This window comes from Capricornis sumatraensis, chromosome 3 (assembly GCF_032405125.1).
Source record: "Capricornis sumatraensis isolate serow.1 chromosome 3, serow.2, whole genome shotgun sequence".
Lineage (NCBI taxonomy): Eukaryota > Metazoa > Chordata > Mammalia > Artiodactyla > Bovidae > Capricornis > Capricornis sumatraensis.
This window is the reverse complement of record NC_091071.1, coordinates 179,705,480-179,827,956: the sequence shown is the minus strand read 5'-3', so window position 1 is coordinate 179,827,956 and position 122,477 is coordinate 179,705,480. Positions and strand designations below refer to the sequence as shown.

Below are 122,477 nucleotides of genomic sequence, written 5' to 3'. Positions count from 1 at the left end.
GCCCCAAAGAAACTATACGGGACTGAAAATAACTGCATGCATGCTGCAGTTGGGGCAAATTATGGACAACATGATACAAAAAGACCAAAAGCCCAACTGCCACTCCTGAGGAGCAATACCAGGGTATTGGGAGCGAAAGCAGGGTTCCTATTGGGAGTGAAAGCAGGGTTCCGTGCGTGCCCCCTGCACATAACACCGCCAAAGGGTGGGCAGACCACCTGAGCCACCCCCCTGGGCACACCCGTGCCCTCTCCACAGATAAGGAACCAGCTCAGCGACCCCGGCCCTCCTAACCCTCCCCCCACCAGGAGTGAGCAAGGGTCACCTGATCTCACTCTGTCACTTGATCTCACTCCGCTTGCTGCGGCAGGGTCCCCAGTAACGCCTTGCCTGAACTTCTTGTCTGGCCTCTTGTCAATTTCTGTACCAGTTCCAGTGGCTTGATTACGCTGGGCAGGTGTGGCCTGTGTCCTCCAAGTCCCTTGGTCTCGTCAGTCACCTCTGGCAGTCTATGTGCGTAGCTAACTTTACAGGTACCTGTGTTTCCCAGAATAATTCCTTCCTTCTCTGCCTACTTGTTTTTTGACACATGAAAGCCACCTTTTTAAAACACGGGCTTCCCTTGTGGCTGAACTGGTAAAGAATCTGCCTGCAATGTGGGAGACCTGGGCTCGATCCCTTGGAGAAGGGAAAGGCTACCCACTGCAGTATTCTGGCCTGGAGAATTCCATGGACTGTAGAGACCATGGGGTTGCATAAGAGTCGGACACGGCTGAGCAACGTTCACATTTCACTTTTTAAAACCCTGAGGGAGCTCCCTGGTGGCCTAGTGGTCAGGATTTGGTACTTTCACCACAGAGGCTGAGCTTCAGCCCCTCCCCTGTCGCCGCAGAGGCCGGGCCTCGGCCCCTGGTCAGGGAGCTGAAATCCTGCAAGCTGCATGGTGCTGCCAAAAGAAAAAAAAATTAAGTTATAGTTTATTATATAAGTTTCAGGTGTATGACATAGTGACTCACAAAATCTAAAGGTTAGGTTTCATTTCTAGTTTTTATAAAACATTGGGCATGTTCCCTCTGTTGCACTGCACATCTTATTTTTTTCACTTAGTAGTTCATCCCTCTTAATCCCTTACCCTTGTGAAAGGCACCATTTTATAGGCTTTGGCTTCCTCGTTTGCATAATTTAAATGCTACTGGAGAAATTAAGATGGTCAAATGAATTGGTGGATGAGGCTTAGTTTGTGGAGTCCTGGGCTTCCCAGGCGGTGCTAGTGGTAAAGAACTCGCCTGCCAATGCAGGAGATGTAAGAGACGTGAGTTCAGTCCCTGGGTCAGGAAGATCCCCTGGAGGAGGGCACGGCAATCCATCCCACCATTCTTGCCTGGAGAATCCCATGGACAGAGGAGCCTGGCAGGCTGCGGTCCATAGGGTTGCAAAAAGTCGGATACAACTGAAGCCACTTAGCAGAGCAGCTCAGGCTAGAACCACCACATGGCCTCATTAGAGGAGGCGTGTAGTGAGGTCACAAGGAATAACCAGGACCCCTGGTCTAATCTTGACTCTTACCCTGGAGGCTGCGTGACCTTGGACTAGTCTTCCCGCCCCCATCTCTGGCCTCCCTTGCCTGTATCATCGGCGTGTTGGGCAAGCTGATTTAGGATTCTGTGAGTCACATGGCTGCCTCGGGGGGCTGCCTGGAGGGGCTGGCCTAGGGGTAACAGGTGACAGGGCTGAGGTCACTTTGACTTTTCACTGGGGCTGACCCAGCATTGAAATAGAGCTCCTCCACGTCTGCCCCAAGGGGCTGCCCAAATTGGATGCAATCATGGAAAGATTGTCACTTTCCCTTGAAGTCTTCCTAGCTGCCTTACCTTCTGAGACGAAGGAAGAGTGACCTCTCCCTCCTAGGGATATGTTTCTAGGGAATTGACTCTATAGGCATTTTTAGGTTCTCTCATCTCGAATGCAGATGCTACTCCTAGGTTAGCGACTACCCTTTCACTTTGTCCAGGTCACCTTGGACAGAGCAGTCTGAGGCCAACGGCAGTGAGACCTTGATTTATGGAGGGGCTCTCAGTGCCAATGGACCCACGTGCCCTGCAGTCACATCATTCCTGGGCTTCATAGGGATTTGGGGAGCTCAAATTTATGGAGAAATAAATTCCTGGGAGGCTGTACCTCCGCCCTGAACTTTAGGATTCCAGAAAGGCACAGCTGCAGCAGAGATTTTCACGGCCTGCTCCTGACGTATCTTCCGAAGGTGTGTTTGTTATAAGACCCAAAGTTTCTTGGCCTGTTTCCATTTGTCTAGCTAGTGAAGTATTGCTTTTCGCCAGTCAGCTAGATGCTTTATGCTTATTCTGAATCTTATCACTCACAAATATGTTTACATAAGCAGTCTCCTTTACTCCTCATAACAACCCTTTGGGGTTGGCATGACTAACTCCAGTTTACAGACTTTAGTCTTTGGATAATGAAAAAGCTTGAGCAATCTTGGGTGTGAATCTTGCTTTAGGACCTCTTTCTTCTCCAAGGGCTAAAAATTAAAAATTTAAACCGAGAAGCCTAGAATCAATTGTCTTTTGTAAACTCAACTATATTTTGAGTGTCCTGTAATTTAGAACAACCTGACTGCCCACCCCGCCAGGCAGAGGCTCAGGCAGGTTGGATTTAGCGGGGAAAAGCCTGATGATTTTACCGCCTGGGAGATCTATCTGCCTCAGAGAGAAACTCACTTCACCCCAGTAGACCCCTGTGGTGGGACTCAGGGGTCTTCTCATCGAAAATTCAGGGTTTTCTCTGCCTTTGACCGATCGGCCTTTGTCTTCCATCTGTCTGGCGGACCCTTTCCCATTTCCAGCCATCTTCCGAACATCTCCACGGGGGTCCAGTGGCTTCCAAGACGGTCCTCTCCTGCCTCACCCCTGTGATAAAACCAGCTCTGTCCCCTCCTTGCCCCTCGCCTCCACGTCTTCGCTCACATCTGTGCTGGGATCGGAGCGATGGTTCTTCCTTTTCCACGTGGCCAGTTTAAGGTTCAGCTTCAGCTGTCTCCTCTCTAGGAAATCACCTCTCCACCACCCCCGTCAAAGCATCCCTTGCATCTGCCATCCAGGCACATCACTCCTGGTTTCACAATTACCCCCTTAGATGTCTGTCTCCCCAAACTGTGGGCATCTTGAGGGCCTGGACCATTCCTTTTATTTTCTTTGTAGCACTGATTGCTGTCTGCAAGTTTGTTTTTAATTCTTTTGAATATATTTATCATCTCGGCTTCTCATGCCAGGGGTCAAGAACCACGTCTTTCTTGTTCACTGTTCTGTCCCCAGAGTCTGGCACAGTGGCTGGTACCCAAATGGTGGCCGGTAAGCACTTAGTGAATGAACAAATTTGTCTTTGTTTCCGAAGTGCCTGGCTTGGGACCTAGGGCACAGTGGGTATGTAGTCAATATTGGTTGAATGAAGGAGTAAATAAAAACAGCATGAGCTGTTCCTGTTCTTCATAGAAGGTGGAAAGGGAGGCTGGGGTTGAGGGTGGGTGGCTGGGGGAGGAGGGAGCCCCCTGGAGACCTAGGCAGCTTTTATCTCTGGGCCAGGACTCAGGCAAAGTGAGTGCATGGCATTTAAGGTGGTAAAACAAAACAACTCAGTCATTGAGATAGATTTTAATGCACTACTAAAAGTGCCAAAATGTCATGGCTGAAACATCAACATGGTAAGTGCAGACAGCATTCTTCAAGAAAAACCAGTAACTGAGTCAGTCAAGGGAGCTGGGAGCGGTTCACCCTGGCCCCTTTTTTCCCTGGTGAAGACCAGAACCCACGCTCTCTTGACTTATTTTCAGTAACGTCTCCATCGTGTCTTAGTCTTGCTGACCCGTTTGTTTCCTTGTGGTTAGCATCAGAGAACTTTTAGGATGCATCAAGGTTGGGTGCTTTTTCAGGGGCCAGGGTGAAGGAAGGAGTGGGCCTGGGTGGGCAGGAATGAGGGCAGAAAGTGGTGGTGGCGATCACAGCCCAGGCCTTCAGCTGGTCCAGCTGTCTCGTCTACAGGGGTCCGCTGGGTGCCCGGGGACGGCGGGACAGCCTTACAGAGAGGCTGGGGGCTGAGATGGTAGGAGAGTGTTGCCGTCATTCCCTTCAGCTGAGGAAGGGGTCCCTCCTGCGGAGCCCCGCGAGCAGGCCTGCCACCACTGAGATTTGCAAACATCTGGGCTCCTCCAAGTATACCCCAGCTCTCTGCCCGGGCTCTTTTTCTTCCAGGAAGCAGCTTGATTTGTCACTGTGGGGCTCTGAGGAGAAGAAGAGGCAAAAACTGTCCCCCAGAAGTGGAACAGACGTAGCAGAGAAAACAAAATGCCATTGGGGGGACTTCCCCAGCGGTCCAGTGGTTCAGGACCTGCCTTCCAGTGAGGGGGATGCGGTGCGATCTCTTGTTGGAGAATAAGATCCCAGGCGCCCGGAGCAACTAAGCCTGAGCGCCGCAACTGCTGAGCCCGCGCGCCGCAGCGGAGACTCAACGCAGACAGGTAGACGAATAAAAATTTAAAAATAAAGTTAGAAAGGATTACGATTCGCTGAAGGCTCAGATGATGGTTAACATTAAAGAAAATGCTGTTGGCCACCTGGCCCGGTCTCCGGCCCCTGCCCCTGCCTGCCTGCGCTCACTCTCCGAGGAGCCCTTCTCTCTCCGCCAGCTCCCTCAGGGGTCATCCTCACTGCCGCTGAGGATGCCAGGGACGGCGATGAGGGGGCTGCTGCTGCCGCCGCTGCTGACCGTCGCTGCCGCAGAGGACTTGACTACGTCCCCGGACCTTTATAGAGCAGTTCAGGTGCGTTCTCTTTCTTTGATCATGAAGTAGGGATTTTTGTCCTAAACAGTTGAGGCAGCTGAATCCCAGAGAGGGTCACCAACTTACCCTGAGTCATACAGCTGGGAGGCGAGCACATTCGTTGGGAGCTGGGTGGGCTGTGGACTTGCCCCCACGGCCCTCGGGAGCCCAGCGGTTGCAGCCCTCTGATTGACCTGCAGAGGGCGCTCTTGTCACACAGGCCGGCCCAGGGCTCCCCCCAGCCCTCTCCAGTCTGCCCTTAGAAAGGGCTCATCTCAGCCCTCTTCCCTTCAACCCTCACGGTGTAATTAGCCCTCTCAGAATATTCTGTCTGAGTGGGATGGGGACAATCATATGCTACAGACTTCTCCAGTTTCATGAGCAGACTCTACGGAACTCCCGGAGCAAAAGTCACCAGCCACCCCCACTCCAGATGGGGCTGTTTTGCACAGCGGAAGTCAGCTCAGCTGCTGGACTCAGCAAGTGGCCCGAGGGCTTCTGGGGACTGTCACGTTGCGGGGCCCTGCTGCACCACACGTGCGCTCGCGCACAGGCACACACACGCACAGGCGCGCGCACACAATGAGGGCTCGTTTACTCTGCTACCTCGGTCTCGCTCTCATCTGCCTGCCACATCACCAGCATACTCTCAGATTAGCCGTGAACTTGATCCTCTGGATGTGTGTGCCTGTGTGCTTTTTAAACATGGTATATGATGAAACTCCCTTTCCAGCTGATTCCGAATGTTGAACACCCCTCACGTGGCGCAGAGACAGCGCCAAGTAATTGAAACGCAAAAAAGAACACTGGTGAACCGGGGTTTGCTGTGGCTGAAGACCGGCTCGCTGAAAGCAGATCGAGTCAGGAGAGCGCAGAACGCCAAACGCAAGTCGAGCGAATCCCTGGCCGTCCAGTGGTTAAGACTCTGCTCCCGATGCAGGGGTGTGGGCTTGGTCCCTGGTGGTGGAGCTGCCCACATGCTGTGACATGGTCACGTGTGAAGGCCTTTGGGAGATTCAGCTCCTATTGTGTCAGGCATCATTATGTGACCTTCAGCAGGTTACCCAACCTCTCTGTGCAGTCGTTTCCTATAGCGCAAAATGGGGGTAAGAATAATACTCTCCTCTCAGGGCGGAGAGTAAATGAATTAGTACCAGTAAGGAGCCATCAGTCTTCAACTGGTGGTGGGAAGTCCAGCTTGTGGGGCAGAAAAAAGTAAAAGGGAACTGGGAATTATTAGGGGGAAGACATCGCTAGTCAGGATGGGAAGATTTCAGCATAAACAAGATGCCAAGGGTTTTAGGCAGCTTTAAAAATATTTTAAAATACCTGTGTAGTTAAATTCTCACTATGTAAGAATTTCAAGCAACATAAAGTTTAAATCCCCTCTGCCACACTTCTTTTTCCCAAAAGTGATGATGACTGTCAGTTTCACGTGATTGCTCCCATATCTTTTCCTTTGCATGTGTATACACATGTATGTTTCTACAGAAATCATGGCTTTGCTTGACTTTGAAGAAACATATCTAAGTGTTTATTTTTGCCTGGGCTTGGTCTTCGTTGCTGTGTATGCACTTTCTCCAGATGTGGAGAGCGGGGACCACTGTCCAGTCGTGGTGTGCAGGCTGCTCACTGCCGTGGCTCCTTCTTTGCTCCTTTTTTCCTTTTGCAGAACACAGCCTCTAGGTCGTGTCGGCGCCCAGGCTTACCTGCCGCGCGGCACGTGGGATCTTAGTTCCAGACCAGGGATCAATCCTGTGTCCCCTGCATTGGCAGGTGGATACTCAACCCCTGGGTCACCACGAAAGTCCCAGACTTTTTTTTTAATACCAACATCAAGTGTTCTGTCTTGGAGCTCTTTCCTTGTTAGTACACATAGTACTCATTTTAAGTGCTGCGAAATATGTAAATGTGGGGATGTACAATGGTTTAATCATTCCTCAGGAAGTTTCTTAATAGCAACGAAGATATATATGTTACTGTATTCTTCATGGAATACAGAATCGGTCTAGTGACCGCAGCTGCCCCAAAGCTTCAGGGGGCTCCCATTGCTCAAAGCCTAGTATTTCCAGGATGACTTCAGTCTGTATCTCTGCCATTCTCTGTGATCACCGCTTCTTAAACCTGTCATCCCCTCCACCTTTGTGTTCCTGTTCAGCTTGGTGGCCTTCCCTTCCTGCCCTGCCCAGTCATTCCTCCCTACATTCACGAATTCAGCTCAGGTGAACGTCAGGGCTGCCCTCGGTCACTCCCCCAGTTGGAAATGATTGTGAGTATGTGTGTGAGTGTGTGTGTGAGTGTGTGAGTGTGTTTGAGTGAGTGTGTGTGAGTGTGTGTGTGTGCATGTGTGTGAGTGTGTGTGTGTGTGTGAGTGTGTGTGTGTGAGTGTGTGAGTGTGTGTGCGATTCCGCAGCCTTTGCGCCTTGGTCTTTCCTCCATTCAGCAAGTACCTATCACGTGTCTACTTTATCATTTTGTCTCTTTGCTCTGCTGTCTCCCCTGACTCTCTCAGTTCCTTGAGGGATGAGATCATGTCTCAGACACAGGGTTTCCAGGGGGAACAGACATTCTGGTTTGCTCAGCATGGTTCCAATTTTCACCTGTTAAACTGGTAGGATTATTATGTTGTTGTTCAGTGGCTACCTTGTGTCTAATTCTTTGCCACCCCGTGGACTGCAGCCCACTAGCCTCCTCTGTCCTCCACTGTCTCCTGGAATTTGCTCAAATCCATGTCCACTGAGTCAGCAATGCTATCTAACCATCTCATCCTCTGCTGCCCTCTTCTCCTTTTGCCTTCAGTCTTTCCCAGCACCAGGGTCTTTTCCAATGAGTCCACTCTTTGAATCAGGCAGTCAAAGTATTGGAGCTTCAGCTTCAGCCACAGATCTCCCAATGAATACTCAGAATTGACTGGTTTGATCTCCTTTCAGTCCAAGGGATTCTCAAGCATCTTCTCCAGCACAATTTGAAAGCCTCAATTCTTCAGCACGTGGTCTTCTTTATGGTCCAACTCTCATTCTGGTTTAGGTGAAAAATCATCTGGTCACTCTAGTTTACCCACAATAGATGCATACAGTCAATATCAACAAAAAAATGAAAGAGTGGGTGAATGAATACAATTTATTTTCCATGATGTTGAGGTGCCGCTCGGCTGAGTGGAAGACTCGAGAGCACGTTCTGTATCGTTCAGTCTCCCAGTTGTCATTGCGACCCCGTGGACCGCAGCGCGCCAGGCCTCTCTGTCCCTCCCCATCTCCCAGAGTTTGCCCAAGTTCATGTCCATTGCATCGGTGATGCCGTCCAACCATCTCATCCTCTTACGCCCTCTTCTCCTTCTGCCCTTGATCTTTCCCAGCATCAGGGGCTTTTCCAGTGAGTCAGCTGTTTCCATCAGATGATCAAAATATTAGAGTTTCAGCTTCAGCATCTGTCCTTCCAACGAGTATTCAGGGTTGATTTCCCTTAAGATTGACCGGTTGGATCTCCTTGCAGTCCAAGGGACTCTCAGGAGTCATTTCCAGCACCACAGTCCAAAGGCATCAGTTCTTCAGTGCCCTCCCAACTGTATGTGACCACTGGGAAGACCGTGGCCTTGACGACATGGGCCATGACCCATCCTGTGTTATATAGAGGTTGTTTCACCCCCGACTGTACTGTCTTTGAAGGGGTTTTGTTGTTGTCCAGTCACTCAGTCGTGTCCGACTCTTTGCCACCCCACGCACTGCAGCACGCCAGGCTTCCCTGTCCATCACCAGCTCCCGGAGCTCGCTCAAACTCATGTCCATCGAGTCAGTGATGCCATCTAGGAATCCTATTATCTGCAGACACTTGTTTGCAGGTGTTCTTGTTATAAGATTCTAATAGTTTGTCTAGTATGCTGAAAAATGACGGATGCAAAGGGAACCTTTATTAATTAAAAGGATGGTGACGCTACTGAGTGAAGTAAGCCAGACAGAGGAGGAGAAATATTGTATGACATCGCTTAGGTGGCATCCAAAAAGAAACGAGGCAGATGAACTTACTAAACAGAAAGAGACTCACAGGCTTAGAGAAGGAACTTATGGTTGTCAGGGTGTGGGAAGGGATAGTTAGGGAGTTTGTGATGGTCACGCACACACTGCTATATCTACAGTGGATCACCCACAAGGACCTGCTGAACAGCACATGGAACTCTGCTCAGTGTAATGTGGCAGCCTGGATGGGAGGGGCATCTGCAGAGAAATGGATACATGTGTATGTATGGCTGCTGCCGCTGCTGAGTCGCTTCAGTCGTGTCCGACTCTGTGCGACCCCATAGACGGCAGCCCACCAGGCTCCCCGTCCCTGGGATTCTCCAGGCAATAGCACTGGAGTGGGCTGCCATTTCCTTCTCCAGTGCATGAAAGTGAAAAGTGAAAGTGAAGTCGCTCAGTCGTGTCCGACTCCTAGCAACCCCATGGACTGCAGCCCACCAGGCTCCTCCATCCATGGGATTTTCCAGGCAAGAGCACTGGAGTGGGGTGCCATTGCCTTCTCCAATATGTATGGCAGAATCCCTTAACTGTTTACTTGAAATTATCACAACATTGTTAATAGGTTCCTCCCCAATACAAAATTAAAAAGCTTTTTTTTTTTTTTTTTAAAGAATGACTCATTGAACTTGTTAGAAAGTTGTTCCTAAGATGCAATAGTCAAATGCAGCGGTTCAGCCTGTTAGCTCTGGAGTCAGACACCTGAGTGCATCAGGGTTCAGCTGCTTCCTGCCGTGTAAACTGGAACAAGTCAATTCTTCACTGAGCCTCAGTTTCCTCGTCTATAAAGTGGGGATAATAACCTTGCTGCAGCACAAATAGAAATGAGACTTTTCTTTAAATGAGGAAACAATGAACCGGCTGGGGAACAGCACGAACAGGCCTGAGAGTCAGGCGATCTGGGTTACTGTTCAGCTGCTGCTGCCAACAGGAGATCGGCCAGCCCGTCCTGAAGGAGAGCAGTCCTGAGTGCTCACTGGAAGGGCTGATGCTGAAGCTGAAGCTCCGGTTCTTTGGCCTCCTGATGCAAAGAGCCAGCCCCTTGGAAAAGACCCTCATGCTGGGAAAGACTGAAGGAAAGGGAGAAGGGGGCCTCAGAGGATGAGATGGTTGGGTGGCTTCATCAACTTAATGAACATGAGTTTGAGCAAATTCCGGGAGATGGTGAAGGACAGGGAAGCCTGCTGCGCTGCAGTCCATGGGGTCGCATGGAGCTGGATGTGAGTGGATGACCACACAGCAGCACCTAACAAAGGCTTCCTGCTGGACTCGCCCTTCCCAAAGCTGATCACTCTGACTCCACCTGAGCCGAGCTCTGCACCTGGCATTCTCCTCGGCCTGCACTCTCTTGCAGCAGGCTTCATTTCAGAAAGAAGACCACAGGCCGCTAACTTCAGAAAAGACCAGCTCCAGTTACCAAGCTGCCCAATGCCAACCATGGCTGTTTTGAAATTTTGCAAAAGAAAAAAAATGCAAGACCTTCATGAGGATATGAAACCAGGGAGTGGGGGCAGAGTCGTTGAGGTGCAAGCCGGCTGTGTTTCCCTTTTGCCTGGACAAGAATAAAGTTACTACTCTTCTTTCCTCCAAACTCCATCTCTGTGTTTCTGTTTGGCATCGGTGGACAGTGAACCAAGATTCTGGCATCAATCTCACAGCTTTGTTGTGAGAATTAGACGAGGTGATGAATGTGAACTATTAGGCTGAACCATATGAAACCATCTCTATTTGACCCTTATCAGCTTTAAAATGGCATGTCACATAGTTTAACATGGCGGGTGCCTGGCAGGCAATCAGCACGTGAGAAATGGTGGCTAATACTGCAAGCCTGGGACCTGGGACCCTTTGCTGTAAAGCTTGCACCTGGACACACCTCTCTTCCAGTTATAAAATACAAAGCAACAGGATGGAACTAAAAATTGTGTGCGCATGCAGCTGGGGGAAATTCTGTACCAAAAGATACAACCCCCCCCTCCAAAAACCGAGCTGCCATTCCTGAAGAGCAAGGAACAAAAGCTGAGTGTCGGGAACCAAAGCAGGATTCTGAGCATGCCCCCAACTCAACGCCACAAAGGCGTGGGCGAGCCACCTGAGCTGCGCCCCTGGCCCACCCCTGGGCACACCTAACCCTCACACCACTGTGCAAGGAAGAGCTCGGCCCCTCGGGGAGCAAGGAAGGCGCTTCTGTTCACTCCCTGCTGCAGTCAGCACACGCGTCTCAGTAAAGCCTTGCCTGCATTTCTCCTCTGACTTCTAGTCAATTTCTATCGATTGGAGAAGGCCAAGAACCCTGGTCGTTATCAATCTGATTGGACTGATATTTCGGCTTCCGTGGCCTAACTGAACAGGCATTTCATTCTTTCATTCAAAACATTTTCTGAGCACTGACTATTAAGAGACACTTGCTCCTTGGAAGAAAAGCTCTGACAAACCTAGACAGCATATTAAAAAGCAGAGACATCACTTTGCTGACAAAGGTCCATCTAGTCAAAGCTATGGGTTTTCCAGTGGTCATGTATGGATGTGAATCAATGCCTAGGCAGGTTGATAAGAAGTCCAGGGTCCCCAAGAAGGCGAAAGGGGTCTGTGGTTCTCTAGGAGGAGATAGGGGTCTGGAATTCTCAAGGAGGAGGAGAGGGCAAACTCTTTTTTACTCTACATTCCTTAGTCTTAGCCACGTAAAACCTTTTTTTTTCTTTAAGCCTGAAACTGATGATTACACAGTTGGTTTAAACTCTGTGCTAGGGATTATACAACAACAATGCTTGAGGACAGTCTCTCCTTCCGGAAAGCCTTAGACTAATCCTGTTGTCTCAGAATGTATATTATGGGAGTGGGTCTGGTCGAATCTTTCTGTTGTCGAGTTCTAATCCTGTTATCCTAAAATGTAAACTGTGGGAGTGGGTCTCGAAAAATTTTCACAAACTTGAAACACTTTTGATTTATTGTGATAACTAATTTAAAAGTATGCAGCTCCCTTGCTAACACTAGTGAGGGGGGCGCTCTCCATCCCCCCTCTGATGTCTGTGTCAGAAGCTTCCTCTGTCCACTACCTTACTTTAATAAAACTCTGCTACACAAAAGCTCTTGAGTGATCAAACCTGGTCCCTGGTCCCAAAGCTGAGTCTTCTTTGGAGGTCACGGATCGGCCACCGGCCACCGTAAGCTGTCCTCTTGGGGGCTCGTCCGGGATCTTCAGGACAAGGTGAACACTCAGAGCTCTAGCCTCTCTCTTTCTCAGCACACACACGCTCTGCTTCACTTGTTAGCTCTTCGGTGTCCTTGTGTGAATGAATGGCACGCCCTGTGGGAAGCAGGTCATGAGCCCTGCTCTGCGGTTTTGTGGTGCCTCATAATGACTGAAGGCAGCTCCTAAAGGGGAGCCTTGTCGGGGGTTTGTGCCAACCTGCCAAGGCCAAGAGACACCCAAGGTCCCTGCGAGGGGAGCGGCCAGAGATGGGCAAAGCGTGTGCACCGAACTCTCCTTTCTCAGTCAGCTTTTCCTGGTCTCTTTGACCACTTTGTAATTGCGTGGGGAATTAGAACTATTAACCTAATCTGTCGGACCACAGACTCTCACGGGACTTGCGATCCGCGCTGTTTCTGTGCACGTTTACTCGGACCCCACGTATGGAAGCGCCCGGCCTTGCTAGGAGCCGCAAGTTGCAGGCGCACGTATGGAGCGAGGAGGAGCTCCGGCTCCTGGAACGCCTCTCAGCCTAGATGTCACCCTCCTGGCTGCCTGCCCGGGGGCCAGAGACCTGAGGGGGAGTCTTTGTCGCGGCCGAGTCTCCTGTCCGTGCGACCGTGAGGCTTTTGAGGACACAGCTCGGGAACTGCAGGGTCTGGTCAGGCTGGGAGTGCAATGGGCTTCCTCCTTCGGAAGCGCTAGCTCTTAGTGGGCCGGGGGAGGCTCTGTGACGGCTTTTGTCTCGACTCCTTAGATAGTCCTTTTGTGGAATCTGTGGAAATGGACTGGAAGGATTAGCCCTAATAGTTCGAAAACAAAAATCACTTTTCCCTTGCTGGCCAGCCCTGCATAACCTCTTTGCTCTCACACACACTGGCGTGGTGACACTCAGGAGGGACATCCTGGTTGTTGTGCGTCCCTTCACGACTCACACGCCTCCCCCTAGGAGTCCTAGCTTGGGAAACGTTCTGGGAAAGCTACTCTGCTCCACCCCGGGAGGCAGCAGAAGAAAAGGGCAAATCAAACCAAGGTCTTGGTGTTATGGAACTCAGTCAGTCTGGGTTGCCATCAGGGCTACCCCGGGGGCATTTCCACCCCGCCTCGGAGGTAGAACTGGGAGGGCAGACAGAATGAAAACCACAGTCACAGAAAACTAACCAATCTCATCACATGGACCACAGCCTTGTCTAACAGTGAAACTATGAGCCATGCCGTGTAGGGCCACCCTCTGATGGAGAAGGATAAGACGCTTACGGAAGCTTGCTGATGGGAGAGACTGACTGACGGGGAAACTGGGTCTTGTTCTGATGGGCGGGGCCATGCCCAGTAAATCTTTAATCCAATTTTCTGTTGATGGGCGGGGCTGTGTTCCCTCCCTGTTATTTACCTGAGGCCAAACTATGGGCTTTCCTGGTGGCTCAGAGGTTAAAGCGTCTGCCTCCAATGCGGGAGACCTGGGTTTGATCCCTGGGTCGGGAAGATCTCCTGGAGAAGGAAATGGCAACCCACTCCAGTATTCTTGCCTGGAGAATCCCATGGGGGGAGAAGCCTGGTAGGCTACAGTCCACGGGGTCGCAAAGAGTCGGACACGACTGAGCGACTTCACGTTTCAAACTATGGTGGAGATAATGAAGACACTGGCGACTCCTTCAGAAGGTCCCACGGAGGCACTGCTGCGCTCAGTGCCCTGCAGCAGCCACCGTCACCCACGCCTCCGCCGGAGACTCCTGCGCACTCCCGGGCAAGCCTGGGCCAGTCTCTTGCGGGGTCACTGCTCCTTTCTCCCGGGTCCTGGTGCACACAGGGTTCTGTTTGTGCCCTCTAAGAGTCTGTGTCCCAGTCCTGTGTAAGTTCTGGCGGCTCTATGGTGGGGTTACTGGCGATGACAAGAGGGCTTATGCCATGCCCAGGTCTGCTGTGCCCAGGGCCCCTGCCCCTGCAGCAGGCTACTGCTGACCCACACCTCCTCAGGAGACACTCACACTCAGTTCTGGCTCAGTCTCTGTGGGGTCTCTGGGTCCTGGTGTGCACAAGGTCAGGGCTGAACAGGAACCCAGCTGGCTGGGGAGTGAGCCACAGGTGAAAACCACATTGCTCACATCATCCAGGCTTGAGAGAAGGCAGCAGAGCTGGGCTTTCTGCCTGAATATGTCTTTTATCTGGTTGTCCAGCTGGAGGAGAGGTACCACATGCTATCATTTGGTATCACCTTTCACAATGTATTGAATTATCAGTAACATTGCCATCAGCCCCTTGGAGCTGATGCCCCTTGGACGAGGATCCTGGATAAGTCCTCCTGGGTAGGCAGAGTTTATCCCTGGCTGCTCTTTCACTTGGGGAGGAGGGATTCCACTTCCACAGGCTTCTGGCTATGCCAGGGTGTGGATCAGATCCCATCTGGAATGAAGAGGCTGATGTAATGAGGACCCCAATGCCCCTTACCTGGGAACAGAAGACATATTAAAATGCAGAATCAAGTTGTATCCCAGGGAATGGTGACAGGAAGGAGGCTGGAGGTGAGGGAGTTATGTTTTCCCTTTCCATGGTGCCGATGGGGATTCTCTTCCTGAAGTGAGCAGAGGAGACTTGGCCAAAGGCACTCCCTTTGCCAAGAGGCCAGTCCTGGAAACGCGGCGGCAGCCACGATTCGGGCAAGAGAGCCTCTGGAGGGGCGAGGTGCTGCACATCAGGGCCAAGGAGGGTGGTGGCTATCCCCTCTTCCTCCTTTCGGGATTATGCAATCGACTTTTGTCAGCCATTGCCGTCAGTCTAGCTGGATTCTGAGGGTGTAAGGAGTGTACCTATTTCTACAGCTGGGATTCAGCCTGGTAGAGATGACTCCATAACTCTGCCGTCCTGTGTGGTGGCCGTGCCCAAGCTTGTTCTCCGTCACCTCAGTCATGTACGACCCTTTGCAAACCTATGGACTGTAGCCCACCACGCTCCTCTATCCATGGGATTTTCCTGGCAAGAATAATGGAGTGGGTTGCCATGCCCTCCTCCAGGGATCTTCCCCACCTAGGGATCAAATCCGCATCTCTTGCATTGCAGACTCTTTACCCCCAGCTACCAAGGAAGCCCAATATGGTAGCCACTTGTGGCTACTGAATGCTTAAAATGTGACTAGAGAGAGATGTGATTTGAATATAAAATACATATCAGCTTTCAAGGACTTACTACCAAAAAAGAGAATGTGAAATATTAATATTTTAAAATTTTGATTACCTATTGAAATAATAATTTGGATATACTGCTATAAAGAAGACATTATTAAATTAACTGCACCTGTTTTTCACTTTTAAGTGTGGCTACCAGGGAAATTAAAATTACATATGTGGCTTGCACTGTGTTTCTATTGGAAGGTGCTGTTCCAGAAGTGTCCGGATGACTCAGAAATTCTGAGGTGAGTGAGTGGCCAAGATGTGAAAACACCAGCAGGATGGATTCAGCACACTAGCGTCCCTTGGGAAGTTCCAGACATAGGTGAGTCGGGAAACCCCCACCAAGGATGGGCTCAGGCCATGTTAGTTGGGTATAAAAGGGAAGAATGACCTCAGAGGGCTGGACCTGTGGGTGAAGTCCAGGAGTAAGAGAACCGGAGATTTTAATTTTGCACCAGAACAGCTGTCCAGAAACCCAAGATGGGGCTGAGAGGTAAGAAACTCCCAGGTGCATCCCAAAGAGCTTGAAAGTGGCTTCTAGTTTCAGCAACCAACCAGGTGATTCTATTTTAGGGCCTTAGGAGCTTATTCACAAAGACCTTGTTGATCACGGCTATGGATTTTGTGTGCTTAGTTGCTCAGTCATGTCTGACTCTGCGACTCCACATACTGTAGCCTGCCAGGCTCCTCTGTTCATGGGATTCTCCAGGCAAGAATACTGGAGTGGGTGGCCGTGCCCTCCTCCAGGGGATCTTCCCGACCCAGGGATCGAACCCAGGCCTCCCCCATTGCAGGAAGATACTTTACCGTCTGAGTCACCAGGGAAGCCTATGGGTTTTATGCCATGGGTTAAATCGTACATCCCGTGCAGCAGCTCCACGCTATGAGAATATGCTATCACTCAGAGCAGTGGGCACACCGGTGCTTTGCCCAGATCCCTTTCTGGTTCTGGGAACCCATTCCCCAGCTCCCGGGACTCTTCTGCTAATAAGCACAAGCTGCGGGGAATTCCCTGGCCATCCAGGGTTTGGGACCCTATGCTTTTACAGCCACTGGGGCTGCGGGTTCAATCTCTGGTCAGGGAACTAAGATCCCACAAGCCGAGAGGACGGCAAAACACAGAGCTACAGCTGTGACCCCTTTAGATGATTGCCTGTGGGCTACAGGTATCCCTTGCCTGTTCAGAGAGTTCAAGTCCCCACAGCCAGCGACTGGCTGCTGCAGGTCATGAGACTTGGCCCCAGACGGAATGACTGAGCTGCCACTTCTGCTCAGAGCGCTCCTGTGATCAGGCTGAGGCCGCGTCTGAAATCACACTCTTGAGCTTCTTCCCTTTTCTGGTCCTGCTCCCTGCACTCCCTTCCTGGTTTCTCCTGGAGTCACTTCCTTAAATAAGTCACTTGTTCCCAAAAGCTCACCTTCGGTTTTCCTTCTAGAGAACCCCACCAGAAAACAGTCAGACTTTATTGTGGCTGTTGGTCTTGACCCTGGGCGGTGGCCAGGTAATGCACATCCATTGACTGTGTGGGATTCCACACCCTTGGGATACTCTTGCTGAGAGCCCTGGTTGTGTGTGCAGAAGGGCAGGGACCACAGGGCCAGGAGAGGGCCTCTATGTGGCCTGCCTCACTCCAGGCCATGGCTCTGAAGCAACCATGAACACCACACCAACAGCCACATGACTTCCCTCCGACCTTTTATTTTGTTGCTGTTTAATCAGGCTCTTTCCCAAACATGTCGTGATCTCCAGCATTGCTTCTCGTCCAGAAAGTTGAAACCATGCCCCGCTTCTCGTCATCTTCACAATACCCTCTGCTCTCTTATTTAAAATATTTCATAGTAAAGATCGAAACAGGACTTTGGCTAAGTTTTGCAACACGGAAGTGTATTCTAGGCCTACGTTTATAGAAAGTGGTGGGTGGGAAAGAATGATGAGTCCAGGGATGCTGGGGGGATATCCACAGCAAGGGTAGTCACATGGGTGGGCAAGCAAGATGGGGAAGGCTGTCTGAGGCCTGGGGGCTTCAGAATCATCAGAAACTGCTGACTTATTGATGGAGAGAGCCTTAGAAAATTCTAGAAATACACACCATCTCCACATGGGAAGTGCTCACTTCCCCTTAAGGCAGACTAAAAAAAAAAAAAGAAGAAGAAAAAATGAAAGAAAGCCCCAAAACACACATTAACCAAGCACAAAAACACACAGCAAACTCTAAGTCTCCAGATAAACATTCACAAATAGGCACTTGGTGTCTTCAGCTCTGGGGTTGGAGAAACCTGGGGCTTGGGTCCCCAAAGGCAGGAGCCGCTGTTCCCAAAGCGGGAACAACAGCTTCTGAAGGCACTGGGGTCCCATCTGCTGGGGGGCACTGGCCCAGCTGGACGGGCAGGAGGCTTGTTTAAAGAAGACCCACCCGCCTCATTTCACTGCGGTAGCGACTTGTGGAAGCTCTGCACCCTGTGCATTCCCTGAATATAGTGAACTGGTACTTCTTAAGAGTGTATCCCCGAAAGGGCAAACGCCGGCCATTTAAATATGGGTGGCTGGCTCCTGGAGGCAAGGGCAAGGGCCAGACCCCATTTGCTACTGGGCCCTGTACCCTCAGAGCCCACCACCGTGCCTGGCACTCAGGCACACAATGCAGGTTTGTTGAATGAGTGAATAACCCAAGAAGATCATCTCATTCTTCAGGAATCCAAACTTACAACCTTTTCATTGGTTATAAATCAGTTCCTTTTTAACCCTCGAAGTGCAATTATAATTCACTCATTCTCTGAAGTCAGCTGCCCTTAAAGGAAATTTTAAAGCTGAAATTCTTTTCAGTGGGAGCCAGAGAATGAATCTGATTATGTCCAAATGAGAGGATTTTCAGCAAATGTACTAAGAAACTTCGGTGGGGTCATCGGTCCATCTCTAAGGCCAGCAGCTGGCCCAGAACTGGCTGTTGGGGCTGGAGGTTGAGGCAGGGTCTTTATGTCTTGCGCCTGACATCTGGAGAGGAGAGGTGGGTCTTAATTGTGTCCTGTGGCAGGGAGGTCTGAGCGTGGCTGGTGGGGAAGAAGTCCTTGTCTAGCTGCCTGGAGAGACGGCACCAGAGCAGAAGTGGAGGCCGTGAGAGGAGAGGGGTCGGGGCAGCCAGAGAATCGAGAACCCGGCAGAGAAGATGGATAACACAGCTCACCCTGGGGCATCTTTGCATACGGAACTCTCGGGCCACAAGGATGCTGGTGTGTGTGGGGGACTCCCGAACATCTGGGAGAGCCTGGGTCCACGAGAAAGACGAGGCAGGAGCATCTCAGAAGTGGAGACAGGTGTGCTGATAAAATCTGCTGCCAGCGAAGCGTCTAAGCTCGATGACTGGACCCTCAGGGAGCGGGGAGCTGCCAGTGCTGTCTACACTGCAGGGGGCAAGCCAAGGGGCTCTGCGGCAGGCTGGAGAGGAATGGATAAATGGGGAGGCCCCCTGGACAAAGGGCAGTGAATTTCAAAGGATGATGGCAGTTCTAGGTACACCTGGAGTCCAGAATTCTTCTCCATGCCAGCTGCCTTGACCCTCGGGGCATTGCTACTGGGCAAACTGGTCATCCCAGAGCCTCCTTCCCGTCTCCTCTCATTCCGTTTTGGACAACAGACTAAAGCCTTTGGGGGAAGGTTCTGGGTCCTGGGGTTTTGTTTTGCTTCTCCCATCAGGGCTATACAGACTCTGGCCAAACGTTCAGCTGTTTTCAGGGAGGGCAGCGTGCAGGCTCACAGGGGGAGGTGACATTGTGGATGCTGAGGCCCTTCTGCGGGAGGGCAAGGCACGGGTACCCCACATCCCTCCCCAGTGCTTGGAGGCCCTCAGTGGTGGCCCGCAGTCCAGTCCAGGCAGCGGGGTGCTCTGGGGGTACAGAGAGCCTGGAGAAGTCAGGGAGGGAGGGGGGCACCCGGGCCCCTGTGGTGTCAGCCCCGACAGCTGGGTTTCCTCCTTTTTGTTATACAAGCGCCTGACTCAGCTTTGGTTGCTGAGTACTCACTTCAAACATGGCGACTTTGAGTAAATACAGTGCCAGCTACGCAACTAGGTAAGGGGCCAGGCCGCCTCCCCTCACTGAGGCCCTTTCTTCTAGAGATCTTAGTTGATTCTGATAACTGACAATTGGGGCCACCTTTCCCCCCGCCTTCCCTTACTTTAAATTTCCACTCTTCCATTTAAAATTCACCAAGGAAGAGAAAGCCCTCGAAAAACCAGACCCCCCCGCCAACTCCCATACAAGCAGAGGCCCAGTTTCCTGGGTTCTCTCTCTCCTCCTGACCTCGCTGTGTGGCCCAGGTGTGCCAGGCAACTTCCAGGTCCTGTAAGTAAAAGTAAAATTGAAAGTAGAAACGTTTTTCCCCAAGTTTCCTGATGGCTATCGCTGAAGGGCACCCTGCAATCACACTAAGAACCACAGAGGCTGGTCCGGCCCCAGCACGGCAGCCGTCAGGCTGCGACCCACGCACGGCAGCCCTGGGCAGCTCAGGGCTCCATGTGCCACCACTTGAAGGCGAAGGGCTTCCGGCGCACGTTGGTGCCGCAGTGCACCTCGCCCAGAAACTTGTGGTAGGCAGAGATGTCGTCCACGAAGGTGCAGCAGAGGCCCAGGGGCTCCAGCAGGGAGCGGACGTGCGTCTCCAGGCAGCACACCTCCGCCACCTGGGGCCCGAACGGCTTGGGGATGCCCAGGTCCTTGTCGAGCACAATCATGTTCACCTGGGACAGGCAGGCGGGGCCGCAGTTACTTTTACTGAGCGCCCGCTCTGCCCGCCCTGTTCCGAACCCTCCAACAACCCTGCGATCTAGCGACTGCGACTATCCCCACTTTACAGATGAGGAAACTGAGGCTCAGAGGGGGCTAAGCACTCCACACATGGCAGAGCTAAGCGGAAAACCTAGCAACCCGCCCTGTATGTATGTGTGTGGACACATGTGCACGCAGCTGTGTACGTATGCATCGGTGTGCACGGTGTGCGCACGCACGTCCGTGTGTTTTCATGTGCGCATATACTCATCTATGTTTCTTGTGTGTGTGTTCTGTCCTCTTTCTAGCTCATACGAGGCTCTCCTCTGTAAAGGCTCTCCTGTCTCTAACGGCCTTTTGAATTTACAAAGCACTTTCCACTGTGTTAAGGTGAAGGCTCCCCCAGGATCCCAGGGGGCAACCAGGATGAGCAGTTCTCCCGGCAGGGTGAGCGCCGGGGTGGGAGGCCGCCCGGCAGCTGGACCCGGGGCCTGGGCCTCCCGCTCGGCCAGCTTCAGCTGAGGGGCCCCTCCGGGTCTGGCCTGCCCCCCTGATGGCCAGAGCCCAGAACGCCTCACCATGTTTGGGAAGAAGGCCCTGGCCTGGCGGCTCTTGTCCATCTGGAACAGGGCAGGCAGGTCGATGATGTCCTGTTCCGCCAGCCCCAGCTCCTTCTTGAGGATGTCGCGGTTCCAGTCCAGGCAGCGCTGGGCGACGCGGAAGAAGGGAGGGCGGGAGAGTGAGGGGCACCCCGACACCTCTGTCCACCTCACCCCTGCCTGAGGCGTCAGACCTGGGCCCAGCACCCCAGGGAGCTGGCAGGGCCCCTCCCGTGCGGGGCCGCCTCTCCCGTGCCCTCCCACCCGCACTGGAGTAACAGAGAGTGAGCGAGAAAGGGACAGGACCCCCGCCAGAAGCGCACAGAAATGATGCCCATACTCACTCACTGACCACCAACTACGGGTCAGACCCCAGGTGCTCGCCATGCAGCGCCCCACCGAATCCTCAGGCCGCCCCGGTGGGAGCAGTATCAGTGACAATGACTTGATTAATAATAATAAAAACTAATACGTACGAGTCCCTACGTGTGTGGCTCTAAGTGCTGGACGTGCGTTCCTTGTCTCAACCTCAACCTCATCCTCATGAGGTGGACACTTGGTGTCCCCTTATTAGAGACCAGGGGGCTCGGTGGTAAAGCATCTGCCTAACAAGGCAGGAGATGCAGGAGACTTGCGTTCAGTCTCCAGGTCGGGAAGATCCCCTGGAGAAGGAAACGGCAAGCTACTCCGGCACTCTTGCCTGGGAAATCGCATGGACGGAGAAGCCGTTGGACCAGTCCACGGGGTCACAAAAGAGCCGAACATGACTGAGCAGACACATCTTGAGTATCAGAGACGAGGGAAGCTAAGACAGAGTCCTTAGTGAGTGGCCCAAAGCCCCAGTGCGGAAAGCGAGGGGTCACGGTCTGACCTCTGATCTACCTGACGCCAAAAAGTGAAACAGAGAGGAGTCGTGATAAAGTCAACTTTCAACCAGCCGTGAGACGGTCGGGGAACTCGGGGAAACTTGGGGTTGCTTCTCCAGCATCCACTCCACTCCTCCCCCTGAAATGCAGCAGCCAGTTGCTGGGTTGAGCTGTCACCTCCTGGAGACAACTGGTGCCCCTGCCTCTTTGATCCAGGGGTCAGTTCAAGGGTGGGCAACAGACCAGGATTAAGGCAGTCAGCATATGAAATTCCTCTAGCTATAAGAATTGGCTCAGTTTGGCACAATCAGAGTGAAATGCAAGGCTTTTAATTGTTGGTGGCATGTAAGACCTCTCTCTTTGTGGATGGTATGGGGGGGTAGATGGGAGACCTTGAGCTGTTGCAACTAAGCTCCTGCCATGAGGGTGCCTGCAGGGCCCAAGAAGTGCAGAGAGGGAGCCAGAGCCCGGACTGGCCTATGCCTGGAATCCACGCCTCTGCTGAACTTTCCACTTTACGAGCCAGTCATGCCCTTTTGTTTAAATATGTCTGAGTTTTTTTTTTTAACTTGGTGCTTTAAATATGCCCATGCAAACAAAGAGAGATCTAATTCAACTAAACAGGACCCTGTTGACTGGCTTCTACTTCTGGATATAGTTTTGAGATTTAGGGATTCAGAAAGTAGGGTTCATCCATAGATAGAAAACTTCAAGAAGCTGTGACCGCTAAAAAACAGAACTTGCAGGGCGTATCTTCACGTAAGAGTTTTCCTGGAAGAAGGTCTGTAGTCTTCATATTTTGCTGTCTGTGGGTCTCCCCCAAACGTTGCAGGCTCTAGCCTTACTGGAACTTCGGCTCTTGAGCACCGCCTGACACATCTTCCTTCCCAGGTCTGTCTGCCTCCAGCCTCTGCTGGCCTGCACGTCCCCCACTGTCACACCGCTCAGCTCCCAGTACAGGAGTAATTCAGGAAGGCCGGGCCGCCATCCCCTAGGGCGGCCCCAAGGGTGTGACAGGCGCAGCCTCTTCCCTCCCAGGAGGCCCGGCCGCTCACCTGGAAGTACTGGTTCTCCTGCACGAGGCTCTCATTGGACAGAATCTTGTTGATGGTGATGCGCTTGCTGCTCATCCCGCCCAGGCCTGTGGGGGTCAGAGGACAAGGGATGGTCTATGTCCAGCCTGGTGCTCCTCTTTGCCAAGACTCTCGGCTTCTGGGCTGCCTCTCAGGACGAGGCCGCTGGAGCAGGGACAGGCAGGAGCGTGGGAGGGCAGCCTGCGCAGACGCTCCTTTCCCCAGGGCTGGTCATGTCACCGGGGCCAGGGAAGCGGGGGGCCGCTGCCTCACTCTCTCTCTGTCCGGAGGGTGGGGTGGCACAGGAGGCCTGCTTCCAAGGACGAGCAGCAGGCCAGGGGGAGGGTGGCAGAAGCAGGGGGCCAGGCGGCGACACCCTCCTGCTTCAGGCCCGCCTCACGCCCGGCCCCCGTGCCGTGCTGGGCCTGCATCTACCCCCTGTGCCCTCGCGGTGGCCCATGTGGCTTCTGACTGGTGACCCCCAGCGCTGAGGGAGCACCCGCTACGTAGCAGGAGTCTCCTGGAAATTCACTGCGTTAGCTCAGTAGTCTCCCCCCTTTTCTATCAGGTAGCTTCCAGCATCAAAGACGAAGAAGCGGAGGCGCAGAGAAGCTCCCTGACTCATCCGAGGCCTTACAGCTGGTGGCTGAGCCTGTAAGCAGACCGGGAAGTCAGACTCCAGAGCCTAGCTGTTACCTCTTCTTCCGTGTCTGATGCCAGTCCATTGTGCTTCCTAGTTTTGCAGCTTGTTAGTGGCAAACAGATGGGGGCTGTCGCTGAGCTGTCTCCAACCCCTTGGATGTATTTGTACAAAGACAATAGCTCCTGTACCCTATGAGTAGCTTTGAGGGGTTAATATAGAAAGACACTTTCAGAACGTTGAGACTCATGCCTGCCAACCTAAAAAATTCCTATCGGTGGGAATTAAAAAAGGATAGCGGTCTTAAGTTTATCTTGTCCGTCCCAGACACTGGTCACTATCAGGAATACTGCCTTTGGACATGGAGGGTGGTCATGTATGTAAGTAAGTATCGACCAGTCTGAGGGAGTCAGACTCCTGGGATTAGGTGGATTAGAGATGCCAACCTGAAAAGTAGCAAAAACTGATTTACGAAAAACACTTAAGAAACTGTCACGCGTCTCTAACGTGGGTCACTGAATCCACCTGATCAGCTTCGTTTCCATGACTCACTTAAGAGCAAAGCTCCTCCCAGCCTGTCTGTCTGAATTAAGCAGACGGTCTCGCTCCAGGACTCGCGGGGAAGCCGCTTGCATCGCGTCATCAGCTCCTGCTTCCTCCTGCCCCTAACGTGCGCTCTTCTCTAGCTTCGTTTGCAAAACCCAAGGTCCCCGAGTGCAGATCGCACTTCAGTTTTGAACCATTTAACTCTCCTCGGGGCTGGAGATGTCTAAAGTGTCGCATACCAGGTCCCGCAGAGCCACGGGTCGATGATCATGAGGGGCAGTGGGCGGCTAGAGGTGCGGGTGACCACCGTGAGGCCCACAGAGGCCGGGGCCCCCTCCCACCAGGGTGACCCCACGGCCTTGGAGTGGGCTGGATGACCGGAAGTGGAGCTGGGTGTCCGGGACAAAGCACTCACCGGCCCCATCCTTCCACAGGCCCCCCTGGGGGCCCAGCTCGCTGCCAGGGCCCCGTGAGCACTCACCTTTGAACATGATGGCCTCCCCGTGGCCCTCCTTCTGCTTCTCTCGGAAGAGCTTGTAGCAGGCTGAGGTGCTGGCCATGAGCATCCGGAATTTCTGCAAGAGACCGTCCAGGGTCAGCAGAGGGCAGGTGGCTGAGCCGCGTGGGGGGCTCCCGCCCTGAGGACCCGGGGCCCTGCCTGCATATCGTCTCGGCCACCCACGCTGAGCGGCAAAGGCTGCCTGGCAGGATTTCTCTATTTCAGAGGAATATTTCTCACCCTTCCTGCCACAGAAATTTTCCTGCCTCAGCAATGCCGTCGAGTTGAAGCTCAGAGTAAAAGGTGACCTTGGACAGAGGGGGAGAGCTTCTCCGAGGGGCCCAAGAAGCCCGGCCATTTGCTCCAGATTTCTAGGGTTATTAAGTTGCAGACATTTCTTTGCACTTCAGAAAATGAAAGAATCTCTCTAGGGCCCCAGGCCCATACACCATTGCGCTCTAGGGCGTCACAGCCAGTATGGTGGCCACTAGCCCTGGGGGGTTGGTGGACACTGAACTCTGGCTGGTCTTGGTGGAGATGTGTGAAGAACAAAGCATACACCAGATTCTGAACGCTTAGTATGAAAAAAGAATGTAAAACGTCTCATTATCAATTTTTATAACGATTACATGTTGAAATGCTAAAATTTCAGATTTATTGGGTTAAACATTTACTGGCCACAGCAACAACATACAAACCAGCTTCAGCCTACTTCCTTCTTCCTCTACTTCCACTAGATAACGCCCCCTGCTGACAAGAGCTGGTAGTACAGGGGTTCCACACTAGCCTCTTCCCTCCAGCCTCAGGGGGCCGCTCACCTTGGTGCCTGGGATGGGGACGAAGGTCATGAATTCATCCACGTGGCCCACAGTCAGCCAGTCAGAGTAGAGCTCCACGGGTGCCTGTACCTGCTGGGCCTGCAGGAAGTCCCGCACCACCTTGGTCATCCTCCGACCACCAGACCTGGGTGGGGTTGGGAGGGGGCAGTTCTTCAGAAGGTTGCCGTGGTGCCTGTCTCGCCAGAGGGCTTGCAGGAGCTCAGCCCCTGGAACCCTGCCAGGACCCAGCGTGGCATCAGCAGAAAAGTCATGAGAAGGAGCCTGAGTTGCAGAGACACTGGCCCAGGCAGAAAGGCACTTGAGTCCAGAGAGAAGAAGGAAGTGTCAGCTGCAGCCACGGTCTGTGTGAAGGGCATGGAGCCTGGCCTTTAGGCCCTGAGGGTGTCAGTGGGCAAAGGGAGGCCAGCTTCTGTGCCCAGGGGTCCTTCTTGGACTGCGGGAGGGGGCTAAGGCTCAGGCAGAGTTCCAAAATCTGCCCCTGCCTATGTCCCTCTTTGCTAGTAACTTTTCAGTTTCAATCTTCAATCAAGTGACGCCTCTTCCAGGAAGCCCTTCTTGACTTCTAAACACTCCCTAGGTCTTCAATCTCCCCATTACCCTCACACTATAACCTGAGACCTTCACAGTGGCTGGAAAATTTGCTTCTGATCTGGCCCCTGCCCATCTCTCCTACTTCATCTTACTCTTCCTTGTCCTGTCTGTGCCAGCAGGTGCTGAGCTCGTTACCACTTGAAGGTTCTGCTCCGGCTGTCCCTTTTATGTGGAACGCTCTTTCCCTTTGATCTTTCCATGGCTGCTTCTTTCTCATCATTCAAGCCTCAGTTTCAGAGTCATTTCCTTAGAAACACAAAAGCCAGAGTGCCCCTGGCCCACCCCTCTTTACCAGGTGCCTACTCCACCTTCCTCACTGCACCTGTCAGCACCCAGAAGTGCCTCACTCAGCTGCTTGCCTCCATGTGTGTTTTCTGTATGGCCAATACCCCTGCTCATCTTCTCTCAGAACTGTTCCTCCTCTCACTCCTGCACCCCTTCCCTACCTTATTTATAATCTCATTATATACCCTCCCATTTGGGGAAGAGGGTCATTTACTTAGTTTCACTTCCCTGGTGGCTCAGACGGTAAAGCGTCTGCCTACCAGGTGGAAGACCTGGGTTTGATTCCTGGGTCAGGAAGATCTCCTGGAGAAGGAAATGGCACCCCACTCCAGTACTCTTGCTTGGAAAATCCCATGGACAGAGGAGCCTGGTAGGCTACAGTCCATGGGGTCGCAAAGAGTCAGACACAACTGAGCGACTTCAATTCACTTCACCGCACTTCATGCTAGATCTTAATTCATACTAAGATGTAAAGGTTAACTTGATTTTCTTTCCAAGAATGTCTGTATCTTGTCAGTCACGGGCAGGTTAATTCTCCCAGCCAATCACTCCATGTCTGAGCAACCCAGTCTGCTCCAACAGAAACAACAGCTACCCCCACAACCCCCCCGCCCTCCCCCTTCTCCAGCCCCTCCCTGGCTTCTCTTACAGAGGAAAGCTGCTCCCGATGAGGATCCGGCCCAGGGGGTATGTCTTGCCATTCACGGTCACTGGCGGACTGACCTCCAGGTTCCCAAAGGAATCAAGGCTGGTGACAGGCTCAAAGAGCGGCTCCCGGGTCACATAGCCAAAATCTGGGCCCTGGGCAGGGGGCACACACCTGCGGTTAGTCCCCCGCGGCCAGGAGCCCTTAGTCCCAGCCCAGCCACCCTCTGAGGACCACTTTTCACCACCTTTGGTCTGGCCCTATGAGCACTTAGCTTCTGGGGGTTGCCCATTTGCTTCTTGCTCCCACTGAAGCATAGGAACTTGGCACGGGGAGGCTGTCTGTGAGCACGTCGGTAAGAGTGTGAGTGTGTGTGTGTGTGTGTGTGTGTGTGTGTGCACGCGCACATCTGAGTCTCCATCCGTCTCTATTTCTTAAACACAGAGACATACTGGTGATTTCATGGTTGGTCCTTGTTTTGTGCCATTGACATCTCTGTTCCTCCATTAATGTGAGCAAGAAACAGACGGACCTTTGCTGATGTTAGCTATTGATGGATGGGGGCTGTTTGTTACTACAGTCTTATCAAGTGAAAGCTGACCAATACATGCAAGAACATCAGATAAGTAACATATATACAATTTCAGCCCAGCCCCAATCAACCATACTTGTGCACTGAGCCCAGACGCAGCCTCAGACTCCTTCTTAGCACAGAGCTCTAACAGACTGCAGTCACATGATACAACCCCCCGTAATAAGTGTGGTAAAGCCCCTGTGGCTCCCTGAATTTTAAGTTTCCTTTCATGATTTTTGTTTTTCGTAAAAAGGTAGGGATCTTGCTTGAGAGCTTGCACTGGGGCTGGAACGAGGCTTGTCTGACAAACATCCTTGCTAATAAAAATCATAGTGAGAAGACGTGGCTTATCCTGGCCCAGCTCAGAGGCTCAAGGGACAGCTGTGCTCAGAGGGGCGAATGGTTGCAGCTTAGCGCTTTCTCTCCTGGGAGCCCCAGATGGCAAAGTGTGATCTGCCAGAGGCTGGGGCAGCTGGGGTTTTATAGCCTCACACCAGCGAGCAGGCACGCAGCACAGAGCCGGGCTTGGCCTGGGCCTCCAGGAACAATGCAGCCCAGGGCACTGGTACCAGGCCAGCCTGGAACAATGCAGGCAGGTGGTGACCTGGGAAGAAAGTGAGAACAGGATCTGAGAGGCCTTGGTTCTCAGGCCTGTGGCAACTGCTGACTGGTTTGACTGCCCCTGGACAGTCCATGCGAGGACCGTGTCCAGGGCTGGGGAATGAGAACCAGAACAACGGCTAATAATAGTCCTTGTGTCGGGAGCAGCTCGGGTGTCTTAAATCACGCCTTCAATCTTCACAACAAGTCTGTGAGATGGATACCATTTTGACCCTCGTTTCACAGATGAGCATACTGAGGCTTGAGGAGGTTAAGTTGCTTGCCCAAGGTCGCACTGCTGCTAAGGGGTGGAAATGGGACTCGAGGGCAGCTCCATCTGGTGTTCCAGAGCTGTGTGCTCACAGCACTGGCTCTGCCATCTCCCCGCGATGCGGGGACAAGGTTAGTGAATGCTCTCAAGCGGCAGGTGCAGACTTGGAAAGGGCCGCCTCTGAGCAGCTCTGATGTCTCGTGGGAGGCCGTCCTGCATGTTACTTTGGGAAAGATCCCCAACCTACCTTTTATGCTCCATCCAAGCTCTCCCCGCCTGTTCAGGGCAGAAGGTCAGTACAAAGAAGACTGATTTTGGTTCTGTCCTCATTCAATTGGTTGTTGAGGGCATAAAAAGAGAGTGGTAATGACCTCTAGGATCAAGGGTTAGATTGCTTTTTTAAAAAACTCATGAACTGAAAAATCACAGCCTTAATGAGCTTTGAAGTTGGAACCATGCTTTTCAACAACGGCTTATAAGTTTCCTCCTTGAAATGTATTTTGCTGCAAGTTGGGGGTGGGGGCAGGGGCAGGGGCAGGCCTCTGCCTCCCACAGTATCAGTGATGAGAGCAGGAAGGGATGTCGGAGGCTACTATTCCAATGACCCATTCTGCAGATGAGAAGACGGAAGCAGCGGGCTAACTTGCCAAGGGGCTTCCCAGGTGTCTCGGACGGTAAAGAGTCCGCCTGCAATGCAGGAGACCCGGGTTCGATCCCTGGGTTGGGAAGATCCCCTGGAGAAGGAACGGCAACCTGCTCTGGGGTTCTTCCTGAGACTCCCGGGGACAGAGGGGTGCCCGAGGCCTCCTCACTGCTCTGCCCTGCAGCCCCAGGGCTGCGCCCCGACCCCATCTTGCAAGACAGCCCTCAGCCTCTCACCAGGAGCTGCTTCACCGGGAAGTCCTTCAGGTTTCCGTCTCTGGGGGAGTCCAGCACCACGGGGAAGCCTTTGTGCGGGGCCTCGATGTAGCCAAACTCGATTTCATCCTGCGGGGACAGCGGGAAGAGCCATCCAGTGCGCCCAGGGGGCCTCCAGGGGCCTCCCGCCGCCTCCCCTGTCCCCGCGCACACAAGGCTTCCTTCCCGTACAGCCCTCCTCAGTCTCTGCACGTCCCCAGCATGCCTGCACGCACACTGACCCCGCTTTAAACACCGGCAACACCCTGCGTACACCTCCCTGCGAGGAGCACCTGAACCTGAGAGCCGTGCTGTATTCACAGACTGGCTCCTTCCTGGCTGCTGTGGAGCGCTCCACAGAGAGGCCGCCGGCCACGCGGCCGCCCCTCCCCACGGGCGGACGTCCCGGCTGCTCCAGCCGTCCGCTCCTCTGAGAGGCTGCAGCGGGCCGCCTGGCGCATCGAGGTCCCGGTGCACACGCACATGTGATCTCACAGGAGTCGCCCGCGGAGCAGCTGCCGCCGGGGTGCAGGCCCTCAGCCGCCTCTGCCTCTGCCGAGTCCTGAGCCGTGCCCTCCCGGCCCGGGGGCCTCACCTGGACCCAGCGGTCTCCCCGGTTCATGTACTGGAAGCAGACCTTCAGCTCGCAGTTGGTTTTTTCCACCAGGTTCTTCACCTCTTTCAGGAACAGGTAGTTGTCCTTCATGCTGAGAAGCGTGGGCAAGAGGGAGAGAGCACAGGGGAGCGTGAGCAGGCACAGGCCCGCCACGGCGGAGGCGCGGCGGCAGGCCCCGGGGCCGGGCGTGCTGGGCAGCTGAAGCCCCTCTGTGCTCACCTGTGCAGAGCCTGCTGGAGTCAAGGGCCGCGCAAACTCAGCCCTTCCTGCAGTGTCTGCCACAGTCATGAACACACAAAGCGAGGAGGGGAATTCTCACCCTGCCTCCCCCAAGCCTGCCACCTCTGACTCCCAGATTTCCAAGGAACAGCTAACCTAACCCGGAGGCAGGGGATGGGCTCAGGACACAGGGGCCTGTGGCCAGCATCGCCTGCAGGCCCTTCTTTGGCCTGCTTCTCGTCACACGGGGGCTCTCTAGCACAGAACACGCTCAGTGAAAAGCTGCTGGGTGAGTAAGATGAACTGAATATCCATCACAGAGGAAGGTTCCCGAGTATGTGGGAAGGGCCCAAGGCACGGGAAAGAAAACGCAGCTATCTATCATTTTTAGAGCACAAAAAGCTCTGCACCAGGACCTTCGTGAATGCTTTGCCTGCTTCATCCCACTTAACCCCCGCAGAGGCTCTGTGATGTCACCATCTCAGAGAAACAGAGGCACCGAGAAGCCAAGCTAGTTGCTCCAGGTCACACGGCTGAGAAGTAACAAGCATGAACCCAGGTCTCTCCGCGCCCGAAGCCTCAGCTCTAGCCTCTTTGCCTGTCTGCACTGTGCCCTCCGCTTACCAGCACACATACACCGACACGGGAGGCAGGATGTTGGGGGTCATGATCCACGGAGCGATGCGGAACGTCACGGTGTCCGTGAAGATGGGCGTCAGAGGGATCCCCTGGGCGTGGGAGAGAAGAGATCAGGAAGTCCTGTCAGGGTGCTTCTCACTCCTGTCTAACAAAGTAGGTGAGACCAGCAACTGCTGTCCAGTCGCTCAGTCGTGTCCGACTCTGTGACCCCATGAATCGCAGCACGCCAGGCCTCCCTGTCCATCACCAACTCCCGGAGTTCACTCACACTCATGTCCATTGAGTCCATGATGCCATCCACCATCTCATCCTCTGCTTCCCCTTCTCCTCCTGCCCCCAATCTTTCCCAGTAGTAGTACATTATTGAGCACTTACCGTATGCCAGGTCCTATTTTGACAGGTGAGATTTCACTTCTGCCATACTCATGGGTACATACTATTTTAATCTTTGTTTTGTAGATGGGAAAACCGAATCATAGACCTCTGATTCACAAACTGTACATAGCTGTCCAAGGTCAAGTGATCACTAAGTGGGTGAGCCTGTATTTAAACCCGGACAGTCTGGCTGTTGAGCCCAATCTCAACCGCTATCTGATCCTGTTGCATCAGAGTTCTTTTCCTGAAATCGGCTCACATGATGACTGAGTCAGACCCGGCCTTCCTCGGTTTTTGCTCTGGGTACCTTGCTCTTTTCTACATGTGAACATTTTAATGTTACTGGGAGAAATTTTGCTCTGTCCAGATGTTTCTTTAAGGAAAGGTTCGGGAAGCTTGTCCGGAACCTGAGGGAAGATGAGATAAGATTTCTTTGCATGGCTGGCTTTGGAAAGCTACAGGAAGCCGTGTCCTGCCCTTGGTGGGGAGCACGGAGGTGGCCCTTCCCGCACGGGTCTGCCTTCTGCTGGTGTCCGCTGGAGGGGCCGCTCCGAGACCCTGATGGCCAGGCTGCTGTAGACCCTCCCCGCCCCGTCTCGTTATCTCCGTTTTTCTGCCTTTCCCTCCTCCCAGGGACTCGAGAGCACGTTGTGAATGAGTTCCTACAAGCACGGATGCTCACAATCACGCCAGGAAGCAGAGGCATTTGTCATTTCTATTTTCCAGGCAGGGAAACCAAGGCACACGGGGTCAGTTCACTTGCCCAGTGTCTTGTGGGCTCAGACCCGGGCAGCCTGACTCGAGCTCCTTCTCATAACCCGGAGGGCCAGCTTCACCTGCGGCGGCGCCCACGCGTCTCGCCTTGACGTGGTCTAGGGGCGAAGCAGAGGAGCAAGCCCATGTTTGAGGGGCAGCCGAGCCCTCCCTCTATCTGACTGAAGGGGGCCTGAGAGCCAGGGCTCCGGGACTGCAGTTTCGGTGAGACGGCCTTACGAGTGGGACGCAGCCTTGGCTGGGGGCACCGCTCCCCTAGGGGGCGGGTACTCGCCTCCCTGCTCAGTTTCTGCAACCAGGAATGCATGTGCGCGAGACATCCGGCTACAGCGGGGGGACGTGGGTCGGGACTGGGATTCAGGGTTTGGCAGCTCCCATGGCGAGGGTGCAGGGCCCGTTAGGGAGGGAAGAGCAGGGCACATGCGTGAGGCTTAGTTTGCTCCTCATGCCAACCAGCGGGTGCCTGAACTACACCCACCCTGGACAGGGATGGGGGCTTCCCAGTGGCTCAGCGGTGAAGAGCCCGCCTGCCAATGTAGGAGCCGCAAGCTGGATCCCTGGGTCAGGAAGATCCCCTGGAGAAGGAAATGGTAACCCACTCCAGATATTCTTGTCTGGGAGATCACACAGACAGAGGAGCCTGGCTCCTCAACTAACGTCTGATCTCGCTGCATCGAAGTTTTCTTCCTGAAGGCAGCTCACATGATAATCGAGCCAGACTCAGCCTTCCTGTTTCTGCTCTGGGCACCTTGCTACAGTCCACGGGGTCGCAAAGAGCCAGACACAACTGAGTGACTGAGCGCACTCACAGACACACACACACACTCTCCAGGGAGCAGGCAGACCTGGGGACGGGCGTGAGGTCAGAGGAACACCCGAAGGGCATCCTGGGGAAGAGGTACAGTGAGGAGGACCCCCAGGGTGGGGCTCGGAGGCCCTGGCGGATGCGTGCGGGTAGTGGGAGCACTTAGGCCTCCAACCCTGGACTTCCTCCAAGGGGAGCCCCTCCGGCCCCCGGAGCCCCTCCCGGCGGAGGCCCCCACCTCGGCCATGTACTCCAGCAGGCTGACGTGGATGGAGACCAGGCCCGAGAAGCCCTCGTCGGGAAAACGCAGGCCTTCCACGAAGAACAGCAGCTCTGCGGAGCCGCCTGTGTACTTGACCACATGGTAGAGCTTCCGCCGGCCCAGGATGTGGACGTAACGCTGGCCGAAAAAGGGGTCTGGAGGAAGAAGGACCCTAGTCAGGCCCCGCTCCCCCAGCCGACCGTGGGGCGGGCTCGCCGATGGGGGCGCGACAGCAGAGCCCTTGTCCTCTGGACACAGGGACAGCACAAGCGGCAAACGCTGTCGGAAGGGCCGCGGCCTGGTCACCGTCCCAGCCCTGCTGGGCCCTAGCCCTGTGGCCCCGGGCCAGACGCCCTCCCTGGCTTCCTGCTGCCTCGGCTATAAGGTGAGTGAGCTCTCCCCAGGAAGGAGACAGATGAGAGAAGCTGAGCCAGTGATGGCGAAGAAGGGAGTTACTGTTCCCATTTTACAGAGGAGGAGACTGAGTCCCAGAAGGGACAATGGCTTGTCTGGTGTCATACAGCCAGTACGTAGCTGAGCTGGGACTCAAATCCCTAATTCTGAACCCCAACCTCTCCTCCCCTTTATATAAAGAAAACACCCACTTATGCCCTCAGTTCCCCTCCGTACAGTGGAAGCCGTATCAGCATGTGGGTCTCTCGCTGTGCATTTTTCTTTCCCGGTTGCACACGTTTGCGGCTGGGAGGAAAGGCCAGTTTCCCCGCACTCTAGCCCACTGAGACCTCCTGGCTCCTCGCAGCAGTGTTCCCTCTGCTCAGAAGGCTTGTCTCCCTCCTTCAGGCTTCTTCTGCACTGCGCCCAGATCCCCAGAGACCAAGCCAGGCGTCTGTCTGCAGCGTCTGCACCCCCGTCCTCCCTCGTCCCAGCCGTTAAACGGGCATGACCTCAGTGTTCAGCTGTTGGCCCCCAGAGCCTGTCACTTGCATGATGGCTGAGACAGGCCCGGCCGGGCCCAGCGCAGGTTGTGTTTGATAAAATCTGCCGAATGCACCATGCTCCCATGTCACTCCGTACGGGAGCACTTTCAGGCCAATTCAGAGCACATATACAGAGTTACTGCTCTCTGACATGGGCAAGGACCTCTGGGGGAGACAGAGAGGGTCAAGAAGTGGCCCCTCGCAAGGCGCAGCTGATGATAAGATCGCACAGATGAGGGAAGCATCACAGAAGAGCTCTGCGGTGAGTGAGCTGGAGGGTTACTGGGAGGCAGAGGAAGGGAGCAGGGTGGGAGGCATCTGAGCAGAGAAAGGCAGCCTTTGAGATGCCCTTGGGGGTGGCAGAGGGGCAGCGAGGAGACGCGATACTTGCATTCCCAAACGCGCGGAGGTAGGACCCTATGCAGTCCCAGGAGAAGCTTCTTTATGCCCTGCAGAGCTGGAAGGGCAGAGTCAGGCTCAGCTTAGGACTGTTGTCAACAACAAAGGGAACGGTTAATGAGCAGGCGCCCGAGGACTGCAACATGTAACTAGAACAGCATGGACTGGGTGCTTGATCGAAAGTCACAAAGTGAACCGAGGAGCCAGCGAAGCTGGAGCTCAGGATGGCACCTCACACAAGACACGGCGCTCGGTCAGGATGGCGCCTCACACAAGACACGGCGCTCGGTCAGGTCTTGGTTATAAACACAGCTCTCTGAGGGCAGGCTGCCTTAGTGGTTGCGACTTCCAGAGTCAGAGATGCGGGTTCAAGCACCTCTCTGGCTTTCAAGCTGCAAAACCCCAGGGAATTCACTTAACCTTCCTGAGTCTCAGTTTATTCATCTGTTAAATGGGAGGCAATAACATTTATGCCATAAGGTGCTTGCAAGATAAAATCAGGAACTGAGGTAAGCTTGGTAACCAACGGTAATGACCGGTAACACAGCTGGGACCCGCTGGTATTACTGTTATGAGAACCTGTGAATGTATCGGCAGACCCTATCGTGAAAAACTCATGACCTTCTCGTTGAATGGTTTAGGAATAGAAGGCAAAGAAAAAACACCTCACCTCCCTTTCTGTGGGTGGGCCCAAGAAATGAGGAAGGCAGACCAAGACTGCGTGTCCCAAGGGGTTTGTCACAGGTCAGTGCGAAAGGCGGCATCCTTCTCACTCGGAAAAGACACGCGCCCTGTGTCCCAACCACCGAGGAGGTCCAGAGGGCTCTGCCTCATTAAAAAAACTCTTCCCCAGGGACCCAGGGCCTCCCATGACCACGAGTCCCAGGCTGTACTTGAACTGATGCTGGGAAAGTGGTCTCAGGCCACGAAGCTGACTTGTCTTTCCAGAAAGCTCCGGAAATTTCCCACGGCTCAGGGCTGCGTGTGAGCTCCCCGGGGCCTGGGAGGGTGGGGCTCTGGCAGGGGAGCCGGGTGGGGTACACGGACGCGTTTTGGCCCACCTGAGTGTGGTCTTTCCTGTCTGTGGCCCACAGTATCTCAGGCCAGCTCGGGGCAGATCGATCGCTCGGTGGGAACAATCAGCCACTGTCCCCGGAGCCTCCTTCCCCCGTCTCCCATCCCCAGCTGGACGCAGGCCTGCCTCCGCGTGGCCAGCTCCCCCTGCAGGAACCAACAATGCCCCTCTATGGCGTGGCCCACGCGCCTCGGGCTGGCCCCGCCAGCCACCCTGACCTCTCCTTAGCCCCAGGAGGGGCTGGCACGTGGCATCACCCTTCCGGTCAGTGTGGAGTCATTCCACCTCCAAGGAGACTCTGATAGTGTGATCAACTGTCCTGGTTTGCCCGAGATTGAGGGGCTTTTCAGAATGAGGGATTTTTAGTGCAAAAACCAGGAAAGTCCTGGGCAAACTGGGACAAGCTGGTCACTGCAGCCCTGTAGAGAAAGGTGAGGTGCTGACCTCTGAGATCCAAGGGCAGAATCTGAGGCTGGGGTACACACTCCTGGGTCTTCCTAACAGCACTGGGGACGCCTGTCCACGTCAATGACTATAATTAACGATCACAATAACAGCCCCCTGAAAGAAGCAGTTGTCATCCACGGAGAGCGTTCCATGGACCGGCTGCTGAGTGCTGACATGCTTCTTATTTGATCTCTGTTGTCGACAGTCAGGCCTCTCCTTAGCCACGAGTGACATCCCACACGAGGTACCCAAGGCCTGGCCTGCTGAGGAGACTTGCCCACACCTGGGATCTGAACCCCCTGGGCTCCAGAACGGCCTCTCAGGGTCTCTGAGCCCCCAGCCGGGTCCCTGGCCATTGGGTACATGAGTGACACGTGACATTCGTGTAACACCGCACAGCCTCATCCACAGTGCACTTGGTGTTTGACAGAGACCTCAAGGTGTCGCACAAAAGGAAGAAAAGGAAACCGTGCCACCGATGAATCCCTCTCAGCCTGCTCCTCGGTGCCGAGTGTTCACCTGGGGCTTCGGTTCTGGGGGAGACGGACTCTCCTGGGCTCATCGCTGAGTCAGTGAGGCCGTGCCCCTCTGCAGGATGGCAACCTGATAACACAGCCTGGGGATGGTGGCGCAGCAAAGCGCTCCCAGTGGTGGCTTCTGTCTGCTGGGGGCCCAGCTCGGAAGGCTGGGCAGGGGACGGACGTAATCACGAGCCAGACCTCAGCCTACCGCCACCCTCGGAAAGGCCTCCAGGTCAAGGCCGGGGGCCACCGGTAGGAGCAGGCTGAGTGTCACAATGTGACCTCGGGGGCTGCCCGTACCCCTCCTGCCCGGCCAGCAGCCCCACCCACTGTGGTAACCCCGGCCTGGATGGGGTAAATAGCAACGGCTCGGGCCCCCTGGGGCAGTGGAGCCGGCCTGACTGGGACCTTCCAGCCCGCAGCAGTCACTGCCCGATCCCGGGGTGGATCAGCAGGAGGACGGGCTTCAGGTGGCAGCTGTCCACTGCAGTCCTGGTGGAACCCCTCCCGGAGGTGAGGGCTCAGGGTCACCGGGACCTGCCCCGGTTCTGAGTGGGCCTGTTCCGTGAGGTGGGTTCCAGAGCTAGGAGACCCCAGGATCCCAGAGAGACAGGCACGAAGGGCAGCTCCACCCCACACCATGGCAAATCACGGACTATTTTGCTGAGAGAGCTTTTTAACGCATAAATCAGAGCCTGACAGTAGCTTGCTTAAAAGCCTCTAATGGCTTTCGGCTGCACTTAGAGTCAATCCAAGCCCTCTCTCTGCCCTGGCCCCTGCCCAGTCCGATGACCTTGACTCCAGCACAACCCTTGCTGCGGCCTGCTGTCTGCTCCCCCAGCGCTCCAGACCGGTTCCCGCTGCTTGTAACACTCCTCCCTCGGCTCAGGGATGGCTGACTCTTTCTCACTGTCGGGAGACCTGGGCTCGATCCCTGGGTTGGGAAGATCCCCTGGAGGAGGGCATGGTAAACCTCTCCAGTATTGTTGCCTGGGAAATCCCCATGGACGGAGGAGCCTGGTGGGCTGCAGTCCACGGGGTTGCAGAGAGCTAGACACGACTGAGCACTCAGCACTTCTCATGGCTCGTTTGGGTCTCGACGCAGACGTCGCCTGCTTGGAGACGCCCCCCGACCCTCAGGGCCGGTGGCTCCCGCCTCTACCTGCTGTCCCCTACTACTAGCTCGGTGTCCTTGCCTCGTCAAGCTCCCTGTGACGTCTCCCTCACAGACTGTCCCCTCCCTGAGGGCAGGGTGCTGACCCAGGGATCCCACGGAGGGGCTCAACAGCCAACCACAGAAGGCATGAGACAGAGCGGGCAGCTGCGGGCACTAGCCCCTCGCAGAAGCATGTTTTCCGCACAGGGGGGCCTGGACGCCCTGTCCTTGGCAAGAGGAGCAGGGGTCTACTCCTCGAGGGTGCGCACAGCATCATCAGGGGCTCTTTCAAAGTCGGGGCGGCGGGTCCAGTGGCTGAGACTCCACGCTCCCACTGCAGGGGCCCGGGATTGATCCCTGGTCAGGGAACCAGAGGCCACATGAGCCCACGTGAGCCCACGTGAGCCCACGAGCCCACGTGCCACAACTAACGATCCCCCATGCTGCAATGAAGACCTGGCTCGCCAAAAAAAATAGGGGCAGTTTTTCATTTTCAGAAAGTTTGAGAAACACCTGGCCGGGGAGAGGGTGGGTACCTGCCTCAGGCGTCACGAAGGTGACGTGAGTCTGTGAAGGATGATTCACAAAGCCCTTCCTGCCCAGGCTCACGCTGTGCGCCTCCAGCCCTGTGACTGTCACCGCTGACTCCTTGAGGGCAGAGAGGTCGCGCCCTTGGGGCCCTGACTTCACAGGGCTGCGGTGACCCTGGATGATGGTTGGCCCATTACCAAGAGGCCAGTCCTGGACCGCTCAAGCCACCTGCCCCCGTGACGACTAAGGGGGCCCTGGGGAGCCTTAGAGGGTGAAGCCTGCTCCCCGAGGGGCAGCAGCTGCTGGAGGGCGGGCTGGGGACACTCACTCTCCACGCAGAACACGCCCACTTTGTCCGAGTCCGACATGGAGATGTAGAGGACGGTCTCGTAGCCGGCGGGGAGGTGCTCGGGGCCTCTGGTCCGCAGGATCATCTGGGACATGTCCTTCAGGTCTGGGGGCGGAGGCGAGAGGCGGTTGGGACTGAGAGGGCCGCTCTGGGGCGCAGGGGACCGGATGACGGCACTCGGGAGGGAGCAACACGGCTGCGTGTCTCACATGAAGATCGGTAAGAGAGTCAATCCTCAGAGGGCTCCTCTCAAGAATTTTTTTTCTATTTCTTTAATTGAGTACCTATATGAGATGATGGATGTTTACTAAACTTTTTGTGATACTCACTTCATGATGTATGGGAATCAAATCACTATGCTGTGTGCCTTAAACTTACATACTGCTTATGTCAATCATATCTCAATTCAAAAAGAAAAACAAAGGAGAACTGTGGCTGGAATGTTGGCCTGTTACTTTCGTAAGTAGGACAAAGCAAACCCCAAACGTATATATTATGGAAACTGTAGTGAAGTGTAAAAAGTAGCTGCTATCTCCAATACCACAGATGACCTCCCGTAACACTTTTGGAACATCCTTCTGCTCCGTTTTTTAACATATGTGCAGCTTCGTAAAAAGCGTGGTTCCAATCCAACCGAACAGTAATGATAGTTTCGCCATCTGTTCTTAGCAAGAGTGGATACCTGAGTCCAATCCTCAGGAGAGCCAAGGTCACACTGGCCTCCCGCTTTGCCCAAGACTTGGCGTGAATGTCCCCCTGCCCCTCCCTGCCCCTCCTCGCAGCCCCGAGTGCAGACCCCACATACCTTCTTTGCTGTAGACCTTCTCATCACTGCAGTCCTCCTGGGGCAACCAGGGTGTGTCTCGGTCACAGTTTACCAGCAGGATGGCGCCCTGGCCCTCAGGGCCCCAGGTCCAGGATGCCTGCGTCGGCGAGGAGAGAGGGCAACGCTGTGGTCTCTACGTCTGCAGATGTTCCCAACCTCAATGCAGACCCCGCAGGACACTGGGGAGACGGCCCAGGGTGAGATTCAAGAGCAGCCACGGGGGCAGCTGTGACCTGGCAAGCATGAGTCCTACGTCTGTGCCTGGAGAGAGCCGGGGTTAGCACCAAAGGCAGGTCCAGGGTGGGGACGGACAGCGGCAGAGAGACAGACACAGAAGGCTGACTCGGCAGTATGAGCCTCCCATCTGGTGTGCCTGGAGTCGGGTGGGGGAGGCAGGGTCCAGAGAAATGGACAGGCAGACATTTTATGACAGGCTCTCAGGTAGAGGGACGGCAACACAAGGCCTGACTGCAGACCACACCACGAAGCTCCAGTGATCAAACCAGCACAGCGAGCGCACAAAGACAGACACACAGACGACCGGAGCAGAGCAGAGGGCCGGAAATGAGGTCACACTTACACGGGCCACCCGTCCACAGCAAGGGAGGCAAGACTGCACAGGGGAAATGACAGCTTCCTCAACAGATCGTGTCGGGCAAACCTGGACAGCTACGTGCAAAAGAACCAAACTGGGCTTCTTTCTTACAAATACCACACACACCAATAAATGTAGAACAAAGGCTTAAACTTCTAGAAGAAAACACAAGCCGGGTGCTCTTTGACATCAGTCTTAGTAGCAGTGGTTTTGGATCTATCGCCTCAGGCAAGTGCAACACAAGCAGAAACAAACGAACAGGGTCGCATCAAACTAAAAAGCTTGTGCTCAACGAAGGAAACTGTCAGCAAAATAAGAGCGCTGCTTGCTGAATTCGAAAAGGTATTTGCAACAGATATATCCGATCAGGGGTTAATACCCAACATACACAAAGAACTCATACAACTCAAGGTCAAAAAACAACCTGATTTTAAAAATGGACAGCGAAGCTGAGTAGACATTCTTTCCAAAGAAGACATACAAAGGGGGACAGATACGTGAAAAGACGCTCAACATCTCTAATCATCCGGGAAATACAAATCAAGACCACAATGAAATGCCTCACATCTGTCAGAACGGCTATCACAAAAAAAGACAACGAACAGTAACCCTGGCGAGGCTGTGGAATAAAGGGGACTGTGCACCGTTCCCCGTGCACCGTTGGCAGGAATATAAACCGGTGCAGCTACTACAGGAGAAAGTATGGCGATTCCTCCAAAGAATTAAAAATAGAACTTCCACATGATCGAGAAATTCCACTCTTGGGTCTTTATCAGAAGAAAATAAAAACACAAATTAGAAGAGATACATGTGTTCCTCTGTTTGCACTGTTATCTGCAACAGCCCAGACACGGAAGGAATTTAAGTGCCCATCAATAATGAACGGATGATGACAACGCAGTACACACTCAGTGGAATAGTACTCAGCTACAAAAAAAATGAAGTCTTGCCACTTGCAACAACGTGGATGAACCTAAGTGAAATAAGTCAGAGACAAATACTGCTATATATTATAAATGAAAGCTGTGAAGAGAGTAAATCTTAAGTGTTTTTCCTCAGAAGGAAAACTTTCTTGTTTTCTATTTCCAAAGACTGAGGGCAGGAGGAGAAGGGGGCGACAGAGGATGAGCTGGTTGGATGGCATCATCCACACAATGGACATGCGTTTGAGGAAACTCCAGGAGTTGGTGAAGGACAGGGAGGCCTGGCGTGCTGCAGTGCATGGGGTCGCAAAGAGTCGGGCAGGGCTGAGTGACGGAGCAGCAGCAATTCTGTATCTACATGAGAGGATGGATTTACACTGAACTGAGTGTGGTGACCCTTTCATGATGTATGTGAGTCCAATCACTAGGCTGTGTGTCACAGAGCAACTGAAGGCACGCGCTGCAACTACTGAGCCCGCGCACCGCAGCTGGAGAGTCCACGCGCTGTAACGAAAGATCCCACATGGTGTAACGGAGATCCCGAGTGCTGCCACTAAGACTCGACGCAGCCTAAACAAATAACTAAAGCCATTCTGCTGCATACCTTAAACATACACGCTGACATACGTCAATTATACCTCAACAGCACTGGAGGGAAAAAGAGGCACCCAGCGGGACTCAGGGCTCTTGGGTGAACGGATACCCGGCCATTTTCAAACTTGCTCTGAGTGCTCCAAGAGGGACCTGTAAGGTGATCCCTTTTCAAGACTGCAGCCAGAGCGGTATTAGGACAAACTCCAACCGGATCGCGTTGCTTCCCTGCTTCACGCCTTGTCAGGGGCCCCCTGTTGACTCGGGATGAGGCTCCCGGCCCTCACCGCGGGCTGAGGGGCCCCGTGACACCTGCCCACCTCGGCCTCTCTTTCCGTCTGCCTCCCCCTCGCCGGCCGCCTCCCGGCTCCCAGAAGACTCCAAGCTCGGGCCTTCGCGCGCTGCCCCCTCTGCCTGGAAAGCGGCCCTGTCTCGCTTCACCTGGCCAAGCGCACCCCTCCTTCCGGTCCCAGAGCATAACCCCTCCTTCCTCCTGGAAGCCTCTCTGATATTCCAGACCAAGGCAGCTTTCCCTGGGTTCACACTTACGACACTGTAAGCATTCCTTCTGGGGCGGACTCAGGACAACTGTGCTGAAACCGCTGCCAGAGTCACCCTTCCTTCACCGTGCCCTGCATCGCCCCTGGACTGCAGGCGCCCGACGGCAGGGGCTGCTGTCTCTCCTGCTCCGGCGTCCCCCAGGCCTGACCCAGTCCTGAAACATGAGAGATGCTGAAAAAATATTTATGGGACGAACCAAAACAACAACGAGGTACCTCACACTGGTTAGAATGGCCATCATTAAAAAGTCTGCAAATAATAAACGCAGGAGAGGGTGTGGATGAAAGGGAACTGTTGGTGGGAATGTAAACTTTTCTCCACTGTGGAGAAAAGTGCGGAGGTTCCTCAAATAACTAGAAATAGAGTCGCCGCATGATCCAGCAATCCCGTACTTGGAGACATTCCCAGACAAAACCATAATATGAAAAGATATACGCTCCACCATGTTCACAGCAGCACTAGTCACAGTCGCCAAGACACGGAACCAACCTCCGTGTCCATCAGCGACGAATGGAGAGGGCGCGGAGCGTGCGCGCCGGAATGTGGGTGCGGAGCGTGCACGCGACGGAATGTGGCTGCGGAGCGTGCGCGCGACGGAATATGGCTCAGCCACCAAAAAGAATGGCAGTAACATGGATGACTTAGAAAGTGTCATACGAAGGGAAGTAAGTCAGAAACAGAAAGACAGATACCAGTGACACCATTTACATGTGGAATCTAAACTACGACACAAATGAACACATCTACAAAACACGAACAGACTCCCAGATACAGAGAGCGACTTGTGGTTGCCCAGGTGGTGGGGAGGGAAGGACCGGGAGTCTGGGATTTGCAAACGTAAACTGGTATATACAGGACGGCTAAACAACAAGGGCCTACTGTTTAGCACAGGGAGCTGTGTTCATATCCTGTGATAAGCTGTAATGGAAAAGAACATGAAAAAGAATATATAGGTAGATCTGAGTTACTTTGCTGTATAGCAGAAATTAACACAATACTGTAAGTCAACCATACTTCAATAAAGGTAAAAAATATTTACGAGATGAATGAAGAACATGTTAAACTGCTCTGGCCCAGATGAAGGAAGTCAGGGCAAGTCCAGGCCCACAGGGGCTGGGTGAGCCCCCAGCTCCTCGGGGAAGCAGGACGCCTCAGGGGCTGCCCTGGGGCCTGCCGTCGTGTGGCTGCAGACACTGAGCACAAATCTGTGGGGCTGACTCGGCCTCAGGAAGGCAGGGCTGGGCAGACTCCCCTCCCAAGCAGGAACCTTGGGGAGCGGGCTCCCCTACAGCCCCGAGGAACCCCCAGAGGCGCGTGGAGAGTTTGGAGCTGGCTGCCAGGCCCCAGGCTTCTCACTGCGCTGTATTTACTTACTTTTCAAAGTATTCATCTCCATATAATTTAAACCAGCATACAGGTTGTTATTATAAAAGTAGTGTATGCCCATGGCAAACATCTAAGTGCGCTAGAAGAGCAGAAAATAGGAAATAGAAGCCAGGATGTGCACAGAGCGAAACCAGCGGAACTTAAAAATGGCGTTGAGAGTCACACTACCATGTATAAACTAGACAGCCAGTGGGGCTTTGCTGTATGACTCAGGGAACTCACACCAGGGCTGGAGAGGTGGGATGGGGTGGGAGGGAGGTTCAAGAGGGAGGGGATATATCTATACATGTGGCTGACTCGTGCTGATGTATGGCAGAAGCCAACACCTTACTGTAAAGCCATTACCCTTCAATTAAAAATAGATTAAAAACAAAGCAAAACGGGGGTGAGGACAACGACGTGGAGAACACAGTGCCGTCTGCACAAGTTAAAAATACACACACCCTAACCACACCGCATGTTTCGCAAGAATCACAAGAACGGAAAGTGACACATTGAAACCATTCGAGTGGTCCTTTGTGGGGGAGCAGAATGGGAGCGAGGAATGTAGGATCGAGGAGAGGAGATGACGGAGTGGACGAATGTGCTCAGTCGTGTCCGACTCTGTGACCCCTTGACTGTAGCCCGCCAGGCTCCTTTGTCCATGGGATTCTCCAGGCAAGAATACTGGAGTGGGTTGCACGCTCTCCTCCAGGGGATCTTCCCAACCCAGGGATCGAACCCAGGTCTCCCGCACGGCAGGCGGATCCTTTACCGTCTGAGCCACAGGGAAGCCCGAATGGACAAATAAGTGATACACAAAACCGGGAAGAGGGTGTGCGTGCATCATTAGCGAGGACACGCGTGGAATTGGGAATGATTACTGGAATCTTCTGCTCCTGATGGCCAAAAAGACCCCCAAAAGGCCAAGCAACAAGAGCAAATGCTTTGGCGGCACTTGCTCTGTGGCAGAACGTTCCTCCTTCACACCAGCTGCATGAACTGGGTGTCCCCACCCTCTGGACGGGCCACTGAGACTTGGGGACCAGCTCCGTGGCTGTTCCTCTAAGGAGCTTGCTCCCGGCTGGGCTCTGTCAATGGTGTGTGTGTCTGGGAACTTGTCTTCTCATCTGTAAAGTGCGAGCTGTTGGAGTTTGCTGGGAGGACCGTGGCTGCCTGCAGGCCCCAGCCTGGGGCTCTGGCCCCGGAAGCCCCCCATTCAGGGCCGCCTGCCCTGCGGGTGAGGTACCTTTCTTGGGTTGTTCTTCTCCACCACGCCGTCGCGGTCTGCGTCCACATCCAGGGAGATCTCTGGGGACAGACATGTGGGTGAGCTGCTGGGCTGGCCAGAGAGGGTGGGGTGGGGGCAGGAGGGGGACCTATGGGGTTAGGGTGCAGCTCACCCGAGGGAAGAGCTGTGCTGAGGTCACCTTAGCCAACCCCCTGCCTCAACACCGCACTGCTGGATGGAGTCACGAGTGGACACCGTGCAGACCGCGAAACTCAGGAAGGGGCTGTCAGGTGGGTCTGGGGTCTCCCACCCCCTTGCTGCTCCTCTACAGCTCTGGGTGGGGGGTGGGATGAGCCGCACCAGATCTCGGAGTTCAGAGAGGTCAAGGCGTGTGCCCGGGGCACAAGGTCAAAGGGTCACACGAGGAGATCTGAAGCATACACCGCGTTTGGTGTGAATCAAAGCTCATATGTTGGAAACTTTCACGGGACTCCCTACCTGCCTTCCTGTCCTGTCCTGGTGGGTGTACACATGTGCATTTGTGGGTTTCTCTTCCAGAACTCCCGGGGGTCTAGACTCCACCTCTAAGGACTGAGGGTTTTACTTTGGATGGGAAACTGGATCGTCAGCTCCTCTTGATCTGACTGTGCCCAAGAGGCCAAGCCGCCAGACAGAGGATCCAGGATGGGGTCCTCGCTGTCTCTCCTCTGGGGGAGGGACCTTCTCTGTTTGTAGGCTGTGGGGACTACGTGGGGCAGTGAAATGAGCTCAAAGTTCAGCATCAGACAGGACTGAGCTTGAACTGTGGTTCCACCTTGTAAGCTGTGTGGTGCTGGGCAGCTTAGACAGCTTCTCTGAGCCCCGGTCACTCGACCTGAGAAGTGAGGCGCTCTCCCATTAGATGAGTTGCCCTAATCGCAACGGTGGGCACTGCTGGCGCTTTGAGCCAGATTGCTGCTGCTGCTGCTGCTGTGGGTCTGCCCTGTGCATTGCAGGGTGTTGGCCACATCGCTGGCTTCTACCCCCCGGAAGCCCGTAACATCCCCCCAGCTGAGACAACCAAAAGGTCTCCAGATATTGCCAAAGGTCCCCCGGGGGCAACAAGGCCCCCTGAGTTGGAGACAAAGAGGGTGAGGCAGGGGGATTGTCGGGAAGGAGGTGGGAGCGACACGCGGAGTGAGGCGAGCTGGGTCCAGGTTGCGGACAGCCCGTGGGCTCGGCCTCAGGCGGAGCACGACTTGGATGGAGGTCGGAGCTGGGTGAGAACAACCGGGTTTCTGGTTGGTCCCGCTGGCAGCCGAGCTGTCTCCCTGGAGGGGCAGCGTGCCTCCTCTCTCTTAGGTCAGGGATTATATGGAGGGCCTCCCTTTGCCCACAGCCCGATTCCCTCCTCACCCTGAAGGCGGCTCTTCCAGGTCTGGAAGGAGGTAGGAAGGGGGTTCTAAGGGCACCGAGTCCTTGGGAGAGGGAGGCAGTCTCCCCGCTTCTGCAGCCCCACGTTAGGTGCTGTAGGAAATAATTATATAAACTCCCAGTGATGCCATCCACACACCAAATCACTACTGAGAATCGACTGGGCTCTAGGCCCCACACATGGGGAGCAGAGTGGGCAGTCGGCCCCCAGTGCCTGCTCCCAAGGAGCCCCCAGTCTCATGTGTGTGTGGTTAGTTCATTCGTGTCCAACTCTGCGACCCCATGGACTGTACACCACAGCCTCCTCTGTCCATGGGATTCTCCAGGCAAGAGTACTGGAGTGGGTAGCCTATCCCTTCTCCAGGGGATCTTCCTGACCCAGAGATCAAACCTGGATTGACAGGTGGATTCTTTACCGTCTGAGCAACCAGGGGAAGTCCTATGAGATAAATATTACTGTTTCCACCTTATAAGCAAGCAAACTCAGACTCGGAGATGTTACTTGTCGGCACACTGGCTGATGATCTGAGGGGCTGGTTCGGGGTAAGACTTCTAGGGAGAAAGCGGAGAAGGCGGCCCCTCCAGCTACTGTTGGAGATGGAAAGCTCAGAAGGACCAATATTGATACTGGCTCCCAGACAGCCACGGACGTTCCAGCAGGACACTCCCAGGGAATGCTGCTGCTTGGGGAGGTAGCCTTCCTGAAGCTTCTCCCAGGGGACCTGCTGCAGACCCAGCCCCCTCCAGGAATCACTCTTTGCTTTTCTCTCCTGGGTGTACAGTTCTTTGTGGACAGAGCACCTCCCATGGGTGTTTTCCCTTCAGTCACCACCCTCCCAGCCATCCTGCCATAAATAGGAGGAAGCGAGGCACCCAGCAGGGCAGTGACCATGAAGAGCCCATACAGTGCAGAGCCAGGGGTCGCCCTCGGGTCTCAGACTCCAGACCCCTGCCCTTGGCTGTTTCCTCCACAGTCTCAGGCTGACCTCCATCCTGGGTTGTTTCCAAAACCGAAGCCCGCCTTCCACGACCCAGGACTCCCTCCTCTAGAGGCCGTTCCCAGAGGAGGGGCCAACTCCCCACCCTGGCGACCCTGCGGCTTTGGTCTCTAGGCTGCAAGGCGCCACCGCACCGCGGCTCCTGTGGTCCATGAGAGCAGCGGCCACAGGAGAGAAATCAGGAGTGTTTCCCTGTGCTCCGTTATGGAGTTTTTGTTATTCTGGGCTGCACCACGTGGTTTGCAAGCTCTTAGTTCCCTGACCAGGGACGGAACCTGCGCTGTGCACCAAGTCCTAACCACCAGAACACCAGGGAACTCCCCATTATGAATTTCTTACAGTTAATTTTTGTTATCAATGTAATATTTGCACAAGTGCCAAAAAAAAAAAGAAAAAAGAGTACCAAACAGCTTCTAAAAAAACCCAGGGGTTCTTTGTTTAGCCTGTCCCCTCACCGCCTGGGGCAAGCTCTATAATACCAAATAATATGCCTATTATTTTTTCTTCGGTTTATTCAACTGGGACAAATTTCACTGACTTCCCATAAAATCACATAATCAGCTCCCTTATCATCCACCTCCTGACACCCCACGGTGCTTCACACCTTCTCTCTTGTGACTCTTGACAAAACTTCATGGTCATTTGGAACGGCCTCCTTACCCCTCCGCCCTCCCTCGGAAACTCCCCCAAGTTACAAGCCATTCCTCGAGGACTTCTCCCTTTCAAAGCTTCCCTCAAGGTCCAGTTTAACTGGATTCCAATGGGATGCTCCCGAGGGAATGGGAACAGGCTTGCGGGCCCGCCCAGGGCTCTGCCTCCTGAAGCACCTCTGTCTTTCCTGAGGAGGGGGAGGTGGCATCTGTTTCAGGGCCTCTGGGCTCCAGACATTTCCCGGAGGTTCCAAATCCTGTCTCAGCTCCCCAGAATAGCCCCAAGGTGTCAGGTGGCACCCAGGGTGTGGGGCAGATTAAGTGGAAATGTCACCAGGACTGGGCTCAAGGCAGCATGCCCCGGGGAATCAAGACACCGGCCTCAGCTTCCGCACGAGCGCTTTGGCGGCCGCCAGCCCCTGGACGGTGGCGGGGCGCCAGGCCTTCTTGGCTGACGGAGCAGCTTGGGGTGTGGCAGGGAGGGGACTGTCCCCGACAGTCACCGAGGGTGGTTATCCTGGGTCTGGGAGGGGGTGCAAGGAACGAGGGCCTTAGGTTGATGCAAAAAATCCTCCAGGGTCACGTCCACGTGCTCCTCCCTTGGCAGGACCTCGGCAAAGAGGGTGAAGCTATGCCTCTCTCCACCATCTTCCCCTCGAATCCCCTTAACAGCGAGGACGTTGTGACTCAGCCCTACCCAGGGGCTCGGAGGATCTCCGGGATCAATGAGCTCGAAACTCACTTTATAGCCTCGAAAAAGTGAGGTCCAGGGGACTCCCTGGTGGGCCAGTGATAGGACTCTGTGCTTTCACGACCAAGGGCCTGGGTTTGATCCCTGGTTGGGGAACTAAAGCCCCACAAGCCAAGTGGCACAGTTCCCCCTCCCCCCCCCCCAAAAAAAAAAGTGAGGTCTACAGGGAGAGGGCATATCACAGGTTTTTGGCGAGACTGGGACCGAGAACCACAGCCTGATTTGACCAAGGGCATCATGATTTTGTTCTCAATACCAGGAGGAAGACTGAGGCACCATAAGGTTCTTCAGCATCACACAGGCAGAGAGAAAATGGGCTGCCCCATGCCCCAAGAGGGAGGGACAAAAGCAAAGAGCGTTACCTGAGCACCTAGCCCCTGCCAGGCCTGGGGACGCCCCATCCCACTGAACCCCTATAAGCACTGTGCAAAAGTACACTGGAAACCCATTCTGCAGAAGAGGAAACCGAGGCTCAGCAGAATGGTGGTCATAATGTGGCTGGAGAGGGGAGAGACAGAACTTATACCTATTGTATTTCTGTTCACTCTGAGGCCAAGGTTCTTTCTACCCAGTGTGGACTCAGGACAGAAGTAGGCTGAGATGGACACTAATACATCCCTGGGGGACAGTCCCACCATCCTGGGTCATTAAAAGCATTCTTGTCTCTGAGCCGCCACCCCCAAATGATCCTGGGGCAGATCTCTGAGGGAAGACGACCTGGATGGGTCAGATAGACCAGTGGATGGGTCTCAAGGGAAACCTAGTTTTTACCAGGCTCCCTGGTGAAACATAAGTTCAGTGGGGGTGAGTTTTTCATTAAGTTTTATTTCTGCATGTGAATGACTGTCTTCTGTTTTGAGATTCAGTTCAGTTCAGTCGCGTCTGAACTCTTTGCGACCCCATGAATAGCAGCACGCCAGGCCTCCCTGTCCGTCACCAACTCCGGAGTTTACTCAAACTCATGTCCATCGAGTCGGTGATGCCATCCAGCCATCTCATCCTCTGTCGTCCCCTTCTCCTACTGCCCTCAATCCCTCCCAGCATCAGGGTCTTTTCCAATGAGTCAGCTCTTCCCATCTGGTGACCAAAGTACTGGAGTTTCAGCTTTAGCATCAGTCCTTCCAAAGAACACCCAGGGCTGATCTCCTTCAGAATGGACTGGTTGAATCTCCTTGCAGTCCGAGGGACTCTCAAGAGTCTTCTCCAACACCACAGTTCAAAAGCATCAATTCTTTGGTGCTCAGCTTTCTTCACAGTCCAACTCTCACATCCATACATGACCACTGGAAAAACCATAGCCTTGACTAGACGGACCTTTGTTGACAAAGTAATGTCTCTGCTTTTGAATATGCTATCTAGGTTGGTCATAATTTTCCTTCCAAGAAGTTAGCATCTTTTAATTTCATGGCCGCAGTCACCATCTGCAGTGATTTTGGAGCCCAGAAAAATAAAGTCTGACACTGTTTCTACTGTTTCCCCATCTATTTCCCATGAAGTGATGGGACCAGATGCCATGATCTTCATTTTCTGAATGTTGAGCTTTAAGCCAACTTTTTCACTGTCCTCCTTTACTTTCATCAAGAGGCTTTTTAGTTCCTCTTCACTTTCTGCCATAAGGGTGGTGTCATCTGCATATCTGAGGTTATTGATATTTCTCCCGGAAATCTTGATTCCAGCTTGTGTTTCTTCCAGCCCAGTGTTTCTCATGATGTACTCTGCATATAAGTTAAATAAGCAGGGTGACAATATACAGCCTTGACGTACTCCTTTTCCTATTTGGAAACAGTCTGTTGTTCCATGTCCAGTTCTAACTGTTGCTTCCTGACCTGCATACAGATTTCTCAAGAGGCAAGTCAGGTGGTCTGGCATTCCCATCTCTTTCAGAATTTTCCACAGTTTATTGTGATCCACACAAAGGCTTTGGCATAGTCAATAAAACAGAAATAGATGTTTTTCTGGAATTCTCTTGCTTTTTCCATGATCCAGCAGATGTTGGCAATTTGATCTCTGATTCCTCTGCCTTTTTTAAAAAGCTTGAACATCTGGAAGTTCCCGGTTCACGTATTGCTGAAGCCTGGCTTGGAGACTTTTGAGCATTACTTTATTAGCGTGTGAGATGAGTGCAATTGTGCGGTAGTTTGAGATTACGCCTTGTCTACTTTTTAGGTGCTAACATGTTAACAAGATGGTGATAATTGATGGTAAATTGCTTTATTAATGTCTTTTTTTCTTTTTGGCCAACCTTCAAAACCGTTTACTAATTTGGTGGGGAAAGGAGGGGCCTTTATTACTGACCCATGGAGCCTAAATATCTGGAACTTGTGGCAGTTAAAGAAATATCTCTTCAGTGAGAGCATCAGCACCCCGGAAGGACGAGCCTGGTCATTCATCACGTACTTGGTATCTTCTGCCCAGTCTCAGCCCTATGGCACCCTCGCTTGCCTCGTGGTTCTTGTTTAGTCGCTAAGTCAGGTCCGACTCTGTGACACCACGGACTGTAGTCTGCCAGCCTCCTCTGTCCGTGGGTTTCCCAGGCAAGCATACTGGAGTGGGTTGCCATTTCCTCCTCCCGGAGATCTTCCCATCAACCCAGGGACTGAACCCATGTCAACTGCATCGGCAGACAGACTCTGTCCCTGAAGGACCAGGGAAGCCACGCCGGCCTCCTCACAGTTACTACACCATGTGTCCCGGGCCCGCGCCGGCCTCCTCACAGTGTTAATGTGCCGCCTGTCCTGGGCCCGCACCGGCCTCCTCACAGTGTCACTGCGCTGCCCGTCCGGGGCCCATGCCGGCCTCCTCACAGTGTCACTACACCATCCGTCCTAGGCCTGACCCTGCGTCCTCAGTGTTAATGCGCCGTCCGTCCTGCGCCCGCGCCAGCCTCCTCACATCGTCACTGCGCCGCCCGTCCTGGGCCCGCGCTAGCCTCCTCACAGTGTCACTGCGCCGCCTGTCCTGCGCCCGCGCCAGCCTCCTCACAGCGTCACTGCGCCGCCCGTCCTGGGCCCGCGCCAGCCTCCTCACAGTGTCACTGCGCCGCCCGTCCGGGGCCACTGTGTTTTGTGGGAGTCTCGTCAGTGGCATCGTCAGCCCCCTGGCAGCTCCCTCCTCTGCCAGGCTTCGGGCCGCTGCCCATCCCGCTAATGTCCTCAAGTGTCCTTGCCTCTGTGGGGTTGGGTTTCGTAGGGACGGTCACCTGAGACACTGGGGCACCATGTACCCGTGAGGCTCACGTGCCAGCCCTCAGCTGCAGCGCTGGAAGCTTCGGTTTCATCTCCCGAGGCTCCCTCCCCGCCACGTAGTCCTGAGGACCAGCCGGGCGCTCACTCCCTCAATGCGGGAAGAGGGGCAGGTGACGGGCAGTCAAGCCCATTTGGGAATCAGCTCAGAAGTGGGAGAGCAATGCTACCAAGCCTGATTGGGGCTAAAAGCACAGGGTTGGAGAAGGAAAGTCTGGCTTGGGAACTAGTTGTTTTGTGGGGGGATTTCTGAGCCCCTCCCCTGGGAGAATATGGCATAATTGAAACGGCCGGGTGTCCCGTAGACCACGCTAAGCCTGGTTTTCTCATCTGTAAAATGGGGACTATAACAGCATGCCCTCTTGGAATAGCTGTGAGAATAGACTGAGCTCATGATAGCTAGGCCACCTCGCGCTGGAGCCCGGCGGTGCTCAGTAAACGCCACCTCGGCGCCAAAGTCCTGGACACAGAGCAGCTGTTCAGCAGATAGACTTCACTGTTATTTTCAACGCCCTCAGGACATGGCTGAGCCTCAGGAACAGGCGGCTCACCTTCCCCTGGCCTGTTGCCACTCTGTCAGTGTTGAACTAAGGACTCACTGAAATGTCCCCCTGGCTTGATCATTATAGGGGCTAGACTGAAAAGACAAGTAATGCCTCCACTGCAGAAGGCCCAGGAGTGCAGCCCCAGAACCTCGCACCCCACATGCCCTGGCAGCCGGGGGAGGGCAGTGCGGCGCAGACGGGAAGAACCCGCAAAGGAATGAGCCTGAGCTCTGGACCCAACCGGCACTGCGTTGCTGTGTGACTTTGAACCAGGTCCCCAGCCTCTCTGGGCCTCAATGTCTGGTCTAGGACGAGGTGGATTAAGGGCCCAGGCTGCATCTTTGCACCCTGAGGGGCTGGGTCCGGGGAAGGCAGGGGTGCAGCTGGGGCTGGGAAGGACAGTGCAGGCTTTGTAGACAGGCCATTCTCCTTTCTACAAGCGAGCTCTTCTCCGGGCTGCAGGGCAGAGACCGGGGAGGAGCAGCCTCGGCTCTTCCTCCCCACGGTCCACAGAGCCCGCGACGGGGACTGTGACAGCCAGCGGAGTTGCTGAAGGACCAAGGATGCCTCCCCCCGCAGCACCCCCCAGACCTGCATTATTAGAGGAAGCTCCGAGTGCCAGGCGGGCAGCACCGAGAACAGCCCAAGCGCCTGGGAAGAGCAGCAGTGCCAGCCCCTGGGGAACAAAGGCACCCAGGCCGGAGCCACGCAGACTCACCGATGGCCGTGAGGAAGAGCCCAGCCTGGTCGACGGGCGTGATCCCCTCCTCCTCATAGTAGCTGACGGTGACCTTGACGGGGGTGGGGGTGGCACACGGGGAGGGAGAGAACAGAAGTCACAGGTCACAGGCAGGAAGACCTGCAGGGACCACCTCACAGTCTGTCAAGCCGATCGGCTCTAACCAGATGAACCCTCTCCTCCAGGAAGTGCTCTTGGCTTGGTGGGCTCTCTCAGAATATCCAACTAGACAGGGGGCTCCCCTCTCTCAGAGGGCATCCAGGGTGTCGTCTGCTACTTGCCCCCCGGTGCGTCCTGCTGCCGGTCCCTTCTACCAGGGTGTGTATCTAGCTCCCACTCGGCAACGATGGAGCTTAGGCTGTCCTCACTGGACAACGCCCAGTGCTGTCACTGACACAGGACACACGTGACGTTCATGTTAATAAGTAGAGAGCCCAGGGAGAGAGGGCCTAGTCTCGGCTCTACCTCTTGCGCCTGGGCGCCCGGCATCCCATCTAATACACGATGAAACCAAGGACGTTCGTGGCTGTCGCGTCCAGGAGTCTAAGAGTCTGTGCTAAGAGTCCCGAGACGTTAGCCTGCCATGAATTCCCCCTTCTGTGGCTGCAGCCATGAGCCGATTTACGGAGCACGTGAAAAGTGGTTAGTTTGAACTGAGATGGGCTACAGCTGTGAAACGCACTGAAGATTTAGACTCGGCGTGGAAAAAACCTTGGTCTTGTTTTTTACACTGATATCACGTTGAAATGACAGTATCTGGATATACGGAGTTAAGTAAAAAAAATCATCAAAATTAAGTCCATCTATTTCTTTTTGCTCTTTTATTTACTTACTTATCGGCCATGCCGCCCAGTATAGGGGAACCTTATTAACAGTTCCCTGATGAGGGGCCACACCCATGAGCCTGCAGAGACCGTGTGGAGTCCTAACCACTGGCCCACCGGGCAGGTCTCGCTTTTCACTCTTTTAATGTGGTTGTGGAAAAATGGAAACTGCATGGGTGGCCCATGCTTGGCTTTTCCTGCCCGCGCGGATCCGGCCCGTCCTGATACCGGCCTGGCCCCCGGCCCCCAGGCCCGTGCACGGTACCTTGTCGCTGCTGGCCTCGGGGCTCGCCTGGCTCATGGTGAGCCGCAGCGTGGTGCTGGGCGACAGGGGCCAGCGCTGCTTGCCGTTGGTGGCCACCTCCTCAGCCTGCCCGTCGCGCACCACCTCCACCCGCACGCGCTCCGAGTGCTTCAGGCTGAAGGTCTGGGCCCCCGCAGGGGCCGCGCTGCAGGGAGAGAGCAGGCCACGTCACAGGGACTCCTGGGTGGGCGGGACGAGGGCCTTCAGGAAAAGACCCCTGGGGGGCAAGGCTGCAGGGCTCCCAGAGGACTCAGCTGCCCGGTGATCACCCAGCAGTGAAGAGGGCACTGGCTAAAAATACAGATTCCTTCAGTGTGGGAGGGATAAATTAGGAGGTTGGGATGAACCGATGCAGACTACCACACATAAAACAGACAAGCAACAAGGACCTACTGGAGAGCACAGGGGACAATAATAGCCTATAACGGAAACCCGACATCCGCCGGATCATCGAAAAAGCAGGAGAGTTCCAGAAAAACGTCTATTTATGCTTTATTGACTATGCCAAAGCCTTTGACTGTGTGGATCACAATAAACTGTGGAAAATTCTGCAAGAGATGGGAATACCAGACCACCTGACCTGCCTCTTGAGAAACCTATATGCAGGTCAGGAAGCAACAGTTAGAACTGGACATGGAACAACAGACTGGTTCCAAATAGGAAAAGGAGTATATCAAAGCTGTATATTATCACCCTGCTTATTTGACTTCTATGCAGAGTACATCATGAGAAATGCTGGGCTGGAAGAAGCACAAGCTGGAACCAAGATTGCCGGGAGAACTATCAATAACCTCAGATATGCAGATGACACCACCCTTATGGCAGAAAGTGAAGCAGAACTAAAAAGCCTCTTGATGAAAGTGAAAGAGGAGAGTGAAAAAGTTGGCTTAAAGCTCAACATTCAGAAAACGAAGATCATGGCATCTGGTCCCATCACTTCATGGGAAATAAATGGGGAAACAGTGGAAACAGTGGCTGACTTTATTTTTCTGGGCTCCAAAATCACTGCAGATGGTGATCAGCCATGAAATTAAAAGACGCTTACTCCTTGGAAGGAAAGTTATGAACCTAGACAGCATATTGAAAAGCAGAGACATTATTTTGTCAACAAAGGTCCGTCTAGTCAAGGCTATGGTTTTTCCAGTGGTCATATATGGATGTGAGAGTTGGACTGTGAAGAAAGCTGAGCACCGAAGAATTGATGCTTTTGAACTGTGGTGTCGGAGAAGACTCTTGAGAGTCCCTTGGACTGCAAGGAGATCCAACCAGTCCATCCTAAAGGAAATCAGTCCTGAATATTCATTGAAGGGACTGATGCAGAAGCTTAAACTCCAGTATTTTGGCCACCTGATGCGAAGTGCTGACTCATTGGAAAAGACCCTGATGCTGGGAAAGATTGAGGGCAGGAGGAGAAGGGGACGACAGAGGATGAGATGGTTGGATGGCATCACCAACTCAATGGACTTGGGTTTGGGTAGACTCCAGGAGTTGGTGATGGACAGGGAGGCCTGGCGTGCTGCAATTCATGGGTTCGCAGAGTCGGACACGACTGAGCGACTGAACTGAATGGAAAAGAATCTGAAAAAGAGTGTACATGTATATGGCTTCCCAGGTGGTGCTAGTGGTGACGAGTCCACCTTCCAGGGCAGGAGACATGCCAAGGAGGAACTAAGGCCGTGCACTGCGGCTGCTGAGCCCAGGCTCCAGAACCGGGAGCCAAGCTCCCGAGCCCTCGCGCCCAGGGCCCGCGCTCCACGGCAGAAGCACCACAGTGAGAAGCCCACGCACCTCGGTGGAGCGTGGCCCCATTCACCGCAGCCAGAGAAGAGCCCAAGCCGCAGCGAGGACCCGCCGCTGCCAAAGATAAATAAGTGAAAAGAAACATACAGATTCCCTGGGCTACTCTTGCACCCACTGACTCAGAATGTTCCAGGTTGGGGCCTGGGGAACCTGCTTTTATTTTTTAAAATAGTAGGCTTTGTTTTTAAAGCAGTATTAGGTTTACAGAACAGTTGATCGCATAGTATAGAGAGCTCCCATATACCCCTTCTCCTCTATGTAGTTTCCCATATTATGAATATCTTGCATTCCTGTGATACATTTGTTACAATTAATGAAGCAATATTGATGTGTTATTAACTAGAGTCCATAGTTTACTCTGTATTGCAGTCTTATGAGCTTTGTCAAATGCAGTGTCAAGTATGCACGTTTATAGTGTAGTACAAAATAGTTTCTCCGCCTTAAAAATCCCCTGTGCTCCACCTAGTCATCCCTCCTGGGGACCTGAATCCTTAACAAGATTCCTTGTATTTCTGATGGGCAACCAGGTTGGAAGCCACTTGCTACTGTAAGGGTAGAGGTCTGAGGCTCAGACAGAAGACCGAGTTTGCAGCAAAGACAGAGTTTGCTGGGCCTAGAACTCTCGTCTCCCAAGCCCTGTTCAGTGTCTGAGCTGAAGACCAGGGGAGCTCGGTTGCCAGTGAGGACGCAGGCTTCCAGGTGCTGGGTTTGCACACAGTCGGAGCCGTGAACCAGGAGCTTACAGGGCAGGGGTGGGCTCTTCACAAAGACGCCTCCTTTTCGCCGCAGCTTTCACAGCTTGGAACTCTCTTCGAGAGTCATTGCTTGGGGTTCTGGAGGAGTTTTCTACTGAATGGGAAATAGTCTTAGAATTCTTGAGAAGCCATCAAGGTTTCAAGGCGGGAAAATAACTGGTTTGAGCTGGTTGCTGTGGACTAAATGTTTGAGTCTTAAGCCCTAACCCCCAATGTGATTGTTGTTGAACATTAGATGAAGTCAGGAGAGCAAGGTCTAAGCGATAGGGTTTGTCTCCTCGTAAGAAGAGGCAGAGAGAGTGCGGTCTCCCTTCGCGGGCACCGAGGATGGGCCGCATGAGCCCACAGCTGGAAGGCCCTCGGTGGAGACCTGGGTGACAGCCAGGCTGGTGCTCTGATCTCAGACTCTAGCCGAGGGACCTGGGAGAGAGAAATGTTTGTTTTTAAGCCACTGAGCCCATGGCATTTTGTGGACTTGGGAGAGATAAACGTTTGTTTTTAAGCCACTGAGCCCATGGTATTTTGTTTTGGCAGCTCAAGCAGATTAAGACTCCGACTTACAGGGCGATAACAGGAAGGACTGGGAGACAGAGGAGGAAGGCGCCGAGGGCTGACGGTTTTGCTAAATCTCCAGCCCACGGTCTGAAGGTTCCCAAAAGCTCAAGAGGGCTCAGAGGGATTTAAGCGGATTCTCGTGGGGTTTAGGACGAAGATATAGGTGCAAGTGTTTGCCTCAGAGGCACAGCTGCTGTCTCGAAGGCCTGGTGCTCTCAGGCTCCCAAAGAGTTCTCCACTATGATCGGGCATCAGAATCATCAGCGGGTACTGTTTAAACCTTTGCTTTCTTTTTTTTAACGGCTACAGATTTGTGGGTGCCATTCTCAGAGAGTCCGTCTGGCATGACGGAAGTGCGCCTGGGACAGTGGCCAGGGATGAATGAGAGCTTCGGAACAGCAGTCCTCCGCGTTCAGGAGCAGCAGCTGCAGCAGCAGAGCCTTTACCTGGAGGGCTCGTCAGAGCATGGGGTGTCTGGCCCCTTCTCAGCACTTCCGATTCTGGTTTTCAAAGAGGCAGAGGAACCAGAGATCAAATTGCCAACATTCACTGGATCGTGGAGAAAGCGAGGGAGTTCCAGAAAAACATCTACATCTGCCTCACTGACTACATGAAAGCCTTTACCTGCACGGCTCACAGTAAACTGTGGAAAATTCTTAAAGAGATGGGAATGCCAGCCCATCCTATCTGTCTCCTGAGAAACCTGTATGCAGGTCAAGAAGCAACAGGTAGAACTGGACATGGAACAACTATCGGTTCAAAATTGGGAAAGAAGCCTCTATGCTGTCACTCTGCATATTTAACTCATATGCAGAGTACATCATGCAAAATGCCAGATTGGATGAAGCACAAGCTGGAATCAAGATTACAGGGAGAAATACCAACAACCTCAGATATGCAGATGATACCACTCTAACTGTAAAAAGTGAAGAGGAACTAAAGAGCCTCTTGATGAGGGTGAAAGAGGAGAGTGAAAAGGTTGGCTTAAAACTCAACATTCAAAAAATGAAGATCATGGCACCTGGTTCCATCACTTCATGGCAAATAGAAGAAGAAAAAGTGGATGACAGGACAGATTTTATTTTCTGGGCCCCCAAATCACTGCAGATGGTGACTGCAGCCATGAAATTCAAAGATGCTTGCTTCTGGGAAGGAAGGCTATGATGAACCTAGACAGCATATTAAACCAGAGATATCACTTTGCTGACAAAGGTCTGTCTAGTCAAGGCTATGGTTTTTCCAGTAGTCATGTATGGATGTGAGAGCTGGACCATAAAGAAAGCTGAGTGCTGAAGGATTGATGCTTTTGAGCTATGTTGCTGGAGAAGACTCTTGAGAGTCCCTTGGGCAGCAAGGAGATCAAACCAGTCCATCCTAAGGGAAATCAATCCTGAATATTCACTGGAGGGACTGATGCTGAAGCTGAAATTCCAGTACTTTGGCCACCTGATGCGAAGAGCTGACTGATTGGAAAAGACCCTGATGTTGGGAAAGATTGAGGGCGGGAGGAGAAGGGGATGACAGAAGTTGAGATAGGTAGATTGTAGCACTGACTCAGTGGAATTTGAGCAAATTCTGGGAGGTAGCGAAGGACAGAGAAGTACAGCGTGCGGCAGCCCAGAAGATCGCAGGGACTCGACGCCTGAAGTGGGGCCTGAGAATCTGCATTTCATCACGTTTCTAGGAGCTGTTGGTACTGCTGGTCCACGGACCACAGCTCGAGAACTACTGGTCTAGACGTGCAGCAGTGCACTCTGGCGCTTAGGGTCCTGGGGCAGGATGGCCAAGGCCGTGAGTGGGAGTTTGCAGAGACCACCAGGCAGGGCCTCGCTGAGCCAGGCCGCAGGCCGTGAGAGTTACCGGCGAAGACTACTGTGATCCCGGGCACTGTCAGAAGAGAGCACCAAGGGCTGGGCAGCCCCATGCCCAGGGCTGGAAAAGGAGAGAGTGAGAAAAAGTTCCAGAATCACTGCTTCTTGTCTGTCTTCTTCCAAACCACTCAGCCCATCATGGGGACACTTGGCTGTGGTCTGCTGCGGCACAGAGTCTGGGCAGAAGGCAGAAACCCTGGCTTGGGGGGATATGTGCCAAAAATCTGGGTTCACCCCTTTTGCCACTGACATGCTGAGGGGGACTTGAGTGTGTCCCTTGCACCTTCTGAGCATCCACTTGTCAACCCATAAGACGAAGGATGACCACCTATCCCTCCTGTCCCACAGGCCTGTCTTTCCCTCCTCGGGGCGGGGTGTGTCTCCTGTTGCCACGGGATGTCTGTCTCCTCTGGATCGTAAGACTCCGAGGGCAAGGTCTGCTCTCCTCCGGAGCCTAGCACAGGGCTGAGCACATCACACCCACCCAGCAGAGGGGGTGGAGCCGAGCAGGACACACTTCCCTGGTCACTCAGACGGTAAAGAATCCGCCTGCAATGCAGGAGACCTGGGTTTGATCCCTGGGTCAGGAAGATCCCCTGGCAAAGGAAATGGCAACCCTCTCCAGTATCCTTGCCTGGAAAATTCCATGGAGAGAGGAACCTGGTGGGCTACAGTCCATGGGGTCACAACGAGTTGGACGTGACTGAGTGACTAGCATTTTCACACGTTCTGAGCAGTGAACCTTTTAGATGTGCCAGGCTGGAAATCCCAAAAGGAGGTGTGGGCACCCATGAGATACTTTCAGATGGCACATAATTTAAAAGACAGGTATTCATTTAACGTGCTATCTTTTACGGAAACTGATAAAGGCTTGGCGTTTATGGTAATGATATAAGATCTCCACTTAAAGTTATAAGAAAAATAAGAGATGGTTTAAAGATAAATTTTAAGTCAGTGATACGAGAGTTAGAATATGCTTTTGGTAAAAATCATGGGAGTCTGGGGAGCTGTGCGCTCAGGTCTAGCAAATATCACCCTAGCGCAAGCCCTGGGTTTGACCATAGACCTGCTGGGTGGCCTTGGGTGAAGCGCTTGTCCTCTCTGTTTCATCAAGAGTAACGTGAAAGAATGGGACGAGGACAAGGGTGGCTGGAGTCTGGGGAGCGCAGAGGGGGAGGTCTGGACAAAGGGGTGGCGAGGGAGGTGCTGACTAGCCGGGGGTCTCTCTGCTAGACGCCCACCCCTTTACCCAGAGCCACCATTGTTTCACCTTGTCCTGTATATTGGGCTTCTGCATAGAGCTCTATAGAAAAACTGCTCTGTAAACTCACAGGGCAGGACGATTTTTTAGGGCCCAATTCTGACGATGGTTGCTCTGAGTGATGCTCCCCACCTCCTGCATCCGTCTGAGCCGGTGAGAAACTAGAGGAGGCCCCAGAGGCTTGGGGGTTAATACCCCACCTACACTGGAGCTCTAGAGCCCCACACCCTCCTGTCCCAGCCCTGTTCTGAGCTGAGCAAACAGCTATTCTTGGAGTGGCCCTGGCAGAAGCCACAAAGGCACCCATTGTTCCCTGTGGAGCCTGCTGGCTGCCTCCCTCCCCAGGAAGAACCTCTTAGAATCCCCTGCAGAAACCCAAGAGCCAGGGGCTGTGGGCATGTCACTTCTCCCTGGAGGCTGCAGGGCGGGGCGCGGGCGTTATGGAGGGGCCAGAGCAGGGGTCGCGGTGGCCATGCCCTCTGGCTTACGGGAAAGAGGCTAAAGCCACGTGGACAGAAGGACAGGCGGGGGCCACGTCGGCACTGCCCATCATATCCCAGCACCCAGGTTACGGCCACGCTCGATGTATATATCTCAGGAGTAAATGAATGAATGGACCCACCCTTCTTGGTTTTCCAAATTGTATTATCAGAGTGATTTTAAAAAAGGGAAAGAAATCAGGTTACTTGTCTGCTGGAAAATACTCAGTGGCTCTTCAATGACCACCAAACAGCAAAATTCAAACTCCGGTGCCAGGTACTCATCCCGTGGTACTCAGCCACCGCGTCTCACACTGACTCCCCGCCTCACTGCCTGCAACGTCCCCACCGCCCCGACTCCCGGCACCGTCTCATCTCACTACGCGCTTTGCTCATACTGGTCCTTCTACCCGTAATCCTCTCCCCCGACTCCTCCGCCTGGCCACTCAGCCTTCCTGGATGACTCAACTCAACTGATCTGGCTCCATCCATGTTTATTTTCCCTGGTGGCAGCTCACCTTCTTGGAGGCAGAGAGTGTATTTTCTTTCACTTTCAGCACCTAGCTTAGCACAGGCACACGGGAAGGGACTGTTCGCCCCAGGAAGGGCTGGAAGAGGGGACTTGCGTATGTGGCCATTCACGTGACAGTATTTATTGAGGACTTTTTCTGTGTCAGGCGTGTGCTAGGTCCTGGGATAGAGCAAAATAGAAAATGTGGTCCTGGGGCCATGGAGCAAATACTCTAGTGGAAAAGAAAAAGGCTCTTGACGGATTGCACAGTTATGATGAGAGCTGCGAAAGCTGCTCTGAAGGAAAAGTATGGGGTTCCACGAGGTCCTGGTCTGGAGGTCGAGAAAGGATTCCTGGAAGACGTGGCATTTGAGTAGAAGTTTTAATTTTACACTCTAAATTATAGCTTAGAGTTTGTTAGATCAGTGGTTCTTACATTTGAGTCGCACTGGCCCCACATGAAAGGCCTGTTAAAATACAGATTGTCAGGCTACCCGCCGAGTTTCTGACTCAGCAGATTGGGGAAGGTGCCTGGGAACGTGCATTTCTTCCCCGCAACTTTACTGGAGAACTGACAGATAGAACTGCATACATTTAAAGAGTATAAACGGAAGATGTGATACACATACACTGTGAGAGGCAACTACATTGCTAACAAACACCCAGGTGAAGCTGCTGGTCCAGGGACCAGCGTGGGAACAGCTGAATTTGCCCAAAGCGACGAGAGGGAGAGGAGCAGAGATTTCCAAGCAGCAAGGACAGCGTGGGTGCTGGCCGGAGGCGGACGTGAGCCCAGCATGTTTGAGAAGCTGGAAGGAGGTTAACGAGGCTGGGGTCTGTGAGCACGACAGGGGGAGAGCAGTGGTGGGGGGGGACCCAGGCCACGGTGAGGGGCCGGCCGCTCCCCTGCAGGCCCCGAGGCCGCTGCGCAGGGAAACGAGAGCGCCTTGCCTGCAGACAGCTCCTCCAGGGCGCAGGGTGGGAGGCAGAGTCAGGAGAGGGGTGGGCGGGGGACCAGTGGGAAGGTGGCCGCAGCTGTCCACGGGAGCGATGGTGGTGGCGCGGGGCGGGGTGTCGGCCGGGGAAATGGAGGGACACGGCCAGTCAGCAGGCATCAGACAAAGGAACTTGGAGCAGGACTGGAAAGCAGTGTCAGGTGTAGGAGAGGCGTGCTCACTGTGCCTGGCCCAAGGGGGTTCTGGGTGCTGCAGCCTAGCATCTGCTCAGCCCCACAGATGCTGTGTGACCTCGAGGGAGCCATCAGCCTCTCCGGTCCTCCCTTAGTCAGTGGGGAGGGCCAGTTTGACCTCGCAGGGCTGGGACACTCCCTCCGCCCCAGACTCGAGGGCAGGACGTGCCTGCGGCTCACTGGCAACTGGCTTTCCTGGCTTGTCCACCTGCCCTGGGCCTCGTTAACACCAGTGGGGCTGACTCCGCTGTGAACCCAGCTCCTGGCAGCCTGGGTGTGACATCCTGTCCCCAGGTCTTTGCAGGGATCTGAGGGGGTCTGTGGGTGCCAGCCTGGTGTGCAGCCCACGGCGAGCCCCCTCCCGGAGCCTTCTGGAGGGGAGGCAGCTGGAGCCCGGCAGCGGGCAGCTGGTCTGGACTGGGCTCCGTGAAGACAGACCGCGCCTCTTGCTCTTAGCCAGCCCTCTTCTGTGCCTGGTGGGCTCAGCAGCCTCTCTCACTAGGCACTGGGGCCTCCAGTTGCCAGGGGCCCTCTCCTTAGGGAAGAAACAATCTAATCCACGATCACTCCCTCCCCAGACACCTGCAACGACTCCCTGCAGAACAAAGTTTAATGCCTGATCCCAGCGTTCAAAGCCCAGGTTTAAGCAAATCCACTCTCTAGGCTTACACTCCAGGCTACAGAAACTATGCCCTTTCTGCCCCCCAGTGCCCCTACCTTCCTGCCAGGCACCTTGCTCCCCCATGGCCTGTCCAGGTCACACTGTGAACCCCCGTCCACCCTCCAGCTGGGTTGCCACCCTCTCCAGGAAGTCTTCCCAGATCTTATCCGCCAGGACCCCTCCCCCTCCCGGTGCTGGTGCTTGAAACAGTACTTAACGCGTTGTCAACATTTCTCTCCTGTGAACATGCTAAACTGTTTGAGGCCACAGTCCATTATTACCTGTCTTAATAATCTTATAATAAACCCAGTGGGCTTCCAAGGCGGCGGCAGTGGTAAGAACCTGCCTGCCAACGCTGCAGACACAGGAGATACAGGTTCCATCCCTGGGTGGGGAAGACCCCCTGGAGGAGGACACAGCGACCCCCTCCAGTGTTCTTGCCTGGAGAATCCCATGGCCAGAGGAGCCTGGTGGGCTGCAGTCCACAGGGTCACAAAGAGTCGGACACGACTGAAGCGATTCAGCACGCACAAAACCCAATACTAATTCACGAAAACTACTGACTGACTATGTGCGGGATACTGTTTCAAGTCCTAAGCCCATGTAATCTCAGTCTATCCTTTTGATAACCCCACGAGGCTCGTGTTAATGTCATCCTAATTTACAGATGTGCACGCTGAGGCCCACAGAGGGCAAGCATTTGCTCTGAGTCTCATGGATAGACCGAGACAGGCAGGATGGGGGGGAAACTGAAGCTCTCTGAGCTCCAAGCCTGGCTCTCCCGTCCTGGGAGGGATCCAGGGGTTCCAGTCCTCCCTAAAGATCCTCTGGGCAGGGACACCTGGTGAAGGAGGGGGAATCCAGGCCTGGGTCAGGAAAGGATCAAACAAGAAGCCCCCACTTATTTTGCAGATGGGCATCAGTCCAGAGAGGGGACACCAAAGGCTGGCATCCTACCCTGGGTCTTCGGATAAGTGACCAAGACAAGCCGTCAGTGTCCTGCGCATGGGGCTGGGCATGGCTGGGCAGAACAGAGCTGCTGCCAAAAACTGGCCTCCCCCGAAGCTGAACCACGTGCCTGTCCAGCTGGGGGTGGGCACTGGGGTGAGCCCTTGCCGCTGTGCTCCCACCCGACTCAGGCCCTGTGGGTCGGGACAGAAGATCTGGGGGACACCAGCTGTGCAGGGGGCAGTGGGCTCGACCACAGGGAGCTGCCACTCCCCGGGGACTAGCCTGGCACCAGAGCCTTTCCTTGTTTTTAAGAGTTGAGGGTCCTGGGTGTTGTTCTAATTTATGAGGCCACCTGGCCTGGCCTGAATTCCACCTCCGTCATTCCCTCAGGGGCAACGCTGCCCTGGCCAAGCTCGGCCACACGCCCTTGGCCTTCCACTGCTCTGCCCAGCAGTGCCCATCCCTGAGGCTAGCGGTGGAGCCTGGTGACAATCCAGTCCCTGGCCACATCCAGCCAGCCAGCCAGCCTGGAGACATCAGTGACCCGAGGGCAGGGGGCTCACGGGAACGAGGAAGGCATCGGGCAGGGGGAGGACACACCTACAATACCCGCCCCAGAAGACGGCTTGGCAGGGCGGCCAAAGGTGGCTCCGCAACACCACCATCTAGCGGCTGCGCCATCATGGGCAAGCTCCCCACGAGCTTCCCCGTAACAGGACCTACTCAGTAAGCACCACCATCTAGCGGCTGCGCCACCGTGGGCAAGCTCCCCCACGCGCTTCCCCGTAACAGGACCTACTCACTAAGCGCCACCATCTAGCAGCCACGCCATCGTGGTCAAGCTCCCCACGCGCTTCCCCGTAACGGTGCCTGCTCACTAAGCTGTTGCCAGTTTCGAAGTTGCTTTTAGTCACTAAGTCATCCCGACTCTTCGCGACCCCAGGGACTGTCGCCGCCAGGCTCCTCTGTCCATGGGACCTCCCGGGCAAGAATACAGGAGTGGGTTGCCACTTCTTCTCCAGGGGAATCTTCCCAGCCCAGGCATCCAACCTGTGTCTCCAGCATTGGCAGGTGGATTCTTTACCACTGAGCTACCTGGGAAGCCGGCTGTGAGGTTTAAACACAAATAAATTATCAAATCCCTGGAGTAGGAAATGGCACCCCACTCCAGTATTTCTGCCTGGGCAGAGTCTATGAGGCTGCAAAAACCAGACACGACTAAGCAACTGAACTCAAATTATTAAACACATATGTCATGAGTGTACGAAGTGCCCATAAGGCTGCCTGGTACAGAGTAAGTTAGCTAGCAATGACTAGCTAGCTTATTAAGTGAATAATAAGATGTACAAAGAAAAGCAACAGTCCTGAGGCGGGGATCGCCTGGGGCTTGGGGTCGGCACTGTGGAATACGGGGTGGGTGGGGAGGAGTTCAGAAAGCTGCTTGGAGGTGGTGACAGGAGCTGAGACTTGCCAGGCTTGCAGAGGTCTGGGGGCCACGTGCCAGACAAAGGGCACAGCACCTGCAGGGGCCCCGAAGCAGGGAGGAGGAGGAGCGGTCAGGGGCCAAGAGCAGCGCCCACAAAACCAGCCAGGCTGCAGTGGGTGCAGGTGGGTCAGCGGGAGGTGGGGGCCTGACACCCGGTGGCAGGGCGCTCAGGCACCGTAGGCCCTAGCACTTCGATCAGATCCTAAGGATACTTTGTAAAACACTCACACCAACCAAGAGTCAGAGAGGGCGATCTGAGTTGAGTTGAGGGAGTGATGTGGGCTTGAATTCAGATTTGGCAGGCTCTCCTCCAAGGCTGGGGGCTTCCCAGGTGGCTCGGCGGTAAAGAATCCGCCTGCCAGTGCAGGAGACGCGGGTTCTGTCTCTGGGAAGACCCCCTGGAGGAGGGCATGGCAGCCCACCCCAGTATTCCTGCTTGGAGAACCCCAGGGACAGAGGGGCCTGGCGGGTTGCAGTCTGTGGGGTCACACAGAGTTGGACCCGCCTGAGCGACTGAGCGCGCAGGGCCCCCAGGCAGGGTGCGCGACGGCCTGTGCCCTGCTTGCCCGGTGTCTCACTGCGCTGATGCCTAGGACCCCTTCCTGGCACCCCCGTTCCTATCTTCTGTCGGAGGGTGATGGGCCAGGCCCTCCTGGAGAAATGGCTGGCCAGCCTCTGCCTTGGGGAATCAGAGGAAGGTGCATAGATCACCTCTACTTCCAACCTCACGGGCTCATCATGAGGTCAAATGCAGCCAGGAGAAAGCCCTACAGAGGCAAGAGGTGACCGATAGATAACATTATCTCTGCCCTGAAGCTCCTGCAGACCTCAGGAAACGGATATGGAGAGAGCTCGCAACCCAGTCAAGAACTCTTCCCCTCCCGGTCAGATGCATGAACCCAGGGCTTGTGGGTCAGGGGGCGAGTCAGGCAGAGCGCAACTACCCTGTCGCCTTATCCCAAGGCTGCTCGTTCCCCAGGCTCCCAGGGGATCTGGCGGAGGCGAGCGGCAGGATGAATTTAACATGGGGGTGCCACTCACTCAGCGCTTTCTCTCCAACAAGACGTCAGAATCAGATGTGGACTCAGGCCAGTCCACCGGAGCAGCAACTGTGGCTTGAAGGGACCGTTGGTGGAAACCGCGAAGACGAGGCCCGTGTGCAGAGGAGGCCCGCGCGCCAGACCTCAGATAAGTGTGCTGCGTGGGAGGCAGGGAGGGGAGAGGAAACAGCAAGTATCTTTAACAGGGATCCCGAAGTAAATCTCTACAGAAACATTTCCTACTTCCTTCTTTCTGTGCATCTGTTTTTAGCTTGCTGCAGGCCAGCCCTCAGAATGTCGCTGGGTCAGGTCATCATCCCCAAAGGACCGGTTTTGCTGGGAGAGGGTGGGCGACCCTCAGGACCAGCCGAGGAAGGGGCAGGTGAGGCCCCTGCCTTGTGTCTGGAGGTGAAGGAGGTCTGTGCACGTCTCAGGAGAGGGGACCCAGAGCCCTTGGGAAAGCGGGTGGGTGTTGTGGTCTGTTCACTCATCTTTGTGATTCAGGACTGAGGGGTCAAGACACCACTCCCTCACTGACTGGGCCTAAGGAGGTCCTTGGAGACTGGAGACCCGGGGGCATCACGTGGGGGTCGAGTCAGGACTTGTGTCTGGGTGGGGAGGGAAACGGAAGGTCAGCTGGGGGCGGGTGAAGTCTCCGGGGGCAGTGTCTCATGGCCCTGGAGGGGGCTGGGAGGGACACAGGCTAAGAGGGCCATCTAATTATTTCTGGACTGGAGGTTAGAGGAGCCTCCCCAGAGGCTCAGTGATAAAGAATCTGCCTGCAGTGCAGGAGACCCAAGAGATGCGCGTTTTATCCCTGGGTTCAGAAAACCCCCTGGAGAAGGGCATGGCTACCCACTCCAGTATTCTTGCCTGGAGAATTCCAGGGACAGAGGAGCCTGGCGAGCTACAGTCCACAGGGTCGCAGAGAGTCGTACACAACTGAAGTGGCTGAGGACACAGAGCTTAGAGAGGAGATTAAGGGCATGAGTTCTGAGCCAGACAGGGCTAGACCTGAGTCCTGCGTGACATCAGGCAAATGGCTTCACCTCTCCGAGCCTCACTTTCCTCATGTACAAAATGAGACGAGCCAAGCACAATCTCCAAGGTCTGCGGGGAGGAAAAAAGGAGGTAACGCACTTGGTACGTTGTTGTTTGGTCACTAAGTGGTGTCCGACTCTTTGCGACCCCATGGACTGCAGCACATCAGACTCCTCTGGCCTCCACTATCTCCCCCAGTTTGCTCAGATTCAGGGCCCTTGAGCTGGTGGTGCTATCTGAGCATCGTATCCTCTGCCATGTTGACAGATGTTCTTATCATTACAGCTATCAGGACTGACAGCAGCTCAGTCTTAGTATCGGGAGGGGCTTCCTTCCACTGGACCAGTGGTTCTTAGCTGGAGGCGACTCGGCCCACCAGGGACGGCTGGGTTACCTGGAGACATTTCTAGGTGTCACAGTTGGGGGTTGCAACTGGACATGGAACAATAGACTGGTTCCAAATGGGGAAAGGAGTACGTCAAGGCTGTATATTGTCATCCTGCTTATTTAACTTCTATGCAGAGTACATCATGAGAAACGCTGGGCTGGAAGAAACACAAGCTGGAATCAAGATTTCCGGGAGAAATATCAATAACCTCAGATATGCAGATGACACCACCCTTATGGCAGAAAGTGAAGAGGAGCTAAAAAGCCTCTTGATGAAAGTGAAAGAGGAGAGTGAAAAAGTTGGCTTAAAGCTCAACATTCAGAAAACGAAAATCATGGTGTCCGCTCCCATCACTTCATGGGAAGTAGATGGAGAAACAGTGGAAACAGTGGCTGACTTTATTTTGGGGGGCTCCAAAATCACTGCAGATGGTGATTGCAGCCATGAAATTAAAAGACACTTACTCCTTGGAAGGAAAGTGATGACCAACCTAGATAGCATATTAAAAAGCAGAGACATTATTTTGTCAACAAAGGTCCGTCTAGTCAAAGCTATGGTTTTTCCTGTGGTCATGTGTGGATGTGAGAGTTGGACTGTGAAGAAAGCTGAGCACTGAAGAATTGATGCTTTTGAACTGTGGTGTTGGAGAAGACTCTTGAGAGTCCCTTGGACTGCAAGGAGATCCAACCAGTCCATCCTAAAGGAGATCAGCCCTGGGTGTTCTTTGGAAAGAATGATGCTAAAGCTGAAACTCCAGTACTTTGGTCACCAGATGGGAAGAGCTGACTCATTGGAAAAGACCCTGATGCTGGGAGGGATTGGGGGCAGGAGAAGAAGGGGACGACAGAGGATGAGATGGCTGGATGGCATCACCGACTCGATGGACGTGAGTATGAGTAAACTCCAGGAGTTGGTGATGGACAGGGAGGCCTGGAGTGCTGCAATTCATGGGGTCGCAAAGAGTCAGACACGATTGAAGCGACTTAACACACACGCATGTATTATTATAATTAATTTTACCTGCCTATTTTAACCTTAAGGCTCTCTTTGTGGCTTGCACTCTATTTCCACTGGACAGCAGGGGTCTAGAGTGTTCTGCTTCTCTGCGGGCGGTGTGAGAGGGTCTTAGGCCAAATGCAGGTAGGAGGTGAGGGTCGCAGGGGCTGTGACTGGCTTCTTGAGAAAGGACAGAGGGGACTGTCACACCTCTGCGCTCTGCTAGAGGGGGGATGAGTCCCCCTTCCCTCCGCCTCTGTCAGGACAGAGGGTGGGCCTGAGCCTGACCCCTTCTTGACTCCCCACCCCCCAACAGAGGCATCATGCCAACCTCTCAGGCTGCACTGAGTGCCCCAGTGACAAACAGGCGGGTCTGGTGACAGCTGAGGCTTAGAGGCCTGAGCGTCCTGGCTCCCGGCCCACTTGCTGGCAGTGCCCAGTTAGGACGGGGGTGGGGAAGGGAGGGGAGCGCCCCCAGGGCCACTGGGGCCTGGGCCACACTGCACTTCTGAGTTGTGACCCTGAGGTTCACACACGGAAACTGAAGGCAGGGGCCGCGGGTGGACAGGGCTCCCGGTCTGCATGGTGACCGGATCTTTGCCCTCAGGGTCGGCCAGTGCCTGCTGAGGAGGAAGGGGGCAGGGTACTGGCCTGGCAGGGCTGGCGGGGCCACTGGAGGTGACAGAGGGAATGGGCTGGGAGAGTGTAGGGGAAGACACAGGGATGGAGTGTCGGAGGGGCTGGGAGAGGCAGGGTGCCTGATGACAGAGTGATTTGGGAGCAGTCAGCCACTCAAGGCACAGAGCAGATGGGGGGACTTGTCCATGGGCATCAGCACGGGGGCCCCACCCTGAGTCCTCCATGTTCCCTCCTCTCAGCACTGACCCCTCCCGTGCCAGCAATACTGGGACTTCAAGGACCTGGAGCAGGGGGCTGCAGGGTCCCACCTGGGACTCTCCACCGCTTCCTCTGCACCAGTCTGGGACTTGGCCGCTTCCTGGGCGGGAGCGGTAGGGTGCAAACTTCCATTCCCCCATCCCACGGCCTGCGGTCTCAGAAATCCTGCACTCCACCAGAGTTTGAGGACGGGAGGACGGGGCCAATGGGAACAGGGTTCTGAACAAGGAGAGCTCTTCTGACAAAGACCCCCACGTCCACACCCTCCCTCTGGTGGAACAAGGCTCCTCCCTGACCCCAGGGTGAAGTCAAGGGAAGGCATTTGGCAACAGGGTGCTCCTGGCCAGTGCTTGGGGACAGACAATCACCCAGAGCCCCCACAGGGCGAAACTGGAGCCTAGGCCACCCCTTGGCCAGATTCCCGCTGGCTATGCCCCAGGCGGATCCAGGGGGAAGTTCAGCTGGTCTGGGAGTCCAGGGAGGGTCTGGGCTGCGGTGGGAGGTGAGCCAGAGAGTCTGGGGGCTTCAGGGAGCTGCTGAGGGCAGAGCAGGGAGGGGAAAGAGAAGAGGCTGGGGAAGCTGAGGGGTGCCCAGGTCTTCCCGGGGGAGGTGCTGGAGAGGGGTGCCCAGGTCTTCCCGGGGGAGGTGCTGGAGAGGGTCGGGGGCGGGAAGGCTGGGGAGAAGCGGCGGGGGTGCCCATGCTGTGTCTGCATATCTGGGGGGTCTCTGGATGTGGAGGAGTCTGACACAAGGTTTGGGTGCTGGTTCTCAGGATTTCTGGGGGCGGGGGCCTCGGACAAGGGGCGACTCGGGCTGGAGGCAGCCTATTCGTTTCCCCGAGTCCGGCGAGGATCTCGGGTTTTCTGGGCCCAGATTTCGGGCCCAGCCCGCAGGCGGAGGGGAACGGCAGCCCGGCTCACCTGTAGACGTCGGTCCAGAGGTGCGTGCCCAGCACGTACACCGCCTCGACGCGGCTGCCGTACTGCAGCCGCACCGTCCGCTCGCGCAGCATCCTCGCGCAGCGCCCGGCCCCGTGCGCGTCCTCGCCCGGCCGCTCCGCGTGGCACCTGCGGCAGGTGAGCCCCTCGCAGCCGTCCGCCCGCGGCCCGCGCCCCGCCTTTATCGGGCCGCCGGTGGGCGGGGCAGCCCGCGGCCTCCTCGCGCAGTGGGCCCCGGGCCCGCCCGTCAAGCGTGGCCACGCCCCCCGCTTGGTCTGGGTGACGTCAGCAGTTGAGTTGGCCATTCTTTCATTCAACAGATTTTCCGCCGGCCCCCAGCTGCCTGGCGCCAGGACGCAGGGCCAGCCGCCCCTCTGGGCGCCCCTAGCCCCCTAGCCCCGCGGGCAGATAATGCCAACCACAGGGGCGGGGACAGAGCGAGTGGATGCGCTGACCCAGTCCGGGCTGGGGGGTGAGCCTTCTTAAAGGAGGGGTTTGCATTTCTCGAATAACGAGCGACGTTGAGCATCTGTTCTTGTTTCTTAGCCATCTGTGTGTCTTCTTTGGAGAAACGTCTGTTCAGGTCTTCTGCCCGAACCAGGGCAAGTTTGCTGTGCGGAGCAGGGCACCAAAGCCCGTGCTCCGTGACGACCTGGAGGAGCAGGGCGGGGAGGGACGCGGGAGGGGGGCTCAGGGTGGAGGGGACACACGCGCACCTATGGCCGATTCATACTCATGTATGGCAAAATCCATCACAGTATTTAAAGTGGTTATCCTCCAATTAAAATAAATAACTTAAAAAAAGAGAGGGGTTTGCAGACTGAGGGGAAGGGCAGAGAGGGAGCTTCCTGACCAAATGGGGAAGCCAGATACAGCCTAACTGCCCCCCTAAAGCCCCCAACAATCAGGTCAATATTACACAGGGGAAGTGGGGAGGGGGGTGGCAGTGGGGCTGAAATGTCAAGCCAAGGTGTTGACTGATGGGTGGGCAATGAGCCCTGGCACGGGCAGAGTGAGGAGTGGCTGGGGGCGGAATTGAAGGAAGCCCTTCTGGCTGTCCTGGATGGATGCCAGGAGGTGTCCTGGGCAGGGTCGATGAAGACCCCCACTGGGCTGCTGAGAGCTCTGAAGAGAAGGGGATTATCTGACCAGTGTTTGTGGACTGAAATATTGATGTTCCCATGCAAAGGACAGTGAGGGATCACTGGGGCCCTGGGCAAAAGAGGGTGCCCCTGCAGAGCTCAGCCTGTGACTTGTGGGCCTGTTGGAGGTGCAGGATGGCATTGGGTGGGATCCCCATCCCAGACCCTTCCAGCTCTGAAGCCAAGCCAGATAATTCACAAAGGGCTGATTGGCCCTTGGTAGAAGGGGCCAGAAGTGAGGCGTTTCTGAGAGGGCAGAGGTTGCAGGCTGGAGGGGATGCTTACACGGGAAGCGGGTAAGTCTGCTGGGGGATGGGAGCCGTGGGACGGGGTGAGTATGACTAAGAGGGTTCAGGCTCACAACTGCTCAGAGCGGAGACACACCCAGATGCCTGACCCCAGCGGCCTCGTTGAGGGAGCCCACATTAGGAGACAGCCAAGAGCCCAGCTGCTCCTGGGTAGCTGAGATGGAGGAGGCACGCAGCTGGGGAAGGGGAAGGCCTGAGCCGGGCTGGGTGGGGGGTGCCTCTGCCCCCAAGGTGCAACACCTAAGAAGACCTGGTAACTTCTGATAGGCTCCCGCAGTTGCTGAGTGTACCGTCCAGTCAGAAGGCAGGGTGGCCTCCTGCCAAAATGGCGGAGTATTCGTGCAGCTCAGAACTAACCCCGAGGCCCCCAGGGGGGACTCTTGTCTGGGCATTCCTTTACCAAAATTAGTTTTGACCCCCTACTATGTGGCAGATATGGGGCATATGCCAGGGGACCCACCTTCCTGGGGACCATGGAATCCAGCACCCTCACGTCACCCGCTGGGGCCCAGAATGGGGGGGAAGTACCGCACCCCCACCGAGGCTGGACGGGTCATCACAGGTGCAGGGGAGAGAGAAAACCAGGCAAAGGGGGCGGCTGCCAGGAGACGGGGGACAGCGGGCCCTGAGCGCGCTCCTGCGTGCTGGGCGCTGCTCCGGCGGCACTTTTCATGTGTTAGGATGAGATCATTATACCCTCCCAATCACCCCGCCCTTTACAGATGAAGAAACCGAGCCACAGAAACGGTCAAGTGTTTGCCCTTGGTCGGTCTCATGGCGGCTAAGAGCACAGGAGAGGAGCTTGCGCGGGTGTGTGGGGGTGAGGTGGGGGTCGGGGCAAAGCGGGTGAGAGCAGGGAGGGATGCTGTCCGCTGCCTGGGGGGTGGGGAAGCCCAAGTTCTAACCCCAGTCTTGCCGTGGGACCTGGGATCTCATTTTCCTCATTTACCTGATCTGTGAACAAAGTGATCTCTCAGCCTAGATAAGGACGGCTTGATATGAGGCAATGTACAGAAAACATCAGCACAGTCTCTGGTACAAGGCGAGTGCTCAAGAAATCAAATTCCCTCTTAAAAAAAAAAAAAAAATCCCACCCAGGCCTGGCAGACCCACGTTCAGGGCTCCCATCCCTGGCTGGGGGCCTGTGACGCTGGGTCAGAGCGCGTGGTTGGTGGAACAGGAGCCTCCGGGTGCCCAAGGGTTTAAAATAGCTGAAGTGGCCACAGCTGTTGGTGGATTCAGGGCCGGAGGTCTCACCCCCCACCCTGCTCCCCTGGGGCCAGGAAGAGCCACGGGGCACCTCGTTGTGCCTTTTGGGGCAGGCCAGCGAAGGGCAGGCTTAGCTGGGGCCAGTTCTGGCTCCGACCTGCACCCCACACCCCCGACTCACTCTGGCTCCTGCTGCGCAAGTGGCCGGAGAGGCTGGGCTGGGAGAAGCCTGTCTGAGCCGCTCCCTGCTGGGACCCTATGCGGGGGTGGTCTGTGCCAGGCCTTGAGAGGAGCTGGGAGATGACCCAGATGTCTCACAGGCCTGCCTTGTCCTCAAGTTCACTTAGGGCATCACGCAGGCAAGAACTTAGAAAGAAACACATAATACGTATTTCTTATTATATGCCTCAGTCAAATATTTCTTTGACTATGCCTTGCCACTTTGAGGATCTTAGTTTCCCAACCAGGGATTGAACTGGTGCCCCCTGCCCTGGAAGCTCGCAGTTCTAACCGCTGGACTGCCAGGGAATTCTCCTACCTGATCATTTTGCAAAAAAGTTTTGTAAAAGGTCCCCCATGACCCCAGGACAGGGATGACTGCTGTGAACATTTTGGGGGGTGATCTCACAGGGCCCACACAGAGGCAGTGTGATGCTGCTGTATGCAATCACCCTTACTGAGACCTCAGGCTGTGCCAGGAACTTCTCTAAGGGCTTGACACCTCTTAGCTCATTTAATCCTCGCAACAACCTTATGAGCTGGGAGCTAATAATATCCTTAATTTGCACAGAGGCACCAATCAGCCTGGAGGTGAAAGCATGCGTGGCTTTTGGACTTGGCAAACCTGGGGTCAAGTCCAGCTCAGCGCCTCAGTAGCTGGGGGAACTCTCTGGGCCTCGGTTTCTTCCTCTGTACAGGACCCAGCCCACAGGGTTGTAAGGAATAATCAGCTGATACCGAGCAAAATGCTTAGCACATCAGGACCACAGAGTCAAGTTTCAGTAGATAACAATTATTTTCTACGCCTGTACATAGTTAAGTTTTTATAAAAACTGGCTTCGAGCTGTACATGTTATTTGATTGCACACTTTGAAAGCCTCTGCAGCGCGTCACAGCATGCATTCATTCTGTTGCAGCGAACACAGAAGTGTGACTTTTCTTAAACAAAAATGAAACTTTTCTGACTTTGTTTAGTCGCTAGGTTGCTGACTCTTTCTCAACGCCATGGACTGTAGTCTGCCCAGCTCCCCCAGTTGATGGGATTTCCCAGGCAAGAATATTGGAGTGGGTTGCCATTTCCTTCATCACGGAATTTTCCAGACCCAGGGATCTAACGCATTGCATCAAGCCCGCGTGTCTTCCATTGGGAAATGATGAACAGGCTAGGCAAACAACAGCAACAGGCCCGGGAGAGGTAAGCAACCTTGGTTATTCTTTGGGCTTCTCTGGTGGCTCAGCAGTAAAGAAGCCCCAGGTTCGATGCCTGCTTGGGAAGATCCCCTGAAGGAAATGGTAACTCACTCCAGTATTTCTGCCTGGGGAATCTCATGAACAGAGAAGCCGGGCGGGCTACAGTCCATGGGGTCACAGAGAGCTGGACACGACTTAGTGACTAAACAACAGTGACAATAACAACAGCAGCGACTGAGACAACGACAACAACAACTGACGAGTAGCTGGACTCGCCCTTCACCAGGACAACGACTCCGACTCCCCTGAATTACACTCTGCACCTGGCGTCCTTCACCCCCTGCAGTCCCTCACAGCGTTCTTCATTTCGGAAAGAAGGTCATGGGCTGATAACTTCAGAATAGACCAACCCCATTTAACCAAGTTACCCAATGCCAGCTCTGGCTGGTTTGAAGTTCTGTAAAAGGGAAAAAAAAAGGCAAGGCCTTCATGAGGATATGAAGTCTCCCCTATTCCCCAGGGAGGAGGGCGCATTTCTTGAGGCTCTAGCAAGCTGGTGTCCCCTTTGCCTGGCAAAGAATAAAACTATTCTTCCTTTTTTATTTTCCCTCCAATCTGTCTCTGTATTTCTTTTCAGCATCGGTGAACAGGGAACCAAGATTTTGGCATCAATCTCTGTTCACATTGTCTAGGACTTCGTAGTTTGCAAATCAAAGCAGGGTTCTAATAAGCTGAGGAGACTCAGAGGAGATAAGCATGGGTGCAGGGTGTCCCAGCCAGACTGCAGATGGAGCGGCCCAGGGTAGGGAGCAGCGGGCATGATTCAGTGGAGCCCTGCATGCCAGGCTGTCCTGGGCACCAGCTGGTCCGAGAGCGGGTACAGCAGTCACCGTACAGCTGTGGCCTCGCGGGAGGGGAGGGCAGGAGTGGGGGGGCCCTGTGATCATCTTCAGGCCCCCCGAAGCCACCCAAGCAGGTGGCTGTGTCTAAAATCCTTAAATATGGAAGCTCCGGAGGGGCCACGGAGCAGGGACCCAGGGGCCCCGAGGAGGGGACGCAGGCTGCCGTGCAGACCAAGGCTGTGGAGCTGGCGGCCCCGGAGGGGTGGGCTGACCGTGGGGAGGGGAAGACGGGCAAGGCTGTTGGTGACAGAGGGTAGCACACACGGAAGAGCCCGGGGAGCTCCATCTGGCCGGGCTGGGGGTGGGGCGAGGCTGGCCTGCCAGGGCCATGTCACACCATGTAGGGAACAAGGTATAGGGAAGGTTGGGAAGTGCTTGCAAACGAGACTCTGAACCAGGGCTGAACATTCTTGCAAACGAGATGTTCAGCTAAGAATCCTCTGTTTGTTCCCATGGGAAAAGAACATTTCTTGCACACAAGGATGTTTCTCTGATTCCTCCAAAGGAACAGACCCAGGGACAAAACGGATTCTAAGTTGATAAGGAAGTTCCCAAAACAAAGTCTTAGCTGCAGTAAATAAGTTAAGGTAAAGGTTATCTCGCCCTGCGCCTGCGCGCTGCATAGTCGCTGAATTACGGCGCTTGGCAGCTTCCCTGTAGACTGTGGTGCAGAAGACATAGAGTAAAGCAGCTGTAAGAAGCGAGGAGTTAAAGTAAAAAGATCCAGACCCCTCTGCAGCGTTGGTGTTCCATTCCACCGCCAGCATCTGGCGCCCAACGTGGGGCACGACGGCACCGAAAGGGTAAGCATCCCGGGGCAAAACGCTGAAAGGGGGACTTTCGGGAAATAGAAAAAAAGGAGAAAGAAAAGAACCGAAAGGGTGAGCACCCCGGGGAGAAACGCTGAAAGGGGGGCTTTCGAGAAAAAGAAAAATAAGAGAAAAAGAACAAAAAAAAAGAGGGAAAAAAATAAAACTATGGGGAATTCCCCGTCTTTAAAGTCACACTATATGGAGCTGGTTAAGGGGCTCCTGCGTTCTATAGGAATTAAAACGTCTGCTCGCCGCGTGAGTGAGTTGTTCTGTCTTATAGAGCAGCATTGCTATTGGTTTCAAACTCAAACAGAAGTACAGCTGAATTTGAAGGAATGGAAAGTGGTGCAGAAGGCGTTAAGAAGGCAGCATCAAAAAGGAAATGTGATTCCTTTAAGGCTGTGGACTCTATGTAGCGCTATAACACAGGCTTTAAAATTAATGGCTGCTGATAGTGAGGCCATCTCATGTTCTCTTAAGAAGGAAGATCCCCTGTATGAGGATGTGCCTGTGAGAGAGGAGAAGGAAGATGAAGGTGAGAAGGGGGCTTCACCTCGGCCTCCGCCCAAACCCCCAGATGATAGTAAAGATTCATCCACTGAGCCAGATAGAGATGTGAGTTCTGGGGAAGATTCAGATTCTGTAGAGGCAATGACTGCTGCCTTTTGAAAGGTTTTATTAAATAGAAAGCGAACTTCCAAGGCTGTTAACCCTTTTGCACCACCTTACGCATCCCTATTTCTGGTAGCTGCCGACAAGGCTGAGGTAGGGAGAGATAGTGGTTTTGAAAGTACGGGACAAAGTATATTTTGGGAAATGCTTATTAATGACTCTTGTCCTTTAATGTCACTGATTATTGAAGGTAAACAGTTTAAAGGATTAGTGGATACAGGAGCAGATGTTTCGGTTATTTCTCTCCAGCAGTGGCCTAATGACTAAAAAAAAGAAAAAAGGCCTCTTGTTTTAACAGGCTTAGGATCTATAGCAGATGTGTGGAGAAGCGCTCAACCTTTGTCATGCCAATTGTCTCATGGAAAAAAAAGTATTTATTTCTTTTTACATTGTTAATATACCTATTAATATCTGGGGAAGGGATCTTTTATTTTCTTTAGGAACAACGCTCACCATCTCTTCGGAAAACTTGTAGCCACTGCTCAGATTCCTGGAGCTCTCCCATTGAAATGGCTAACTGATGTCCCTAAATGGGTTGAGCAGTGGCCGCTTCCAAAAGTGAAGCTCGAGGCTTTAGAACAATTAGTAGAAAAAGAGCTTCAGTCTGGCTATATTGAACCTTCCACACCTCCTTGGAATTCCCCTGTTTTTGTCATTAAGAAAAAATCTGGTAAATAAAAAAATGTTGACTGATTTAAGAAAAGTTAACAAATGTATAGAACCTATGGGAGCTTTGCAACTAGGTCTCCCTTCTCCTGCCTTGATTCCACAGGATTGGTCTTTGACGGTTTTAGATTTGAAGGATTGCTTTTTTTAATATTCCTTTGCAAATAAAAGATAGAAATAAATTTGCTTTTACTATTCCAGTGTATTATCATGGGCAGTGTCAGGTAACCTTACTATATGGATGGGAAATTTTACTTTGAATATTAATGAGCCTAGAGGGCCATTTCAAGTTCATTTGCATATTAATAGATCTTACTCTGCTATGGCATGTGTGAAATTTCCTTATTCTTTACTGTATGGGCAATGGATTTGGAATGAGATTTTGGGAGTTATATCATGTTCTGATTGTAACTTGACTCAATGTATAAACTGTTCCTGGTGGGAAAATGTTGAAGACAAGATGGTCCATTCCAGTAATTACTCTTTGGTCATTGTGAAAGCACGGACTGAACTCTGGTCGCCTGTTAATCTTACTCGGCCTTGGTCGGACTCTTTTGCTGCCACTCTTGTGAATGCTGTACAAACTCTTCTCCATCGATCCCGAAGAATGCTTGGCATCGTCATCGCATCAGTTCTTGCCGTGGCTTCAGTAACAGCAACAGCAACTGCAGCAGGTCTTGCTTTGCATCAGGGCATACAGACTGCTGATTTTGTCAGGGAGTGGCATAAAGATGCTCATTTATTGTGGCAACAACAGCATGATTTGGACGCTCAATTGGCTACTGATGTATTGAATTTACAACACACTGTTTCCTGGTTAGGAGGTCAAGTGACTGTGTTAGCTCCCAAGAGTGTGTTAAAATGTGATTGGAACTCATCCCACCTATGTGTAACCCCTGTTCCCTTTAATATGAGTGAGGGTTGAGAAAAGGTGAAAAGGTCTTTAGTGGGACACCAGAATTTAACTGCTGAAATTATGAAATTAGAACAAACTATACTGTCAACTTTGAGTAAGACGCTGCCTGATATTCTTGGTTCTGATATACTGAAGAGTCTTCAAGAAGGATTAGATAACCTTAACCCTTTAGGGCATGTATCTGCATTGTTAACAACAGCCTTTGTGAATACTTTGTTAATTGTTGCTTTATGTTTTTATTGCTTTTATAGTCTACCAGCGCTGGCGAAAAGGGAAACAATTGAAAGAAGAAGCTTTGCGTATTCAAGCGCTTATTCAGCACGTGCAAGAAGAGAAAGGGGGAGATGTAGGGAACAAGGTATAGGGAAGGTTGGGAAGTGCTTGCAAACGAGACTCTGAACCAGGGCTGAACATTCTTGCAAACGAGATGTTCAGCTAAGAATCCTCTGTTTGTTCCCGTGGGAAAAGAACATTTCTTGCACACAAGGATGATTCTCTGATTCCTCAAAAGGAACAGACCCAGGGACAAAACGGATTCTAAGTTGATAAAGAAGTTCCCCAAAACAAAGTCTTAGCTGCAGTAAATAAGTTAAGGTAAAGGTTATCTCGCCCTGCGCCTGCGCGCTGCATAGTCGCTGAATTACGGCGCTTGGCAGCTTCCCTGTAGACTGTGGTGCAGAAGACATAGAGTAAAGCAGCTGTAAGAAGCGAGGAGTTAAAGTAAAAAGATCCAGACCCCGCTGCGGCGTTGGTGTCCATTCCGCCGCCAGCAACACCAGGCCGTATCTTATGTCACGTAAAGGACTTTCGACTTTATCTCAAGGTCACAGGAAAGCTGGGGAAGGACCCTGAAACGTGGCAATGACCTGATGCGTGGTTTAGGAAAATCACTGTGGTTGCCGTGTGAGCCGAAGTTCTGATGGCAGGCCAGCCAGAGCAGTGAGGTGATGGGCCTGGGCCGTCACAGGAGAGCCGAGGAAGGACTCAGAAACATGGCAATGACGTGGTGGATGCTTTAGGAAGAGCACTGTGCCTGCCACGCAGGGCTGAACTCAACAGGAGTTCTGACAAGAGGCCAGGGTGGTGAGGCGATGGGGCCTGGGTCATTGTCCCCGAGGCAGCTTCTCTGGGCCAGGGACCTCCTCCACCCTCACCTCTGCCCTCAAGAGCAGCTCCCCACATCCCGGGTCTCTCTTTGGGCCCTCATAGCCCCTTCCCAAGCGGAGCCCACCCTCGCATCCCACCCCTCGGAAGGGGCCCCTGGCCAGCCAGTGAAGGGCAGGCTCTGGGACGGGGGAGTCATTCTCCTTCTGCCCCAGCCCTTGCTCTCGCTGGATCTTTCAGCTGGGGGAGAGCAGGGCTGGGGCTTCCCTGGTGCATCAGGTGGTCAAGAATCGGCCCACAATGCAGGAAATCCAGGCTCAATTCCTGAGTTAGAAAGCTCCCCTGGAGAAGGGAATGGCTACCCCTCCACTATTCTTGCCTGGAAAGTTCCACAGACAGAGGAGCCTGGCGGGCTACGTCTGTGGGGTCACAAAGAGTCAGACAGGACTGAGCAACTAACTCAGTTCCAGTTACAGGGCTGGGTGTTGCACTGTTACATTCATGCCAAAGGCTGGAGCAAGGCTGTTCTCAGCCGCTAATACCACCGGTATTCAGAATGAGGGACACGCGTCCTGCTCTATATGCGACCCTTCAAAGCCTTCCGGGGCTACTGTCACCTACAGACATTTATTTTAAGGAACTGCTTCATGCCATTGTTGGGCTGGCCATTCTGAAGTTTGTCGAGTAGGCAGGCTGGCTGGCAGTTTGGGGAGAGTTGATGCTGAAGTCTTGAGTCTGAAACCTGCAGGCTGGAAATTCAGGCGGGGTTTCCATGATGTATTCTTCTTTTTTAATTAATTAATTTATTTGGCTGTGTTGGGTCTAAGTTGCTGTGGCACGTGGGTGCTTTCATTCACAAGCACAGGCTTTTCTCTAGCTGTGGCCTGGGCTCAGCAGTGTGGAGTGAGGGCTTAGAAGCCCCGTGGCATGTGAGCCCTACCAGGGCTCAGACCCGTGTGCCCGGCACTGGGAGGCGGACTCTGGAACCTCCAGGAAATCCCCCTTTAAAGATATCTCTTGGGCTTCACTGGATCTTAGCTGCAGTATGAGGGATCTTCAGCTGTCGTGTGTGGGATCTAGTTCCCAGGCCAGGGGTCGTACCTGGCGCCCCTGCACTGGGAACATGGGGTCTTAGCCAGGGGCCCCCAGGGAAGCCCCTGTCTGATGTCTTCTCGAGGCAGAGTTTCCTCTTCTTCCGGAGAGCTCAGTCTTGGCTCATAAGGCCTTCAGCTGGTTGGATGGAGCCCATCCGCGGTATGAGGTGGTGGTGGGGAGGCAACCTGCTTTACACAGAATCTATGGACTTAAACGTAGCCACACCTGAAAAAGACCTTCACAGCAACACCTAGTCTGTGTCTGACTAGACAACGGGGGAGCCAGAGCCGAGCCACACTGGCATGTACAATTAACCATCATTAACCATGCCAGAGGGCTTCCCAGGTGGTACTAGTGGTAAAGGACCCGCCTGCCAATGCAGGAGACGTAAGAGACGTGGGTTCGACCCCTGGGTCGGGAAGATCCCCTGGAGAAGGAAAGGGCAACCCACGCCAGGATTCTTGCCTGGAGAATCCCATGGACAGAGGAGCCTGGTGGGCTACAGTCCCTGAGGTCGCAAAGAGTCGGACATGACTGAAGTGACTTAGCACGCATGCCTGCAACCATGCCAAAAAGTGGCTAAGGCTCTGATGCCGAGGTCACCATCCCAGTTATGGGTCATGTTCTTCTGGCCAGGCCTTCTTGCTACCACCCCAGAGGCAGCCTCCTTTTACATTTCAAAGGGTGAAATGACTTGCACGTGGTCCTGTCCCAAAGCGCTGAGATTCAAACCCAGCTCAGTGGGAAGAAGGAACCTGGCCTCTTACCCCTTCCAAGCCTCTAAAGCAAGGCTACAAATGTAGACCCTGAGGAAGACACGATGGGTCGAATCTCTGAGGAGCTGCCAAGGGCCAGAGGAGGCTGACTGGTCTGAGCTGTGCTGTCCAGCATGGTAGGTGGCTGCTGACATCCAGGGCCACTGAGCACTTGAACTTTGGCCAGTCCAAACTGAGATGCTCTGTGATTTCAAACAGTTTGTGAGGAAAAAGGTAATTGAAAACATATTGACTACATGTTGAAATGATAATATTTTGGGTGTATTGGATTACATAAAATATTATTCAAATTAATGTCACCCATCACTTCTGAAATGTGGCTACTAGAAAATTTAGAAGTACACGAGGCATGACCTTGTGAGTTGTGCTACACTTCTACTGGAAGTGCTGGTCCAGACGCTTCTAACCTGTTAGGCAGGAACTGTTGGCACCTTGTCTGTGATCATCGCTCCCGGGTTAGGCCCTGGTGCCTGGGCACAGTAGGTACATATTTGGTGAGGAGAGTGGGATTGCTCTGGAGTTCCCGAGGGCATCAGTGGAGTGTATGTTAAGAAGATGCAGACGAGAAAAGGTGGAGGTTGGAAGAGGTGGTGCCCACGGGGTGGCGCCAGATCCCCACTTTAGAAGCAGGAAGGAGGGAGGTGTTTTGTTTTTTCTTCCTCACCTAGCCTGCAAGAAGCTGATCCGGCAAGGATGCCTCCTGCCTCGGCCCAGCCTCACTCAGCTCCTTTCTCTAGCTTTCGGGACCCTATCTCCCACAGGGGGTTGGGGCCAGGGTTCAGGGATTCCGTGCGAATCCTCAGAGGGGGGCCCTCTCCCTGGACAGAGGGGCAGCTGAGGGTGGAGCCCACATCTGCCTGCGTCTCCTGCATTGCAGGCAAGTTCTTCACCCACTGAGCCGCCCGGGAGCCCGGAGGAGGGGGAGCGAGGCTGGAAGGGCGGCAGTGGCCTGCCCAAGCCTATTGAGAGCCGAGCAGATCCCCTGAGCTTCACCCTCTCCACAGCTCTTCTTGTCGTAATGCCTTGGGCCTGTGGGCCTTGGTTGGTGACTCACTCTGACAAGCACTTAACAAATAATCACTGAGATAAACAGTCACTGAGTCTGTGCCACGCATTGGGCTGGGCAGGAGAAGGGGCGTCCACACACACCCTCTTATGAGAACAGGCGTTTCTAACTGCCTGGACTCAGGTGCTATAATTATTCCTGCTCCACCTCATGAGAGGGTTAAATGCCCCATCTCTGGAGGCAGTCTTCTTGGATTTAAGCCTCAGCTCTGACACTTGCTGGGTTTCGAGATCTTGGAAAAGCCATTTTACTCGAGTCTTGATTTTTCTCGTCTGTGAAATGGGATAACCATGATCGCTGCTTCCCAGGTCGTCATGAGGTTTAAATGAAATAATACATAGATAGGGCTAAGAAGAAGTAGAAACTGTTGGATTCATCTTGCCTGTGATTAAAACAAATTTTTTTAAATGTATTTATTTGTTTGACTTGACTGTGTTGGGTCTTACTTAGTTGGCATGTGGGATCCAGTTCCCTGACCAGGGATGGAACCCCGGCCCCCTGCATTGGGAGCGCAGGAGTCTTAACCACCAGAGAAGGGAGTCACTTGCCTGTGGCTTTAATGGGCGGCACACAAGGCCCCTGCTGAGCAGGGCTGCTGCAGAGGCGTCAGCTAAGCACCAGAATGGGGATGCGCAGACAGCCTAGCGCCTAGCAAGGGGTCCCTGGGAAGCACATCCTGTGGCAGGAACTCAGCACAAGTTGTTTGTCTGAGAGGCAGTGCCAGGAAACACCAGTAGGAGAATGGGAAATGAATGCATGAGCGTTGAGGAGCTAGCGAGGGGGTAGCATACCTTGGACTACCTTGGCGCACTGCTGTAGCGTGTGGAGCAGTACTCTGGGTGGACAGGAGCTTGAGCAAACTGGGAAGTGGTGAAGGACGGGGAGGCCTGCGTGCTGCAGTCCACGGGGTCGCAGAGAGTCGGACACGACTGAGCGACTGAAAAACAGCTCAGTTATTCCAGCGAGGGGTGAGGGAGCTGGGGAGTTCATCCTCCACCCTCCAAGTGAATCACAGGTAGAGGGTTGTGTCTGGGTGGGGGCTGGGGTAGTTCCCAGCACTCCAGGTCTGTTGTCTGCTCATAAAGAAAACCTCCAGGCAGAGATACAAGTGCTGTTAGGAGTCTAACTGGTATGTACAGCCTCTGCTTCAACAGAGAAAAGAAAAGTTAATTCAAGCTAAGGAAAGAAGGGAAGGCTTCCTGGAAGAGGTGGCCTTTGCGCTCACCTGTGAAGGTTGGGTAGGAGTTTGACAAGCAGAGGTGGGGGAGGGGCATTTCTGTCAGGAGGCCGAGCACAGCCAAGAAAGGGGTAGGTGGAAGCTCTGGGTCAACTATGGGGGGATGTTTTGGGGACGAGGCCAGGAAGACCGTCCAGGGCTGAGCTATGGAGGCCTCGAGTGCCAGGCCAGAGAGAATTCTGGCTGGATTCTCTGGGCAGTGGGAGCCATGGAAAGTAGAACTCTCTGCTGCAGGTGGTGGTAGGTGAGAGGGACTCCCGAGAGCAGGTGGGAGGCTGTGCTCCAAGTGGCAAGGGACGAGCGTCTAGGTGGGACAGTGGAGCTGACCTCGGGGGCAGGTTGGAGGGCGAAAGACTTTCCGGGGTGAGTTCTAGAAGCCGTGGGGCTTGGGGATCTTTCTGGGTAGAAACGTCAGACACGCGTCTTTCTGAGCGGCTGTGAACAGCTGTGCCATATGCCCAGCTTCCAGCAGGGGCGCCAAGCACACAAAACCCTCAGCCTCCTAGTGCTTCCGAGGCAGTTACTGGAGGGGCTGCTGTCTTCAGGGGGAGCTGGCGGTGGCGCCGCCGGGAGAGCCCAGGAGTCGGCCGCCTGGCTTGGACGCTAGCGCTGCTTTGTCTGTGTCTTAACCTTTCCATGTTGCCACCTGAAAATGCAGACGATTGAAAATACCTTCTTCACATGTTTGTCATAAGGATGAGAGGAGATAAGTCACCTAAAGCCCCCGGCCCAGAGTCGCTGCGGCTGCCACTGGTGGGCGGGACTGGACAGGGCATTGCCCAGCAGGGCTGAGGCCCGGAGGACTGCCGTTGGTAGGAGGCGGCTGAGCATCCGGAGACCCGGGCCTTGCTGAGGGGCCCAGTCCCTCCGGACAGCCTGGGGACCTCCGACAGCCATTGGGCCTGATTTTAATTTTAATTTCCATAGCTATTGCTACATGAATGTCAGTGTGAGTTTTGGTGCCCTTGAGGGTAGCTTTTTTGAATAGAAAAATGTCTTCGGACTCCCCTTTCCTGTAAAAAAAATTATTAGTTCATGACGTTCAATTTACTATACTTATAAATCCAACACTCTCATGTTTGGCCTTTGAGTTAGGTTAAAAAGCTTCTTTTATGAATATAGCAACTTTGAAAATAATTTTAATGGGACATTAGATGAGTGTTTATAATTAATTATGAAAATAATTAATGGTTAATTAAATATGCTTAAACATCTTAAACTACATGTAAATTTAATATACTGTTTCTCTTTAAAACACTTCACTTGCTTTAATGACAAAACTCACTCAAGCACTTAAATAGATTTTAGAAATCTAATAATTATATTTATAAATAGGGCGAATTTAAATTCTTATAGCTATTCTAGTACTGTTGACAAATTTAGTAAGATTTTGACTTGAAAATCAGAAGTCTAAATCAATCAATGATTCATTTATGCATGTTAAATTAGAAACTTAAGCCTAATCTGTTATTCCCATAGAGCATATTCTTTTAAATGTTACAAATATTTAAGATTTCAAGCATGCACCTCTTTTTATTTTTTAATCTTGGACATTATCTGTCTTTGTTTTATTTGATTTCATTATGAGTCTTTAAAAATTTTTTGCCCCTAAGATTGGAAAGCAATGTAGCATTATAATTATATTCATGTATGGCCATGATTTTTGTTTTCTTAGGAATTTGAGCAATTTATCATGAGGTTAAATGAAGTTTCTAAGAGAGTTCAGATGCCCTTCCCGTGTCTAATATACTTTGGCACCCATTATTTTTTAAAAAAATATTTATTTATTTTTATTTACTTATTTGGCTGAGCTGGGTCTTAGATGCGGCACGAGGGATCTTTCAAGTTGGGGCATGTGGGATCTAGTCCCCTGACCAGGAATCGAACCAGGGCCTCCTTCATTGAGAGCACACAGTCTTAGCCCCTGGGTCACCAGGGCAAGTGCCAGCACCTGTAATTTCTTAACGCAAATATGTAACTACTATATTTTTGATTCTCTCTTTTTTTTTGAAAAACTCAATTCTTATCATGCTTAAGGGATGTGGGCTCACACGTTGAGGATTTTGCCACCCCAAGCAAATTGTGGGGTTGACTTCCCAAGCCATTCTGGGGTAATCATCTCCTCTAAGATTCTTTCATGTCCACAGAAACCTCAGGCTGAGATATAGGCTTTTGGCCATGACCTTGCTGGGACATGAGTTCACTTATAATCTCCTGAACAAGATTTCCCATCATCCAAACGTGAGTGGTTATGTAGCCTGGCTCCTGTGGGTTCAGTTTCTGTAGTCCCCATTTCTCAAGTCAGATTTGATTTGCAGTGTTTGGGTTTGGGTTCAGCTGATGAATTTACTGCTTGATTCTGTTCTGAACTTTGTTCAAAGATTCTTTGGGGGCCACCCTGTTACAGATGTTATTGAGTCTCTCTGCTTTTGCCTGGCTCCTGGGAAGAGCTCTAAGGGTTTTAATCAGGTTTGGCTGTGCTGGTGGTTCCCGCATGCAGCCTCCCCAGCGCAGTGCTCCTGGTTCCCACGTGCAGCCTCCCCCCAGTGCAGTGCTCCTCGTTCCTGCGTGCAGGCTCCCCCCAGTGCAGTGCTCCCGGTTCCCACGTGCAGCCTCCCCAGTGCAGTGCTCCCGGTTCCCGCGTGCAGGCTCCCCAGCGCAGTGCTCCTGGTTCCCGCGTGCAGCCTCCCCCCAGTGCAGTGCTCCCCGTTCCTGCGTGCAGGCTCCCCCCAGTGTAGTGCTCCCGGTTCCCACGTGCAGCCTCCCCAGTGCAGTGCTCCCGGTTCCTGCGTGCAGGCTCCCCCCAGTGCAGTGCTCCTGGTTCCCGCGTGCAGCCTCCCCAGTGCAGTGCTCAGGATTCTCGTTGCAGTAGGTTCTCTTGTTGCAGTTCACGAGCTCTAGATCCCGAACCAGGGCTCGAACCCCCGTCTCCTGCATTGGCAGGTGAATTCTTCACTACTGGACCACCAGGGAGCTCCCCCAGGATTCCTCTTTTAATAGTGATAGTGAATCTAACCTTCAGAAGCCAGGATGCAGCTGAAGAAATGAAGAAATCGGAGGTGAATGGGTTAGAGGCAGAGTCGGGTGGGGGCCTCCCCCCTAATTCAAGTTTCAGCTCCCTGACAACCTGGCTAAAGCAGACCCCAGCCCCCAGCACTCCGAAACACAAAAGTCACACTAGCTTAGTTTCCTCAGATTGTTACTAACTGAGAATATGTAGGCATGTAAAAACCCAAGGCACGCACTCAGATTTGAATTTCAGGTCAACATGGATAATGACCCCAGAATATTGCTTGGGACGTGGAAAATTATTCACTGTTTATCTGAAGTTCAACTGGGTGTCCTGTAGTTTATCTGGCAGCCCTGCTGCTTTGTGCTGATAACTGTCTGTCCTGCACCCTTCCCCCAACTACACTGTGACCCTGGAGGGTTCAGCCTCTGTCTTGTTCACTGCTGTGCTCCTGGTCCCAGGACAGGACGCAACTCATGGTGGGTGCTGAATGAATGAATGAGCGACTTAATGAATGCAGGAGTCGAGAGGGGTGTGGCGACTGGGCAGGGCCCTGCTGTGTCCCCTGCCTCCTTTCTGTAGGAAAGCTTCGGCCTCCTAGGCCTTCTCTGAGTTCCAAAGAGCAAATTTAATCAGAGAAATGAAAAAAAAAAAAAAGGAGAATCAAAGAAAAATAGTCAAACAAGGAAAAATAATAGTTTAGAAATAAAACAAACTCAGGATCTTCAGTTCTACCTTATGGGCTATATATATAATATTCTGAGCCATGTCCTTTGAGCTGTTTTGTAGATACTGAAACCCCTACCGAGCGGAAGAGATTAACTGCTCTCTCTTTTTGGCGGTGCCATGAAGCCTGCAGGATCTTCGTACCCAAAAAGAGAGAAAGAAATCCCCTCCCATCTTCTTTCAGAAAATGGTTTGCTGTGCAGAGCCCCACTCACCCGTGTGTGTGTGTGTGCGCGTGTGTGTGTGCGTTTGTGTGTGTGTGTGTTTTTGTGTGTTTCAGTGTGTGTGTGTGCCTGTGCACACGCGTGCGTGCTGTGCTCAGTCACTTCAGTCGTGTCCGACTCTTTGTGACCCCACAGGCTGTAGCCCTCCAGACTCCCCTGTCCATGGGGTTCTCCAGGCAAGAAGAGGAGCGGGTTGCCAGGCCCTCCTCCAGGGGGTCTTCCCCACCCAGGGATGGCACCTGCGTCTCTTCTGTCATCGGCACTGGCAGGCGGGCTCCTCACCGCCAGCGCCACTCGGGAAGCCCTCCTCTCACCCGCATGGCACACTGACGAATGCCCCCCGGTTTCTCTGTGACAAGGCCAGACGCAGACCCTCGGAACTCCCATTCTTTGCTGGATAAATGATGAGCTGAATAGCTTGTCTCTGCTGATCAATCAGAACAAAATGCTTGTTACCCAAACCTGAGCTTCTATCCTCTGTCCAGGCCCGTGACCTGTGGCCCCCACCCCTCCTGAGGACAGGCCGGCCTCAGGATAGAATAGTCTCAGCCCCTCCTTCCTGCCCCCCAGCCTTTTATTCACTTTCCCACACCTGATCCTTGCAGCCTTGTTTGCTCCTCACTATAAAAGAAAACCTCATTTTGCCCAGTTCTCGAGAGGCTCACAGCATTACAGTCAGCGCATTTTCCCGGGTGCCAGAGGCCCCACCATGCACACTGCAGGGGTGTCTCCCTGCGACAGTCTTCTTCTTGAAGGCTCTCCTTAGTCTGGATTTGTTGGGTTTTACTGGACGAAGGGATCATTTCATGCAAAGATGGGCTCAATAAAGGACAGAAATGGTAGGGACCTAACAGAAGCAGAAGATATTAAGAAGAGGTGGCAAGAATACACAGAACTGTACAAAAAAGATCTTCATTACCCAGATAATCATAATGGTGTGATCACTCACCTAGAGCCAGATATCCTGGAATGTGAAGTCAAGTGGGCCTTAGGAAGCATCACTATAAACAAAGCCAGTGGAGGTGATGGGACTCCAGTTGAGCTATTTCAAATCTTGGAAGGTGATGCTGTGAAAGTGCTGCACTCAATGTGCCAGCAAATTTGGAAAACTCAGCGGTGGCCACAGGACTGGAAAAGGTCAGTTTTCATTCCAATCCCAAAGAAAGGCAATGCCAAAGAATGCTCAAACTACCGCACAATTGCACTCATCTCACACTCTAGTAAAGTAATGCTCAAAATTCTCCAAGCCAGGCTTCAGCAATGCATGAACTGTGAACTCCCTGATGTTCAAGCTGGTTTTAGAAAAGGCAGAGGAACCAGAGATCAAATTGCCAACATCCGCTGGATCATGGAAAAAGCAAGAAAATTCCAGAAAAATATCTATTTCTGCTTTATTGACTATGCCAAAGCCTTTGACTGTGTGGATCACAATAAACTGTGGAAAATTCTGAAAGAGATGGGAATACCAGACCACCTGACCTTCCTCTTCAGAAATCTGTATGCAGGTCAGGAAGCAACAGTTAGAACTGGACATGGAACAACAGACTGGTTCCAAATAGGAAAAGGAGTATGTCAAGGCTGTATATTGTCACCCTGCTTATTTAACTTATATGCAGAGTACATCATGAGAAACACTGGGCTGGAGGAAGCACAAGCTGGAATCAAGATTGCCAGGAGAAATATCAATCACCTCAGATATGCAGATGACACCACCCTTATGGAAGAAAGTGAAAAGGAACTAAAAAGCCTCTTGATGAAAGTGAAAGAGGAGAGTGAAAAAGTTGGCTTAAAACTCAGCATTCAGAAAACGAAGATCATGGCATCTGGTCCCATCACTCCATGGGAAATAGACGGGGAAACAGTAGAAACAGTGTCAGACTTTATTTTTTTAATCACTGCAGATGGTGACTGCAGCCATGAAATTAAAAGACACTCCTTGGAAGGAAAGTTATGACCAACCTAGATAGCATATTCAAAAGTAGAGACATTACTTTGTCAACAAAGGTCCGTCTAGTCAAGGCTATGGTTTTTCCAGTATTTGTGTATGGATGTGAGAGTTGGACTGTGAAGAAGGCTGAGCACCGAAGAATTGATGCTTTTGAACTGTGGTGTTGGAGAAGTCTCTTGAGAGTCCCTTGGACTGCAAGGAGATCCAACCAGGTCACCCTAAAGGAGATCAGCCCTGGGTGTTCATTGGTAGGACTGATGTTGAAGCTGAAACTCCAATACTTTGTCCACCTGATGCAAAGAGCTGACTCATTTGAAAAGACCCTGATGCTGGGAAAGATTGAAGGTGGGAGGAGAGGGGGAGGACAGAGGATGAGATGGCTGGATGGCATCACTAACTCAATGGACATGGGTTTGGGTGGACTCTGGGAGTTGGTGATGGACAGGGAGACCTGGCGTGCTGCAGTTCATGGGGTCACAGAGTCAGACACGACTGAGCGACTGAACTGAACTGAACTGAACTGGACAAAACTTAAGCAAAGTCAGACAGCAAGTGGCAGGGCCGGAGCTCAGACCCAGGCCTTCTGCCCCGGAAGCTCTGCTAACCCGTCTGTTTGGGCCCCTACCGCCTACACGACTCCAGGGAGAGAAACACACAGGCTCACACATATGCACAAAACATGCGTGAGGAACCCGTGTCCTGGAACGAGGGCTCGCGCGTCCCCGCCAGCACCGCCCCTGGCCTCAAGCCTCGTCCCGGGCGTGAGCGTGCCCTGCCCCGGTGCACGTGCTCGCCCCGCCCACCACCCACGTGCACGCGCTCGCCCGTCCCACCCCGTGCACATGCTCACGGGCACCCAGCGCGCCAGGCGCTGCGAGTCACACTGTTTTGTGCCAGAAAGGGGGCGGAGTCTGAGGAAAAGCTTGCGGTAGCTGTGACTGTGGCTCCCCCCTCCTCCCTCCGCCATTTGCGGGGTTCTCTCGACCCCCCTGCTCTCCCAGGAGGGGGCAGTGGCCGCCGGGCTCTCTCGAGGTTGTGGTTCAGGCCCCAAGCCGAGTCAATGGAACGTGGGCTCCAGCCTGCAGGATCCTGCCCTGAACTTGGAAAGAAGGCCGAGCTAGAGCAGCGCCGCCTCTGGCACCGAGTCTACCCCGCTGGCTCCAGAGAGGAGAGGGCTCGCCTCTGGGTTAGCCCTTTCCTTCCGCTGCCTGCCAGCCAGGTGAGCTTGGGCTAGTCACTTAACGTCTCTGAGCCCCCTATTGCATGTTGCTGTTGGCCAGTCGCTCAGTCGTGGCCGACTCTTTGCGACCCCACGGACTGCAGCACGCCAGGCCTCCCTGCCCATCACCAACTCCCGGAGCTTGGTCAAACTCAAGTCCATTTAGTCGGTGATGCCATCCAGCCATCTCACCCTCTGTCGTCCCCTTCTCCTCCTGCCTTGATCTTTCCCAGTGAGTCAGTTCTTCGCATCAGGTGGCCAAAGGATTGGAGTTTCAGCTTCAGCATCAGTCCTTCCAATGAATATTCAGGATTGATTTCTTTTAGGGTTGACTGGTTTGATCTCCTTGCTGTCCAGGGGACTTTGAGTTCTTCAGCGCCTGCCCAGTGTCACACAGCCATGAAGCCGCAGAGATGGGATTTGAACCCAGATGCCCCTGGCTCTCCTGCTACACTTTCAATCTCATGCTGGCACTTGGTGAGGACCAGCCCAGCCATGTCAAGTGTCCAGCGCAGCACCAGGCACACGCTGTGCGTGCTAAGTCGCTCAGGCGTGTCTGACTCTCTGCAGCCCCAGGCGTGTCTGACTCTCTGCAGCCCCATGGGCCGTAGCACGCCAGGCTCCTCTGTCCATGAGATTCTCCAGGCAAGAATCCTGGGTGGGTTGCCATGCCTCCTCCAGGGGATCTCCCCTAGCCAGCGATCGATTTCAAGCTTTTTAGGTCTCCTGGCTTGGCAGGCGGGCTCTTTACCACTAGTGCCACCTGGGAAGCCCAGGCCCACAGCAAGTGCTCAGTAAGGGCGCTGTTCCTTTCCTTGCTTGCCAGGGTGAGTCCTCTCAGAGCTGAAACTTTAACCCCTGCCCAGCAGGCTCATGATGGACTCCCCGCTTCGTCCCTCCACCCCTCCCTGTGACCGGCCAGCCACCTTGGCGCAGGCTGACATCACATGCTGACCTCACCCCACCCTTGCCCCTCATCCTCCGCCATCGTCTAAATGGAGCCAGTTAAGGGTAATCCACCCACTGGCCGCACCTCCCTGCCAGGCGCACACCCTCTTTCTTTCTGGGCTCCAGTTCAACACCACGATCAAATGGTTTTGCTCGTGCCCCCTGGCAGCCATGTGCCTGGAGTGCCTCTGCTCGCGGCCCGCGCTGGGCTCAGCATTTCCTGCGTGCTCTGATTTCACCCCACAGCAACGCTTTGAGAGGGGGCACTTTTTCCTCCCCATTTTGCAGATGGGAAACTGAAGCTCTGAGAATTAAAGTGACTTGTAGTCTGGAAGTGAACCTGAGGATAGAGGGGTCTGTGGCCTCTGCCCAGGGGAATGATGGGGTACACTCCAGTGGGGGTGGCGTTTGAGGAGACCCGTGAGTGGTTAGTCTGTGGGAGAGGTAGGGAGGTGGGGAGAGAGGGGATGGGCAAGCTGGGCAGGGGAGGCCATGTGATCAGGGCTTGGATGTTTCAGGGTTTTTATTTTACTTTAAAAAATCATTTATTTGTGGGCTGTGCTGGGTCCTCACTGCAGCCTGGCCTTTTCTCTGGTTGCGCTGAGTGGGGGCTCCTTTCCGGTTGTGGTGGGCAGGCTCCTTCTCTGGTTGCTGACCGCAGGCTCTGGGGCCCCGGGCTTCAGTTGCAGCGGCTCCTGGGCTCCAGAGCACAGTCTCAGGACTTGGGGCACACGGGTGTAGTAGCTCTGAAGCTTGTGGGACCTTCCAGGACCAGGGATCGAACCCGTGCCTCCTGCATAGCAGGTGGATTATTTACCACTGAGCCACCATGGAGCCCAGTGCTTTTTTATTCTTTAACAATTTAGCATATTAAGATTCCTCAACCCTAACATTTTACTGGTCTAAGGTCCTGTGTTTCTTCCATTCTCAACTTCTATTAACCCAAGAGCTAGGAAACTCAGCAGTTCTGTAACTCCCACATACTGAGGGGCACGGTGTCTCAGATCCTGTAATTTGCAGACTGTATGATTAATTTCAGGAAGATGGTGGGTGTGTGGGTGGGGAAGGCGGGAACAGTTCTGGTCCATAAGCAGCACTCCCCCCACCCCACCCCCACCCCTCCCTTCCTCAAGTGTCGGCTTCCCCAGGGCTGGGCGCAACAGAAGAATCAGGAAACACAGAAGTGACTGACTTCTGGGTGAGAAAGAGCAGGGCTGGCTGGGGGTGGGGTCGGGGGCTGGGGATGGTTTTGGCACAGCTGAGAGGAAAGAGTCAAGTGCATTTATGGGAAACCCGTACAAAGTTGTGGACAAAGAGCTTGAGCACCTGAGCCTGTATCTGAAATGGGAACCATGCAGCATTGGCGTGCAATGGAATCCTACGTGCAGGAACGCCCCAGGGCTGCTGTGAAGCCAGGGTAAATGAAACGAGGGCCAGCCAGTCTCTGTATAGATGACTAATAGTAAATATCTTAGGCACAGTGGACCAGGACATGCACTGTATTCTCTTAGCACAGATGGAGCATCACTGCACAGTCCAGACAACACTGTGCCATCTCATTACACTAAAAAGCACACAGCCCACTGGACCTTGAAAGCGCACCACTTGCCCACCAGTGGATGCGTGGATGAACGAAATGTGATTCGCTCAGACAGCAGAGTGTTCTTTAAAAGGAAGGAGGGCGGCCCTGGTCCAGGGGTTACGAATCCCTCTCGCGGTGCAGGGGACACCAGTTCAACCCCTGACCGGGGAAGCGCCCACATGCTGCAGGACAGCTGAGCCCGTGCGCCCCAGCTACTAAGTCTGTGCTCTGGAGACCATGAGGCGCATCTCCTGAGCCCACTTGCAGCGACTGCTGAAGCCCGTGTGCCCTAGAGCCCGTGCTCCGTAACGAGAGAGGGGACAACAGTGCGATGAGAAGCCTGCACGCCCACCTAGAGACAGCCCCCGCTCTCCGCAGCCGAGAAAGGCCCCCGTGCACAGCAGCAAAGACCCAGAGCAGCCAAAAGCAAATAAGTGTGCAAACAGGGAAGGGGTTCCGACACATGGTGCAGCATGGATGGAGCTCGAGAACATTAAGTGAAAGAAGCCAGTCGCGAAAGGTAGCTAGAGGAGACTCCCCTGGGGTCCAGTGGCTGAGACTCTGGGCTCCCAGTGCAGGGGGACTGGGTTCGACCCCTGGTCAGGGAACTGGATCCCACGTGTCGCAACTAAGACATAGCACTGCCAAATACATAAATAAATAAATATATTTTTAAAAAGTCCTTAGAGTAGATTCATAGATACAGAAAGTAGAATAGTGGTTGCCAGGGGCTGGAAGCTGGGGAACAGGGAGTTATTGCTCAATGGGGGCAGAGTTTCGGTTCTGCAAGATGAAGAGTTCTGGAGGTGGGTGGGGACGATGGCCGCCCAGAGTGGGGCTGTGCTTAATGCCCCTGAACCGTTCACTTAACAGTGGTTACAATGGCAACTTTTATAGTTTGCGTATTTTACCACAATAAAAGGGCTTCCTTTGTGGCTCAGCCGGTAAAGAATTTGTCTGCAATGCAGGAGACCTGGGTTCGATCCCTGGGCTGGGAAGATCCCCTGGAGAAGGGAAAGGCTACCCACTCCAGTATTCTGGCCTGGAGAATTCCATGGACTATAATATCCCTGGGGTCACAAAGAGTCGGACATGATAAAAAAGGTGGGACAGTCAGTGTCCTGTTTTCTTGTTTTGACATGATGGCTGGGCACTAGAAATAGTAAAAAGCTGTGTGACGGTGATACGCAGCTTGTCAAGGTGTGGCTGGGCCAGTGACCCGTCGAGCTCCGAGCAGCCAGGCAAAGGGGTGAGAGGACGAGCCTGTGTCATAACGCCTCAGTTACAGGGTGAAGGGCCACACAGAACGCAATGGACAGGTGTGGTCGTGTTCCAGTGAACCCTTATCTGTGGACAAGGAATCTGTGAAAATTGAGTTTCATTCAGTTTCCAAGTGTCGTGGACTAGGCTTTTGCTCCCATCCCCACCGGTTAAAAACAGTACAGCCATTCTTAGCTCATGTCATTGTAGAAAAATGACAGGCAGGCCCCAGATTTGGCCTGTGAACTGCAGTTCGCCAAGCCCCAGGAGCGTCAGACAAACCTGGACCAAGGGACGTTCTATGAAAAAAAATTGCCTGGACTCTTCAAAAACGTCAGTTTCATGAAATACAAAGGTCTGAGGAACGGCTCCAGATTAAAGGGACCTAAGGAGATACCAGTGGCTGGGCGTGGCACAGGATCTTGGATTTTCTTTTGCTGAAATGGATGTTATTTCGACAGTTGGTGAAATTGCCATGAGATCCATGGGTTAGAGCAGAGTGTTGTATCAATGTATTAATTTCCTGATTTTGATAATTGTATTGTAGTTATAGAAGGGAATTCCATACTTTCAGGAAACGCATACTGAAGTGTTTACAGAAAAAGAACACCATGCCTGCAACTCACTACTACGTGGTTTGGGAAACAAACATGTAATACGTGGGCTGTAAACACCGAGTATATGAGTGTATATAGACTGTAAATAAATGCACACGGTGGGAGAGGGGCAGCGCCAGTGTAGTAAGACGGTATCATTTGTGGGCTCCAGGCGATCTGGAGCAGGGCACCTGCAAACTCTTTGTTCTTTTCTGTTCATTGTTTTTTGCACTTTGTTGGCCATGCTGTGTATGTGTGGCTTGCAGGACCTCATTTCCTAGGCCAGGGACTGAACCTGGGCCCTTAGCACTGAAAGCGTGGAGTCCTAACTGCTGGACCACCAGGAAATTCCCTCTTTGTTTTATTCTCGTAACTTTTCTGTAAATCTTAAATTATGTCAATAAAGCAATTTTAGGACAAAGCAGAGGACGGATCATTCTCTTCTGTTTTATGTGTCTGCAGATAGCTATTGCAAAACTGCCGTCCACAAAAGGTCCCATTTATCTTTCTCACCGGCGGTGAATGGAAGTGCCCGTTTCCCCACATCCACACTGACACTGAGTATTATTCATCTTTTGAGTCTTTGACATTGTGATAAATTGAAAATATATCTCATTTGTTTTATTGGACATTTCTTTTTGTTACAGCTGGGGCTGAGCACATTTTCCTGTGTGTACTAGCCATGTCTATTTTTTCCTTTTGTGTGAGTAGGAAGTGAAGGGAACCCAGACCCTGGGCCCTCGTGTTTTGCTTGTTAACAATTATGTGTTTGTTTATGTGGCTGCACCAGGTCTCGGGTGCGGCTTGTGGACTCTAGTTGCGCCGTTGTGGACTCTAGTCACGGCATGTGGGATCTAGTTCCCTGACCAGGGATGGAACCCGAGCCCCCTGCATTGGGAGTGTGGAGTCTTAGCCACTGGACCCCCAGGACAGTCCCTTTTGGGTCCTTTTAACATTCAGAGGAGGAACAGAGGAGCTGAGGAAAGTCAAGACGCCAACAAAGGTCCATGTAGTCAAAGCTACGGTTTGTCCACTAATCACGGACAGATGTGAGAGTTAGACCCTAAAGATGGCTGAGTGCTGCAGAATTGATGCTTTTGAGCTGTGGTGTTGGAGAAGACTCTTGAAAGTTCCTTGGACTGCAAGGAGATCCAACCAGTCCATCCTAAAGGAAATCAGTCCCGAATATTCATTGGAAGGACTGATGCTGAAGCTGAAACTCCAATACCTTGGCCACCTGATGCGAAGAACTTACTCATTGGAAAAGACCCTGAGGCTGGGAAAGATTGAAGGCAAAAGAAGGGGGCAACAGAGAATGAGATGGTTGGATGGCATCACTGGCTCAATGGACATGAGTTTGAGCAAGTTCTAGGAGACGGTAAAGGACAGGGAAGCCTGGTCGCAAAGAATCGGACACAACTTAGCAACTTTTTAAAAAAACAACAACAAAAGATGGCCAGGAAAGAAGGTGCTTCAAGAGGGAGGGAGGCCGAGTGTGTCCAAGGCTGCTGAAAGGGCCAGTGAGACAGGGACAGGGGGGTGACCGGTGGGCTCAGTCGGCACGGAGGCCGGGAGTTAGAGGACGGCAGGGAGCGTGGGAGGTGAGGTTTGCAAGAGACAGCCTGTGCCAGCTGTTTCAGGAGCGCCGCTGTGAAGGGGAGTGGAGAAACGGGGTGGGAGCTGGAGGGGAGTGAGATACAGGGAGGGTGACGTTGCCTGTGGTTGCTCACGGGGACGATCCAGAAAAGAGAGAAACTGGTGACTCAGGAGACAGGAGTGATACCAGGAGGAATGACGTTCTTCAGAAGAAAAGTGGGGGTTCCCTGGTGGCCTAGTAGTTAGGATGCGGGGCTTTCACTGCTGTAGCCCAGGCTCAGGCCCTGGTCGGAGAACTGACCCTGCAAGGCGGGCAGCAGTGGGACGCCTCCCCCAGTCCATGGGGTCAGCCCCACTGAGACACCAGTGACGACCGACTGCAATGCGCTCGTCACCCTACCTGCTCCTGCAAACCACAGGCACGTCCACACCCCCGACTCCAAGGTGTCTCGCCGTGGATGGCCACCTGGCCAAAGAGGGACATAGCTCGTCTGGGCCTCTCTTTTCCTCAGCTGTGAGTCGGGGGTGGTGGCTGAATTCATAGGGTCTCATCTATAAGTTGGGGGTGGTGGCTGAATTCATAGGATTTCATCTGTAAGTTGGGGGTGGTGGCTGAATTCACAGGGTCTCATCTGTAAGTTGGGGGTGATGGCTGAATTCATAGGATTTCATCTGTAAGTTAGGGATGGTGGCTGAATTCATAGGATTTCATCTGTAATAAGTTGGGGGTGGTGGCTGAATTCATAGGATTTCAACTGTAAGTTGGGGGTGGTGGCTGAATTCACAGGGTCTCCTCTGTAAGTTGGGGGTGGTGGCTGAATTCATAGGATTTCATCTGTAATAAGTTGGGGGTGGTGGCTGAATTCACAGGGTGCTTGCAAGGATTAGCTGAGAGAATCTGTGAAGAGCATCGTCTGCTGTCAGGAGTGGTTTTACCCCAGGGAGTCAGTAGGCAATGTCTGGAGACGGTTTTGATTTTCCAGCTGAGTGTGTGTGTGTGTGTGTGTGTGTGTACACAAGGCTACTGGCATCCAGTGGGCAGAGGCCAGGGATGTCACTAAACACCCTACAGGGTCCAAGACCGCCCCGGGACAAAGAACTATCTGGCCTCAAACCCGTGATGGAAGTGCCAGGCACAGGGGAACAGCTCAGCTGACGTCAGCTAATGTTACTGCTTTAGAGCTCCCAGGGGCCTCCCTGGCTGTCCAGTGGTTAGGACCCCATGCTTCTACTGCAATGGGCGCGGGTTCGATCCCTGATTGGGAAACTAAAGTCCAAACTTCTGTCTGAGCCAGCTCCTTCCCTCCCACTTTCTCCCATATTTCCCATCCAAGAGAAAGTACCACCGTCTACCCCAGGCAAGATATATACAGTAGCTTCGACTCCCCTTTCCCCTCACCCCCAAACCCAGTCCATCATCAGCAAATCCTGGGACTTACTCCCCCAGACATCCTGAACCTTCACACTCCCACCCCAGGCACGCCCTCAGTCCAAGTCCTCGTCACGTCTGCGCTGGATGGATGAGGTGCCTCCTGACTGCACTCCCTGCTTCCCTCTGGCCCCTCTTTTGTGGACTTCCATTCAGCAGCCAAAGTGATGAAAAAATGCAACCATCCTGCTTCTGGTGGTTCCTGCCTCTCTCACGTCTCAGCTCTCTCCCCGCTCACCGAGCCCTGTGCGCTAGGCCCTCCTGTCCACTCGCCCTCCGCACCCCTCCTCTCTGGCCACACACCCCTCCTCACCCCTCCTCTCTGGCCACACTCACCTTCCTTTGGCTTCTTGAAAGTGTGAGCTCCTTCCTCCCTAGAGAGCTTGTCCTGCCTCACCGGCCCCTCCTCAGGAGTGGTTTTGTCATCCAGATATCAGCACTTCCTTTTTTTTTACCCATTTAAAAATTATAGCTGATCTACAGTGTCATGTTATATAGCAAAGTGATTCAGTCATATACACATATGTACCTGTGCGTGTGTGTATGTGGGCTTCCCTGCTGGCTCAGTAGTCAAGAATCCGCCTGCGTCGTAGGAGCCGCAGAAGACTGGGGTTCAATCCCTGGGTCAGGAAGATCCCCTGGAGAAGGGCACGGCAACCCACGCCAGTGTTCTTGTCTGGAGAATCCACGGACAGAGGAGCCTGGCGGGCTGTAATCCACAGGTTCACAAAGAGCTGGGCACGACTGGAGCGGCTGAGCACGCCTATGTGTGTGTGCGCAGGCACGCCTTCCTCTCAGATCGTCTCCCCTCGTGGGTTATCACAAGATACGGCTATGGATCCCCGTGATACGCAGCAGGCCCTCGCTGCTCATCCCGTATACAGCGCCGTGCGACTGCTAAGCCCAGAGTCCTCCCCGTCCGCCTGGGTGAGCACGCATGGTTTGTTCCCTGTGTCTGTCAGTCTGGGTTTTTCTTTTCGGCTGTGCCGCGTGACTTGAGGGGCCTCGGCCCCCTGACCAGAGGCTGAACCTCACCCCCTGTAGTGGGAGCGTGGAGTACTAACCACTGACGGGGCAGGGAATTCCCAGTCTGTTCCCGTTTTGCAAGTAAGTTCATTTGCATCAGTTTTTAGACTCCACATGTAAGTTATATCATGTGTGTTACTGCACTCAGTACCACCACTGAATACCTTGGTAATCGCTATGCCCGCCCATGTTGCTGCAGATGGAATTATTTCACCCTCTTTTATGGCTAAGCAGTATTCCAGGGTGTATTGGGTTGGCCAAAAAGTTCATTCGGGTTCGCCATGAAGATGGTATAAGGCTGAATGAACTTTTTGGCCAGCCCAATAAGCACCCCCGCATCTTCTTTACGCATGCGTCTGTTCTGCTGGTGCACACTGCGGTTGCTTGAATGTCTTCACCATTGTGAGTCCAGTGCCTTCTTGAGACGTCTTTCCTGACCCTCCTGCCTACCCTAGCTCTGTCACTTTGCTACGCAGAACTGAGAGCTTGCGGTGAATGGGGTCGGATTCGCGATCTCCGAAGGTGAAGACTTAGCTTTTGGACCAGGCACGAGGTTTGATCACTCAAGAGCTTTTGTGTAGCAGAGTTTTACTAAAGTAAGAAAAGGGACAGAGAAAGTTTCTGACGTAGACTCGGAAGGGGGACGGAGAGCGTCCCCCTCGCTAGTGTTAGCAAGGGAGTTAAATACTTTTTAAATTAGTTACTACAATAAATCAAAAGAATGTCTCAAGGTTGTAAAGATCTCACTAGACCCACTCCCATAGTTTACATTTTAAGATAACAGGATTAGCCCAGAGGTTTTCAAGAAGGAAAAACTGCCCTCAAGCAGGACACACTGTTGTTCTATAATCCTTAGAACAGAGTTTAAACTGACTTGTTTGTTATGTAATCACCAATTAAAGAAAAAAACGTTTTAAGTGACCAAGAGGAAGGAATGTAGAGAAAACGAGATGTTTGTCCTTTCCTCCTCCTTGGGAACTCCAGACCCCTCTCTCCTCGGGGACCTCCGGACGCCTAGAATTGACTCAATACATACACCGCCTTCTGTATGAGACACAGAAGTTCGTTGTTTAATTATGTCTGCCCCCTTCTCGCGAGGCTGCTCCACGAGAGCAGGGGCCTTGTCCCGCTCAGTGCACCTGCAGTGTCTGGGATAGTGCCTCACGCATAGTAGTTGCTCAGTGAATGCTCACTGAATTATTTAAAACTGTGTGGCTTGCCTGTTTGTGACTTTTATCTGTTTTCTACTGAGCTTTTACTTTTATTTACTTGTAAGAGCTCTTTGTTTATGAAGGATGTTGGCACTTTTGTTTTGATTTCTTAAAAGGCATTTGCCGAAACAGAGGCTGCAGCCTTCCGACAATAGTAGCTCCTCCCGCTTGGAGTGACGGCTCCAGCCTCAGCGTATAAACAGCGGAAAACCACGAATGGATGCTCAGGGTTGGTCCGCTCTTACGCAGCACCAAAAGGAGAGACCACTTCCCCCCCTTGGAATGTTGGCGAGCTCGGGCATCCAGATCCTTGCCCTGACTTAGCTAGTGGCATGAGCGGACGACATTCTGGCATGCCTCTTGGCCTGAGTGAGTCAACTTGCAAATTGGGGATAATGATACTTGTTCCTGGTTCATTAGCTTGAGATAGTTTAAACGTCTCAGGGGGCAGGGCTTGGGGTTGGATCAGTAGTTAGTGAGTTTGTGCTCTGTGCCAAGTCCTTGACTGAATGAGACGTAGTTCTGCCTTCAAGGAGTTTACAGTCTAAAGAGAGTAGGCAAGGAAGCAACTCCACTCCAGTGACCTCGAGAAAGGAGAAGTGTGTAGGCAATGCACAGACGTCATACCCAAGAAGAAGTGGGTGACTGCCGGGAGGGGAGGCGAGGAAGGCTTTCCATAGGAGAGGATATCTGAGTAGGGTTTCAAGGAGCGAGCGGGAGCTCATCGGACCGACAAAGGGCCAGAGCGGTCAGCGTAGAGGGAGCTGTGCCTGCGAAAGCTCGGGGGTATGCAGCAGTTGACGGATATGGCAAAGCTACAGCTCTGCGGGATGCCTCCCTGGCTCACCCCAACTTCCTACTTCTTTCCTTTCCGAACTTCGGTCTGAGCCAGTGTGGTCTTCGGGGGCAGCTGAGTGACGTCTGCCTGCAGGAGTGCTGAGCCTCCCTGCGGCAAGCCTGGGAAGCGGGCCTGCCAGGAGGTGCTGCCGGGGGCAGGTCTTCAGGGGGCTTGCTAAGTGTCCTTCCTCTCACCACAAGGAAGGAGACAGAGGAGCCTGCCCCGTGGCTGTTAGGCTTGGCCCAGCAGTCTCACTCATCACGGTGGAGGACACTTTACTGGAGCAGACAGACCTCACGGCTGAGGGCCCTGGGGGAGCGGGAGATAGTGGCTGAATGGAAGGGCTGGGCAGAAGCTGAGCTGCCCTGGTCCTGGGAAGGCAAAATATTCCATCTCCTCTGGCGCCTCTTTCCTTGGTGTTTGGTGACTGTCGGGAGTTATGTAGCTGAGGCTGACGTGTTTCAGCAGGAAAGCGCCCCGGGATCGATTAGCAGTGTCTGCCCCAAGAGCTGGAATGGCGAGAAGTGGCCGGTGTGCTGTGCCTCCTGCCGCCTCCGGCCTAGTCAAAGGCTCTTGTTTTACAGGTGGGCAGACTGAGGAGCAGAGAGCAGAAGTGTCTCCCTGGCTTTTCTGTCTCCGGTCTCAGAAGAGTGTCTGTCCTGTGACGCCAGGGGTTAGCTTGCATGAGACTGATAGCCCAGTTCCCCCGCGCCCCACGTTTCATGCTCTCTCTGCTCTGCCTGGACAAGTGGCTGCTTGGTGCACAGACTCTCGCATGTTTCCTGGGAGATTTCCCACAAAGGAACAGCTTCCAGAGGAGGCTGGGAACAGAGTGGTGCCTCCTCCTGGGAGCCACGGGCTGACCTGGGCAGAGGCTGGGGACAGGCTCAGGCACCAGGCTGCAGAAGAGCGGCCTTTGCAAGAAGACCAGTTCAAAAATATAAACTGTTTCAACAGAGCCATGAACTTCAGGCCTGAAAGCTCTCAACACACTTTTAGTTCAATTCAGTTGGAAAAAAAAAAAAAAAGCGCAGACCTGGGTTTAAATCTCACGTCTGTCTCTAGCTGCGTGATCTCTGGCACGTGACCTAACACCTGATTCCGATTAGTTTCTGCATCTGTAAGACAAGGGTAATATAATCTCCAGCTAAAAGGATTAAATGGAACATGCACGTAAACTGCCAGCAGCTTGACCTGGAAAATATGAGTTTACATTTTATTTGTTTAAAATTTACTTACGACCGTGCTGGACCCTTCTTGCTGGGTGGGCTTTCTCTGGTTGGGGAGCGTGGGGGCTCGTCTCCAGCTGTGGCGCTCAGCCTCTCACCGAGAGGGGGCTCCTCTTGTTACGGAGCGGGGGCTCCAGGGCGCAGGCTCAGTGCGTGTGGCCACGGGCTTAGCTGCCCCGTGGCACGTGGGATCTTCCCCAGCCGGGCATGGAACTGATGTCCCCTGCGTTGCAAGGTGGATCTTTCACCAGTGGGCACCAGGGAAGCCCCGCGAGTTTACGTTTTTAAAAGTGAAAGAAAAGCAAAGGAAAGCGGGCGCATTTGGGCTCCAGCAACCAGTATTTCTAGCAGGTTTTCGTATGAATCGGACTTCCCAGGTGGCGCTAGTCGGAGAGAACCCGCCTACCAGTGCAGGGGCGTAAGAGATGCAGGTTGCACCCCTGGGTCGGGAAGCTCCTCCGGAGGAGGGCACGGCAACCACTCCAGTATTCTTACCTAGAAAATTCCATGGACAGAGGAGCTTGGTGGGCTACAGTCCAGAGGGTCACACAGAGTCGGACACGACAGAAGTGACTTAGCACACGTGCATTTCACATAAAAAGGCACATTTTACTGTTTTCCCTGCGCCTTCCAGAATATTCCACCCCTTCATCTCTCTCACTAACTTTGCAGCCACAGTCTTGTCTTTTTTGCCTGTTCAGTGTGCCATTTGGGATGATCCCACAGGTCCAGGTTCACTCAGCACCTAACCGCCAAGGCCTGGCCTAAGCGTGAGAGCGCGCGTTTAGACGGGAGTAGGGGATGCAGTCCACGGAACTCCACAGAGTGCAGCTCTGCTGGCCCCAGGCAAGTTTCTTCCTCCTGGGCCTCAGTTCTCCCATCTGTGACATGGGTTTGTCGGCCTAGACCAGAACTGCCTGAGCCCTTCCTCTGGTGCTCCCTGTGGGGGTCGGCTGGTGCTGTTGGGGGGCTGGGGTCGGGGAAGCATGAAGCACATGGTGTGAGCAGGGCGAGAGAGGCGCGCCCCGTGAAGCCCGGATCCATGACGCCCAGGAGTGAGCCCGCAGCAGGGTTTAGCACAGATTAGCTGGGATTAGGGCAGGCGGCGAGGGCCTTAGTGACTAAGCTCAGATTCCTGGCGGGAGCCACCACCCCGGGCATCCCAGCCCCTAAGGACTGGCGGTGGGTGGCGGAGGTGCCCTTGGGTGATCGGGGGTGGGGTGGGGAGTGCCCTCCTCCAACCGCCCGGGATGGGGGTGAAAAGCCAGAGCTGACTGGCTGAAGGCAGCTGCGTCTCCGTCTGGAAAACTAGGCACCCCCACCTCTCCAGACCTGCTGGAGCCCCACAGAGCCCCCGGGACCAAGGGGACCAAGGTTGGTCCCAGCCCTGGGACCAAGATCTGGAATTGCCAAAGCGAGGTCTCAGGCCCCCGAGGAGCCCCTTTTTGTCGGTGGGTTCAGCACCCTTCCTCCTGGGCATCCTTCCGGGTTACGTCAGCCTGGTGTATCGATGTGATCAGGAGCCCTGGCCTCAAGTCCTAACTCTTGTTTGCCGGCTCCATGACCTGGGCAAATGAAGCTCTCCAAGTCCCTACTTACCTACCAGGAACCACAGCAAAACTCCTTGTTAATAATAACAACGTGTGCGCACTGTGTGCAGTCATGCTCCACTCTTATTCGACCCCGTGGACTGCAGCCTGCCAGGCTCCTCTGTCCACGGAAGCTTCCAGGCAAGACTACTGGAGCGGGTTGCCCTTTCCTGGGACTTCCTCAGTGGCTCAGACGGTAAATAATCCGCCTGCAACCCAGGCGACTGGAGTTCGATCCCTGGGTCGGGAAGATTCCCCTGGAGAAGGAAATGGCAACCCACTCCAGTATTCTTGCCTGGAGAATTCCATGGACAGGAGCCTAGTGGGCTGCAGTTAATGGGGTCACTAAGAATCAGACATGCCATTTCCTACTCCAGGGGATCTTCCTGATCCAGGGATAGAGCCCACATATCTTAAGTCTCCAGTGAACACTTGCTGCTGCTGCTAAGTCGCTTCAGTCGTGTCCAACTCTGTGCGACCCCATAGATGGCAGCCCATCAGGCTCCCCGTCCCTGGGATTCTCCAGGCCGAGAATACGTAGTAAGGGGCAATATAGAGCCAGAAGCTCCAAGTATGGTCTGTGGAGCTTGTTAGAAATAGGGTGGCTGGATCTTTGGCCAGCCCTGCTGAGCCAGACCGCATTTTAACAAGATCCCCAGAAGACTCCAGTGTGTGCTGAAGTCTGGGAAGCGCTGGAGTGCCAGGACCCGCCCATAGACCCTGTCTGCCTCATACCAGCGTCCAAGATTGGGAAGGTTACTCTGGGCACAGTTTCCTTGTCTACGAAATGGGTATAATAATAGCATGCTTTCTAAGAGCTGGTGTGAGGATTCTACCACCTAAAGGTTTAAGAATTGGACTGTGTTTGGGACGGAGTTTTGGTTCCATAAACGGCTGCCAAGCACCAGGGGCTCTCGCGCCCCACCTTTGCTGCCCTCTGCGACCTCTGGTTGCCGTCCGCTGTCTTTTCCCAGAAAGCAGCTCCACCCTGAACCCTGGCCTGCTGCGCTGTGAATTCTGGTCTCCCTTTTTCCCTGAGGCCGAGTCCCCTGGAAGGGAAAGGATGTGTGTCCTCCGGTTTCTGTTAGGGTTTGATTGGGCCTTACCCACAGTCACTGCGGACGGTGACTGCAGCCATGAAATTAAAAGACTCTTGCTCCTTGAAAGAAAAGTTATGACAAACCTAGAAAGCATATTAAAAAGCAGAAACATCACTTTGCCAAAAAGGTCTGTGTAGTCAAAGCTATGGTTTCTCCTGTAGTCATGTACAGATGTGAGAGTTGGACCATAAAGAAGGCTGAAAAATTGATGGGGCTGGAGAAGACTCTTGAGTGTCCCTTGACAGCAAGGAGATCAAAGCAATTAATTCTAAACGAAATCAATTCTGAATACTGATTGGAAGGACTGATGCTGAAGCTGAAGTTCCAGTACTTTGGCCACTTGATGAGGTGAGGCTAGTCATTGGAAAAGCCCCTGATGCTGGGAAAGATTGAGGGCAGGAGGAGAAGGGAAGACGAGATGGTTGGGTGGCATCATCGACTCAGTGAACGTGAGCTTGAGCAAACTCCAGGAGACAGTGAAGGGCAGGGAAGCCTGGCGCGCTGCAGTCCATGGGGTCACAAAGAGTCAGACACCACTGGGCTACTGAGCAACAACAGAACAGGCCATTAATAAGCACTTGTCAGGTCTGACTGTGCTGACCTAGAAACGATTTCTTTCTCCTTTGTGTGTGTGTAGGGGTGGGTACTTAATGATAATCATTATTTAGCACTTACTGTGTTTCTAATCCTTGCTGAACACGTTACATGAGTATTCATGTGGTGCTAAGTTAACAACTTTAGTAGTGACGGTGTTGCTCAGTCGCTAAGTTGTGTCTGGCTGTTTGTGACCCTGTGGACTGCAGCACGCCAGGCTTCTTAGTCCTTCTCTATCTCCTGAAGTTTACTCCAGTTCATGTCCACTGAGTCGCGATGCCATTCAACCGTCTCATCCTCTGTTGTCCCCTCTCCTGCTGCCTTCAATCTTTCCCAGCATCAGAGTCTTTTCCAGTGAGTTGGCTCTTATCCTCAGGTGGCCAAAGCACTGGAGCTTCAGCTTCAGCAACAGTCCTCCCAATGACCATTCAGACCTGATTTCCTTTAGAATTGACTGGTTTGATCTCCTTGCAGTCCAAGGGACTGTCAAGAATCTCCTCCAGCACCACAGTTCAAAAGCATCAAGTCTTTGGTGCTCAGCCTTCTTTATGGTCAACTCTCACATCTGTACGTGACCATCTGGAAAAAAATCGTAGCTTTGACTAGATGGACCTTTATCAGCAGTGATGTCTCCACCTTTTAACACGCTGTCTAGGTTCTCCTCTGGTCTCCATGTTCTTTCCCTCTTTGCTGTTGGCTGCACGGGGCCTTCACTGCCGTGCGTGGCCTTCCTCTGGCTGCGGTGCCCGGCTCTGGGGCTTGGGGCTCAGCAGCTGCTGTGCGTGTCCCCTCTTCACTGTGGCACGCGGTCACATTACCCGTGGGGCCTGAGCTTCATTGCTCCGTGGCGCGTGGGCCTTAGTTATCCGACCAGGGATCGAACCCTGGTCCCCTACGTTGGAAGACAGATTCTTTTTTTTCTCTTTAACATTACCAAAATCTGTCTTTATTAAAGTGAACAAGTCATCAGCCCGCTGCCCTGAATGTGATGAACTTGACTCACCTGTCTCCAGCCAGGCAGCTGGGGCAGGCTGATCCTTCTCCTCGGGACCACCAGGGATGTCCTTGTCCCCATTTTTCTGATGAGGGACAATGAGGAGGCTCAAAGAGACAACGTCCTTGGTTCGAGTTCTCATAGCTGGCAGGGGGCCAACTTGGCGTTTGGTTTTATCTTTCTGCCCCATGTGTGACCCCAGTCCCTCTTTATGAAGCCTCTGGGGACAGTGGTTAGTGAAAGAACCGGGGAGATGGGAGGCTGACCGGGGTCTTGGTTGAGGTGGGGGACAGACTCTCCTTTGCTTGCTCCCTGGAGAGAGACTCCGCAAGGGCTGATGGAAGGCGTGAGGGACGAGACTTGGGGCGTTGCTCCCCTCCGCTGACTCCCAGGCGGCCCTTGACACCTGGGCCAGCACCCAGGCCCTGCCCAGGACTTCCAGCCCCTTAATCCCTTAATCCCTTAATCCATTAATCCCTTAATCCCTAACCCCCACCCCCCCAACCCCCCCCCGCCGGCCTGGCCCCGTGAGACAGCTCAAGATCCAAGGCCCAGAAGCGTCGGGGTGGGGCCTCACGAGGTGGGGAGCAGCTTTCCGGGGGCCGTGCGACCTGGGGTGAGAGTTTGGACCCCTGCGTCAGTCTGGGCTTGAACCTTGGACTTGGGGGTTTCAGGGCTGGGCTCTCAACCTCTAGGTCTCCCAGGCCCCCATGGAGTTCGGGGCTCTTACCTGCATCCCGGATGAGCAGCCTGAGGCTCAGGGTCTGCATCAGGTTCCCGTGGCTGCTGCAGCGGATGCCACAAACTCAGCGGCTGAGCGATACCCACGGATCCTCACGGAGGTCTGAGTCCTGACGTGAGTCTCGCCGGGCTAAATAAACTGTCGACAGGGCTGCATTAGGGGGCTCTGGGGGAGCATCTGTTTCCTTGCCTTGTCCAGCTTCTCAAGGCCACTCACTCATGTTGGCTGATAGCCTCCTTCCTTCAGCTCCAAAGTCGGCAATGGTGTGACTTTTAGTTGCGGCCTGATGGACTTAGTTCCCTGACCAGGCCTCGAGCCCGGGCCCCCTGCAGTGGGATTGTGGAGCCTTAGCCACGGGACCACCAGGAAGTCCCACCAATGCTGTGTCTTTCTGACCCTTCGTCTGTAGTCACGTCTCCCTCTGATCACAGCCTGGGAGAGTTCTCCACTTTTAACTGCTGATTTGGTCAGATTGTGTGTGTGTGTGTGTGTGTGTGTGTGTGTGTGTGTGTGAGTGTGTGTGTGTGAGTGTGTGTGTGAGTGTTAGTGGTTCAGTCGTGTCTGACTCTTTGTGACCCCATGGACTATAGCCCACCAGACTCCTCTATCCATGGGATTTTCCAGGCAAGAATACTGGCATCAGTATCCACTTCCTTCTCCAGGGGATCTTCCCGACCCAGGGACTGAACCCAGGTCTTCTGCGTTGAGGCAGATTTTTTACCGTCTGCCCAGCAAAGCCCACTTAGATAATCCAGGGTAGTCCCATCATCTCTAGTTTTTGCCATCCTCGTAGGTTCGGGGGATTAGGATGCAGGTGTGTTTGAGGGACTGTTATTTTGCCTCCCACAAAGAGGGTGATGTGATCTGCCCAAAGCCACACACCCCAGAAGCGGCAGCGCCAGGACTTGACCCCCAGCCCGCAGCCCCCAGCCCCCAGCCCAGTGGCCTGTCTCGCTCTGCTGCCACCTTGGTTCTAACTCCTTTTGACTCAGTGAAGTTTGTTCGAAGGTTTCAGGGAACTTCTTTTTTCTTTAATTTAATTTTTTTAAAAGATTTTTTTTTTTTTTTTTGATGTGGACCACTTTTAAAGTCTATTAAAGAGGCGTGTGAGGTCCTAGCTCCCGACCATGGATTGAACTTGCACCCCGGACACTGGAAGGCAAAGGCTTAACCGCTGGATCACCAGGGAAGCCCCAGGGACCTTCTAAATTGATAAGTCATTTGAGAAACTGTGACGTCTCAGAAGGTAGTGACTCAGTGGAGGAGATTAGTGGAGGACAGAGTGGAAGATGAGGTGGAAGGATGAGACCGTGAGTATCACCATTGCCCATGGAAAGTTGATCTTTCTACCAAGGCTGTGGGAGAGACAGGAACCTGCTTGTGGGCCATGTGGCTCCTTTCAGGTGGGGCTGGGGAGACTAGCCTGGGGCCCTCTGCTGCAGTCTCTTGAGCTCCATGCTCACATGACAGCTTCTGGGGCTTCTTCCTAGATTTGCATTGGAGGTAAGGCCTTGAGGTCATTATCTAACAAAACTGTGGAGAGAAGTGTGGAAGGAGCTGGAGGAAGGGTCCTCATACCCGCTTCCTGCTCGCCTGCAGTCCGCCCTGATAACAAGCAGGGTTATGAGGACCTATAAAAGCAGTCATTGCGTTGATTGTGGAGATAGTATTGAAACTGCTTATAGTTGTTAGGATACTTTTCTGCAGTTATAAGTTGTAGAAAACCCAACTCCACTAATAAAGGGAATTTATTGGCTCGCGGTACTGAAAAGCCAGAGGTAGGCTCACCTTCAGGTGCAGCTTGACCCAGCAGCTCACAGTTGCTCAATACAGCCTCAATATTAGCTCCATGCTCGGTCAGACTCTACCCTTGTGTTCCTAAGATGGGTTAAGAAGTTTCTGGAACTCTTGTTTCTGGATTCAAATGTAGTAGCAGAAAGGAAAGTTGCCTAGTGGCTCAAAAAAGTACTGGAAAGGGATCTTGTTGGCCTTGATCAACCTGCCTCGGGTCATCTGTCCAATTCCCAATCAATAACTGTGGCCAGGAGAATAATACATGCTAAGTGGCTTTGGTTAATTAGCACTTGCCTCTGAAGCTGAGGGTGGAGTTATAATAATTCCTCCCAAAGCAGCAAGTTGGCAAATTCAGGGTCTCATTAGGAAGGGAGATTAGATGTCGAGGAGTCGATGTCACCACCCTCCTTCTCCTCCTCATGTCCTCCTTGTAAAGCCATACGGCCTTGTGGTGTGTGACAGTCTGAGCAACGGGCATGTTTGTACGTATGGAAAGTATGGTGTGCGTGTGTGTGTGTGTGTGTGTGTGTGTGTGTGTGTGTGTGTAGGGGTGTTCAGATGAAAAAGAAGTTGGGGGAAGAGGAAATGAAGGTCAAATAGTGTAAAGCTGGGGAGAAGCAACACATAGGTTAACGTCACAGCTTGTGCTTCATCTCAACTGCTCTGAGCCTTAGTTTTCTCATCTCTAAAATGGGCATACTAACTCCAGTATCATGAAATCAAATGAGAGGAGGTTTCTAAAAGCTTGTATGAATAGGAAGAGATGGCCATCCAGTCTTTAAACCATCATTTATTAAGCACCGACCATATGCCAGGCCTCGTGCTAGAGCTCTGATGATGGGCAGGACAGAGGTGGTCCCTGACCCAAAGGCCCAGAGGTTCCCACGTACACAAGTTGTCGTTATGATTGTTAAAATATGCGGATGCCAAAGGGACCTTCACAGCCAGTTGTGGGGTGGGGAGTGATGTCCTCAACGCCACACATTTGTGGGGCTGGGACTTGACCCCCAAGCCTCCACTTCTCTCTGCTGAGACCCGTGGCCTCTCCCCTCCCCACACAGGAGCCGCCTCCTGGCTAATGAAACAGACTTCCTCCTGGCGCACTCAGGAGCTGTGTTTGATGTTGCTCCTTCTGGTTCCAGGAGCCAACAGGCCCTTCCCAACTATTGCTGGTAATTGAGGTGGAGGATTAACCACCGCTTTGTGGTTCCACTTTCCCCGCCAGCAGCCCGGCGCTGCTGCTCAGACAGCATTGCGGAGTGTGCGGCCGGGTAATGTTTTTTGCATCCTGAAATGAAGCCAGCCCTGCTCTGCATGTATCTGCGTCTGGGTACATATGTGCACTTGGGGGTGTGTGGTGTGTGTGTGTGGCTGAGGACGGTCCACAAGTGTGGGGCGTGTCCCTGGACGGGGGGGGCCTCCCCATAGGAGACCTGGGCCTAGAGCTGGTTTCACTCTCCTCAGCTGGATCCCTGAGGCCAATTCACGCTTCTCCAGTGGACCTCAGTTTCCCCAGCTGTGAAACAGAGGCATCCCCACCCGATTTATTAGTTCACCAGGTTTGAGGTGCGCTTGGTCTTTGCTGCTGGGCTCAGCCTTTCTCCAGGGGCAGCAGGTGGGGGCTCCTCCTTGCGGTGCATGGGCGTCTCTCGTTGCTCGGCGGGGCTCAGTGAGTGGTTGTGGCCCACGGGCTGAGTTGCTCCACGCATGTGGGGTCTTCCTGGACCAGCGATGGAACCCATGTCCCCTGCATTGCCAGGTGGATTCTCATCCACTGTACCACCAGGGAGGAGAAGGCAATGGCACCCCACTCCAGTCTTCTTGCCTGGAGAATCCCAGGGACAGGGGAGCCTGGTGAGCTGCCGTCTATGGGGTTGCACAGAGTCGGACATGACTGAAGCGACTTAGCAGCAGCAGCAGCAGCACCACCACCACCACCAGGGAAGTCTGCCGTCTTGATTCTTGACTTCCTTATGAGATATTCGAGAACAGCAAAGGAGACTAAGGATGAACCTGGACGGGGAAAGAGAAGGATGCCCCACAGACGCAGAACGGCCTGTGGCTAAAGTGAGAATGCCTCTGCTCACATCCCGTCCCCCCATCTGCTGGCTGCATGACCTTGACTTCACCTCTCTGGGCATCAGTTTCCTCATCTGCAAAGTGGGGAGAATATTAGAAGCAACCAAAGCTCATCAAATCTAAGTCTCCATCAATTGTCCAACACCGATATTTTGCATACCATAAATAAAGAAAAAAGGCCGCCAACTAATCTAGGACACAGTCTTCAGCATCTCTTAGGTTTTACTTTATTCTTACCCAAAGAGCTCTTTCAGGCAGTGTTCTTTATTATCAGTCTTATACATACATTGAAGGAAAGTATAAGTGAAATGTATTAGTCAAGATATTTCTCAAACATCTTCACATTCAGAGTCTGACTTTTCAGAATCATTTTTCAACCTAGACTTGCTGGGGACCACGTTTTCCCACTATGGTGTCCTCTGTGTGGGCAGGAATAAAGAGGGAGGGGTGAGCAGCATCTCTTAAAAGGGAGCTTGTCTTGCCCTGTACTTCTTCCAACCCCTGACCCTCCTGCTTTCGAGCCCAGACATGAGGCCTCCCCGACTCAGGGCAGGGGAGCTGGTCCTGGGGACCAGGGCAGAGGCCAGGGAAACAGCTCCGCTGTACGCAGCAGGGAGAGCCAGGAGACTGCACCGCTTCCAGCCCTCGTTCCCTGGAGAGGAGCTCGGTAGGCAGGGGAAGGGGCCCAGGAGTTTGGGAATCTGAGATCAGAGAGGACATGAGCCTGGAACCTAGGAAGCCGTGATGATGGGAGGGCTGCCTGGAAGCAGTCTGCATGCTCCAACCTCAGCTGGGGAGCCCAGGAACCTCCCCAGGAAGGTGTGCAATGGCGCTGCGGGGTCATGACTGCCGGGGTCCAGCCCCGGTGGATCCAGGGAATTCGAAGGTGGGGACGGAGTCACCGTCTTTGGAAAAATACATATTTAATCACAGATATAGAGAGATTAGAAATGGATAGTGTAGTAGGAAGATTAGTGGAGAAAAAGAGGCTGAATAACTTGGATTACGTGGAATAGCATCCATGCTCCAGATGGGAATTCAGCCAGAAAAACGGGAGCAAGAAAGAAGCGATATGGGGGAATCACTCTTTCCGGAAACTGATCCGATTTCTTTATTTTTGGGTTTGCTTATATACCTTTTGTTACACATAGGGATGAATACAGAGTCACGCGGGAGTCAGCAGTCCTGACCTTTATCAAAATCAGGTGCTTCGCATAAATGTATAAAAAAGGTACATCATCTTCTGGCCATGAGTGAGACCTGCTGACATTTTATGATCCTTTTTTTCTGATAACCAAAAAACTTATTTCTTCCAAGGGTGTTTTTTCTTAAACCAGGCACCACCCTCCAAATAAAGTTACATTCCTATAGGGTGAGGGTGTAGTGAGTTACAATCAAGAAAGGAATTTATTTAATCCAAGGTTAACATGATTAGTCTTAAAGGTTAATACTTATTTCTCTTATATGCTTAAAGGATAATACTTATTTCTCCTATATGCTAGTTATATTCATTATAAGGGTAGGGAACATGGAGATTTAGCAGCAAACATCAGCCCAACAAATGAAAATCCTTTCACCAATGTTCCCCGTAAGATCTATTTAGTCTTAAGATATGATAAAGTTACATTTTTACATAGCAAGGACACAGTGATTTATAACAAAGTACAGTGATCTATTACGAAAGAGAAAATCCATTAACTCAAAAAGTCTAGTATTGCTAACATCAAAAACTACTATATTTCCTTCACTATATTCCAAATACATTGATTAATATATTCCCAGGTGCCTAAGGAGATGGAGGCCTGGAGGCAATCATTGACTCAACAAGAAGAAAAAGCCCTATGCTAATTAAGACTCTGAAAATACTCCAAAGCTCTCTGTGCTGTTTATGGTTAAGAGGTAGTAAACAATCATGTGCATAGTGGCAGGAGTATGGATAATCCTGTCACACAAGCTAGTCTGTCAGCAGAGAGGTTTGACCTGAGACATCCTTGTCCCACCCAGAGCAGGGAATTAGCAGCAATTATTGATACAACAAATGAAAAACCCTTCACCAATATAATTCCTAACCAACACACTATACTAATAATTTCTAATTCCCCAAAAGAATTTGCCTTTAGTAAGTCTAAAACATCTCGTGCCTCTCAGATTGGGAGGCTGTAAACAATCACATGTGGCCGGACGAACCTATACAGGTGGGCTAGATAACCTTCAGAGGAGTCCGTAAGCTGAAACACTCATGTCACGCCCAAGAATTTTTATTGCCTTGGAGCTGCACGTTTACTCCTTTTCCGAGAGAAACATTTATGGGGGAGAGCCCCCCGTACAGTCAGAGGTGTAGGTGAGAGCATAAAACAGACTCTGGTTTTGGGGTTAGATGCTCGGGAACAGGGGGTTTCCTGAGGCTTGATCACGCGTTTGCGTATGCCAAGCCTCCTTCCTCATGACCTTTGCCATGGGCGGAGTTCCTCATGCTGGCTCCCGGCACATGACGAGGTGGTGTTGGGCCCAGGCAGCTGTGACTCCACAGCCGGAAACCAGGCAGGGATGCACATCACTCAGAACTGTCATGAGTCACACGGTGCGACGCCCAGCTTGGACCCCACGCGAATACCAGCTGGCCTGGCTTTGGTCAGTGACACTGTGATGCTCTGTTTCAGTTACTAACCAGAACCGAAATGCCACCGAGAAGAGAGGGGGGTGTGTGGGAGGGGCAGGAGGAGCGCTGGACTGGTGGAACTCACCCTGCTTTGCTCAAGGCAGACACATCCCAGCTGGGATTAATCTGAAGTGACTGACGCTGTGCATTGGCTGGTTTAGATTCCCACCGCAGGGAACAGGAGCGTGAGACACGACGTTCAGGTGCCGCAAAATAGAGCTGCATTTGTTGCACGCCTGCATTTATAGCCCGGGAAGTCTGCGCCCATCGCATATTCAAATACATATACCCACGTGCACTGATGTGAGAGGGGAAAAAGGAAAGAAGAGACTTCAGTGTTCACAAAGTCCCCTTTTGGCGGGACCGCCCTGGCCTGCCTCAGTTGGCATTTGGGTTTTGTAGTAGTAACAAAGGTCAGAAAAGGCTTGCAACGTTGGTTCAGTGGTGTCCAGCTCTTGGCGACCCCCTGACAAAAGGCTTTCGCAATAGAGCAGAGGGAAGGGCAGAAGGCGCAGCCCAGGCATGGCGGGGGCTGACGGGCAGCCTGAGCCCCAGAGTCCTTCTGTCTCGCTCTGCTTCCCCAGTGCTTGCCCGCTCCCTCATGGTCTGATCTGGCTGCCCCGCGTCCCTCTGTCCCACGGGGACATGTAACAGAGGGAGGAAGGGGAAGGACGGGGCAGGTTCCTTCCTTCCTTCGTTTCTTTCGTTTTTTCAAGGGCACAACCCAAAAGTTGCATTCACCGGGGGGACCCCCTGGTGGTCCAGTGGGTAGAACTCTGCTTCCTCTGCAGGGGCCCCGGGTTGATCCCCGGCTGGGGAGCTAAGAGCTCACAAGCTGCATGGCGTGCCCCCTCCCCGAAAAAAGTACATAGCACGGACTCTGCCAGACCCTGTTCTGGGACCTTTGAAGACGCATGTCATTTACTCTTCACGATAAGCCTGTGAGAGAAGCTGTACTCTTGCCCCCATTTTACAGATGAGGAAACTGAGGCTCAGAGAGGTGAAGTAATGTGCTCCAGGCAGCCAGCCTGTAAACATTCAGGTGCCGTACAGACACCGAGCTGCTGGTGGGTCAGGATTATGAGGCCAGAGCCAGGCGGTTGGGCTCCGTGACTCCAGGAAAGGAGTGTGGGCCTTTGGAGCCTCCATCCGAGACGCCACACTGCTTCCTCGAGGTTCCCACGCAGCCACAGACGGGAGTGCTGTGTAGGCTGTGGAGCGCCGGGCACCGCTGAGGCGCGGTCAGCTCCCGTGACTCTCTTCATAATGATGATAATAGCGGGCTCTACACTGTGCCGGCCCCGCATAAACACTTGACAAGCGTTATGTCAGTGATTCTCGCCAACCCCACGAGGCAGGCGGCTGTGACCGACTGCTTTTCACGGGTGCGGCGGGAGGCTGGAGAGGTTAAGGAGGTGGCCTCAGGTCCGGGGTGAGGAGTGGCCGTGCCGCAGGCACACCCCGGTCAGGGTGACCTGGCGGTTGGCTGGCTCTCACCCCGGGGCCGGCAGCGGGCTGAGGCCCTGGCCGCGGCTCCAGGCCGCCGCTTGCATTCAAGTTCACGCTCAGTCGTGTCCTACTCTGTGCTGCCCCCGGACTGCAGCCCACCAGGCTCCTCTGTCTGTGGGATTCTCCAGGCAAGGGTACTGGAGTGGGCAGCCTGTCCCTTCTCCCGGGGATCCTCCCGACTCAGGGATCGAACCCCGGTCTCCTGTACTGCAGGCAGATTCTTTACCGTCTGAGTCACGAGGGAACCTCTTGAGTTCTTTCCAGCCCCATGTAGGGAGGGGTTCGTTTAGCAGAGCTGACTGGTCTCCCAGAGCAGGGGCTCCAGGAGTTCCTAGGGCATGGGAGACACCCGGGCCCGTCCTGGAGAAGCTTCTGTTCAGGCAGAATCGCTAGTCTGAGGGGAAGTCCAGGGGCGTTCCTGGTGTGGCTGCAGAGACGCAGGCCTGGCCTTGGAGCAGACCCCAGCCCAGTGAGGGGGCTTAGCAGCGCCCGTGCTCCTCTGGAGGGGCGCTCAGACGCCTGCAGGGGCCCCAGGAAGAGAGCAGGGAGAAGGCCCACGGGAGGGAGAAGCCGGAGCAGGGGGCTGGCCAGAGGCCAAGGCCATGGCGGGCCTCTCCAGCCTCACCCCCGCCTGCCTGCTGGGGCCTCGGCAACAAGCCTGTGGGTACCTGCCCGGCCGCCGGGAGACCCGTCAGGAGGACATGACGGGCCCCAGGAGGAGCCGCAGCACCCGTGGGGGCCGAGACTCAGGTACGGCCCCGCAGTGGCACACGGCCGCCCCGCAGTGGCACACGGCTGCCCCGCGTGGCCCTGGAGCACTCCTTGCCCTCTGGGCCTCAGTGTCCCCACCTGCCCGTGAGGCCAGAGCCCTGGGCAGTCCCCAGACCCAGAGGAGCTTCAGTTTGGGAAGCAAGCAACTAGCGAGTGAGTCGCTCAGTCGTGTCTGACTCTTTGTGACCAGATTCCCATGGGATTCTCCAGGCCAGAATACTGGAGGGGCCGACAGTACTGAAGGCGGGAGGAGAGGGGGCAACAGAGGAGGAGATGGTTGGTTGGCATCACCGACCCCATGGACATGGGCTTGAGGAAACTCCGGGAGTTGGTGATGGACAGGGAGGCCTGGTGTGCTGCAGTCCATGGGGTCTCGGAGAGTCGGACAAGACTGAGCGACTGGACTGAGCCGTTCCCTCCTCCAGGGGTCTTCCCAACCCAGGACTAGAACCGGAGTCTCCCGCATTGCAGGCAGGCTCTTTACCAGCTAAGCCACAGGGAAGCCCTCAGTTTGGGAAACATGGTCCCAAAGCCCCCTCCACTCTGGCTCCTCTCAAGGTAAGCCCTTGACTGCATGGCGGCTTTGACTCCGTGCGCTGCGCCCTTCCCGGGCAGGGGAGCGTGGCAGTTTCCTGGCCTTCCTGCTGCTTCGACCAGCACCTCCTCTCCTCGCCCTTGCAGGCTGCCGGGATGGGACACTCAGCCAGGCCCAGCCGCCCCTCGGTGATAGCAGCTCCCGGGGTGCATATCCACCTGCTCATGAGGCATCTCCTCTGGGATGCACGAGCTCACGCTCATGGCGGTTCCTGATGCTACATTCAGGACCTGAGGAGTTATTTCCCCTTCCTCACCATTAGCAATTAGTGAGGCCTTTGCCCCTCCTGCCCCCAGGAGGGTTTCTGCCTGCGGCCTTAGCGCCAGGCCCCCTCCAGGCCGCGTGCCCTGCAGAGCGGGGCTGGGTGCGTCTTGCACATGCTCTTCACCCCAGTTCTGGGCTCCGTGCCAGGCATGTGCTGGGTGCTCAGTGGGTGACCGGACGGTGGAATGAATGCACGAAGCATCCTCATCTGCACAATGGACTTGGTCATGTTACTAACGTCTCAAGGCTGTTGGGAGGAGGAATGAGGAATTCCTGTGAGGGGCTTAGCACAGCCGGTGCCTGGCACACAGGAAGTGCCCAATGCTTGCCAACGCTGATTATCATTGTGGCTCAATTGGTCAGTTGTGTCCAACTAATTGCATCCCCATGGGCTGTAGCCAGACAGGCTCCTCTGTCCGTGGGATTGTCCAGGCAAGAATACCGGAGTGGGTAGCCATTTCCTCCTCTGGGGGATCCTCGAGACCCAGGGATCACCCCCGGGTCTCCTGCACTGGCAGGCGGGTTCTTTCCCGCTGAGCCGTTGTGACTCGGTGGTGCGATTAGGATCGCCTGGCTGCAAGTGATGTGGGCTCTCGCCTGTCACCCTGCTGGGTCCTTTGGGGCTCAGTTCAGGCTCCTGTCTACGGCCTTTCAGAATGAGCCCAGGCCAGCCTCTGATAAAGGAACTCGGAACCTCTGAGACTCAGCCTCCAGCTCCTGGGGGATTGGGGGCCACCCAGACCACAGTGTTGTCAGCCCGTGGCAGTAACTCGGAGGGCGGCCAGCAGTCCTGTGGGGTCCCATCTCCTCTGAAACGGGGAGGAAGTGAGAGCAGGGCTGAAGCAGGCCCCAGTGTGGAAGGGGACCAGCCTTTGGGTCCTTCTCTGATTCCCTCTTGAGCATCGGCTGGGCCTCCACCTGGGAGGGTGGGACGCAGGTGGGGTGTGAGAAAACGCTCCTTACACAGAGTCTGGAGTCAGACTTACGGCGAGTGCAGAGGAGCGCCTCCATCCCCCTGAGCCTTGGTTTCCTCAGACTGCAGGATGGCCGAAGGCACGGGTGAGCTCCGAGCACAGCCGCACACGGTCATGCCGCCTGGCACAGCGTTCAGAAGGCAGTGCCCACCTTTCACACCGAACTATAGGACATGATCTCGACCCTTCAGGATCTCACATTCCAGCTGAAGAGACAGGCCTGGAAAGAAGCAACCTGAGAGTCCATAGTTCCAGCCGTGGTGAGGAAGCCAAGTGATGTCCAAGCGGGAAGAATTAAGATGGAAACTCACGTGGGTCAGAGTGATCCAGGAGGGCTTTCTGCCGGAAGGGGTTCCTCAGCCAGACCCAGGGGAGGAACAGGCTGCGGAGAGACGGATGCAAGAAGGAGGGCATTTGGGCGGGGGGTGAGGTACAGGGAAGTGGGCTGGAAGGGTGAAACCCATACAGTGTTAGAGGTGGCAGTGTGGTGCTCTGAAGCCACCGCGGGCGCTTTCTGAGTGTAATAGACCAGGGTGGGGGCGGGTGAGGGTGCTGAGTGGGCCTCATTTAAGGAAGGTTTATCTCTTCTGCATCCAGGAGGGTTGGAAGTTAGTGTTGGCAGGTCGGGAGAGAGAGGAGGGAACGGCAGCTTCCTGTTGCCCCCAGGATCAGTCCAAGTCTCTCAGCCTGACTCCCAGGGCCCTTTGCCACCTGGCTTCTCCCTGTCTCTCGAATGCAAGCATCCCCGCCTGACCCTCTAGCCAAGCTGACCTATGCCTCGGCCCTAAACATCCTTCGGGCCTTTGCTCCACTGACCTTCTGCCTGGGGTGCTCTTTCCCTCCCACCCACCTGGCAAAACCCTGCTAATCCCATAAGACTTAAAAGTCACCTCCTCTTTGAAGTCTTCCTTGATCTGCCCAATTGGAATGGACTCCTTCCTCCTCTGTGTCCCACGGCACACCCTACCTTCAGCCACCATTGCAAATGCGTTTGGCCATGCCAAAAACTGGCCGTGTGGCCGTGGCAAGTTATTAAACGTCTCTGGGCCTCAGTTTCCTCACTTGTAAAATATGGGTAATAATAGTACCACCTTGAATGGGCTAACACCTGCAAAGCATTTAGAACAGTGTCTGGCACTTAATAAGTAGTAAGTGTTACCCCGTATTAAAATAATCAGTTACCTCATCGGGCTATTATGAGAATTAGATGAGTTAATGCACCCCACGTGCTTAGCACCGTGCTGGGCACACAGTGAGCCCTCAACAAGCTGGACTGACCATCCCCACTGGCACCTGATCACCACCATCATCGTCGTCATCAGTTCGCCCGTTTGCTTCCCCCAGACCGTGGGGCCTGGCTGTGCCCTGGCTCCCTTTGATCCCGGGGCCCGGCTCATAACCAGGCACACAGTAGGTGCCTGGTAAGTGTCTCCTGGGAGAATTCAGGAGGCAGGGAAAGATGAGAGTGAGGGTTTGGAGGGAGGGCTGTCAGGACTGGCACTGGGGGTGGGGGTGGATGGGGAGGGGCTAGGCGGGCGTCCGCGTGGGAAGCCCCGCCCTCTGCAAGCCCATTCCTAAGCCCGTTGGGTCCAGAGCTGCAGGTGGAGGGTATTAAGAGGGATGGGGAAAGCAGATGTCCTCTGGAGACGGCTGGTTCCAAGCTTGAGTCTCAGGAATTGTCTCCAGTCTTGGGCGCCACCCTGAGCTAAAGCTGTTGACCCCACAGATGTAGGGGGTGCCCCTGGGTGAGGAGGGTGTGTGCAGCTCCAAGACGGTGATCCAGCCAGTGACGTGGACGGGGAAGGGCCCTTTCAGATACAAGTTGGGGTGTGAGAATTAGGGAGGGCTTCCTGGAAGCAGGAAGCTTACGGTTGGGAATTAAACCCAGAGGAGGGATGGGTGTCGCGAGGGGTCAGCAGAGAGAGAGAGGAGGGAGCCCTGGGTTCTCCCGCCGCCTTCCTGCCCCTGCCCTGGTCCAGGCCCCATCAGCCCCACCTGGACCCCTGCGTCCGCCCTTTTCCTATCCTGCCTCTTTGGAACCCACCCCCTGCCGGGCATCCTCCGCTCAGAACCCATGGAGATTTCCACTGTGTTCAGCGTCAAAGCCACAGGGGCCCTGGCGTGACCCGGCCCCTGCCTGTCACGTCCATCTTCTACTCACCCCTGCCCTCCCTCCTCTTCCAGCCACAGACCTCTCCTTGTGGTCTCCTAAACCCTCTGGGCTGTTTTCTACCCCAGGGCCTTTGCATAAGCCTTTTCTGCTGCCTGGAGTACTTTATTCCTGACAATATCTGGGCCTTCTTATCCCTGAGGCTTCAGCTTAAATGTTTCCTTGTCTAAGAAACATTTCCTATACAGAGTGAAGTAAGTCAGAAAGAAAAACACCAATACAGTACATTAACGCATATATATGGAATTTAGAAAGATGGTAACGATGACTGTATACACGGGACAGAGAAAGAGACACAGATGTAAAGAACAGACTTTTGGACCCTGTGGGAGAAGGCGAGGGTGGGGTGATCTGAGAGAACAGCATCAAAACATGGATATTACCATATGTGAAACAGATCACCAGTCCAGGTTCAATGCATGAGACAGGGCGCTCAGGGCTGGTGCACTGGGATGACCCTGAGGGATGGGACGGGGAGGGAGGTGGGAGGGGGTTCAGGATGGGGGACACATGTACACCCATGGCTGATTCATGTCAGTGTGTGGCAAAAAACACTACAATATTGTAAAGTAATTAATTACCCTCCAATTAAATAAATAAAGAAACATTTCCTATTTGAACCCTTCATAGACCTAATCACAGCCTGCAGTTACCTTAACTGTCCTAAAACTTGTCTATTTCCCCTTCTTTCCATTAGCATGTCAGATCCGTGAGGGCAGGGACTTGGCCTCCTCTTTCATTGCTACATCCCCAGAACCTCAGGCAGTGCCTGGTATCAAATAGGCCCTCATTAAAGGAAGGCTGAACCCCAAAGAATTGATGCTTGTGAACTGCGGTGTTTGAGAAAGACTCTTGAGAGTCCCTTAGACTGCAAGGAGATCCAACCAGTCCATCCTAAAGGCAATCAACCCTGAATATTCATCGGAAGGACTGATGCTGAAGCTCCAATACTTTGGCCACCTGATGTGAAGAGCTGACTCATTAGAAAAGACCCTGATGCTGGGAAAGATAGAAGGCGGGAAGAGAAGGGGATGACAGAGGGTGAGATGGTTGGATGGCATCACCAACTCAATGGACATGAGTGTGAGTAAACTCCGGGAGTTGGTGATGGACAGGAAAGCTTGGCATGCTGCAGTCCATGGGGTCGCAAAGAGTCGGACACGACTGAGTGGCTGACCAGCAGCGGCAAACGACGTGGAGTCCATCCTATGCTTTGAGACTAGGAAGGTGGGGGAATCGAGGAAGCCTCCCCGGAGGAGGTGTTTAGAGCTGGGAAGCAAAATGCAGGACGGGGATGGGTGGTTGGCACTGAGGACAGTGTAGAGGTGCACGGAGCTGGGTGGAGAAGGTCCAGGGGAGCCACCTTGCCCTCTTTGGGATATTTTAATGGTAGCCCCCTTTGAGGCCGAAAGAATTCTGTCTAGCTGTGCCTTGCTCCAGGAGGGCTGTCCTGTGAGGCTGTCGAGCCAGGCACACCCAGTCCTGAAACCTAGGAGCTGGGTGGCCATAGGCAAGTCCCGTAACAGTACTGGGCCTCAGCCACCTCATCTGTTTAATGGGGGTGCTGATAACAAGGCTGGTACTCACTGAGTCACAGCCCCATCGCCAAGCGCTTTACAAGTGCAGGTAACTGGACCCTTCAAGCCCCCACATAAGACAGGTGCTATTGAAACAGAGCAGAGAATTCCACGCACTCGTGCTGGCAAATGGAGACGCTCCATGTCTGGCCCTGGTGAGCGTGCGGCACGGAGAGCTGCCAGTGAGCTTGATGCTGCGGGCACTTCTTCCCCTGGTGGAAGGAGCGCTGACCCCAGCTGAGTCAGGGCCCTCCCCGGCGTTCTCTGCCTCGACGCCCGCCCGCCCCTCTCCAGACCTCTCTGTGGAGCCTGGTTGGGCCACCCGCCCCTGTAGCCTGCCCTGCTGGCACTCAGCGCAGGGCCGTGAGTCACGCAGCGCCACCTCCCTGCCCGTGAGCCCAGCCAGCTGCCTGCGATGCATCACTTTTTTTTTTTTTGCCAGTTAATTATAGCCATTACTGTCATCACGAAAAAGTTATGTGATCTCACAGGTCCAGGAAGCCCCGAATCGCCGGGAGGAGCTGCTGTCCGAGGACAGAGCTTGGGA

The 122,477-nt window shown here is 53.6% G+C and overlaps 1 protein-coding gene across 1 annotated transcript; it reads right to left on the bottom strand.

The window, feature by feature from the left end:
* Positions 1-19,691: 19,691 nt before the first annotated feature.
* Positions 19,692-70,436, bottom strand: PADI2 (peptidyl arginine deiminase 2). The gene is made up of 16 exons (XM_068967584.1): positions 70,345-70,436; positions 53,505-53,688; positions 52,395-52,467; positions 44,096-44,157; positions 38,791-38,908; positions 37,965-38,090; positions 32,546-32,724; positions 30,339-30,442; positions 29,475-29,586; positions 28,862-28,969; positions 26,541-26,692; positions 24,995-25,139; positions 24,159-24,252; positions 22,474-22,559; positions 20,532-20,660; positions 19,692-19,925 (listed from the first exon to the last, which is right to left on the bottom strand). The coding sequence occupies exons 1-16, from the start codon at positions 70,434-70,436 to the stop codon at positions 19,692-19,694; spliced, it is 1,998 nt and encodes a 665-aa protein (XP_068823685.1).
* Positions 70,437-122,477: the final 52,041 nt, after the last annotated feature.

Coding starts and splice junctions, on each gene's coding strand:
- PADI2 (XM_068967584.1), bottom strand. CDS start 70,436: ATGCTGCGCGAGCGGACGGTGCGGCTGCAGTACGGCAGCCGCGTCGAG. Junction 24,253..24,994: donor TCCCCATCCCAGGCACCAAG/GTGAGCGGCCCC, acceptor GGTCTCTTGCAG/AAATTCCGGATGCTCATGGC. Junction 20,661..22,473: donor AGGAGAACCAGTACTTCCAG/GTGAGCGGCCGG, acceptor CGCGTCGCCCAG/CGCTGCCTGGACTGGAACCG.